Source organism: Dendropsophus ebraccatus, chromosome 2, assembly GCF_027789765.1.
Source record: "Dendropsophus ebraccatus isolate aDenEbr1 chromosome 2, aDenEbr1.pat, whole genome shotgun sequence".
Taxonomy (NCBI): domain Eukaryota; kingdom Metazoa; phylum Chordata; class Amphibia; order Anura; family Hylidae; genus Dendropsophus; species Dendropsophus ebraccatus.
Window position 1 is genome coordinate 177,280,438 of NC_091455.1, and position 129,959 is coordinate 177,410,396.

The window sequence follows — 129,959 nt, forward strand, 5'->3', positions numbered from 1 at the left end:
TAAGAGCTAATTTGACTCACCTCTGCTACATCACTGACACTCTTCTGCTACATAACTGTATCGGCTCTACTGTGTAATGCGGGTATAAACTCTGCTACATCACCGAGTCAGCTCTGCTGTGTCATGCGGGTATGAGCTCTGCTACAACGCCGACTTAGCTCTTCTGTGTCATGCAGGTATCAGCTCTGCCACAACAGTGACTCAGCTTTGCTGAGTCATGGGGGTATCAGCTCTGCTACAACACCGACTGATATCTGCTGTGTCATGCGGGTATCAGCTCTGCTACAACACTAACTCACCCCTGCTGTGTCATGGGGGTATTAGTTGTGCCACAACACCGACTCAGCTGTGCTGTGTCATGGGGGTATCAGCTCTGATACCCCCATGACCCAGAAGAGCTGAGTTACTGTTGTAGCAGAGCTGATACCCTCATGACACAGCAAAGTTGAGTGGGTGATGTATGAGCTCTGCTATATCACTGACTCGGCTCTGCTTTGTCATGGGGGTATCAGCTCTGCTACAACATAGACTCGGCTCTGCCGTGTCAGGTAGGTGTCGGCTCTGCTACCACACCAACTCGGCTCTGCTGTGTCCTGCGGGTGTCAACTCTGCTACAACACTGACTCGGCTCTGCTGTGTCATGGGGGTATCAGCTCTACTACATTACTGACTGACCTCTGCTACTTATAATGGTAAAGAATATTGCTCGGTTACCATAACAATCTTACTCATGTCAGTGAGACAAAATCGTTAAGGACTAGAGATGAGCGAACCTGGAGCATGCTCGAGTCCATCCGAACCCGAACTTTCGGCATTTGATTAGCGGGGGCTGCTGAAGTTGGATAAAGCCCTAAGGCTATGTGGAAAACATGGATATAGTCATTGGCTGTATCCATGTTTTCCTACAACCTTAGAGCTTTATCCAAGTTCAGCAGCTGCCACTAATTAAATGCAGATTGTTTGAGTTTGGATGGACTCGAACTCGGTTCGCTCATCTCTATTAAGGACCTTCCATGTTTTACATCTTTTATTGGCTAATAATGGACATGTGACTGAGTGGATGTTGTGAGGCAATGACTGACAAGACCTTAGAATTTCTATTGGCTGCTATATTTTAGCTATTTGAATATGTGCTGTGATTGGCTGTTAGCGTTTACAGTGTGGCCATTATTTTCTATGGGAAATTAGGGGTCTTTAAACGTAAATTTCCTAAAAATGACAAATTCGATCGAAACCAAAAATAGATAGCACACCTGTCACCGCCGAGGGCTTTGTAAGTTTGAACAGAGTCTGTGTACAAAGCGGTCGGCTGTATTAATCGCAGAAGAGTAGCTGGAAGAAGAAGCGGAAGAAGAAGAATACGTATTACAATAAAGTACTTTTTAAAACGCAATAATTAAACTTCCACCTGAGCATCCTTTACATACTGAAATATTCTAGATAACACTTTTAGAGGAGAATAGTGCTAAATATGGTATGAATTACAATAAGGCCCGATACTCTCCATGCATCCATATGAAATCAGGGGCATATGGAGGTACAGTGGAGCATGTTGTATGATATAGTACCATACTGCTCACAACATTCCCATTAACTAAAAAAAATTAAGTAACATATCAAGGAACGCAAATATTTTCTCAAAGGAACATGCAAGTCCGGCAAACTACGACTCTGAGCAGAAGTCCAAGAGTCTGTCTCCTTTTTTAGATTGTTCTTAAGGTGCTAAAACTTTTGCTCGCTTGAATTTATGTCGCTGTGCTTTTCTCTACATACTTGAACTGTAGTTCAAAGGATGGCTTCCATAGTGTGCTCTGCTATAACAACGAATTGTTTGCTGAACTAGAAAGTGGAGTCTTTAGAGGGTGACAGAGTGAAATGGAAGTCAAGTGACAAAGAACAAGGCAGAGCAGCTGTAGAACATAATGGTTGTAACACTTAGCTCATTCTTCTGATGTTCTCCAAGTCATGATGTGACCCTCATCCTGAACTGTGCGGGACTCTTACATTATGGCCAAGTGGAAGCATACAAAAATAGGCTTTAATTTAATATATTGTTCCCCTGACACTCAAGGGTTAATCTTCCAACTATTTATTTTAAAGTGTTCTATGCAGCTAAAATAATTGATGGTGTGTTGTCCTGTAACTTACTTATACTTGAGTTTCATTTATTAAACTAGCAGGGAAAACATGACTTCTATCTTCTTAGAATCAGGGCCCTGTCCATACCTGTCTGCTGTTGCAGCTCTGCTCTATTGAAGTGAATGGGGTACAACCTGTGGACAGCTGTAAAAGCTTCATATAGTTTATACTATGTTAAAGTGTGAGTCAAAAATTTGTCTCCTACACATTCAGCATAGATCAGTGTGGGTAGATGTGGCTACCACTGGGCAGGACTAGTACCTGTTTACAAAAACTCGAAGAACAGAGGGGAGATGGACTTTAGACTAAAGGCACCCATAACTCCTCCCCATAGGGAGAACATGAGCATTTGTACGTAATGACTGTTCCTGTGTATGGGCAGGATGAGAGGGATAACTGTAGGCTGAACGATCATTAAGTTATTAAAGGTGTTTTAAGGCCACTTTAAGGCCATGTTCACACATTGTAAAACTACCGTACCGGCCGGATGACCTTTATTTCTGATGAATTGAGATGTGGGCGCATCCGTGTGCGCCCACATCCCCATTCACCATTGCACACAATGGAGCGTGCGGCCTTGAGCCGCACGCTCCATTGTGTGAACTGACATGTTTTCTGTGGTCGCTATTTAATTATTAGCAGCTGCACAAAACTGACATGTCGGGTTTTCGTGCAGCCGGGTTGGAATACCATTCACTCCCATACAATGTATGTTTTGTATAAATCTTGGCTATTGTTTCAAATTGCAACAACGGCCGTGATTTATACTGTGAACATAGCCTAAGGACACATTCATAGCTGCATATGAAATTTTTCTATCCATAATGTATCTCATATTGATCCATGTAAAATTCTATATTGAAGGGAACCAATCTGAATGTGCTGATACGGTTCCCTGCTGCAATAACCGCTCAGTGCCACTCAGTACAGTAGTTGGAAGATTTAAACAGGTTCGGAGCTCCTGGCATCATAATGATAAATGATACTGGGAGTTCCTGATGCTGGCCCGGAGCTTCCACGATTTACAGTGTGTGTGAATGCCCTTTTACTGCCATGTCACTCTGGTACACAGGTGGCAAAGTCAGAGATGGAATTTTATAGATTACTAAAGGCCCCTTGTGCCTCTGTTCTACCTCATCCACTGTTGTGGGGCTAGCCTGCCAACAAGGCTTTACTCCTTCCTCCAATATACTTGTGGTCCTGCCACACTCACCTGACTTGTTCCCCTTTCTACAGAGCCACATAACATTAATCTTATCCGCTGTTCTCATACAGCTTATATACCATTCACATATCCATTAAAAAGCATTAAGGTTGCTGCAACTACTGGCCGTTGAGCTTACAGACAATAAAAGAACAAACCCGGTTCTGTTTAGTGACAGCACACAACACACACCAGAGCTTTGTGGCACATGTAAATGTGATACTAGCGTGTAAATTAGATGTGTTTACATTGTGTTCTGCTCTGGGCTTTTAAAGAAATCCTTTTGTTGGGTAAAAATCATTTCTAATCCAAAAACAACATCATTAGAGAATAGGAAAGAGTCTCTGGCAGGAACACTTGAATGCTTGGGTTGTTCTGGACTCTAGTATCAGGTTACCACAAGTCAGTGAGATAAGGCCCTGATAGCATTGGGACTCCAGCAATGTACACGACCGGACTAATTCTTTTGGCTCAGGACCTCAGCAGCAGCTGTAGTATATGCTCTCTGGATGTAGGCAGCTGGGGGAAGAGAGGGCCAGTGACAAATTAAATTAAAAGGTGTAAAATGCACTGAGAAGAAAAACAAACTGAGATGGTGAAAACAGGTGCCAGTTGACTTTACTCAATACTTGGTCACACTTCCCTTCAGTCCTATATGTCGTTAGTAGTGAGGCTGAATTAGGAGAAATTTCATGCTTCTGTGACCTCTGCAGAGGAAGAAAGAGAAAACACCTGCAGAAAAACTGTTTCCCAAAGGGACCCGATTACCTCGCTGGCCTGGAGCTGCGCTTGACACCGAGAGCTGCCAAACTGGACTTTCAAAGAGTTGTCTACTAAGGAGCGTAAATCACTGCAGGACACACATCTCATGGTAGCTTATAGCGTGAGGCCTCTTCAGACAGGTTGCGGGGTAAAACATGCTATAACTTTAATACCGTCTCATATTTTATGTTTAGGGTTTAGATTTATAAGGGTTTAATGAAAGTAAAATTTAGCCCCACTTAAAGAAAAAAAAGGGAAAAACAAGACAAATTTCAAAGACAATGGCACAAATTTACTATTGTTGTTTTTTCTTGTTTTAGATTGCTGCTGTCTGTGTTTTTTTCCCACCTGATTTATTAATGTGGCGCAGGTCTTGAACACACTCATACATTGCAGTATGGATCGGCCCTATGGGGGCAGTCAGTGCTTCTAACAGCCCCCAATGCTCCTAACAGTCTCAACGGACCGTGGGGAACAGAACATAACTAAGGGCCCGCTTATACTACGGATTTGGCGCATGGACCTCTGTCTGCGGACTCCGTGCCGAATCCCTCTTGCTATGTCTTTGAATGGGAGGGCTCACGTGCCTCTCCTCTCTGCTGAAAGAATTGACATGTCAATTCTTTGAGCGGAAGCGAGTGAGCCCTCCCATTCAAAGACAGAATCTCTGCACCAAATCCGTAGTGTGAACGGGGCCTAACTGCACCGAGGAGGAAGGTAAGAGACATACCTTTCTCCTCGGCGTCTCCTCTGCAATAGTGACATATGAGCGGGATAGATTCGTCTAACCTGCTGATGGTTCCCCTTTAATTTCTCCTCTATACGCCATCCCAATGGATAAGAACCACAGCATCAATATGTGATTATTGCATAGACTTTTAGCTTTAATTCAAGAGATTTAATAGAAATAGATTATTCTTCAATACTTTAATGGCTGAATCAGCCATCTGACTTCAACACGATAGAGACAAAACTCAAGAATGTATTGTCCTGTTTTTGTCATTCAGAACTGATATGGTAGATTATAAATATTCATATATTTCATCCATGAAGGATCACATTGATTTCATGGCAGCAATAGATGTGACTAATGGCTTGGACACAGCAGCCTTTGACAGAGTAGGGTTAAATGTAACGGTGTCGAAAACAGAGCTGTCAAACTATAGTGCCATCCAGATTCTTACAGCTTTCCACTCATTTGCATCTGTTTAGGTTTTTGTTTCGCTAATGTAAATGCTCCTCTGTAATTGGCCAATCTTCTGTCAATACATGATCGGCCAGCAGATGGGAGTCTTGTATAACACGTAAACAGAGGAAAGTGGCAAATAACCGCAAAGTGCATTTGCTTTAAACAATTTTACATGAACATAACCAGATCGCACAGGGACTTTATTATTTTATTTATATTATTTATTATAATATATTTTTTTTATTAATATATTTACATACCTTTTTAATTCCTTATATAACTGCATTGTAATAATAAAAAATAAAGAGGAGTAAACTTGTTGCTCAATATCCCAAATATTAAGATTAAGATTATTTCAGCCAATCCTGGCAGAGCACTTAACAAGGTGTTCTTACCGGAGGAGAAATTACCGGCCGTAAATTATACAGAAGGCTTTATGAGCAGTGGTTTCATATGAAAACACTTCAAACAATTCTTCCCGAATCTGTTGTGGTCATAAAAGTCCTATTTAAAAAAAGACCCTGACTTATGGTGTTGTCATGTTATAGTAAAGGACTGTGTTCCTCTGTGGCTGGTGGGCCTTTTAGCACTTCATATATATTTATTATAACAAGTCACATGAACAAACAGTGTTTTAGACAATCCAAATACTACTACCTGAGTCATATTGTAGTGTATATATATATATATATATATATATACACACAACTTTCTCACCTATAATAGCTGGTATATACAGTATGTGATTGTTATGTCTATGTATCAGCTGGGCTTTGCATCAACAGAATCCCAGGCTCTCTCTCTGACCCTGACTAATCAGTAATGCCATGATGGCAGAGGGCACAGATCCCCTCACACTGCATACAGGGGTGCACACAGCCTTACTGTTGTGGGAGGTGAATAGTGAAATGGTACCTATATTATACGGTGGGTTTGGGGGCAAAGGACAGGTAGAAAATAACAATATAGAGATTTAGCAGAGCTAATAGTCAGACTTGGTGTGTTAACATATCTAGTTAAAGGGGAAACAGGTCGGAAAAATCTAACCTGCTGATAGCTCCGTAGTGGGCACAAGGTGCAGATGATTTCACAGCTAACAGCACAGAATTTCACTCCTTTCCTATAATGTATTTCTTTTTCAAATAATTTTTCCCCTTTTCGCCCTATGACAGCACCCCTGAAGAGCGTCCATCTCCCTTTTCATCAGACAGGAAACAGCCGCCAAGGATTAAGCTTTAAAAGGGGCAGGACCAACCCCATTTTTCAGTTCCTCTCGCACGCAGCTGTGAAGGTGTTATGGGCTTTATAGCTGCCTGCTGTGTATTGGTTTCCTGGGCTGGGTTGGTGCTGCAGGCGCTTTTGTGGAGAGGCAGTCAGTCCAGGCTGGCAGGAACCGTGGTGCCTTCCCGTTCCTCTGGGGAACACAGGGCATAGGCAAACTTGCTGGGGCGGGCCTCTAGTTGGGGAGTCTAGATCCCGGATTTTGTTGCATGACACATTGTACTTTTTTACTGGCACTCTTCCTTTTACTATATAATGTACTGGGGGGAAATGATTTGCGCTGGAAAACTAAATGTAATTGCAGAATTGTGGGGCAATAATTCTTTTTGGAACTCACCCTATGTTTTCACTATAAAACAAAATAGGACACCTAAGCTACAGCAGGATGTAGTCAGGGGCAACAGGATCACCAGTGGGATGGAACTTGAGGTACTTTGGACATATATTTCTTGACAGTTATAAAAATTTGTTAGACAAATTTTTTTATTATTTTATTTTTATATAAATCTAAGGGTAGGTTCACATGTACAGAATCCGCAGCGGATTTCAAGCTGCGTGTTCTGCTGCGATCCTGTGTGTTGTCATTTTCTTTGGGTTTACATACTCGCAGCAGATTTTTTTCATTCTGCCTATACTAGTATATATAAATAATATAGAAACTGCCAATCAGTATCCTGTAGGCAAAAGGAGCTGGTGCTCATGAAAATCGAGGACTACGAGCACATGCACAGAATAGAGAGGATGAATATGTGGTGCTCATTAGGATATCTCCAAATTAGCTGCACAGTACAATATCAGTGATACATCATTCTGTTCAGCTTCTCTGTCACTAGTTTATGCTACCCCTAGATAGGGCAGCATAAACCTACTCACAGTCTTTAAGTCCTTAACAAGTTTAGAACAAACTGTGCTCAGGGTTTTAAAACAGGCCAATACACCCCGACCACAACTTGTTGGCTTTGTCACTGTGCCCATGTGATCAGCATCAGGACTGTGGTCCGAGGTGTAGCTACCATGAAGGCAGACCATGCAACTGCTATGGTGCCCGTGTGATAGGGGGGCCGGGCCAGGCCAGGCGAATATGGGGGGTTTACAGGATTCATGTGGCCCCATATAGTTTTTTGCTATAGGCCCCTAAGCCTCCTGACTGTAGTGGTAATGCTAAGCGATCAATGAAGAAAATAAAAAAAATAAAAAAAATTATATATATCACAGAAAATAATGTTAAGGGGTTAACCTTAGTTTTAATAGACATATACCTGGTTGCATCAACAACATGAAAATGCTTTCAAAGGAAAGGCAAAAAAAATATGTATGTTGTGCAACTAAGGATCTAAAATGAGATCTTTATCGCTATATCATGCACAGTATTAGGCTGTGTTCCAACTACGTATAAACAATGGCCCTTATTTCGCACTCAAAACAGTGGCCAATGTTTTAAATGAAAAGTTGCATTGAAGTCTATGGAAAATGGGCAGAAATAAATTATATGGACATTATTTCAAAAGCTGTGGCCAAACAACGGCCATTGTTTGCATTGACTTCAATGCAAATCATTGCATTATGAAAAGAACAGCCGTCGTTATCATAGAATGTACGGTGTGTGAACATAGCCTTATACTGGAATAATGTCTGCCAAAATCCTTCTATAGCAGTGGAAGCATTATTTCATATATTACTGTAATAAAGGGATACTCTGGAAAAGGTTTCTAATTCAACAGGTGTCAAAGTTTTTTAAATTAAATTTACAGATTTGTAAATTAATTTTATTTAAAAATATCAAGCCTTCCAGTACTTATAAGCTGCTGTATGCCCTATAGGAAGCGGTGTATACTTTCCAGTCTGACACAGTGACACAGGTACTGTCCACAGCAGTAGCAAATCCCCACAGAAAACCTCTCCTGCTCTGGACAGTTCCTGTCACAGACAGAGGTGGCAGCAGAGAGCACTGTATGAGACTGGAAAGAATACACCACTTCCTGCAGGATATGCAGCAGCTGATAAAATAAATAAAAATGGTTTACAAATCTGTATAATTTTCTGACATAAGCTGATTTGAAAATAAACATTTCTCCAGAGTACCCCTTTAAGAGGATATAGGTTAGCATTACTTACCAAGTTCCATACAAACAAGATATGGATAAGGTTTATAGGAAAAATAAAACAAAAAATTAGAAAGCCTATTAGTTTCTTGAACAGATGGGAAGTATGGACATATCCCCTATATACACAGCTGTTCTAACAACAAATCACCCAATACAGAATCGTTCTGATCTGGGGCCTAAAGGTGACAATAGCATTTTAAGAAGGAACTGCAATACATGCTGCTATTGTTCATTTATTTTATGCAGGTGCAAAAATACAAGTATGGGGGTTTATTTGTGTGGAATAAAAGCTTACAAAACAATTTCCCCACAGGGACTTTTCAGCACCAGCTTTCCCACAAAATGTGTTCGTTTTGATGCTAATGAAAATACAAAGGGCAGACTTAAAGGGACAGGGCCTCACACCTGGCCACAAGCAATAATATGAGCTATTAGAGGAGAATAAGCCAGGAAGGGTTTCGGTGAGAGTCAAAGATTGCCACTATGGGAACGCCGGACCCCACTTACTCCAAAATAATAATAATAATAATAATAATATAAATATATATTATATATATATATATATATATATATATAGCAAGAATTATTACTCACCGATAATTCACTTTTTATGAGTCCATCATGACAGCACCACATGGAGGATGTCACCCTTGACCTAACAGGAACAGGAAATACAGAGAGAGGTTAAAAGGGCACTTCCCCAATCCCACCTCAGTGTTATTATAACGAAACCATAGGATCAACAACACATAGGGAGGGAAATCTAAGGGTGCTGTCATGATGGACTCATAAAAAGTGAATTATCGGTGAGTAATAATTCTTGCTTTATACATCGTCCACATGACAGCACCACATGGAGACATACCAACTTAGACTTTCAGGGCGGGACCACAGCGTGTAGCACCTTTCTCCCGAAAGCCATGTCTTGGGAAGTACCCACGTCCAGCCGGTAATGCCTGAAGAAGGTATGAGGCGAGGACCAGGTAGCAGCCTTGCAAATTTGTTCAAGAGAGGCTGCTGATTTGGCTGCCCAGGAGACTGCAGTGGCTCTGGTAGAATGAGCTTTGAGACCCGATGGAGCTTCTTTCCCTCTGGCCGAGTAAGACTCACAGATGGCAGTCTTGATCCAACGGGCTATAGAACCTTTGGAGGCTTTTTTACCTTTGTTAGGACCTTGGAATTGGACCAACAGGTTTTCATCTTTCCTCCACGGTTTTGTGATTTCCAGGTACTGAAGAATAGCACGTCTTACGTCCAGGCGATGAAATGACTCTTCCTTCTCATTTTTCGGATTGTCACAGAATGAAGGAATAACAATATCCTGGGACCTGTGAAAATTGGTCACAACTTTTGGTAGAAAAACAGGATTTAATTTAAATACTATTTTGTCATCTAGAATGGTACAGTAGGGTTGCATAATAGATAAGGCTTGAATCTCTCCTACTCTCCTTGCTGTTGTTATAGCAATAAGAAAGGCGGTTTTGATGGTAAGTAGTTTTAAAGAGATCTCATGTAAGGGCTCAAATGGTCTGTCTGAGAGGCCCAAGAGAACAGTATTCAAGTCCCAAGGCGCTGTTAGATTTTTTATCTTCGGCTTGATTCTGGATACTGCCCTGAAGAATCTTTTGATCCACTGATGCTCTGCAATTCTGGTATCATAAATGCATCCCAAAGCCGAGACCTGAACCTTCAAAGTACTTAAGGAGAGACCCTTGTCTAATCCAGCTTGTAGAAAGTCCAATATTTTAGGAATGTCTGGTTGTGTCAAATCCGGAGGCGGATCTCCACACCAGGAGCAAAACTTCTTCCATTGTTTAAGGTATATGGCAGATGTTATCTCTTTTTTACTTTTCATAAGAGTATTTACTACTCTAGAGGACAAACCTCTAGCTGTGAGGATGGACCTCTCAGTAGCCAGGCAGTTAAATGGAGGTTTTGAAGGTCCGGATGATGAAGAGTTCCCTGGGATAGGAGATCTGCTCTGAGAGGAAGCGGAAAGGGATCCTGAATTGACATGGAGGATAGGAGACTGAACCAACTCCTCTTTGGCCAGTGGGGAGCTATGAAGATAACCGTGGTATTGCTGGAGCGTATCTTTTGTAGAGCTCTCGGGATGAGAGGTAGAGGAGGAAACGCATAAGCCAGATGAAAATTCCAGTCTTGTTGGAGAGCATCCAATGCTGTTGGATAATCCCGAAGGTTCAGGCTGAAGAATTCTTCTGTCTTCCTGTTGGATCTTGAGGCGAACAGGTCCACCTGTGGAAAACCCCATCTGTCTGCAAGTTGATAGAAGATCTGGGAACAGAGTTCCCATTCCCCAGGGTGTATTATTTTGCGACTTAAAAAGTCTGCCAGTTTGTTGTCCACTCCCCTTAGATGGACTGCTGAGATAGATCTCACCTTGCCTTCTGCCCAAGAGAAGATTTTTCTGGATAGCAGCTGCAGAAGTTTGCATCTTGTCCCTCCTTGGTGGCGAAGATATGCTACCACCGTCGAGTTGTCCGAATAGATCTTTATATGGTTGTTGAGGAGCAGGTATTCCGCCATTTTCAGAGACTCCCAGACTGCAGCCAGCTATCGAAAGTTGGAGGACTGGGCACTGATTTCTTCCGACCAACGACCCTGAAAGTGAAAACCCTGAATGTGAGCACCCCAACCTGATTGGCTGGCATCCGTGGTCACCGTGACTACTGGATCCAGACTCCAAGGGCAACCCTTCTGTAGATTGGACTCCTTCAGCCACCAGAGGAGCGAAATCTTCACCTTTTGTGAAATCGTCATACGTTTGTCCAATGTTAAGGGGGATCTGTTCCACACATGAAGTATATCGCCCTGTAGGATGCGAACATGGTGTTGGCACCAAGGTACCGCTGGGATGGTTGCGGTCATAGAACCCAAGAGCGACATGGCCTTCCGGATTGTGGTGGATTTTTTCTTCCTGAAGGAGGCAATGTTTGTCATTAACATATTCACCTTGTCTTGAGGCAGGAAAGTTTTCTGCAGGTTTGAATCCAGGATCATTCCCAGGAATCTCTTCCTGCAGGCTGGTGTTAAATCTGATTTGTCCAGGTTTATTATCCAGCCGAGATCCTGTAGGATAGAAATAGTTATCTGAATCTGTATAGAAAGGATAGATGGAGATGGAGCGACTAACAGGAGATCGTCCAGATATGGAACAATGGTTATCTCTTGTTTCCTTAGATAGGCTACTACTTCCAACATAATCTTTGTGAATAGCCATGGGGCTGATGAGATTCCGAACGGTAGGGCTTGAAATTGATAATGGACTAGTTGATGCTGTGTCTGAACTGCGAATCTGAGGTATTTCTGATGCGCAGGGTGAATGGGTATATGGAAGTAAGCATCTTTCAAGTCTAGGGTTGCTAGTGATGCCCCCTGATGTATGAGGGGAATGGTAGTTTTCACTGTCTCCATCTTGAATTTCTTGTGTTTGATAGATCGGTTTAGAGGCTTGAGATTGATTATTGTCCTGTAAGTCCCATTGGGTTTTGGGACTAGGAAAAGGGTTGAGTAATGACCCAAACCGATTTCCTCCTGGGGAACAGGGATGATTGCCCCTAATAGAAGCAGATCCCGAACCCCCTTCATCACACGATCCATCATTAGTTTTGATTTGAAGTGGGTTATACAGAATTTTTGGGGGGGAAGGGAGGAGAAGTCTATTAAGTACCCCCTTTTCAGGATGTTTAGGATGAACTGATTGTTTGTTATCTTCTCCCATTGACTGTGGAATAAGGATAGCCTTCCCCCCACTCTGGAGCTGTCACTTGTTTTTTCCCTCAGTAGAGGGATTAAGGAGGAATCCCCTGCCACGTCCTCCTTTTGGGTAGGCCCATCTTCCTCCTTTGCCTTTACCTTTAAACTCGTCCCTTCTGTGGGTGTACTGTGTATAGTGACGAAAAGGTTTCTTACCTTTCTCTTGTTTTGGTGTAGGGAAATCCTTTTTCTTATCAGCCGCCTTATCCAAGATCTCTTCAAGGAAAGAGCCGAAGAGATCACCCTTAAAAGGAATCTGACACAGCTTTATTTTAGACGTTGCATCACCCTGCCAATTCTTTAACCAAAGGGCCCTTCTGGTTGCATTAGAGAGGGCAGCTGATTTGGCGGCAATTCTGACTGATTCGGCAGAAGCATCTGCCAGAAAACTTGTTGCCAACTTCAGCATAGGAATAGATTTAAGGATCTCCTCCCTCGAGGTAGTACCTCCCAGGTGGCCCTCTAACTGCTCCAACCATATGAAGAGCGCCCTAGATACATTTGTAGCAGCTATGTTAGGATTAATCATGGCTGCGGAGGCTTCCCAGGACTCTCTTAGTAGTCCCTCCATTTTCCTATCCATTGCATCTTTTAGCTGAGAGGCATCTTCAAAAGGAAGCATTGTCTTTTTTAATATCTTGGATACTTGAAAGTCTACTTTAGGGATATTAGCCCATGTTGCAGTATCCTTTTCATCAAAATTTAATCTGTTACTGAATTCTTTAGGTATAAACAGCCTTTTTTCAGGCTCCTTCCATTCAGTTTTAATAAGATCCTGGATATTTTCGTGAATGGGAAAAACTTTCTTTTTCTTGGGTTTAAGGCCTCCGAACATAGTATCCTGAATAGATACAGGCTGTTCAGAATCATCAATACCCATAACGCTTCTTATGGCTCTAATTAGGGTTTCTGAATCCTCAGAGGAGAAGTAAAACTTCCCAGACTCCTTAGGAGTGGAATCAATAGGAATTTCACCCTCCTCAGAAGCTTCCTTCTCTTGCTCAGAATCAGAATCTGATATAACATATCTGCGCTTCTTGGGTGGAGGAGCAGGGGGAGGGGTCGCAGAAGCTGAAGTAGAAGTAGTGGTAGAGGGGTTTGTTTTAGATATAGATTTGATCTCCTGACGGATAACCTTGCGCAGTTCCTCTGAGATGGATATACGTGAGGAGGGATGCAGCTTATTGTAGCACACTTTACATAGTTGTTTTGCATAATCATCAGGTATCTTATCATTACAGCCCACACATCTTCTACTTTTTGGTTTCTTTTGTGTCTCTTTTTCTCCCTAAGAGAAAGCAGAGAGCCAAAAACACAATTATAGGGAAAGGAATCAGCATAAAAGGATTGCTTCCTATGTAAAAGAGACCCCAAGGTGTTAACTCACGGAGCCGGCAGTAGCAGTAGACTCAGCAGCCTCTCCTATAGCAGCAGGAGAATCCATGGTGGCAAGGAGAGAGAGAGAGCTGGACTGGTACATCTCCCATTAAATACTGCTGGGCCCGACTGACCTTGCGTCACCTGGCGCTACCGCCGAACTTCCGGTCCGCCTCCGATAGGCGTTTTGAATTTGGCGCCCAAAGACGTCCTGCCGCGCTCCCGGCAATCCATGCGGGACGCGTGCGCCGGCGTCTGACGTCATCCGCACGTCACGTCCGCCACGCGCGTAGGCCCAGGCGCACCGCAGCGTGCGAGGGGAAGCGGCAAACTGGATAGTCTCCCTGCATCAACCCGCTTTGAGCGCCGCAGGGAGACTGGGACCACGAGGGATCCACAAGGGACCCCTCACTGAGCCATGACCGGACCTTGGAGGGGAACAGAGGAACACCCCGGACCACCACCTGAGGCTATCGTCCCGACCAGTGACCGGGAAGGATCACAGGTAACTTCTGTATTCCTTTTGATCCTGACAGGAACAGGAAAAACACTGAGGTGGGATTGGGGAAGTGCCCTTTTAACCTCTCTCTGTATTTCCTGTTCCTGTTAGGTCAAGGGTGACATCCTCCATGTGGTGCTGTCATGTGGACGATGTATAAATATATATATACACATACCAACAAAACACAACAATCACTGAACTCAGGGAGAACAGCGAAAAATTCCAATGGAGTACTCATTTACGAGTCTCCATTGATTGTCCCATACAAAATTTAAATATGCAAAAAAGGGGTCCGTGGAGCCTCAGTTACGAGTCTCAAAACACGGGAATAGCCAGATATCCCTCTCTCCAGAGAAGGAAGCCCATTGCCAAGGGGTGCCTCCTAGTGGGGAGAGCACCAAACCACTCTGATACGTAGTCCCTCAGGTCCTACCTCTGTTGCGAGCTTTGGGACCTAAATAGGGAAACACCAGGGTGGCCCCTGTAAGTCAAAGTCTAACTCTGTGGCGAGTATAACGACATAAGACAAGGGTTATCAAGGCTAGGCATCCATCCACAGACTGCAGTTTCGGGGTATTTGCCCCTCGTCAGTGTGGAGCAGGATTCTGGCTACTGGGGCAATGATAAATAGACCAACAAAACACAACAATCACTGAACTCAGGGAGAACAGCGAAAAAGTGTGCTGGGCTAATAATTTAAAGTACACTATTAAAGACAGAATGTGTAGAGGAGAAGGGGTTACTGATGCACTGGATTTGCAGGGTGCTGTGTGAGCAGTAATAAAAAAAAAATAGCAGCAGCACAGCAAGGAAGAGGTTAATACAAGAAACATGAATTACTCTGTATTGACAGTGCTGATTCTCATGAGAGCAGACACCCATTATAGGTACAGATACACATGGTATGCTAAGCCTAGCCCCCACTCCTTATGTTTAGAGATGATCGAATAGCGAAAAATGTTAGGTTCCATCGAACTCGAACCTTATCGAACCTTCCGCATTTGATTCCTGATGTCTTCCCAGTCCATGGGGAAGGAGGAGACAGCCCAGGGACCGCCTGGAATTCCTGGATTCAGCCTAGGTAATAGGCTGTATCCCGGAATTCCAGGCAGGACCCGGGCTGTCTCCTCCTTTCCCACGGACCGGGAAGGCATCCGGAATCAAATGCGGAAAGTTCAAGTTCGAACTTTTTCCGCTGTTCGATCATCCCTACTTATGTTTTGTCTTTCTGTGAGACAAACTAAAGGTCTCCAAACATATTCAACTAATGTCATCCGACAGGTTTAGGAGTGTAAAGTGTATAGCGGTCCTCCAAGTCTCCAATGAGGAATCAGGAATTTAAGTGCCAGAACCTTTGTTCTCAAAGAGATAAGCCACTACCAGAGCAGTCTGGCTTCAGTTTACCCCTCCCATGGGAGAGAACTGTTGAACGAATGTTATTGAAGGTGTATGGCCACCCCTAGTCATGATTCACTTGACAGTTATTGAAGATATAAGGGGCACCCTTAGCCTAAGGGCCTTCTTACACGGAGCAGAAATCTGTCAAATCAGGACAATTCTGCCGTGTAATAAAGACAATGATCAGTCGACGACAACGAACATTGGCTGATGTGCCATGGCTAGTGATTGGCTAAATGGCCTGCCACTTTAGATGCTGGTTTTGCAGTTCCACCAGCGGCTGCGGAAAGGAGGCATAAGACTGGAAGAGACCGGGGAGCGTGGACAGGTAGGTATGAACTTTAAACTTTTAAAACAAGGGCTGCACGGACATTATTAACGATAGATACATAGATAGATACCCAGTTATCCTGGAGTGCTGTAGTTACTTTTTCTTATTTGTAGATAGATAGATAGCCCTTGCTGCAGGATGGCTGAGCTGTGTACAAGGCTCAATAAACGAGCGCCGATCTAGCAGATCAGGTTTACATTATTGATCAGGCTGTATAATACAGCCTAACAGGTAGTGGATAGCAGATTGCAGAGAAACACACCTTTCTAGCAGGTTTCTGGGAGTATGTAATCATCTTTTGTAACACCAGTAAATGGAGACACATACAGCCTTCTGTTAATACTTTTATTAGTGTTACCAGTATTCCAGCTTCTCAATTGAACAAAAACGTAAATGAGAAAAATACAAAAACATAGTTCCTTTCAACCCAATAAAATAGCTGTAACATTCTGTATTGCCTTCTGCTCAAGTGGGGGGAAAAATGGAAATCGCATTCATAAAACAATGCACAAAACAACTGACTGTACATGATATGCACAATTTATATTAAAAGTTCTATTCATGACATATGCTATATAAATATTTGCCACGGACAGCAGGACGCACACTGCAAGAGAACCTGGAGTGACAACTGAGACTTATAAAACAAGTCCTTATTGTGTACCCATAACCTATACTCTGTGGTGGCAGACATGAGAACATGAGCCAATCCGTTCAATAGGAATTAGTGACATCATAGTAATCTCCGCTACAATGGCTGACCTCACTGTGCAGGTAGAGGGTAGACATGTATGACGCAGCTACAAAAAGGAATGTCTCTCATAACATCACTGAATCTTTATATTCACCCCAAAATTATTCTGTTTAGCTGTCATTTCACACATCAAAGCAGCAGTTTTTTTTTAATGTGGGAACCTTTGTGACACATCCTAAATAAAGAATTTTACAGAATTAAAAATGATTGAAACAATTTTCCAAACAGCATAATAACAAAGGCGAGTTTAGAAAGCCTCCTGACACTGTGCAGACACGGGCATGGAGAGGTGAACAGGGGTGACCAGAGGAAAGAAAAGCGGGATATGTAACCTCCAAATGTTCAATCTCAGCAAATATACAACAAATTTATTAGGCAATATGATAGTTTATGAAAATTTTGCAAACCAAAAGCTAATCTGCAGTGTAAAATGGTAGAATTACATTAAAAGGGAACCTGCTGATAGCACTCTATTGAACACGGGGCGTTAAGGATGACGATAAGTCTCTTACAGTCATCCCCGGCACTGTTCCCGCGCAGTTTGTAGTGCAATCCTGTGTCTGTTAAGGCAGTTTGGAGAACTGCCCCAGTCAGTCATCAACCTCCGGTCCATTAAATGATACACTGTTAAGCTGGATGGCCAGGGGTGGGCTGGATCGCCAGGGGTGGGCTGGATCAGTGCTCTGGAGGCAGTAATCTCCCCCTGCCATTTACGTGCTCCAAATAGCCTTAACAGACACAGGATTACACTACAAACTGTACAGGAACAGCACCAAGGATGGAGGGAAAAGACTTGCCTTCCTCCTCATTGCTCCATGTGCAATAGGGGGCTATAAACTGGTTAGATTTACCTAAGTTGCTGATAATTCCCCTTTAAGATTAGATATGAGCAGATTAGTCAGTCATCCCATTTGGTGGTTTTAAGGCTTCCTTCATACACAGTTTCTGCAGCACTTTTCTAGCTTGTAAAAGATACCATGAATTCAAAGCGTTTTTACAGTGTTTTTGTGGCTTTTTTAACATGCTTTTTATACATTTCCCATGTCCTAGGGGAAAGCCTATGGGAAACTGCCAGAAAAAATGCTATACCTATAGAATGCTGCGTTTTGATAAAATCAAGAACTCGAAATACACACAAGGCTATGTTCACGCACAAGAAAATAAATAAAATGAAACAATGTTTGAACAGATGAAAAAAATAACTGCTGTATTTTGCAAAAGCAGGTGGTAAGTAATGAGCATGTTCATTGTTTGAGCGGTCACAATGAATTATAGGCGTTATTCTATACTGTGTGCGCACTGCCTCCAACTTCCCTTAGAAATCAATGGAGCGCATTATTATATAATATGGAATACAGACGTGTGTGAACATAGTCTTAGGGTGCGTTCACATTTACAGGATCTGCAGCAGATTTGATGCTGTGTTCAGTTATTTAAATGAAATCTGCTGCAGAAAATCAGCTGCAGATCCTGTAGGTGTGAACGCACCATAAAAGTGAAAAAAAAAAACACTGCAAACCTTTGCTTGTTTGTAGTGCATTTAATATTTCACTTATAACTACACATTATAAAAAAAAAAAACACATGAAAACTACAAGGCAAAATGCCATAAAAACTAGCTACATGAAACCGTATTTTTTCTTTTTTATAGGAATTAAAGGGGTTATTCCTGGTTTAGAAAAACACGTCCGCTTTCTTCCAAAAGCAGCACCACTCTTGTCTCCCTTATGGTTTTAGTTTTGCGCCACACATTTCAATGGAACACAGTTCTAAACCCACACCAAAACTAGAGACAAGAGTGGTGCTGTTTCTCTTAGAAAACGGACATGTTTTTCTACGCCTTAATAACCCTTATGATTGTAAATCAGGAAGATCAATAGATTATTGTTTTACTGCATGGAGAAGCAGTACACATAGTTTATTTTTCCCAAAAAAAACCATTGGATCCAACACTTTTAACCACGTGTCAAACTTGGGGCCCTCCAGCTGCAAAACTACAAGTCCCATCATGCCTAAAACTTTGGCTGTCCAGGCATGATAGGAATTGTAATTTTGCAACAGCTGTGGGGGGGCCACAGGTTTGACACCCATCCTTTAGACAAAAGTTGTCCACAGCTGCGAATCCTGGCAGAAAAGAGTTATGGTAAGAATTTTTTAACAATTTCTAGGAATCAGAGAAACTACATATTTAGTTCAGATAAGAGGTTATTCCTTGCATTTTCTTTATTTTTTTTTTATTTTTTTTTTACTAGAACGGTGTTCTAGAACACTAAGTGATGCTGCATTGTAGCGGCAGAGCAGGGTATAAGAAGAACTTTCACCCAGTACCCAGACATTTTTACTGGTTAGACAGATAAAATATTGCACATTACTAAATAAAAAATAAAGCTAATTTTTGTATTTTTTTTAAAACCTGGTGCACATTCTTCCAGCATCTCACAAGGGTTTAGGTTCATCTAACATCACACATCTTGAGCCAATGCATATTACGTCATTTTGCTTTAAAAAAAAAATATTAAGGCTAAAACAAGTGCATTTGCTTTGGACAATGGCACAATACATTTTCAGCAACGATCTGAAGCCCCCCCCCGTCCCTGACCGCCGAAACCCAGACACGAGAGCGCTCTGTTTATTACCATATTGTACAATCAATCTGTAGGATTTAATGAGGATACAATGGATAAAAGGCAGAACTAGATAAGGAACTGCTTCACAGTCTGGTACAGCAGATATCGAGCAGCACTCGGCAGAGTCACAAACTAATGAGAAAAAAACCTAATTCAAGATTAAAAAAATATATTTTGTTTTAATTAAAATTCCATCAGAACTTTCTCTCACATAGAAAACATAGACTGACACGGTACGGATTTGTGTGTGCAATGGCCACGTCACATGCAAACATATCGGAGTGATTTTCCTAAGAGTGAAGGTCTCGCCACTGCTATATTCCAATGCTCGCTTGGCTTCACTGGACTGTTCAAAATTATATGCACATTTATCAATTTCATTAAAACTAAAAGATATAGTCAATAAGAATCTGTGCGACATCATCTAAGCAGAAGACAGATTGAAAAAGCACTTGCAAATCATGACTACGGTTGAGCCATTCAAGAGCACTGGTCACCCAATGATAAACGTTGGGAGAGAAGAATTAGCAGATTGCGTTTCAACTACTCAATCCTTTTGTTCTTGGGGATAAAGAGTCTGGCAGCAGCTTTCACTCCTATTCTTCAAAAGGGGATGACCACTATCTTATGTGTACGGTCATGTTAACAGATTTGTAGTTAAAAATAAATCTGTAAGACATCATCTAACCAAAAGATAAATGATTAATAAATGGCTTACAGATGAGGACCAGAGTTACCCACAAGCCTAAGAGCACAAGGAGGGATTTACTTATTATTATTGATTGTTATAGGAAAAGGATTAAGGCTGCATTCACACGTTCAGTGATTTTCCCTGTCCGTGATTGTGGTACGGTAGCTACCTCCATGATCCGTGCAAAACAGTCCGTTTTTCATCCGTTTTGCATCAGTGTCCGTTTTTTTCACAGATCTGTTTTACAGCATTTTAAATTACATTGATTACATCAGATCCGTGTTTTTCACAGATGAACACGGATGTGACGTCCGTGTACATCCGTGAAAAACACGGATCCCATTGATTTCTATGGGGAATCCGTTCCGAGTTATGACATGTCCTATTTTTAAACGGAACGGATCACGGATCCGTGAAATCACGAAACGTCTGGATAGTACAATAAAAAGCAATGGGCTGTAAAAATGTCCGTGCACACGGATCCGTGAGCACAGACAACTTCCCAGGAACGTGTGAATGCAGCCTAAGAAGGCTGGCTTATAAACTCTCCTCATTGCTCTGATTGGCTGAACAGGACGCCAGAAGCTTAAAGAAAAAAAAAACAAAAAAACTTTGGATGCATCTTAACATTTAAAAAGTTTTGATTGGTTAGATAATCGGCAGACAGGAACCTTTACTGCTGACAATCGGCCTAGCGATGAGCTGGCGAATGAGAACACTCTAGTCCGTAGGCTGATCACATCTTCTGTGCGGGCATTAAAGTCTTTAGTCATTTGCCTACCTTACCGTGTACATGGCAATTTGCGGGCTACTATCATAAAGTTAATAGGCCACACTAACAATGCAGCAATTGTTTGTGCAGCCCAACTGTGTAGCTGTTTGAGCCTTGTAAACAAGACCATGAAACGAGTGCTTATCTAACTTATCAGTGCTGGTCTGCGGCACACACTGGGCCCCTAATATTCTTACTGAACCTTCACTACAGTGACACAAGGAGAGCAATGACCATGAGGGAGCCAAATTCAAGAAAGCAGAGTTAAATATTACGCTACATCCCCCTGTTTCCCTAAGGTTCTCTCCATGCAGGTAGCCAACGTATCAACCATAATTTCATTATAGGGGACACAGTAATTTAATAGTTTGAATCCCGTAAGACAAGATTATGCAAGTATGAAAAAGTAGAAAAGAAGCTAAACCATTATTTTCAGAGCAAAAGACTGTGTAAAAAAAAAAATCTCTATATCAAGTAAGCAGCTGAAGTGAAGAAGTGTGATACTAGTCATCTCCCTATAGAGATATAATCTCAAAATAACGCAGTAAGTGCAACCGTGACCAAAACAGAAAAGACTGTGCTCACAAAGCAACCATAAGACTCCATCATCAATCCACTGATGGGAGAGAGTATATGCCAGTATCCGGGACAGCTATACATGCAAGTAATGCACACTAGGTACACATTTGTAGGGTTAAACCTCATTCCGCTAATGTGTTACACAGAATGGCCTGTGTTGTTGGATGCTTGATATGGAGCCATGATACGAACTTCAGCAAGTCATTGCCATCTTTGTAAAGAATAAGGATGGAAGTGGAAGAGACACCATCGAGACTGATTGCATATTAAGAAAAAAAAAAAAAAAAAACACACAAAAAAAAAAGTTATATGATTTGCACCTATGGAGCTTAAGAAGTCTGTCGCAAAACTCTAGTGATGATATGGAAGCTACAGACAGTGGCTCAGCCCTCATTTATGACGCACTCCTGCTACATGGGAATGTATCTCCAAGCTGATGAAGCCTGGACTCCAGCTGCATTGCATCATTGCACAATTTCCCAGCTTGAACTCTATCCAGTCGATCCTCCAGCGTAGCAATGTATTTGTGCTTGATATTACTGTAGAAAAATACAATCTGGCACTTCTTCAACCACTAGAACGCCTCCCATCATGCTCTCCTAGGTCTGAACCCAGAAGCGACCAGCTCTGGTCCTGGTTCTTCCATGTGATTTCAATGCACCAATGTAAGACATATACAGTCCCAATCGATGAATGGGTGCACAGCGGGTAGGAGGAGTAGAGCCACACAGCTTATGGATGCATCAACAATCTATATGACACGATATGACTGGTGAGAAAACATCAGTAGCCATTTTTGAGCCCCGGAAATTATGCCCAAACCGCTATTCCTGGATAAAACGCTGCAGAGTTTCTAGGGCACAACTTGACAGGCCGGAGTGTCACCTCTTCTGTAAGGCGGATGCATGATAAGATTGCTGTCTCTGTCTATATTTCCTCATTCGCTCCGACCTGGAGTGCAGTTTGTTAAAGAGCTCATGGAATTTGCATTGTGAAAATAAGGTTTCCAGAAAACCTTCTAAAAAAACATACACAAGTCTCCTGTTCAGCTGGGTGTGCTGAAACATTTCAAACACCCGAAGGATTCCCTTTCTTGTCGTTTCTGCCCCAATGATGTGCTTCAGTTCATCTGAGGGAGGAATAAATTTTATGTTATTCTTCAGGTATATCAGTATAATATAGGATCATTTCAAATAGCCAAAGGGGAGAGAAAAAAAAAAAAGAAAAAAAAAAAAAATCGCCATCATAAGAGGCTCCCAGATGTTCCCTGCTGTGAGGATACGTCACTGAGGTAATAAAGCCTCAAGAACTTTCTTTTGGCACATTACTATTCAAATAGGTTTTCTTCAGATCTCTGAACACATTGGTAACCTGGACTTGTCCAGAAATAATCTAGTCTTTATAGACAAGAGATGAGCAAATCTCGAGCCCGCCCGGGTTGCTAGTAACCCGAGCCTGCGTCATTTGATCTGAAGTTGGATGCAGCCCCAGGGCTGTCTGGAAAACATGGATACAGCCCTAGGTCATAAGCTACATCCATGTTTTCCCCAGACTACCTGGGGCTGCATCCAACTTCTTCAGCCACTGGTTCATCTAGGTTCTCCTCTAGATGAACTTCTCCAGTCCCCCCCATCTTGGAAATGGGGAAACAATGATAAAGAATATTCTGGGAAGCTTACATTTCTAGTCTTCGGCAGAGAAGTGACTTTCGCCTACCTGGCTACATAGTGTAGTTATTTAGGAAGGATAAAGTAAACAGGCCATCTGCCAACAATAATCTTAAATATATGCCCTGTGTACATTATCCAGCACTGCTGCTGTGGAGGTGCCCAACATATACTAAAGTAGGTACACTATACAATAGGTGTATAAATGAGATGAGAATCTAAGGAGAAGGGGGTCCATACTCAATTGCTGCCCCTTGGCTTGGGATAGGATCAGAAAAGTATTATGCGGCATTCTCCTGGCATAGCTATTTGGTTTTATACACCAACCAGACCACATGTAGACACCATTCTGTGTTTGGCCTATTAAACCCTATGGCTACTCTGCAGTATACACTTGTGACGTTATCCCACCATAATACTGTTGGTGTACAGCTGCAGGGTGAGGCTGGCAGCCATTTACAAACAAAGGTGGCTTACATTACCTGGCATAATTTCCAGCAGCTTCGTCTTTGCAGTAACCCTTGTCCTCATTCGTATGTCTCTGTCTCTGCGAGGAGCAGTCTCTGCCAATATCCCATTAGGCCAAAACGAGTCTCTGTAATGATAGTGTCTATCAGAGAGCAGCGTCTAGGACTGGACTGGTAATAGTATTTACAGCAGGGAAAGTTAAAAAAAAAAAAAAAAAAAAAAAAAAAAAAAGACTTTTTTTTTTATTGAAGGGCATGTTAAATATGGAGAAAGAACATGACTGCAGCCATAACATTATATATGCTTCTATTTTATCCCAGCTTATTACTGGATTATAACAAAACTTAGCATAGATATAGTTTATAGGTGGCTTACCTGAAATGCTTGACGTAATCTGCAACTTGATCGGGTGAGGTCATGGACTCCACATGATCAACTATTTTTCTGGTGACCACAAGAACAAACATATGATTGTTAGTACACAGCTAGTATTAAAAAAGCATTTCTTCTTGTTTCAGATGTTCTGTCCCATAGAGTATGTACTAAGCACTTACCTATTAATGGTGTCTCCATATGTGGCCCGGATGAGCTGCTGGAGGAGGCTGGTGATTTGTCTTCTTAACCATTGATTTCTTTCCTTCAGGTCAAAGACTTCATCCATGAGCAGAAGCATTACACGAAGAGGGATATTGTCATCAACCTGACAAAAAAAAGAGATTTATAGGATGTCTCACTTAAGGCGTTCAGCAATGACTAACAATAGCTGCGCCTTTTACATGTGTAATTACACAGGAAGCAAGTTTTTCATGTGCAGAATTAATAAATCAAAAATGAAGAACAGGTCTTTCATAAAAATAAAAAAATATAATAATGGACATTATGACAAATCTTGACAAACCTCATTAATTATAAGGCAATGACGATGGTATTTGTCATACTTCAGATGTGGTGCTTTTTTGTAGTTATCGTTATAAATAAAAAAACACAACCTAGTAGAGCATTAAAGAGGTATACTAATCTTTCTTTTTTTTTTTATATATAACACTGGAGCTGCTGTGAAAAAGAAAAAAATTGATACTTACCAACCCTGGTCCCCTGTAGGTCCTGCAGCAACTGATTCTGGTCCCGACTACTTTTCTATTCACAAGTCACAATGTGTCACTGTAGGACCTGCTCACTGGCGCAATTGTCTGAGTGGGCAAGTCCAGCTCTGAGGTGCAGTCTTGTAAGCAGGGGGAAGAGATAAGTAGCAGGGGACTGGTAGGATCTGCAGGGGGCCATGGTAGGTGAGTATCAATTTTTTTTTTAATGTGCAGTATTATAATAGAAAATACTAAAACCTTGTAAGACCCCTTAAAACACACATGACTAGGGCGTACCGTAGTGAACATGAACAGGTCTAATCTCTAATTTAGTTGTATAGAGATAGAGAACATTTATATTTTTTATTAAGACCGGTTGATATTTTTTTTTCCTACCTGGCTAAAGACTTTAACATCATATTGAGGAGAGAGGGGGGGGGGGTAAAATCATAAAAGCTGTATGTAAAACGCAAATCTTAAAGAAGATAGGGGAACTTCACAAGTACTAAGGGAAGCACCTGATCAATTTACAGCCGTGACGAACAATCCAAAGTACTTTAATACAAAGGCATTTATCAATGTGATGGTAACACAGGGATGTTCAGGAAAGACACAGTGGAATGCTTTGATGTGACATATAAAAATTCACAGAGGAGAACAGGTGCAGATTTATGACGATGACCAATACCCATATAATTACCAATAATCTTTGTGCCGTAAGTTCTAGTCAAAGATAAAAAGATTTCCTATCCCATTTGGGGAACCTTGAACCTTTTTTTCTGAGAAAAATACACAAATAGTGTCCTGGACCTTTATAAGCACAAGCTATACTATCTAATGCTGGGTTCACACTATGTATATTTGAGGCTGTATTTGGTCCTCATAGCAACCAAAACCAGGAGTGGATTGAAAACACAGAAAGGCTCTGTTCACATAATGTTGTAATTGAGTGGATGGCCGCCATATAACGGTAAATAACTTCCATTATTTCAATACAACAGCCATTGTTTTAAAATAATAGCACATATTTGCCATTAAATGACGGCGGCCATCCACTCAATTACAACATTATGTGAACAGAGCCTTTCTGTGTTTTCAATCCACTCCTTGTTTTGGTTGCTATACAGCCTCAAACATACAGCTTTAAATATATGTAGTGTGAACATAGCCTTAAGCTGTAAACTGGGAATATATAGCCAAGTGCAGGTACTCTAACCAGTCATATAACAGAATTTTACAGAATCAACATGAAACCACTTGAATGATTCAAACACCAACAGAGATAATTGGTCACGTGCTAGTTATCCACTATGCATTCTAAATTATGTGTCCCCTCTTATTGTATTAGAAAAGTCCTAATGGGCACTGTCGTTTAAAAAGAACCTTTGATATTTCAAAAATTTTAATAAGATGGGGTCTAGATGCTTAGTCCCCCACTGAGGTGGAACTAAGCACTTTCTCTGCCCACACTGTTCTAGTGGTATGAGATGGACTTCTATAAAAAGTCTATAGGCCCATGGGACTTCTCCCAGCTTGTTTTAGTGAACACCAAGACCCCTACCACTTAAAACCTATGATATATCAAAAGTTTTTTTCAAACAAATTAGTTTTGACTAGTCCTCTGAAAATAAAGTGATAAGATTTTTCTCTGCTTGGGGCAGTAAGAGTTAAATTTCCGCCACAATACTACCATGGGAAAAATTAAGTATTAAACGGCACCCATTAAAATCAATGGTTCCTCTACACTATATGTAGGTGCTCCCCATTAGCAATTCACCTGGAATAAAGCCACGACCCAAGTGTGCCAAAACAATTAATTTGCATAGTCAATTTCTTAGAAACACTCAATTGCAAGGCTAAAAGAAAGGTATCATTTCCTAGCACTTTACGGATGAAAAAATAGAAAGGATTTTACAAAAACAAAACATAAAAATAGATGTTAAGAAGAAGGCTGCTTTATAAGCTGCGGCTAAAAGCAAAAGTACTGAATAAGTAATGTAAGGAAAGCTGTTCTAATGATAGCTATACAGTACAGACATCTACCCCACTGTGGTCATTAACATCTATACAAGTATGTACTCACATTGTCATCTAGCTGTGCAGACACTCGGCAATGCTCAGGATCGGAATCGGCCTTTGGTACAAGGATTGGAGCCTTTATGGAAGAAGAAAATAATTATATTCATTTAATTCAATGCAAAAAACATGTCACAGGTAGCCAGAATATTCCCATTGAACTCTATTGTCGTGTGTCTCCCCAATTGTTTTCCTGATGGGATGCAGTGTACACACCCAGAGACTAATTGAAAAAAGTTGACTTTTTTTTAGTTTTAGTGATAGGTATTAATTATATAGGGAAAATAACCAGAAAAGGGGGGGGGGGGGGGAATCCAGATTTTTTTAAAAAACTTTTAACAATAATAAAATATAGTAATGTGTATGATTAGATAATGAATCTACATATAATACAAGACGACAACATTGTATGTTAGACAACGCTAGGCACACCACAATTGGTAGAAAATTAGTAAATCCTTTATACATAATGCACATAATAATAAGCAAAACCCTCTGGCAGGTAAAAACCCATGCAATACAAATGGTGCCTACAGCCCACAGCCTAATCAATATAGAGTGGGGGAACCCCACTAATGTAGAATCAGGGTGTACACCTACCACATAACTAACATCCATATATTTACAAATTCATTATAAAAAGCGAAGGTCCACCCAATAAATAGAAGCATTAAGCACATACAAATCACATATAAAGACCATGGATAAGGAAGAGAGACCAGTGCTAATAGAAGAGCTGGACAGATATCCCCATGTGTCCGCCGGCTGTGTGTGGCTCTAAGTTCTCTACGCGTTACGTCCGGATCCCGGAACTTGTTCAGGGGTACAAGAAGCATGCAAAGGACTTGCTTATATATCCCATCATAATTGTATTATTTTCGCTATATAAGTGTAATAATGAGTTTACACAGAACGATTATCGTTCAAATTTTCGTATAAGCGATCGCATTTGAGCGATTATCGTACCGTGTAAACACAGCAAACAATCAAACGACGAGCGAGAAATCATTCATTTTGATCTTTCAACATGTTCTTAAATCGTCGTTCACTAAAAATTCGCAGATCGCTTCGTGTAAACAGTCTTTCACTGATTTACCCTACGTAAAAGATGGGCTTAAAGTGACACTGTCACCCCCTTTGTGCATTCTGACTTCTCTACACAGGTGTAAAGGGTAAATTTAGTGTTTTTCATACCTTATTTCATATCATACGTCATGGTGCGTGTTCAAGTAAAAAGTGTCCTTTTATCAACTGCAGATTGTATTAAGTGGGTGTGGCCTCGCGGCATTAGTGACACTTAGCCCCGCCCACAACGCGCCCCTTGACGCCCATTGGTTGCCAGACGTAAAGGGGGTGGGGTCTTGACCTTTCCGCCAGCCTGTTCCAATGGCTGGCGTGGGGCCAACTGTGGCGTTGTGGGCGGGGCTAGGTGGCGCTAATGCCGCGAGGCCACACCCACTTAATACAATCTGCAGTTGATAAAAGGACACTTTTTACTTGAACACGCACCATGACGTATGATATAAAATAAGGTATGAAAACCGCTAAATTTACCCTTTACACCTGTGTAGAGATGTCAGAATGCACAAAGGAGGTGACAGTATCACTTTAAGCGATCTTAAAAACGATTTTTCTTACAAATTTTCTAACGATTTATTTGTCTAAACGCTGATTGTTATAAAAACCAAATTGTTGCTTCAAAATCGACAATTGATCGATTGGGCGAATTATCGCTCCGTGTAAACGCAGCATAAGAGCACCTAGTATATGGTTGTGTAGTTCCCCTTGTTTAGTTTCTTAATCATAAATCTACAATATGTAACTTAAAGAGGTAATCTGGCGCTATAATCAATAAAACATAGTTTTTACATTCACCATCCCTCCCGAGTCTCACTCCGTTTGAATTTCCCACTGTTTGCAGGTCCCTGAAGCTCCAGTTGGTGGCTTCATTTTTTTCTTTGCTTCCTGGTTTGGGCTTTCCCATGATGCACTTTGTCTCCTGTGATGTCTAACTGACTCTTTAAAACTGTTAGAAGGCTTACATCTTGTTCAGCCAATCAGAGCTGAGCAAGCTGTGTCATCTGACAAAGGGAGGCTGGCTTAACAAGGCTTAGACCCGCCTCTCTCTTGATGATGTCATTGTCAGAAATGGCTTCTGCAGAGCAGCCTGGGGTCAACAGTCATTAGGTAAGAATGAGTTTTCTTCACTTCCTGGTGCGGGGTTGAGGGGGGAAAAGATAGGGAAGGGGGGCAGATAATTGAAGCATATTACAGTTATATAACTTTGTAATGTGTTTCAATTACTGGGAAAAAGCTTTGCGTTCCAAGTACGCTTATAAGGAATCTCTGCATCAGGTGTCTGCAGTATTCACAAACAATATGACATAATATGGAGCAAATAAAGGAGGAACAAACCTTAAAAAATGATTGCTTTATATCTTGGCCAAGTTTTTCCGACATTTTGCCCATGTTGTCAGACATCTTATTCATCCCTTCAGCTAAACTGTCTGGGATGGATTTCACAGCATTGGAGACATTCCTCATTGAATTGCGCAGTGGATTTACAAATGTGTCCATCTACAAGGAACCACATAGATGTCATAGCAGTCAAAGTCATATTCTACACTATACAGACTGTGAGCTGAGGCCTTTTCTGCAATTCCTAGACCCCCGCTCTGATCCAGAACGGCTGCACCATGCTATTGATGCAGAGCAGCCCCCTGTCCCATGTCTTCTATCCTCAAGATGGGCCATTAAAGGGGTACTTTAGAGAAAAATGTTCTCTCTCAAACAACTGGTGCCAGAAAGTTATACAGATTAGTAAATTACTTCTATTTAAAAATCTCAAGTCTTCTAGTACTTATCAACCAATCAGATTCCACCTTTCATTTTCCAAAGATTCAGTAAGGAAAGAAAAGTGGAATCTGATTGGTTGCTAGGGGCAACTGAGCCAGTTTCACTTTACACCAGGTTTGAAAAGTTTCCCCCATAGAGCAGATCCGCAGCAGATGCCCTGCCGCAGCACAGCGGGAACCCCCGAAGCAAGCTGGATGGGGGAGCAGGCAATATATAATCTCCGGCCAGTGGGGGGTTAACAGGGCGATCTCCTTACATACTCGCAGCGGGATGGCTTCCCATAGACATTACAGGGCAGGGATATGCAACAGATTTCGCAGCAAAAAATCTGCTGCGGATCCGCCCTGTGTGTTTGCAGCCTAAGGGGGAAATTTATCAAGGGTTTTGCACCTATGTTTATGTGAATAATTGGATATTTCATTTTTGGTCTAAGTTTATGAACCAGTATTTGACGGGCGAATATTTTTTAGATGCAACTTTTTTTTAATCTGCCTGTTTTGAATATTCCCCCAAAAATTCCCATAATCCGGGATTAGCGCCCAATTTATCATTTGCGACTTTGTAAAAAGTTGCACAAACAGGTGCAGGCCTACGACTGGTCAGTACCAAGTGAATATGGTTGCACAAGTTTCGCGACTTTTTACTTGCGATACAATAACTATGGCAGTGTTACAATTTAATAAATTTAAACAAAACATACACCAATCCCCATTAAAAAAGTCGCACACATTAGACTCCTAAGTTGTTTTATTTTTATATACATACCTTTCGTGCAAAATCCCCTTTCCCTTTATTGTAGGCTTTGTTCTCAAGAAAGTCAAATACAAAAGGTGCAAGTGCAGGGCAGGCCTTCAGCAACTCGGGACTTAGTAATAACTACAAGAAATGAAAAATTAAAAAACGCTCAACCTTTCCGAAGCTGCGAAATCCACACAGTAACAAACAGCGCCTCACCCAATAAATACTACATACCAATAATTCCTGACAATCCTGGCGTGCAAAGACTGACCAGAAATCATCCGGACAGATGGAAAGCAATGTAGTAGTCCTATAAAGTCATACTAACACCATACCTGTAAGTACGCATTCAAATCATTTTTTCTCTTTTCCAAAAATTCTTTATCCATGTTGTTGAAGGTCTTCTTTCCTGGCAGCTTGAGGAGACCAGCGAGGTTCTCGAACTGAAAAAAAGGCACAAAGAGAAATAAATGTAACCAATAAGAAAGACTAATAAAGAAGAGCGATCCACAAGGAGAAATTCTGTACAGAATGCCAAGAACACACTACTAATGTCTTGTGGATATGCCTCGCTAAGAGGGCCCTATTCCACCGGACGATTATCGTTCAGATTATCATTAAATCGTTTGAATCTAAACGATAATTGTTCGGTTGAAATGCAGTTAATGAATAACGACCGAACGAGAAATCGTTGATCGCTTTATAAGACCTGGACCTATTTTTATCGGTGCTCGTTCGCAAATCGTTTGCATTGAATAAGACGTCGTTCGGTCGTTCGCAGTAGATACGAAGAAAAAACTATCGCAAATACGATCATAAGTAACGATTATCGTTCCATGGGAATAGGGCCCTGACGCCTCACATGCTTATTTACTGACACGTTCCCAGTAGCTGCTTACTTCTGCCTACTGGAGCTGGTCTTCTGAAACTCGTAAGTCCAGTGGTTTTGGCTCACTCCTCTTAGAGGCCTAGGAATGCCCCCAGTGCTCCTAACAAGTTCATTTGCATATTTTTATAGCATCTAATTTCACCCAAACGGCAGCACTTCAAAAGACTGGTGCCGGTAAGAGGAAGTAAGCAGCTACCAGGAAATCAGCAGGTTTGTAAATGGAAAATCTACAGCAGAATCCATACCAAAATTGCATGCCTTTTACTGCAGATATGCCACTGAGGAATTTTTCTACATTCTGGAACACAGATATATGAAAAGGTACCATTTCTTGGCTTTTGCAGCCCAAGTAAACACCCTGTGGGCTTTATTTTCAAATTTGCATAAAAATTCTATAGCAGATATCCCAGTACTGGAGAGATGGACTGAAATAAGCGTAATATCTCCTGAATCACTGTAAGAAGCGTGACAAAGGGATCATGTGGCTGTTACTCCCCGGACTGATGGATGGACAAGGCTCCAAAGCAACCATGCAGGTCACTGCAACTATCCGGACTTGTGGGTGTGTTCCTTTATCTTTATTGTGAAGTTAGAATTTGTACATTGCAATTGATCAATTAAGTTGTTTGCAAGGTGAAGCATGTGTCTGGTTTATAATTTTTAAGAGTTCCCTGGTTGTCAGTCAGTATAGGACACAGCAAATTTATTTATTTAATTTATAATATATATATATATATATATATATATATATATATATATATATATATATATATAAAATTTTTCAAAAGGATCACTTTTTTTTTTTTTTTTTTTTAACTAAACTGTGCTGCCGCCAGATAGCACTACATATCCTAGATGACAGGTCTAGTCTTTATTATTTTTGCCTGATATTGTAAAATCCTATTCTGAATTGTATTGTACTGCAGGCACAGAACCAATCACAGGCAGGAGCCCAACAACAACACGTTAAACACTTCATGTGCTTGTGACAAGGTAATGGAGATAAAGTGTTAGTCTGATTTTCTACATTGCTGAACAAGCCCTGAATCCAGTGGGTGGGAAACGTGGCTAAGCCCTGAGATCAGGAGTTTATGGACAGCTGGATGGAGGCTCTGTATTCGCATTGCCTCATCTACTTTAACAATGGATCTGGAGAGGTCACTTTAGGTTCAAAACACGTTTCCTAAGATTTGACACTTTATTTCATTCACTTCAATTAAACACAACGCGTTTTGTGCACGGGGTAAAGAGCGTAAACTGTTGCTCCGGCAAAATGACATCTGAGGCAGAGACAAGTCATTATTTCCCATAGTGATGCAGGCGTTTAACACCGTACAAACACACCAGCATAGCAGCTCCCTCCCTGAGTTAATATAACAAAACAAGTGACACAATAAAAAAAGGCATAACACTGGTGGCACAAAGAAATGCCTACAGCTGTCTCCGCTCAGACCCCACAGAGCCAGGAGCTGTCACCCAAAGCCTGTACACTGAATTCCCAAGCTGAGTTTTTTCCTTCCTAAGCCCTGTGACCAATACAACAAGTGATCCGAGCCGCTGCCCCCCAGCCATTCCTCTGCGCTTCTCAGCATTTGTCCAGAAATTATCTGGTTACAAGATAAATAAGACTGAGCGTCACATTACAAGACAGTCCAAGAGAGAAAAGATAGCAGCAATATCAGCCTCTGTAGATCTAGAATATACACGGCCCAGTCCAGTAACTCCAAAGGTGTGCGCATACATGGCTGGAGGGGCTTCTCTCAGGCCGACCTCTGTATGAGGAGTTTCTCGCTCTTCTAGTGCTGTCAGTCACTTTTGGTGCTGACGGATCAGATAGATGGGGTACACCTGCTAATAGCTGCAACTGTGAGAAGATGAAGCGGGATCACCGACCAACGCCTCTCACGCCTTCTCAGAGATAAAGCAGTATGGACATACGTATCCATAGCAGGCTGAACGTCTTCCAGGTCTACTGTACTGGCATAGATTCTAGTATATAGTGGGATCAATGAGCTGCAACCTATCTATTGAAATTAATGGGAGCTATAGAAAAGTTTTCGGTCTCTGGTAGATTGTAAGTTTGGATACAATAAAATTATATATTTTAAGAGCTTTTTAATAGTTTGAGAGCAGCCCAACATATAGAATGTATTCTTATGGTAACCAAAATTTGTAGAAAATCTCAATCTGACAGATATTTACCAAAAATATATTTAAACATATTTTGAAGAAATCAACAGGGGTTATCGCAAGCAGTTTTGCAATCTACTCAATTTTTTTCTATGTTTAAATCAATGTTACACATATGGCCACTAGGTGTCTCTCTTCACAGCACATGTGCACAGCTGCTGCGCGTCCACATTTAGTAGCAGAGAATCCTGGCGGTGCTCGCACTGTATGGTCGGCTCTCCTGTCACATAATGCCCAAACTTCGATGACCACACAGTGACGTTATACTGAGTGAATTGCTGCATAACAAAGATCATTGTCTCCTGGTAAGCATTCATGGTGGATAATATAAAAGTTAATAATATAATTAGTCTAAGATAATTGCCCTCAGTTGATATACAACCTGTATGATAACCAGATGGCTTTCCTTATGTTAGCACGGAAAGGACAGAGGCTTCCTGTGTTTGGTCTCAAACCAAATATTGTCATGGACCACAGTATGGTCATACATATAATGATGAGTTAGACATAGAAAACTGTTGAATTCTTCCATACTGACTAAATATGCCTTAAAGTGTCACTGTCGTGAAATTTTTTTTTGCAGAAATCAATAGTCCAGGCGATTTTAAGAAACTTTGTAATTGGGTTTATTATCCGAAAAATGCATTTTTATCATGAAAAAGCAGTTTGAAGCTCTCCCCCCTGTCTTCATTGTTCTCCTATAGAGAGAGCTAAAGAAAAGACCAAAACAGGACAACAAAGAGTTAATCTACAAATCCCTCACGGGATATCTCCTGTGACAGTCACCAGTGACCTGTCTGAGCTCAGATTACAGCTGTCACCCAGCTCCGTGCCTGTAATCCTCTGTTATCTGCTTTCTGCTGCCGGCTAACTCCCTCCTCCCTCCTCCCCCCTCCCCTCTCCCTAGAGCAGACAGGGTACGACTCCTGCAACAAGTCACAATTTTCAGATTTTTCAGAGTGGATGAAAAAGAGGAAGGAGGGGGGGACCTGGGAAAAGGCTTTTTACATGCAGATAATGGCAGATTTGGCTAATAAACCCAATTACAAAGTTTCTTAAAATCGCCTGGACTATTGATTTCTGCAAAAAAAAAAAAAAAAAAATACGACAGTGACTCTAAGTCTGACTGTAATGAATACAGTCGCAGTGTGCACAGGTCTCTATAGGTGCTATATAAAAACCTAGTCCCATACCTGTTCAGTGATCCGCATGTGGAAGTCATGGAAGTCACTGTAACGGCGATAGGTTTTCCATATTTCTTCAATGCCATCTAGGCTTCGCCGCTGGACAGTGATGGCGTACAGTGCATAGGTTTTCCCATGTTCATTACAAACTCCTGCCACAGCATATGGGTCACAGTCAACATGAACTGGTAGTTTAAAATGTACAGGGACAAATGTACATACAAGAAGGGATAGAAGAGAGAGCATGAGATGGCAGGTGGAATGAACAGACAATGAAATGAAATCAGACAGTCCTAGGTTCCTGTACTACAGAATATATGAGGTATGCCTGTGGTCTCTAAAACTATAGACTAGGTGCTTGTGTGTCCCCCAAAATGAGAAAACTCATAGGCAATATGATATAATAGAAAATATAAAAATTAAAGGGCGCTAGCCAAGTGCACCATGTGTCTAAGTTACTGTCTACTGATTTTATGGATGTAACCAAGAAAAATATATTGACCTAATTAAATGCACCTTAAAGGGGTAGTTCATAAAATAAAAAAATATTTTAAATCAAATGGTCCCAGAGATTAGTAATTTACTATTATTAACAAATCTCAAGTACTTATCAGATGCTGTATGCCCTGCAGGAAGTGGTGATTTCTTTCCAGTCTTACACAGTGCTCTGTCCAGAGCAGGAGCAAATGCCCATAGAAAACGTCTGCAGCTTTCCATACTGGAAAGAATACTTCACTTCCTGTAGGACATACAGCAGCTGTTAAGTACTGGAAGGATTGATGTTTTTAAATGGAATTAATTAACAAATCTGTATAACTTTCTGATACCAATAGATCTAAATTTATTTTATTTTTTGAGATTTTTTTTTATAAAGACTTAAATTACAAATTTCTGGCATTTGCTGGGAACAGTTGATCAGAAATAATTTTTTGTGAACTACCCCTTTTAAGGCTCTGGCGTACAATTCTATTTCTGTGGAATTATTACAGGAAAAATTCTGCTCCATCCCTTATTATAGTGGATGATAAAAATGACGTATCCATTGCATATTATTACATTACATAACAGATTAACAGCCTCAGCAGCAGAGCGGCAGTGGGAATTGTTTTCCAAGTAGTAGATAAAGTAAGAAAAGTTTCAAGCGTTTCAAGAATGCGTTGGCTTTTCACTTGCTCAGACAGTGAACACATAGTTCATGTCAAGCTGCCGCTATCATCTTTCATATGGTATCAGACTCGCCTATTAAAAGATTTATAGATCAGAAAAACATTTAGCACTGTCAAGTAGTCATACTGTACTGGGACCAAGTGCACATCTGATAGTGTCCAGCCGGACCTACAGCTTATACATCCAGGGGAATAGATGTCACAGGACAGTATGAGAACGAACACTTGGAGGGACTTTAGTATTTTTCTCAGTTGTCCACAGACAAGTTTTATAAGGACGATGTCTTTCAAGACAATGACCATTTTATTAGCTGGCTAAAACAAACATTCTTTGCAAAATTTTTATTGGAAAGAATTGTTGTTTTTAGTTAAAGGGATACACCAGCAAAGAAAAAATTATTTCAAAATCAACTGGTGCCAGAGATTTGTAATTTACTTCTATAAAATAAAACTCAAGTCTTCCAGTACTTATCAGCTGCTGTATGTCCAATGGGAAGTGGTGCATTTTTTCCAGTCTGGAGAGGAGAGGTTTTCTCTGGACCGTTCCTGTCACGGGCAGAGATGGCAGCGGAAAGCACGGTTTCAAACTGAAAAGAATTAATCGCTTACTGTAGGACATACAGCAGCTGTTAAGTACTGGAAGACTGGAGATTTTTTTTTTTTATTGAAGTAAATGACAAATCTCTGGCACTTTCTGACACTAGTTGATTTGGAAAAAAAATTCCTTTGCTGGGTCGTTTCAAATTGAAATTACTTGTAAGTTTTTGTATTGTTAAACTAAATGTAAATCCAGATATGTGAGAATTAATGTATGTCAGCTAAACTAAAAAAAAAAAAAAAAAAGTGCTCTCAGCTCCTCATGGGCAGTACCTTTTTGAAACCCCTCCCCTGCTTATTCTTACACTGGTGACTATGTCTCTTTAGGTTCTGAATGTATTGGAAATATGCCTTCCGAAATGTTAAAATCCCCCCCCAACCCCCGCCAATAAAAAAAAAATCTAAACTATTGGTAAAGATAATGGTCTTAACATTAAGTGAAAACCTAATACTAATATTTCCATCTAGTTGCAATGGATTATAAAACAGTGACAGGATGACAGATGTGTGCAAACATAAGAAAAATAATAGACAGCAAATTAAATACATGCACCAAGTGACAGAAACAAGAGAGGGGAAGATAATAGAAGCAATAGTGCAATTTCTCACCAGTGTCAGAAATAAAAGCATGGATTTGTACCAGCTCTTCCGTGCTGACGTTTGAAAGGTCATCCAAAGACTAAAAAAAAATATATATATATTATTTTATTTAAAAATTTCAATTTTAAAATAAATAAATAAAATTAAATAAATACCATGACAGTTTTTCTACATAAAACAGAGTCCAATAGGCATTTATTCAGTCATACTTTATGCCAGTTTCCCTTGAAACCCGTTGAAAATTGTGCAACTCCATGACCTTGAGAATGACCTTTCCCCCCAATTCATTGCTGGTTCTGTTTATTGTAACTGAGTGACACGGGGGAGCTGTATTATTTGAGTAGGCATTTAGTCCAGACATGGAGCGCGGCCAGAAACAACTAATCTGCTAGTGTTCAAACACCTGCAAAAGCACGGCAGTCCCAGAATAGCACTAAACATTACACACGGAGAGGAAAGTAAAGGATTCCTTCATATACGCACTATTGTTTCCCGGACCTCATACCAACACCAATGTTTCCTTTCTTACTCAGTGAAACGTTCCTTCAACATTAATAACACAGGAATGCCATTCACTGGGGCGAGCGGACACTTTCCCTCACCAGAAAGGTCAGCTAACAACATCGGGAGTGACGGATATAATTTCTTATGGTCAACAGATCAGTCTACTAAAAATAGAGCTTTATATACAGCCCAGTACTCAGGGCCCAGGAGACGGCAAGTGCGGGATTTTCAGCTTTTATTAAAAGGGTAGAAGGAGTTGTCTGCCGGAGGTTTACAAGCCCCTCACTACCAGCACTGTACACATTCATACATGTCAGTGCATCACTGCTGATCATCAGGGGGCCCGGAGATAGCCTGTAAATGCCATTCTTCCCATTCCACAACTGTCAATCAGTTTTTTTTGTAGTGCAATTCCATGTGTACCATCTGCAGTATGGACTGGAGAAAAACATTTACAGTTCCCTTCTGATACAAAGTAGTTAAGGGGTAACTTATGGTGCATCACAAGAATTACTGGTGACGACCAGTGGGGGTCTGACCTCTGGCTTAGCAGTAGCCTGACCACGCAGTGTGGAAGGGTGCTTGATTTAGGGATAGGTGTGGATCCCAGGAGGTTGGACATGCATCTATCAGCTGTTTATGGTATATTCTGTGCCAAAGCTCATTCAGTGCCGCAACACCTTCTTTCTCCGGATCAATGGGGGTCCCAAAGGCCAGACCGCCACTGATCATAAAGTGATGGAACATCTTAGCGATATATCATAATTATAAGAGATGGGAATACTCCTTTAAAGGTTCAACCATCTTATTTAAAGAGGTACTTCGGGCTGGGGTTATTTTTATTGTACGCCCGGGGAAGGGGTGGATATAGAGGCCACCGGTCAATAACCTCTCCAGTTCCAGCGCCGGGTCCCAGATCCCACTTCCTGGTCTGAGCTGCGGCTTGAGACGTGAGGTCTCAAGGCAACTCAGCCATTCAGCGGTCGTAGTGGAGTCCCGCCTTTGTTGCTGAATGGTTGAGCTGCCTTGAGACATCACGTCTCAAGCCGCAGCTCAGACCAGGAAGAGGCAGCAGGACGGGAAAACGGAGCAGCGCGATCCCGGACCTTGCGCTAGAAAGGGGAGGTAAGTGACCAATGGCCTCTATATCCACCCCCTCCCCAGCAATACACTAAAAATAACCCCAGCCCAGAGTACCTCTTTAAGGCTTATTGACAAAACATGCTATATGATCAGCACCCTTCTTGAGAACAGATGTTCCCCAGCCTCTGTCCCACCACAAGAAGTGGCCCTTTGCAGAAACCAGATGAAAAACGGATGAAAAAAAACTGATGAAATTGTGTGCATCCATTTTGATCAGTTTTCTCTCTTGACTTCCACTATAAAAAAAATAATAATTTTTTTAACATACACAAAAAACAGTCGACCTAATTTTTGTCAGTTAAAAAAAAACGGATCCGTTTTTCTTTTTATAATAAAAGTCAATGGAAAAACTGATCATGCACACAATTGCATCAGTTTTTTTCCATCAGTTTTTTTGCAAAAAAAAAACAAAAAAAAAAACAGATTGCAAAAACGTAGTGTGAACCCAGCCTAAGTAGTAAAATTAAAAGCGTTACATACCAAATTGATGCTGCCAGTTGGGGATCCATTGAAAGACTCTGGGGGTGAAGGGGAAAAAATAAACAAAAAAAGTCTTAGATTATAGAGGGTTAATTCAGGGAATGTAACCAAGACTAAAAATCCCATTAGCTGAAGTATGTAAATAGAGAAGAGTTTAGAGCCCACACCCAGCATCACACACAGCCTCTAATCCTCCAGTTCTGCAGCATAAACATTGCAATGGAGATGTATGTGCACCTGCAGCAAGTGAAGAACAGGTCACAGCTATAGGGATCTGCAGATCACATCTCCATGGGCTACCATATGGAATAATAACAACATGCTGGGTATGTGAGGGTCATTTAACTCCTTAAAAACAAAAGCATATTTTATACATACATACACACATATATATATATATATATCATGCAGGGGCGCTCACATGTGCAGGTAGACTCTTTAAAAACTTAAGAATCAAAACATCTCTGTATTGCTCACCTCGACAAGTCGTGTTGTTTGACACGACTCAAAACACAGTGAAAATAGATGGGGAGCTGCCGCCACCCTCCGGAACACCCTCCTGGGGCTGGTAAGTAGATCAAAAGGATGGAAATAGACAAATGGATGGCTTTCAAAGGCGCTCGTACCCTTCAGGATCCAAGTGAAGCTGAGTCCAACAGAAAGTAAACAGAAACTCTTTTATTGGTAAAATGGACAGGTCCTGATGAAGAGGGCACCAAAAAGTCCCTTGAAACGCATTATCCATTTTACCAATATAAGAGTTGCTGTTCACTTTCTGTTGGACTCAGCTTTTCTTGGATCCTGAAGGGTACGAGTGCCTTTGGAAGCCATCCATTTGTCTACTGCCATCCTGTTGATCTATATTATTATATATTATAAATAACACATGTATTTGTTATTATCAGGTTATGTTCATATGGGGTGAGCAATGTGAATGAAATGTTAAGAAATTTCATCCATACAAAAGGGGGGAGCTTGGGTATTATTCAGGCCTTTATCTCCCTGACTGTTACATTTAGAGCTTTTAGGGTGAAACCTTTCCAAAGGAGCACCCCCTTATCCAGACCAAAATGTACTATACAGAAAGACCATTTTTACTGAGAAGACCGTCAACCTAGAAAACTCAAATTTCAATGATACTTGAGTTTTTTAAACGAAAAAAATAAATAAAAATAAAATTATATACATATACATATATATACATATATGTATATACATATACAGTGGTGCCTTGGATTACGAGCATAATTCGTTCCGGGACAGTGCTTGTAATCCAAATCCACTCTTAAACCAAAGCAAATTTTCCCATAGGAAATCATAGAAATGTAGACAGTTGGTTCCACACCCCAAAAATAATGTTTTTACATTCTGAATAACAGGTAAGACAAATGAAACAGACATTTAGAAACTGTTGAATATGTCATATTATAAGTTACTGTAGAGTATAGCTATCAGAATGTGGTTTATTATGTATAGTATGGTATAGTATAGTATGAAAAACAGCCACAGTTGGTAGATACAGGATGGAACTGCAGATCCCCATAATGCAGTACATTACAATACAAGAGGCTAGAATAAAGAAGCAGGGCTGCTGTCAGAGGTCTGTGTGGTCACATGACAGGAATAAAGAAGGGGTGTGTGTTAGGACTGACAGAGACTGCAGGGAGCATGAAGGAATGAGCAGGGCAGATGTGGGCACATACATGCAGCACTCTCTGTCCGGGGAGAGAGGGGTTACAGCTATGAAGAGATTACCTCCACAGACTTCCTGGGTCAGGGTACAGGGCTGTGGACTACACTATACAGACCATGCCCCTCCCCAACTCCCCCTCCCACCCAGTACAGGGAGCTCTTAAACCAAATCACAATTTTGAAAAACTGTGAGCTCTTAAACCAAGTTACTCTTAAACCAAGGTACCACTGTGTATGTGTATATATATATATATATTTTTTTTTTTACATCTTCTGTTCCCCTTGTTACATAAAAAACATTACACTTGGAAGCAAAATTACACTCACACTGTGAATGGTGTCGACTTTCACTATATATAAGGGTGGGTGGGTGAAAAAGATATATATTATATATATATATATATATATATATATATATATATATATATATATATATATATACACACACACGTGTGTGTGTGTGTGTGTGTGTGTGTGTGTGTGTGTGTATGTGTATATATTTATTTTTTATTATAAAAAATGTAATATATTTTTCAATACTTTCCACAACTTAACTTTCTCCCTTCCAAATTTATCCAACCCCCTCAACAACCCCTTTGGTTATACAACTCATTTACTAACTGGAAGAGGAGAAGGGTAGGATAGCTTGCTACATCCCCAACCCTTGCCTGCCCTTTCACCTAGAAAAACTGTAATGGGATGAAGAGAAAGAAGAAGAAAGGGAAAGGAATAAATAATAAGGAAGGGATCGCCTGCTCTGATCTAGCACTGATGTGTAATGTTACACAGAGAAGGGTCCTGTTCCCCCATTTGCCATAACCGCTCGCTCTGTTTCTAGCACAGTGAATGGAGATAGCAATTCCCAATCATTGTGCAAAGCCAGAATCATGTCAGGCAGCCTCCCTCCGGGTACTGTATATAAGAGTATACAGTACATGGGGGACCGGGATCCTGCTCTGTATAGCACCGCGCATCTGTGCTAGATCAGAGTGGGGGACCGGATAATGCAGTTTCCGCCACAAACATTGGCGGCAGCAGAGGGGGCCGCATCACCCCTCACTGCTGCCAGTCAAGGGAAGTCTAATATTATTAAAATAATGTATTTAACGCACATTTTTAGTCTCCAAAGTACCCCTTTAAATTTGTGCATCAAACACATTGGGAGAGATTTATCAAACATGGTGTAAAGTGGCTCAGTTGCCCCTAGCAACCAGATTCCATCTTTCATTTTCCAAAGAGTCTGTGAGGAATGAAAGGTGGAATCTGATTGGTTGCTAGGGGCAACTGAGCCAGTTTCACTTTACACCATGTTTGATAAATCTCCCCCAATATTCATATATACAAACACAATTCACATAACTATCTAGTAAATTAGTCAACCTTTTTAAGCTCTCTGCTCTCCTCTTCCCACTCATCTCTAAGTTACCAAGGATGGACCACTTACCCCCTTACACTCTACCTCCTACATTTACTTGTTTACCCAGTTTTATTTAAGTTTTATCCGTGTACGACAAACGCATGAAAATCCTATTATAAAAATTGGGTGCAGAAAGAGCACAGGATCAGGATGTACAAAAAGCAGGTTTTAGGGGCAAAAGTACGGCTGTGTATTATATCTGTCCCTCCTCGGGTGTTTGCAATGGCAACCTTATGTATGTGCGGCCACTAGTCTGTGCAGCAGGAGGCAGTAACAACCCCCCACCCACACAATGATGCCATAAAAATATGATTAAAAAAAACATGGGAAATAAAAGATTTGCCTGGATACATGTAAAATAAAGCTGTATAAAACAGAAACACATATATATATATATATATATATATATATATATATATATATATATATATATGAAATTTGAATTTGCTGAAATTTCCAAGATACATGCCTGGTGTCAGTGTATGGAAACACTGATTAAATGAGTATAATATTTGGGTGGGAACTAGAAATAAGGCCCCAGCGTGCAAGTGACCACAGAACACGTGTACACAGGACATGCGTTGCAGGGCGCCCCAATAATTAATTTTGTTGCAAATTTTAAATATTTTAATATTAAACATATAAAATCCACAGCCAAATAAGCCTCCAACATCATGTAATAAAGTCAAAAGGGCCACCAGCATGATGATGGTTAAATAAATTCAGATCTCTCATATTGCTATGTAACCTGCAGGTTTATCGATGTTTAACTAATTTTGTCTTAAACAACGCTAATATCCATGTAATAACAGTAACCTGCTCCGCTCTATGTTAAATACCCAATAAATGCTACTTAAACTACATGAAAAGGTAAACACTTCACACACTTTTAGGAATTTACATATTTGAAGGTTGGCCACTAGAGGGCATCATAACACAAGGCAAGAGTCATTCAATACAGATACAATGAATTATTCTGCTTATAGGCACTAAACCAGAAAGGCACACTAAAAAAAAAAACAGAGGAAAAGAAAGATCCATACAGTGCATCTATCTTCCTGATGAATATAATGAGACATCAGAAAATATTAATATGAGGAGCCAGCATGCATCTTGGAAGTGTTGAAGAATTCATATTCAAGTACAGACTACGTAGTGTAACTGGTCCCAGACATAAGTGATGAATGAAAGACAATTCTGACTGGTTTTCTATATTACAGATCAGCAACTGGTCATCATGATTTTCCATACAATAAGCTGACAGGCAATCTGGAGTATAAGAAATAAAATTTTATTGGATTTTGGATTGGGCATGACTTCAGAGTACTAGCAAGGCCGCGATAAGTCACCTACACACGTCAAAAGCTACTGATTGCCCAGCAGTGAGAGTCCGATTTGACTGACAGCCGGCTGTATCTTGGCACTGCAGTAGGACTCCGCAGTGAGACCCTCTGCAATCAAAAACATTTGACATTCCATTTGACTTTTTTTTTTTTTTTTTACTACAATAAGCAACACTTTACAACCCCATTCACTGTGTTGCTACTGTAAATATTGAAGATTTTCTGCCTTTGAAAATACGCCCCTTGTCAACATAGCCAATAAGTATGTTTATATGATGGATATTTTTCACCTAAAGTTAATGAAAATTAGACGTAAGTAAGCTGCTAATATGTCCCTATAGCACACGGGGAGCTAAGGAAGATGGTTATTTTCTTACTTTCAACCTCTGCGCGGTTTCCATGCAGTTTGTAGTTTAATTTATAAGCTAGTAAGATGGTTTGGTGCACTGGGGGCAAGATTACCACCCCCAGTGCACCGATCCACCCCTGGCCGGTACTCTCCGCTAATATATATTAGAAGGACAGGCGGAGATGGATGCACTGGGGGTGGTAGTCTAGAGATTAAACTACAAACTGCTCAAAAATGAAGTAAAGAATGAAAGAAGGGGCAATAGGGACTACTGATAATTTCCCTTTAAAAACTCCACTAAGAAATCTGTATTTACTCCAGGCATAGGCTATGTTCACACTACGTAAAAGTACGGCCGTTGTTGCCATCGGCAACAACAGCCGTACTTTGTATGGGTGAACAATGCCTATTGTTCTATGGGATCCCGGCCGGAACGTATACACATCGTATACGCTCCGTCAGGGATCTTGTACGGGGACGCAAAGAACTGACGTCAGTTTTCTGCGGACGCAATTCAAAAACCCTGTCAGTTCACACATTAAAGCGAGCGGCTTCGGCAGCTTACTTCACTGTGTACTTTGGGAAGCCAAACCCAAACACAGCGCTTCCTATACCTAGTTCGGATGGTCCTGTGAGACTCTGCAGCAAGTGACCAAATACTGTCTGTTCCTTACACTAACGTTATGTCATTGTTGCATCAACATAAGCAGGTGACCACAGGAGAGGGTATATCATGGGTCACTGGGTGTCCTGTAGCATTTCAATAAACTTTTCTATCTGAACAAACAGAACCTTAATGTCTAGACAAGGTGTAGGATGTTCCACACAAACGTGCATTCAGGACCTGTGACCATAGAAAATCTTTACTGGAAAATAATGCACGAGGATCAATAAAGCTACATTAATGGAGCTATGAACAGTAAATGCAGAAATAAATAATTTATGTCTGGCTCTGCAGGCAGTGCTTTGTTATCCAACAGACAGAATATAACAGAAGGCTATAAACAGTATAGCTACCTTCACCTGGTAAGCTGCGCCTTACCTCCATCACCATCATCGGATCCTTTAAAGCTTGGTTCTTTTAACATGTCTAGCTCCGCCAGCATCCGTATATAGAGCGCATTGTGGCGGAACGAAGGGTAAAAATGTTCATCCCGCAACATGATGTCATAAACCTGATTGACAAACCCAGTAAAGTAGTATGAGGAGAATTGCTTTATAGACTAATGTGCATTTGTTTTCACATCCGTACTGTAAATGTACTGAAACTACGTGTATTGGGCTCTAAGAAACATTGACTTACCTTTTTTTGGACCTCATCAAAGATCTCAGGCGTCGGATCTTCATTGTTCACCACTTCTTCCAGCTTCGCTAACAAATAATCATCAATGTGAACTCTTGGTGATGCCTGCACAAAAATAAGACAAAAAAAAGAAAGAAAGAAGACAATCAGCGGAAATGATAATATTGTACATGGGGGGGGGAAATCGCCAAAACTCCCCAAACCGGCACAAGTAACTGGCAGTCATCATCTGCGCTGGTGACACTTATGTCATCAGCAGTTCCGCAGAAGAGATAGAGAACACACACAGAAGAACATACGCATGCACGTGGTCACCGCTGTTTGTTGGTATGCATTGAGTTTTGTTCTCTGCTGCTTTAAGGGTCATATGAAATGTTATATTATGCAGACACAGACAGGTAGGTGACAGGGAAATAAAACAAAGGATGCCTTTGTCTTTGATGATGGCCACTTGCAGAGAATTAAAAGTGCATTTTCCTCAAAAACCGAAGTGTCACAGAGCTAAAGCTGAGCCACAGCATGCCCGCCTCTTCCCTTTCACATCCTCCCTGTCTTGACTAAGAGGTGTGCATGCTGAGGCTTAGCATCACTTCTTTGGCTTCCACCGGCTGTGGCACCTATCTGTCCGTGTCTGCAGCTGTGTCTCTGGTATTGAACTAAAAGATTCCCTTTAGGGTGCGTTCACACCTACAGGATCCGCAGCAGATTTGATGCAGTGTTCAGTTGTTTAAATGAAATCTGCTGCGGTTCCTCAGCAGAAAATACGCTGCGGATCCGGTATGTGTATGTACCCTAAAGGACAAATTCTATGACAAAAATAAAATTACAGGCAGACAGGGGGTGTGGGAATATAATAAAGAAATTATACTTACCCATCTGCGTGCCCCCGTAGTGCTGCCTTAACAATATCTCCATGCCACAGCTTCTCACCTTCATCTCTCAGCCGCCGGAAGTCAGTTTTAGATGTTTTTTTCATACGTCATGTCCCCGGGTCCTCCAGCTGGAACGCCAATCAGTGACTGGGGCGCGACACTGCTGCAGTCACTGACTGGCCAAATGCACAATCCATCAGCGGGACAGTGACGTTCCAGCAGGAGGACCCGGGGTCGTAGGGTAGAAAGAAGCAGTCTAAAAATTATTTCCGGTGGCTGACAGATGGAGATGAGAGTGGCACTACGGAGACTGGTAAGTATTCATTTTTTATTATGTTTACTTATTATGGGACTTCCTCTTTAAAAACCACAGGACAGCTAAAGAGGCAGGTGAATAAGCCTATCAGCGCGCAAGTACTACCTGAGTCTCCTCATTTGCTAATATGCTACAAGGAAGCTCATTTGGCCAATTATATTTTTTCCTATATGTTGTAAAGACACTGCCATACCTTTTCTGATAAGTATTGATCAAACACGCCAACTGCAGCCGCCCGTAACAGCCCCTTAGTTTGATTGGATTGGAGTTTTCCATCATGTTGCCTGCTCCGCAGCACCTCCAGCTGCTGTTGAGCAGTCACCCGGTATCCCTCTACTGTCAGCCAGAAGAAAAGGTGTGCTTGCCCTCCGGTCTGCTGCATAAAATCTAAGGCAACAAGAAGGCGGATATAGATTTATTCCTCATCAATAACAGATGACAAATGTTACAGAGTAATAGACTTGAATTATTCCCCACATCAACAGAGGACCGTCGGCTAAACATTAAGCACAAATTATTTGTAGAAATGGGGCAAAACATAAACCAACCAGAAAACATTCATTCATTGGTGCAACGGGGCTTTTTGTTTAATCCTATTAAACTGACTGGGACTTTTTTTTTTATTGATGGCCTATCCTCTGGATGGACCATAATTTCTAGGGTCCTGACACCGATCCTATCGATCAGCTGCTTGACAAAGTTGCATTGCCCTGTATAAGTAGCAGAGACTAGTTATACTACTTGTATAAGTAGCAGAGACTGACTGGCTCTGTACACTGTGGGCTGGCCATTACTCCAGCTCAGATCCCATTGAAGAAAGTGAATGGTGGGATGCAGTAACTAATGATGAGCGAACTTCAGAAAAAAGCGCCTGGGTTCGGCCATGTAGCCAAACCCAAAAACTCCTGTATTTAACTTCTGGAGTCTACAGAAATTGAATTCTGCCCTAGGGCTGCCTATGGCTGTATCCATGTTTTCCAGGACTCACCAGGGCGGCATCAAATTTCTCAAGACACTGGGAGTTGAACACTGAGCATGGCCACATGGCAGACCTCAGACAATTTTCTGAAGTTCACTTATCACTAGCAGTAACCGAGCACGGCTATTACCCAATGTATATTTGTTGATGTCCTGTGCTGCTATAATAGATTGACTGAGTTCTATTGGAGACATTTCTAGGCATGCTCTGTGACCTGTGCAGAGGTCAGCTTGCAATGAGGGACAGGAGGGGAACTGTGCCCGTCACCAGTGCTAGCTATACAATGATGTAACCTTTAATTTAAAGATCCTTAAAGTTTTCTCTACAAAACAAAAAGTGACAGCTTATTATTAAACTTGGTGGGTAGATTTTAGGATAAGTTCAAATTTAGATAATAAAATTAAAAAATTATAAAAACGACTAAAACAATCTAATATTATGATATAAAAAAGACCCAACCAGACTAAACTATTCAAGTTTTAGGAGCAACTTTCTATTCTTGCAGACACCCAATGTTATAGAAAATAACAAACCCTAAACACATAAGTTCTATAACAGACATGGAAGGGTGAAGCACATGGATAGAGGATGAAGAGCGGACATGATTCCTTACTGCTTTAGCTAATGAAACTTAAATAGAAGTTTTTCAGAATTGCTCATATTATTTGGTATTAGGCTGAAAACAAGTATATTGAGGTCAGGGCTAATCTGTGCTGGAGATAAGCACTAAATGTGTCTCCAAACACAAAGATGTCTTTGTAGCCATGATCTGTGCAATAATCAGATTATAGTAGCGGTGAGGAAGGGAGAGCACATGAGAAACCAGTGACTGCCTGACGGAAATGGGCTGATGTACACTCAGTCTGGGTTGTCTTTCAACTCCAGTTTATCTCAATTTCTTTATGGGATGGTCCCCTCAGTTACCACAATATATTGCCCTAAGGTACAAAGAAGTATAACCTTCACATATTGTCACCAAACTATTTCCCCCCAGGACAGCAGTAGAGTACAGTGCAGTCATGTCTGTTCTGCAAAAATACAGTATGTGCACACTGCAGGAAAGACATTCCTCCCATTCTTGCTCTAGATTCAGCTTGATGTTAGCAGTTCACACAGGTAAAGTTCCACCACTGACCCAGGACACGTAATGAATACTTTCCCTCTCTGTCACGCTCACATACTGACAATACAAACCAATAAGGTTTGTTTCTCTAAAGGTGTCAGTTCAGCTAACGGTTAAATCTCCGGCCCGTCCTCCTCATACACAGGGGAGCTCCGCAGGACTGAGCGCTCCTGTGTTGTGTAAGAGGAGAGGTAAGCTGTGGCTTATCTCTTTCTGAACAAAGGGATCAGCTGTGATTTCTCATCATGGTTAACCCCTATCACCTAATGACATCTGTCGTTGATGGTTCAGAACGGCCCCATACACGCTCAACTGAGCTGCAAGCTTCACTAAATATCTGCATTCCCCATCAAATTACTTTGGCTAGAGAAATTCTAGTAGAAATAATTTAGGAACAGCACAACAAAAAGCTATAAGACCAAACAGTCCTCAGACATTTCAAAAGTTACTGATCACACCAGGTCTCACCCCTAAGAACCACCGTGATCCTGAGATACAACCAGAAGAGCGTGAGGCAGTTCCACTCCCTGGCCGGGACATCCAACTCTTTTGTCCTGAAGACTTTAATGGAGCAAATGAGTCTGACGCGCACAGCTGTGCACTTCCCCTGGCTGTATCTCGCAAATGTAGCGGGTCTCAATGGTGAGGCCAAAGACATGTCAAAGGTTACTAGAAATGACATTAATGCATTAAAGAGGAACTCCCATGAAATAAAAATAAAAAATACAGGATGGCCTGAGGTGGGGGGTGGAACGTGAACATAAGTATACTTACCAGCTTCTCCATCAGTAACAGCCCCGCTGATGGTTTGCCTGCTCAGCTGGTCAGTGACTGCAGTGGTGTCCCGCCCCATTCACTGATTGGGTGAACAGGCAATCCATCAGCAGGAAATGTGACCTTCCAGCAGCAGGAGCTGGAGGAGGTTGTCCCATATCATTCTAGCAGCTCTATAGCCTTCCTGTATATATTTTTTTATTTCATTTAGGTAGCCCCTCGTGGTTTGTAGAAGAGCAAAATGATAGAAACGCTTTTTACTCACCCATAAAAAACTGTAGTGCAACATTGTGTACAAGAATTCTGTCCAGCGGGACTGTGCAAAGTTTTCCAAAGTTTGCAGCCAACTTCACAGTATCAATTTCCTGCAGGAGAGATACAAAATGGTAACATGGTACTTACATACATATAGAAACATCGCTTTGGTGTACTGATGCAGATAGTCAAGTACATTGCTTAAATATCTCCAGCCCTATAGACATTGAATAGAGGCATTGCTCTATTCTGGGGACACAGGACCCCCTATTTCTGGACCCTCTTAAATCTCTTAAAACACTGATAGCCTCAACTCGCGGACCCTCCTGCAGCTTAGTATACCTGTATACTGAGCTGCGCTCTGCACAGTAGCATATGGCTCCCTCCCCGTCAGTCACCATTCACTGGCCGCAGCGGTCACAAGAAGCCGCACTCTGCCTCTGGTGCCGACGCTCGAGTGACATCACTGGAGTGCCGCCGCCAGGACAAGGGGAGAGCACGGGGGGGGTGGGGGGGGGGCTATATACTACTGGGGAAAAGCACAGGGGGGCCTATATACTACTGGGGGAGCAACAGGGGGGGCTATATACTACTGGGGGCAGTCACCCCCTTTGTACCTAATTTCAATGGGCCGGTGAGAGAAAAAATGCCAGTTTTCCCACTAATAAGCAGCAATTCTGTATGTAAATAGTTTAACAACGTTTGTGAAAAGTAACAAAACACGTTTCCTACTGATGTTCAGCTCTGTCCTGCACCTGACAAAAGACCCCAGTAAGTGGACCTTCACTAAAAGTTGTTTAGTACCCCTGCCTTAGGAGAATCCTTTTAATACTGATCACTGGTGCGGTACGCCATATACAGGAGCTGCAGGTTTCCACCGACATCCAGGAGAGAACATGAGAGCACAGAGAGCTCCGCTACATCTCAGCACCCAGGCTTTCCCAGTAAGCAGTGGCCACCAGGGCTACATTTCACAATGCTTACATAATTCCCAAAGAATGTTACGTTAATGCGCTCTTAAAAGGGAGGGTTATCGTGTAATGTCTCGGCCAACTCTTTGGAGACACATTTATTTATAAATGCAGAAATATTATCTGGGGTTGCCATAGAAACTATCTAATAATCATGTTAAGTGGTGACCGTGCCGATAACAATAAAAGGGGCAGCGCATCCCGGGAAACATCTGGCTGTGACTCACACAGTGATTGGGATTTGCAGAAATGTCAGTGTGAACTTGGCCTATTTAAAGGCATTGTCCAAAGATGAATAAAAAAACTGCTTTTCTCCAGAGACCGTATTGTGTCTGTCCACAAGCTGTGACTGCTATTGCTGCCTTTCAGTGGGAACAATTTTCACAGCCGCATACACTCCATGGACAAGAGGGACTTTTTTTTTTTCTAATCCTGGACAAGCCCTTTATGTATTCACAGGGCAAGTGAACGTGTGTGTGTATATAATCTCTATCCATAATATATATATATATATATATATATATATATATATATATATATTACGCATTTTTATCTACACTTCTAATATTGATAACTCTGGATGGGTCATCAAAAAATATCGCCCAGAAACATGTGGCGTCCCTGCCAAATCACAGTAGTGGCGTGTTGGGTTACCGCAGCTAAGCTACCATTGAAAAGGACGAGAAGTAAGCTGCAGTAAGCCAGAGAGGCCACTATACAATGTACAGGGCTGCCTGCTCCCTGCTTCTTGTGTATGGGGGCACTGTGGCTCTGGTAAAGGGTAAATAGGCAGGGTAATTACAGGTCAGTATCCCACTAATCTCATATTAATAAACTACCCTGAGAATAGGACAGCACAACTTTTTGCCTAGAAAACCCTTTAAGTACCTTGGGCATGCCTTAACAGGTATTAACACAGCCTAGCACTTGTTATTAGGGTATGTTCACACTGAGCAAAAGCGGCGCCTAACTCAGAGTCTCACAATGTCTCTATGGTAGGGCTTGCGTGTATCCGCTTTACGCGCAAAGAATTGACGTGTCAATTCTTTGAGTGGACAGCGACGGAAGTGAAGGCGTGCGAGCCCTCTCATAGAGACCGTGAGCCAGGCGTGATTCCGTGGCAGAAAGATCTGCTGCTTTTGCTCAGTGTGTACATACCCTAACTGAGGGTTAATGATCGAGAGCCCTCCCACATTCAGGGTGGTGGGTAAAAATGATGGTTACCCCTGCCATCCATGGATGATCAAGTGGGCCAAAATCCCATATCCCTGCGACCACAATGCTGCAAATGTATTGCTCCAGCTGACATTTACTAGCTCTTTAGTAGCCGGTGGTATACATTTATAGTAGCCGGTGGTATACATTTACAGTACACGTCACTAAGGCTGGGTTCACACTACGTTTTTCGAAAAACGGATGTAATTGTTTGCATCCGTTTTGATCCGTTTTTTCATTGATTTTCTTTATAAAAAAAAAATAAAAAGGATCAAAACGGATCAGTTGTTTTTAAAAGTACACAAAAACGTAGTCACGAAGACAATGGAAAAAACGGATCAACCCAGATGCACACAATTACATCCTTTTTTTCACCGTTTTTTTTCCGCAAAAAACGAATGACAAAAAACACATTGCAAAAACGTAGTGTGAACCCAGCATAAGGGGTTCAAAAGTCATAGATTCACACAGGCAGAATACAGAGACATAGCATGGAAAACAAACAATAAATGCAAACACTTACTTTTCCAGACTGCAATCTCTGTATTCGTGTTTCACATACTTTCTTTACAAATAGTAAACTGTTTATCTGGTTTTTTATAGTGTTGATGTCTATAAGAAAAAAAGTACAAAATGGATGTTTCCAAGGTCAATGCAGTCAGACTACACAATGCAAACAATTCTCATTCAAGGCTGCTGTCATTTACATGGATCATAACAGTATGCCATTCAGCATCTCCCACTTCTTTCTCCCTAAAGCTCAGAGTTAATATCTACCAGGTTTGGAGTACACTGTGCTGTCATGGTGACTAGAGAGTCAGCTCTGGGGGTCAGGATTTGCTTCCTGTGTTACATGCAAGGAGCCATGATAGTGGGGAAAAAAATATGGCACTAAATACAAAGAAGGAGTTCTGCCGGGAACTTGGATTTCTGCCATACTACCTAACCAGGTTTTTATCTTGCATCTTGGACGTGGCTTAGTCCCTTACAATGGGGTTATGCCACGTTCTAAATATGTGACAACACTTTTTGCATTGTATCCAAAATAGGTGCTGAAAAACATATTCTTATTCTCATCCAATAGAATGAGATCCAGTTCACCCATTTTTCTGCATGTATTCATAGGGGTACTCCGGTAGGGAAAAAAAAAATCTTTTAAATCAGTTGCTGTCAGAAAGTTATGTAGATTTGAGATTTCCTTCTGATTAAAAATCTTTCCAGTCTGACACAGTGCTCTCTGCTGACATCTCTGTCCATGTCAGGAACTGCCCAAAGCAGAAGAAGTTTTCTATGGGGATTTGCTACTGCTCTGGACAGTTCCTGTCACACACAGAAGTGGCAGCAGAGAGCGCCATTTCAGACAGAAAAGGAAACAGCATAATAAGTACTGGATGACATAACATTTTTAAACTAAAGTAAATTACAAATCTATATAAAACTTCCTAAAATCAGTTGATTTGAAAGTTTTTTTTTGCTGGAATACCCCTTAAGGGTGCGTTCACACCTACAGGATCTGCAGCAGATTTGATGCTGTGTTCAGTTATTTAAATGAAATCTGCTGCAGAAAATCAGCTGCAGATCTTGTAGGTGTGAACGCACCATTAAGGATATAAGGTGCACCAAAACAAGAGCAGGATAACACTGCGAGAACCTGATGTATAACCTAAAACACAAGCAATACAGCACTTAGAGAGGCTAACAATAAAACAAAATAGTGTGAGGTAATGCTATGGGATCCCAAACAAAGGTTAAGGGCATGGAACATTACATATAATCATTGACTCTGCCCAATAAACTAAACAAACACGTTGTAATGCTGGCCTCATAGACATAAAAATAGCTTATGTAAAGTATTACTCGCTGGCTTTGCTGACTTCATGACCTAACTCACTGGTGAGGACTAGAACAAGCTTTTCAGGAATACCTTATAATACTTTCTATGACATTTTTGCCTTCTGTGGATATTTTGTCAAAACTGGATGCCAAGGTATCTTATGCATAGATAGGCCAGGCCCCATTCATTTTAATGGCCCAAATGTAGTCCGTTTAAGACTATGTTCAGATTAATTGCAGCCGAGACAAAGCAAACACTCTGAAAATGATGTGAATGTGGCTCCTAGGCGACTATATAGCCTTCTACTTACCATCTCCCACTGTATCTAATGAACGGAGATACTGTAATTCTTCAGCAGCTTTGTCCCTTACAGCTTCCAACTCTCCAATATTGTCACTTAACTTAATGACATTCATGAAGGCCTCATAATTGCAATTGGAATCATGAATCTGGGGGAAAAACTTTACCAGTTAAATTTCAGCTCAGAAAACATTAGAAAAATTGCACTTAAGATGGCTACAAATATGCTATATGAAAACAGGAGTATATGGGACAGTGGAGCTTCTTACCAGATTAAATCCTAGGGACAGCTTTGAGAACTATTTTTTAATTCTGGTTTTGTACTTTTTTTTTATGTCTTTATTAAAAAAAAAAAGTTTAGTTTCTCTTCTATAGCCTCTACAGTTTGCGGCAGGTGCCCTATTTTGTCAGTCTATTTGATTCTTCCCTGTAGACTACCTTGTATCTGCCCGGGTGATTGCAAGATCGTCCGGGCAGCCCATAGAGGATAGTGGCAGTCTGCTGCCGCCGCTACTATTCCACAGAGCGATGGCAGCAGATCGCTGCCATCACAGTCGTTGGTCTTTCATCATGTTGAAAGACAAACGACTGCAACGATCAGCTGACATGAACAATGTTGGCTGATCGTTGCCTTCTAATCCACGGGACGATTATCGGCCGTAACGGCAGATATTGGCCGAATACGGCCGTTAATCATTCCGTGGAATAGGGCCTTTAGCTTGTCTTTTTCTGATGAACAGCTAAATGGTAGGAAATTTATTATGCATCCAGGAAACAAATCAACTACATAAAAACAAAAATTGCAGAGGTGTCCATAGCTTTTAAAATTTAAAATGTCAAAGCATGACACCTGCATGGAGTTTGTGTGATCTACCCTTGTGGGAAAGTTTTTTTACCATATTCCAAAATAATACTAACAAGACAATTGGTTTCCAAAAGCATGAGCATGTGTGGTGTGTGTAACAGGGAAACTACGCTCTCTCACATTTATCTCAAAATGTACATGGACTATGGACGTCCCGCTCAGCCAATCAGTGTCATGCGGAAGGGCAGTGCACTGATTGGCTGAGCGAAACGTCGAGCCGGGAACCCCAGAAGCACGCCGGAGCGTGGAGCAGGTAAGGTAGGCTCTGGCCAGCGCAGGGTTAAAGCGGGTGTCACTTACATACTCGTAGCAGGAAGACAATCCAGCTGCGAGTATGTATCCTCATTCATAATGACCGTCACATCGTATACACTGTGGCCGGGATCCCATGTGGACCTGCAAATAACTGACATGTCAGTTTTCTGCGGCCGCAATTTAGTGAATTGCGGCCGCAGAAAGACCTGTCAGTCCACACAATAAAGCGAGCGGCTCCGGCCGCTTGCTTCATTGTGTGCTGTGTGAAGTTCAGATGCGGGTGCACGCTGATGCGCCCGCATCAGAACAGTGCGGCCGGAAAGATCATCCGGCCGGTACCTAAGTAGTGATCTCGCCGGGTCACGGAATGGCCGGTCTCTTTACATAGTGTGAACAAAGCCTGAATTTGCATGCCACCAATAAAATCATCTCAGCCACACATCGTCCTGTGTAAACAGGGGAAGTGATGAGCACCCGGCTGCTCGATTGAGTAATCGCAAATAGGCAGTGATCCCTGATCTGTAGCTCCTCAACCCCTATAAAAAGAGGGCTCTTAGTGGCAAAATAATTAAAAGCACCATAGCAAATTAGTGTGAAACTAGAACACTTATACCAGTCCACTGTAAAACATGATCAGAACACACAATGGGTGCTAAATCTCATTAGATTTCCATTCACCCCTACATAAAGTCCTATTGACAGATTTTCTAAATCCCCTTTATAAAGCATAAGTTATACCATAGAAATATCCCACATATGACATCTGAGCTCACCATCCAAATGATATATTGATTAATATAATCAGGATCACTGAGCTGGTTTATTAAAGGAAGAAGAATTCCTCGTGAAAGGATTTCCTAAAAGAAAAAGCAGATGAATCAATCGATAGCTGAACAAATGCATCACTAGTTATTTTCTGCATTACTTCATTTATAAATAATCAATTTATTATCAATAAAAAAAAAAAAAATAATGCCCTCACCCTCACAAAGTATCGCATGATCTTGTTCTGGAAGTCTCCAGGAGGTAGCAATAAATACAGTAAAACTTCACATAAATCCCTTAGGAACCCTAGAAAAGTATATAAACAAGGTTATAATCTGTACTGTGAAAGAAATTTTCACATGATCTGCTGCCCTCTGGTTTTTATGTGTGTTTGTCAGATGTTTTTATCACATACAGAAATATAATTGCAATCATATTATGAGTAACAAAAGTTTATATTGACAGATAGAGTGAGTTAATGCAGCAAGTCAGTATTTTCAGTGTTGACAATTCTTCTCCAGGACCTCTGCAATTCTCCCTGGCATGCTCTCAATCAACTTCTGGACCAAATCCTGACTGATAGCAGTCCATTCTTGCACAATCAAGGCTTGCATTTTGTCAGAATTTGTTGGTTTTTGTTTGTCCACCCGCCTCTTGATGATTGGGATTAAGATCTGGGGAGTTTCCAGGCCACTGACCCAAAATCTCTATGTTTTGTTCCCTGAGCCATTTAGTTATCACCTTTGCTTTATGGCAAGGTGCTCCATTCATGCTGGAAAAGGCATTGTTGATCGTCAAACTGATCTTGGACGGTTGGGAGAAGTTGCTCTTGGAGGACATTCTGGTACCATTCTTTATTTATGTCTGTGTTTTTAGGCAAGACTGTGAGAGAGGCGACTCCCTTGGCTGAGAAGCAACCCCACACATGAATGGTTTCAGGATGCTTTACAGTTGGCATGAGACAAGACTGATGGAAGCGCTCACCTCGTCTTCTCCGAATAAGCTGTTTTCCCAGATGTCCCAAGCAATGGGAAAGGGGATTCATCAGAGAAAATGACTTTACCCCAGTCCTCAGCAGTCCACTCCCTGTACCTTTTGCAGAATATCAGTCTTTCCCAGATGTTTTTTTCTGGAGAGAAGTGGCTTCTTTGCTGCCCTCCTTGAGACCAGGCCTTGCTCCAAGAGTCTCCGTCTCACAGTGCGTGCAGATGCACTCACACCTGCCTGCTGCCATTCCTGAGCAAGCTCTGTACTGCTGGTAGCCCGATCCTGCAGCTGAAACACTTTTAAGAGACGGTCCTGGCGCTTGCTGGTCTTTCTTGGGCGCCCTGGAGCCTTTTTGGCAACAATGGAACCTCTCTCCTTGAAGTTCTTAATGATGCATTAGATTGTTGACTGAGGTGCAATCTTTCTAGCTGCGATACTCTCCCCTGTTAGGCCATTTTTGTGCAGTGCAATGATAACCATGGTTAGCAGAAGAGAAACAATGATGCCAAGCACCAGCCTCCTTTTAAAGTGTCCAGTGGTGTCATTCTTACTTAATCATGACAGATTGATCTCTAGCCCTGTCCTCATCAACACCCACACCTGTGTTAATGGAGCAATCACTGAAACAATGTTAGCTGGTCCTTTTAAGGCAGGGCTGCAATGATGTTGAAATGTGTTTTGGGGGATAAAGTTCATTTTCTAGGAAAATTATGACTTTGCAAGTAATTGCTGTTAAGCTGATCACTCTTTATAACATTCTGGAGTATATGCAAATTGCCATTTTAAAAACTGAAGCAGTAGACTTTGTAAAAATATTTGTATAATTCCTAAAACTTTTGGAAATGACTGTATATATACACATATACATACACACACACACACACAGACCATAAGGCGTGCTTAATTTTTTTCTTTTCTTTTGCTTAAAAGACATCAGCTTTCATTTTGCGCATGACTTTCTTCCAAAATAAGGCCCAGATTTATCAATTCCACAGCAACCAATTATAGATTTTTTTGGTGTTTTTTTTTTTATCTAGTACACATGATTTAGGAATGTGAAAATGCCACAAAACACCACATTTACATAAGCATTTTTTTAAACAGAACAATGGAGGCCAAATGGGAGAAAAAACACACACACACCAAAAAAAAAAAAAAAAAAAAAAAAAAAAAAAAAACAGTTAAAACACTGACACTCATCCCCCAACACCCCCCCCCCAAAAAAAAAAAAAAAATATAACAAAAACCACAAAATCGAGCCTAAACAAGTTGTCATATATTAGAAAATCTCTAATTCTAGTAAATTATCAAATCACATTACGTTTTTTTAACCAAGCGGTGTTATTCCTGTACCTGAAAACTGTAACTTGCAGTTTACACTGTTTATGCAAAACGAATTATAGTCTATAGAAGTTCTGCATACTGCATGAACAGCTGGCATGAATGTTTTTGACTCCCAGACTACCTCTGCATGCCATAGTAGGCTGGTGAGCCCAGAGGTCGGACTCACATCTAAGAGACATATGGATTTCCAATAAGTGTCCCATATAAGAAACTCCTTTAAATGATTATTTAAAGCCACACTGACAAACAGAATTGATTAAAAATACAAATGATTCACCCGACCTTCCTCATCTTTGGAAGAAGTGCAGACGAGGTCACGACACACAATTTTCTCCATTTCAACCTCAACCTCAAAAAAAGTATCTACAAAATCTTCTGCTGCATCTGCAAAGTAAAAACACAAATGAGGAAGAAAGAGAAGAAAAGGAGTGATGAACACATGGACGAGAGCGAGCTCGGCAGTAACTGTGTGCAAGCTCTGCATGGCTATATGTAGCATTGTATAAAAAAAAAACAACAACTCAGAATAGTAAACTAATAGGAGACAAAAGAGGAAAACCATTATCTGCTAACAATGTAATAAAATCAATGTAAACTAAGTGGAAGGCTGATTAATAAAACATTCTCTAAACAGACTGCAGAGTAAACCCCAGGAGCGATGGAGGGATCTCAGGACAAGTGGAATCCAACCAAGTAATGTATAAATCTGCACCATGTGATGGCACCTGGGTGCTTACCCCTCAAAGAGACTAGTGTCCAGTGCATCCCACTATAATAACTCCAGTACTGAGCACTTATTTATCTCTCTATCTCTATCTTATAGCATTCACAACCTGGTCCTGCTCTGGACTGCATACAAGCGAATACTCAATGACTAAAACCTGTTTTTTGTTTTCTTTATATTGAGTTACATTGCAAAGCGCCATTTTTTTTGGGTTATATATGACTCACAAATGTCAGTCAGTGTAACCTTTACATATTTTTTTAGTCATATTTACATAATTTTGGCCCCCCAAAACTTGTCCAATTTGTAAATTACATAACTGAAAAAAAAATAAAGACTAAAAAAAAAAAATAATAATAATTAAAAAATCCAACAAGTGGACCAAGTGTGCACATAGCTATAGCATTAAAGCAACTCTGTACGCAAAATCCCCCCCCCCCAGCGCAAACTGCTTTAAATCCAAGATCTGTCCTGGGGTCCATTCCGAAGGTGATGCAGTTATTAGACAACTTTTAAACTTGCAGCACTGTGTCAAACTGGCATGGCCTAAAGTACCCATATCCTAAGATTGCAACACCCCTCCATCCCTCCTTCCCACCTTCCTCATCATTAGGAATGCCCCTTGAACATTTTCTCCTATTCATTACCTGTGAGAACACTGCACATGAGCTGGATCGTTAAGGTACCTGTGCAGTGTTCTGACAGGTGATGAATAGGAAAAATTGTGAAGAGGACAGGGAGGAGGGATGGATGGGTGTCGCAATGCTTGGGCATGGGTACTCTAGGTCACACCAATTTGACACAGGGCTGACAGTTTAAAAGTTGTCTTTTAGGACAATAACTGCATCACTTGACAAACGGACCCCAGGACAGATCTTGGATTAAAAGCCGCTATCCGAAGGTACAAGTGAATTGTAGGGTGAGCAGATTGTGGGTAGAGTCATATTAAAAGGAGAAGTCTCGTGGAAAAAAAATACCTGCAGTCAGAGGGGTGGAGGAACATAATAAAGAATGTATACTTAGTCGTCTCTGTGCCCCTATATTGCTGCTGTCAGCACTCTCAGACACCTACCCAATGTAATTTTCTCTGTGCTTTCTGGTACATCAAAGCCCGGCTGATTAACTGGTTGCTCAGCCAGTTACCGACTGAAGCGGCGTCCCGCCTCAGTCACTGACTGGAGCGGCGTCCCGCCTCAGTCACTGACTGGCTAAGCAGCCAGTCCATCAGCCAGGTCGTGACGTGAACATCCCACAAATCCCGGAGCAACGTTCACTGCAGTTCTCTGCTAAGCGGGTGGCCAGGGAACCGCTATGCAGAAAGAAAGGCCAAAGGGAAAGGTTCCAGTGCTCGGATGGAACTATATATATTATATCTCTGTTTAACGTAATATTTTGGAAAGTTTTGTAATAGTTTGAGAAAGATAAGACTTGTCCTCCATATATTCCCCCATTGAATGATTTTACCTTTCTTTTGATCTTCTTTCTCTGCCATCCTCTGCTGAGCTTTTCTGAACACACGGAGGTGAGTGGCGAAGTCATCTACTAACCGGGTGGTAAAGTAAGGTTGCCAGTCAATTTCTTTAGACCTTTTAAGGAAATGATATACTTTATTACAACATATAATGATATCTGGATAGACGAGAACAGTTAGTTTACATCATATATGAGTCTTTACAAGTTATTCATACTTATTGATTGGTATTTATCTAATAGATGAATTGTTGCGTTCTACGAGAAGTGGAGAAACAGTGTAACTTGCTATAAGGATTTCAGGTGATCTACAAGCACATCAATGTGTTCATCCACAGATGACCACATATAAATCACTCCTTCTTCAAACTTGGAGAAGCCAAAGCACCGAAGTCAGCCAGAAAGAACATTTTCTCTTAATAACTAGGACGTTAGTGTAACGACAAACAACTATAGGGAACGTAGATATGTACACAACAAAAATAAAAAGACCACACCACTGATTTACCAGAAATGGTTCATAAAATACAAGTGTTGTGTTACGTCAGTCTAGAAATAACTTTATTGCTGCTCCTGTTCTGAGGTTATAGTTGTAGACTTTATTGTTTTATGCCATTACTATATTCATCTTCATGTACCTTACTCTAGAGACAGACTCTAGGGGTGTGGTGCAATGAGACACAGTGGGCCCTTTGAAGCCCCAACTTCTGTCGTCCACCCAGTAATGTATTGGGAGGAAGGAAGTCAATGCTTTTACCAATCTGTCCTGCCATGCACCACCTCACATCACATCAGCTGGATACCCCACTAAAGAAATGCAAAAGGACGCTGGTTGACCTCAGGGAGATCAACCAAAACACCGCAGAGACACCATCATGTTTCTCAACGTCAGTGTATTCTAGAACATTGCCCTCTGGGAAATCAAATATGCAAAAGAACACTGCAGAGACACCATCACGTGTCTCGACATCAGTGAACTAGCCAGACCTTCCTCCGAGAAGGAACAACCAAGCCAAGGAATGTCTCCAATTAAGGAAACCACCTAAGCAAGGTATCCATCCACAGACAGCTGTTTCAGGGTTTTTGCCCCTCATCAGTGTGGAGTAGGTTTCTGGCTAGTGGGAGCAACGACTAGTAAGTGCATGCAAAAGGACGCTGGCTGACCTCAGGGAGATCAACCAAAACACTGCAGAGACACCATCACATGTCTCAACGTCAATGTATTCTAGAACATTGCCCCCAGCTGTCTGTGGATAGATACCTTGCTTAGGTGGTTTCCTTAATTAGAGACATTCCTTGGCTTGGTTGTTCCTTCCCGCAAGAAGGTCTGGCTAGTTCACTGATGTCGAGACACGTGATGGTGTCTTTGCAGTGTTCTTTTGCATATTTGATTTCCCAGGGGGCAATGTTCTAGAATACACTGACGTTGAGACATGTGATGGTGTCTCTGCGGTGTTTTGGTTGATCTCCCTGAGGTCAACCAGCGTCCTTTTGCATGCACTTACTAGTCATTGCTCCGACTAGCCAGAAACCTACTCCACACTGATGAGGGGGCAAAACCCCCGAAACAGCTGTCTGTGGATGGATACCTTGCTTAGGTGGTTTCCTTAATTGGAGACATTCCTTGGCTTGGTTGTTCCTTCCCGGAGGAAGGTCTGGCTAGTTCACTGACGTCGAGACACGAGACACTGTCTCTGCAGTGTTCTTTTGCATACCCCACTAAAGAAGACTAACTTAGCTGAAAGTCATTGCGTAGCCAAACACTGATCCTTGACTGAAGACAGTCCATGTCCAAATCATCCTTTATTATCATAGAGTTCCTTGAGGCTATGGTACAACCCCTGGTAAAAAAGTATGGAATCACCAGTCTTGGATGAGCACTCATTCAGACATTTCATGCTGTAAAACAAACTCAGATCAAAAACATGATACAATATTAAGGTCATTCCAAAGTGCAACTTGTTGGCTTTCAGGAACACTCAAAGAAATGAAGAGAAAACATTGTGGAAGTTAGTGAATGACACTTTTATTGACCAAGCACAGGGAAATAAATATGGAATCACTCAATTCTGAGGAAAAAAGTGTAGAATCATGAAAAAAACATAAACAAAAGACCATTCAAAATACATCACTAGTATTTAGTTGCACCACCTTTGGCTTTTATAACAGCTTTCAGTCTTTGAGGCATGGACTTGATGAGTGACAAACAGTATTCTGCATCAATTTGGTGCCAAATCTCTTTGATAGCAGTTGCCAGATCAGCTTTGCAGGTTGGAGCCTTCTTGTGGACCATTTTTTTCAATCTCCACCACAGGTTTTTAATTGGGTTGAGATCTGGACTATTTGCAGGCCATGACATCGACTGAATGTGTCTTTCTTCAAGGAATGCCTTCACTGTTTTTGCCCTATGGCACGATGCATTGTCATCTTGGAAAATTATTTCATCATCTCCAAACATCTGTTCAATTGAAGGGATGAGAAAACTGTCCAAAATGTCAATGTAAACTTGTGCACTGATGGAAGAATTAACCACAGTCATCTCCCCAGTGCCTTTGCCTGACATGCAGCCCCATATCATCAAGGACTGTGGAAATTTGGTTGTTTTCTTCAGGCAGGCCTCTTCATAAATCTCACTGGAACGGCACCAAACAAAAAGTTCCAGCATCATCACCTTGTCCAATGCCGATTCTTGACTTATCACTGAAGACAACTTTCATCCAGTCATCCACAGTCCATGATTGCCTCTCCTTAGCCCATTGGAGTCTTGTTTTTTTTATGTTCAGGTGTCAATGCTGGTTTTCGTTTAGCTTTCCTGTATAGAAATCCCATCTCCTTTAGGCGATTTCTTACGGTTCGGTCACATACATTGACTCCAGCTTCCTCCCATTTGTGCTTCATCTGTTTAGTTGTACTTTTTTGGTTTTCAAGACAAATGGCCTTAAGTTGTTTGTCTTGACGCTTTGATGTCTTTCTTGGTCTACCAGTACGCTTGGCTTTAACAACCATTCCATGCTGTTTGTTTTTGGTCCATATCTTGGATACAGCTGACTGTGAACAGCCCACATCTTTAGCAACCATGCGTGAAGGGTTACCTTCTTCAAGAAGTTTCACAATCCTCTCTTTTGTTTCAAGGGACATTTCTTTTGTTGGAGCCATGGTTCTCGCCACTCCACTTCGTCCAGCAGCCCTCCAAGGTGTCATGACTGCAGGTGTTTTTAACTGCAGACTAACGGGCACATCTAATCTGGGGCAGGTGTCCATTTAGGGAAAGGAAATAGACTGGGTGTGTCCTTTTTTTCTACCTCCAATTTGAGTGATTCCACACTTTTTTCCTCAGAATTGAGTGATTCCATATTTATTTCCCTGTGCTTGGTCAATAAAAGTATCATTCACTAACTTCCACAATGATTTCTCTTCATTTCTTTGAGGGTTCCTGAAAGCCAACAAGTTGCACTTTGGAATGACCTTAATATTGTATCATGTTTTTGATCGGAGTTTGTTTTACAGCATGAAATGTCTGAATGAGTGCTCATCCAAGACTGGTGATTCCATACTTTTTACCAGGGGTTGTACATGTTGGACTGGTATATGGCTGTAAGTGGTCTCAGTGTTAGTAAACAATACTGCCTCCTGCCTCCATATACCGCACTTCATACATAATTAAATGCTCAATAGAACAGGAGACTTTTATACTTTTGGCCCGATACTGACTTATTTTACTGCTCGAGATGTTCGGGAAACCTAAACGCTTAAGAGTAACAGATGGGAAATCGTTTCTCTGAGCTCTAATAGATTTAACAGCAGTTTGTGCGTCTGACAACTTTAGATCCAGGTCACAAAAAGGTTTTATTTTTGCTTCCAAAAGAAGAAACTCAAGCGAGTCTACAATGACTCATCTTTCCCTTGATCGGAAGACTGGAAATAGAAAGAAAGGAAAAAAAAAACTAGATGTATACACTGAATGTAGTGTTCACTGACTGTACTACACTTTCTATTGCCCAAATCAAAAGACATAGTAATCCAATCCGAAACCCCAAATAAGCTTAGTCGATGAAAGTCTGCAAGCTTAGGCTATGTTCACACGTCACGGGTCACGGAATGGCTGATGGCTCATGATCTCTAGCGCCGCTGAGTTCTGATGCGGGCGCATCAATGCGCGCCCGCATCAGAACTCCCCACTGTACAATATGGAGTGTGCGGACAGAACTGCTCGCTCCATAGTGTGCACTGACAGGGTTTTCTGCGGCCGCTATTCAATAATTAGCGACCGTAGAAAACTGACATTTTTTATACGGTGCCACTAGGGATCCCAGCCGGAGTGTATACCCTGTATATACACTCCGGCGGGGACTCCATAAACGGCAAGGTAGCGTATATTTTCGTATTAATCAGCAACAACGGCCGTACTTTTACGAAAATATACATTGTGGGAACATGGCCTTAGCGTGGGTTCTTACTGAGGAGTCGGTACGGAGACATTTCCGCAAATTCCCTCGCTCACATTTCCGCCCTTACCATAGACTCCATTCTATGGTTGGACGGATTCCGCCGAAAAAATTGACATGCTGAAAAGCCTGGACACAAAGCATATTAGAGAAGCATATATAAAATACACAAACAATGAAAAATATTTCAGTGCTTCCTTCCTAATGTGACTTTTACTTGGACCCTATTTTGCATATAACAATCAACTTATACAATGAATGTTTCTCTGGGTCCCAAAAACACTGCTCTATCTATGCTCCTCCTCCTCACTGTCCTGTATCTGAGTGTAAGACAACTGGACAACAGGACCCCCCCCCCCCTCCAGCTGTTATTGCAACAGAACACAAAGATTGTTTCCAGCCTAATGGTAAGTTGACACATACCATATTCCACGCAGCACTCAGTTTCAGACTGAAATCCAGTGCGATACTGATTACTCCTCTAATACAGTGTGGGCAGGGGCGGGCAGGAACATAATAAAGAATCTATACTTACCCATCCCCATGCCTCTGCAGAGCTGCATCCACCACTCATGGACCCCTGCTAGCCTTCTGCAGCTCCTGCAACATCACCCACCTTAGGAATGCCTGCCTGACTGGGACAGGACACCGCTGCAGTCACTGACTGGCTGAGTGGGCACTTCCCACCGGGTCATTATGACACCGGAACACTGGAGAAACCAGAGGGCGAGAGCGAGGTGATGACGCGGCGCTGCGGGCACAAGTATAGATTCTTTATAATGTTCCCGCACCCTCGCCTGCACTATCATTTTTTATTTTTGCTGGAGATCTCCTTTGAAGTCTATAGCACTCTGTTGTTGCAGCAGATTTTCATTTCACTCTGAGAATAGAGTGCCATAGAGTTGTAAAACATAAGATAAAGTGCTGTTATAGTAAAAAACAAAGCAGCCAATCGCTGGCTGTGGTGGGATAGCGCAGCGATTGGCTGAGCAGGCTGTCAGTGAGCAGGGGACCTGCAGGAGAGCACTGGGGAGTTACACAAGATGTTTGTTAGTCTGCAGAATTGGGTGTATGTTCCTGAAACAGTTCGGGAAAGATTAATTCCTGTCTACTAACATTCTTTAAACATACTGTCGGCTATTTACTACTTCATATAGCTAAGAAAGTATTGCGCTAGTAACTGTGGCTAATCATCTAACACTTTCCAAAAAAAAACAAAAAACTGATATTATTAGCCAGGAAAGCTAACTAATTAAGACTTGATTAAAGTACATACAGGCTGTGTGGCCTTCTATCAGCCAGCACAGAAAGTACAAGATAAAGGTGTTTACTTACCGGGTGGAAAACTGAACCAGTGCGTTCTGAAGAGTCTGCCTTATTTCAAGGAGAAATGATTCATCCTCGCTTAGTGTATAATACCAATACTGGACATAATCCCTCAAGGAAAACTGTATGACCTGAAACACATTAAAATATCATGTTATAGGGTCGCAAAAACAACAAAGTGTAAGTAAAACTGTAATAATATACATTGTATGGCCAGAAGCTGAAAATGCTGGGGGGCAATAACACAGCTGTTCCATTCTGACCAGACAATTCAGACCTTCCGTTTTTTTTTGTTTTTTTTTAACCAATTACCGACAGACCAATCCAAAAGCTTTAAAAAGGGTATTTCAGCCTTGTGTAAAAAAAAAAAAAAAAAAAATGCTGCTAGGGAAGGGAAAAAATAAAAGCCATAGTAACCTAGACCCAAGTCCCCCCTAGATCCCATTCAGCTCTATACAGTCCCCATCTTTTGTCTTCTTCATACTTCCAATCAGAACCAATCCCTGGCTGACCAGGACGATGCAGCGGGCAATGATTGGAGATGAACAGGGCTAGGTAGGCATGGCTTTCCCTCACCCCACTAGCATATTATTTATTACAGAAGGCTTAAATACGCCATAAAAGTTTATTCACATAAAGTCTTCAGTGGAAAAAAAGCATACAAATATAATCTTTGTAATTTCACTGAAAGAGGGGATAAAGTACACTCCTGAATGTTAGATTATTTTACACGACTGAAACTGTAACTAACAATGTAATAAGTGAGAAGAGTGGATGGCCGGATCATGAGTGCTGACAGCGTGTACATGTTTCTATGTTCTCAGCAGATTGTTATTGCAGAGTTTCCTTTTTCATTGTCTATGTGAGAAGTCACTTCCTGTCTGCTGAATAAAAGAGGCAGGTGAGCGGTTGCACAACACAAAACACACAGTATTGTCACACCATAGCGAAAAAAAGAAAAAAAAAAACTCCCATGTGTTCACCTCCTAAAATAGTTGGGTTCTAGACAATGACCTTTTGGTCTTAGAAGAAAAGGATAGAGAGTAAACAGCACATGACAATCCGCCTTTGAAGGAAACAGAGAAAATTAATTGAGCATGTCCTTGATTCAGAAAAGATGGCGAGATTGGCAGAGTCTTTTCTAAGGGTTATTTTACATTAAAGGGGTTATTCAGTGTTAGAAAAACATGGCCAGTCTCTTGAGACAGCTGACTCTTGACGGGTTTTGCAGCTCTGTTCCATTAAAGTGAAGACAAGAGTGAGAGACCTGGAGACAAGAGCGGTATTTGGAAGAAAACGGCCATGTTTTTCTAATGCTGGATAACCCCTTTAAAAGAATTTCTGCTGATCAGCGAGATCAGCACTTGTTTGCAATAACTGTGCAGCCAGGCCAGACGAACGGTCATTGCATCCTTTGTGCGGCCCTTTAAATACATTACTCTTGGCTGCACATATCCTGTTTACAGAGAGATGTGCGTCTGACAAACTTTACCACCACAAAAAAAAGATGGGGCTCAGTTCCACTGAAGTGAATGGAGCTTAATTGTACTATCACACACAACCTGAGGACAGGGGAGACGCTGTTTATGTAAGAAAGTAGCATTGCTTTTTCTGGCGAGGTAGAAGGTTATGTTACAATGAGTTGAACAGGTAGCATACAATATAAAGTAAGTGGAATAAGCTACATAACAGAACAAAAAGACAATACTGACAAAAAGTTGTCAGTAGAGATGAGCGAACCTGGAGCATGCTAGAGTCCATCCGAACCCAAACTTTCGGCATTTGATTAGCGGGGGCTGCCGAAGTTGGATAAAGCCCTAAGGCTATGTGGAAAACACGGCTATAGTCATTGGCTGCATCCATGTTTTCCAGACAACCTTAGAGCTTTATCCAAGTTCAGCAGCCCCAGCTAATCAAATGCCGAACGGTCGGGTTCGGATGGACTCGAACCAGAACCCAGTTCACTCATCTCTAGTTGTCAGGTTTCCTTTTGGATATGATGGAACGTACTACTGTCAGGTAATTGCACTTATTATGGATATGTTAAACACTGTATGTTATCTTGGGATTTTTTTTTAATTTTTTTATTTGTATACAGCTGATATCTTGCAACTGTGCTATTCATCCTAATAGTGCTAGTCGACATCCATGTGCTTGCCCCCAAAACTAGCACACTAAGATAAATGGAACAGTTATTGGGGCTTTTAAAATTGATGGCCTATCCTCTGGGTGGGGGTCCGATTCTCAGCACCCCGACCGCTCAGCTGTATGATAAGGTTGTGGAGCTTCAGTAAGTGCTGCAGCCTCCTCTATGTTTACACACGCTTATTTAACCTCTAAAAGCTGTACTTCCGGCAGCGGCTGTGCAAGGTACCGTATCATTGTCCCGTACAATCCCTGCAGCCCCTTCAAACAGCTGATTGGTAGTGGTGCTGGGAGTCATATTCCCTCCCAGCTAATACTGATGGCCTATCTGGAGGCTAATCCAGCTGCATAATCCCTTAAAATTGCATATGCTTCCAGCCTAATCCAGCTAATGTAATAATAAAAACATGGCCTAGTAGCTGGAATATATCAGGGCATATTATGGCATCCAATAATCTACAAGAATAAGCTCCCTAATTTATTGAGGCCTGTAATACTCTTATGCCTGTTTTAGTAAATAGCAATTCTGCAGTATCATTTCTTTTTACTCAGTTACTCCTCCTGGAAAAAGTATGAATAAAATGACAATTGGGTGTTACCATTGCCTTTAGTAAGAGAGTATATCCCTGACCTGACAATGCATGCTGGGACTCCCACCATTAATAATGAGAATCTAACAGAACAGCCAGGAGGAATAACACACGAGCAAAAAAAAAAAAAAGAAAAAAAAAAATCCCCCTAGCATTATAATTTTAATATTTAGTGAGGCAGGAATGCTCTCAGACAGATTAGGTTCTCTTCCAGGGGCTGTAGTATAATGATCTCCTTGTGCTTAGCGCCGATAATTTAATATTCCAGCCACCCAGGGAAAACCGAGCTTTAATTACAGATCTAACCGAAACAAAAACAGATCAGGTAATGACCCGTAACTTCCCTTTCTTTCAATGTTCCAACACTGGGTCAACTTGTCATCGATTTATTTCACTACATCTTATAAGTGAAACGCGATCTTATAAATAAAAGCAGTCTGCAGGATCCGCTTACTTGCTGCAGGGGTTCATCGATCATATTGGCACCTGTCACCCGCCTGTCAATCTTGATGGGTCTTGCTTCACGTTTCATTTCTTCTAAGACCTGAAAGATAAGTAAGAAATTCAATTACTATACACAGTATAAAAACTAAATAGACTTTACTATTTAAAGGGGTTGTCCAGTGGAAAAATTTTTCTTTCAAATCAGCTGTTGTCAGAAAGTTATATAGATTTGTAATTTACCTCTATTTAAAAATCTCAAGTCTTCCCATACTTATCAGCTACTATATGTCCTGCAGGAAATGTTGTTTTTTTCAGTCTGCCACAGTGCTCTCTGCTGACACCTCTGGCCGAGACAGGAACTGTCCAGAGCAGGAGAGGTTTTCTATGGGGATACATAGAAAACTGAGTCAGAGTTCCTGTCTCGGCCAGAGATGTCAGCAGAGAGCACTGTCTCGTCAAACAGAAAACAAAACATTTCCTGCAGGACATACAGCAGCTGATAAGTATGGGAAGAGTCGAGATTTGTTTAATAGACGTAAATTACAAATCTATATAACTTTCTGATATCAGTTGATTTCAAAGAAAAATATTTTCGCTGGATAACCCCTTTAATTTAATGTACAGCTCCTATGATGCACTGGAAATCAAGTGGATTCTGCATATAGATTTGGACATGACAACTAAACCAATGAACGTATACTGTACAGAATACATCCACTTCCTTGCAGGACATCAACAATAACAGGATTGTGTCTTCTATAGAGATGATCCCAGGAAAGAAACATACTGTACCAGTCTGAGCAGTCCACAGCCCCATATCCTACAATATGGATTGTTTCCTATTGCACAATATTGCTATTGTATAGTATACGGTTGATCTTGGACGAGCACTATTTCCACCGCCAGAGTTTGCAGAGGAAAATTCCACACTCCGCCTGGATTTATTAGGCTTCACTTGATCATTGGCAAGCGGCAAACAAGTTTTCATGTAAGGCAATAACTCAGGTGATGTTGACACAACTCATAGATCCAAAGCGAAGGAAAGCCAGGAAACGATGGCCCTGCGCTCCCCACATCCTGGGGTTTCATAATCTCAGGGACGGCTTAATGGGATGTTTTCTGGATTTATATTATGAAAAGCAATCTCGTAGCATTGGCCAGGACAGGTTTATGAGGCACTGGTGTTATCCAGCCAATCTGATTAGACTTTACGAGGAGGTGAATTATAAACTACTTCCTGGTAAGGCTGATCATGTACTAGATATGGGTTATTAATAGCATTAGTCAGATCATTGATTATGCTTCATTCAGATTGGAACCCACATGGAGAATGCTAGGGCCTAAGGAACAGTGTGTATGGGGCAAAAAGCTAGACAGCAGGTGGAAGGAAGGATAAAGCAGGTTAACCATAGAGGAACAACATGGGACAGAACCTAGCAATGCATTTCAGTATACAGTGGTACCTTGGTTTAAAGAGTAACTTGGTTTAAAAGCGTTTTGGTTTAAGAGCTCACAGTTTTTCAAAATTGTGACTTGGATTAAGAGCATTGCTTTGGTTTAAGAGCTCCCTCTACTGGGTGGCATCGCGAGTGGAGCAGGGGCATGGTCTGCATAGCGGGGTCTACAGCACTGTACTCTGACCCAGGATGTCTCCCTCACCTTCCAAATCATAGCAGATCCACTCCAGGCTGGGGCTTATATCAGGGGACAGGACTGTGGAGGTAATCTCTTCATAGCTGTAACCCCTCTCTCCCCGGACAGAGAGTGCTGCTATACTGTACTTACATTTGCCCTGCTCATTCCTTCCCGCAGTCTCTATCAGCCCTGGTGTTTCCCATCCTCTCCATTACTGTACAGTAACTTATAACGTCACATATTCAGCTGTTTCTAAAAGTTTGTTTTATCTGTTTTACATGTTATTCAGAATAATAAATCAATTTTTGGGGGTGTGGAACCAATTGTCTGCATTTCTATGATTTCTTATGGTAAATTTGCTTTGGTTTAAGAGTGGATTTGGATTACAATCATGGCCCCGAAACGAATTATGCTCGTAATCCAAGGCACCACTGTATTTGTTTTCATTATTATTTGATTTGTCAGGGAATTTATAAAGGGAACCAACACGACAATACAGAGCAAAATGAAATAAAATTAAAAGGGAAATATAAGTAAAAAAAAAATTACATACTGTGTACAAGGTTGTTTTTGAACAATAAAAGGCTATATTGAGCCATCTAATAAATTCACATAGTTATTTTACTACTTTTAAGCTTTTATTCTGCTTCTGATGTAAACTGATGTAAATCATTGTCTAGTGTAAACTTATTGTCTAGTGTACAGCCTGTAATTAACTTTCTGTTTCGACTAGACACTCTAGCTGGAAATTCAGCCATCTTTATTACCTTCCCACAACCCCTTCTTAACTAGAACGCCACCCACTACACCTACTGGAGCCTTTCACATTTTAGGAGGGAGAAAACTGGCTGAATCCCCAGCTAGAGTGTGCAGTAAAAAAAGGAAGTTATTTTAGAAAAGAAGCGTTGCAATGAAGGCAAGTTTGCATCAGAAAAAAAAAACATGACAAACTACAAAAGGGTAGTAAAATTCCTTTATTCAACAATATACCTTAACTTATTAGACTGCTGAAAATAGGTTTCATCATCAGAAACCCCCCTTCAAAACTTTTTTTTAGTGTTTCTCTATGTCACTATACTTCCAGTCTTCCTAATGGTCACTGGCTGACACTTCTTGTTCGGCAGAGAACACTTCTCAGCAGTCACATCTGGCAGGATTACAATGGAAGGCAATACTTCTATTATAAGGCTATGTTCACACAAGGTAAATTTTCAATAAATAGCGGCCATTGCAATACCGGCCGCTTTTTATTGGAAATTAAAAAAACATTGTCACCTATGGAATCCAGAGTGGCCAGAGTGTATATATTCTCATTGAATAGCGGCTGCACAAAACTGACAGTGCAGACAATGTAAAGTGCGGCTCTGGCCGCACTTTATATTGTCAGCTTTTAGCATTTGGAATGCGGGCACACCCAAATGTGCTTGCATTTCAAATCAACAGAAATGAAGTTCATCGTGAACTTCGCAGACAGCGGCCGTTCTGTGACATGGCCGTGTAACAGAATATCTGCAGTCATACACTGTGTGAACCCTTCCTAAAGCTGGAGGTAGATAACGCAGGATCCACCACTGAAAATAGTTGACAGCTACTCTCTGCATGCTAAATTCTGGGGCACAAAGCATGCCCACAACACTCTCCCACTGAAATCAGTAGGTTGTTTTCTGACTGAGGTTTACTGCATCCATGTGGCTGATGCAATGCAAATATTTTTACGATAACACAGCAATGGGATCCAGTCAAAGAGAAGGTCTGAGCTACAGAAAACCGGCATTGCTAAGGGAGAGCAATCTGCAGAAATGAGGCAGAAAGTGCAACAATGGATGCATGCTCTCCTAAATGGGAAGCTAAAGTAACTGGTCAGTGATGGATGAGTAAAAAGGACCATACACATTAGCTCTAAGTAACCTGCCTGAGCGATCGGCATAATAATAATAATAATAATATAATAATATATATATATATATATATATATATATATATATATATATATATATATATTAGTGTGTGTGTGGACAGCGCCCACTCCCACAACAGCAGATGTCAGGGGACAGAAGGATGACATCTCACCATGGTACACAGCAAACCCCTGTTATTTTCCTGGTGTCAGCATTTGTGTGCCATACATGTTAGCAACACCTCTTTGGTCAGTGACTGGATGCAGGAGTTATGCACATGCATAGCACATTCAACCCAGGAAGATACGTTTTGCAATGGGCACCTCCAGGGCATCGGCAGTGGAGCGGCAGAAGATTTACCAGGCGACTAATATCTGTTATTTTTTTTTTTTACTTCGACATTTCCTGCAGCTAATGTAATTCCTTAGACAACCCCTTCAACAGATGTCCAGATTACGCATCATGCCAGATAAAACAGGCAAAAACAATTAACAATATTACTAAAATGTAAAAGAGAAGCGGTATTCTCCAAGAAATAAAATGTAAGCAGCCCATGACAGTAATAAGGATCACAGAACCAGTAAGAGAGCATAGATGGGCATGAAGGAGTAATAGTAAATATTAACAGATCTCATATATAATATATAGCGAGACTTTACTGTATCCAGAACTGTGAACAGTTCCCTTTTAAGTCTGCTTTTTCCTGTCACTGATTTCATTATGCTGGCATTAGGCCAGGAGCCGGGCAGCGTACCTATGTAGTACTGCTTAAGTCTATGGAAATCTGCCGTCTACTGAAGTGAACTGGTGCGTGACGGCAATCTACTGCACACACCCATCATATTACCAAAGCAGGGAGGCCACACCAAGGTCACAATACAAGTAATCCATTCATTATCTCCTAAGTGAGTGACGGGACGGATGCTAATGTAACGCTTCCTGCAGAAAGACGACTGCTGCACAACATACCTAACAATGTACCCTATTAATAAGCAATGCCAAACTTCTTGCCATTATGTTCATATCTGCGCAATTTTATGTGTTTTGGTGTATTTTCTGGCATTTTTAACACCAGGTATAAATCGTCAACCTCAAACAAGAAGGCAGGGCTGGATGTGCCTGGCAGGCAATGTGGCTTTTGGGGAGGTTTACTATTCATGTCTTTAGAACTTTTACTGGGTTGATCATAATTGCATATGGTGCAGAAAAGCAAGTGTAAAAAAATTGATAAAACATGTACAAATTTAAAAAAACATGTGCTGCCTCAATATCCAGTTTTTACAAAGAAATTATTATTGTACAGATACCGGGTCTCATCCTGACTCCACATGAACTTCCCCGAAGTTCCTTCAACTTGCTGGAGGGGCTGAGGTGCAGAGGGTACCATCTTCCATACCTTTTGGAGTTGCACAAAGCTCTCTACTCTCTGCAAAGAAGTGTGGAGCATCACGTCATCATTCACTGACCATTCTCTCCTGCACACTCCAGCCTTGCTCCTTTTATCTGACATTGTATTGGCGGTCCATAGTTAAACACCTGGTCAATGCAGTTGAAACTTTTATTTCTGCACTGTGGGGACATCGGAAACCATCCTCTATCTCTCTGGCTACACCTGATGTCTTCCTAACTACAGGTGAAGCTCCCTTCTCATTCCTCCTTACCTTTACCCTCTTTCTCCTCACTTTTTTTACCCTCTTTCTCCTCACTTTTTTTGCTCTCTCTCGTCCCCTCCTACTATTACACTGAACGATTAACAAGATTGTTTATCGTTAACCTGAAATCGTTCACCATATTACACAGAACGATGGTCGTTAGTTACAATCGTTACTACGATCGTTATTGCGATCGTTACTATGATCGTTTATTCCTTCTGATCCCAGCAAAACAATGAGCAATGTGCAGTTACACTGAACGATTAGTGAACAAATGCGGAACTTGAGCAAACGAATGTGGAATTACAGCAAACGATTAACGATAATTTTAGGTTCAGATCTAAATCAACGACACACAAACGATTTTTCAATCGTCACCTGCAATTACACAGTACGACTATCGTTTAAATTCAAACAGTATTACGACTTTTCGTACGATAATCGTCCTGTGTAATAGGGCCCTTACTACCGCCTTTTATTTTATATATTGTCTTTGGAGCCTTGTTGGGTTATGATTTTCCAGGAATGTTTTCTATGCCTCATACGCCCACTTGTTTGGGCCCACCTCCATTGTTTAATAACCCTGTATTAGAGATGAGCGAACTGGGTTCGGGTTCGAATCCATCCGAACCCGAACGATCGGCATTTGATTAGCTGGGGCTGCTGAACTTGGATAAAGCTCTAAGGTTGTCTGGAAAACATGGATACAGCCAATGACTATATCCATGTTTTCTACATAGCCTTAGGGCTTTATCCAAGTTCAGCAGCCACCGCTAATCAAATGCTGATCGTTCGGGTTCAGATGGACTTGAACCCGAACCCGGTTCGCTCATTTCTACCCTGCATGTTTATAAAATTAAGAAAATGTGAATAAAAAAAAAAACAAAGCAAAAAAAACCCAAAACACATAAGTACAGTACATGGGAATCTTACATTCAAAAGTCTGATTCTGATGTCAATGTTCCCTCCAGGACAACCTTGTTGTTTCCCTTTCAGTGGATTTTTTTTTTTTGGGGGGGGGGGGGGGGGGTTTAACCATGCACTTTATTTATTACAATTTACACCTACACAGAGCTGTAAATTGTAGTTAACATTTAATTCTGAAGATGCTGCAGAGTAGCGCAAGTTGCGCTGGATATATTGAGAGGTGTTATAGAGAGGCTTCGTAATAAATTCATCTGTATTAGCAGTGATCTGTGTATAGAGAAGCGCTGGGGAGACAGATCATGCCAATGGTGACACTAGTAACATTAGGTATAACATTATAAGCGGTATTCCATCTCATAGAGTAATTGTACATCACTAGGATATACGATCACTTAATCAGATGCATATAACCCATTGAAGCCTATTGGGATCAGGGCCCTATTGTTGGACACACAGGCTGCTAATTGCTCTGGGTAATACACCCAGCGATCAGCTGCTGGACAAGTAAAAGCTTATTTCTTGGCAGATGGCACTACTTTAACAGGTTTAAAAATGGCCCTGTATAACAGATGATGAAATGATGATGAATGTAAAGGGCTGCAGGCATCACACAGCGATCACACTGGGCAGGGAGCGTGACTGTATATAACACAGCCCTCCTCTTATATCCCCCTCTAACCTGCTCATATACAAGCTATATACAGATTCTGCCATCACACTGACCTACCCTTGAGATTCCAGGAGGAGTTGATGGAAGAAATGAGTGCTCACATTTCTCCAGGTACTTCTCAGACGATATCTTTCCAAAGAGGAGCGTGACCACAAAACCCCTAAAAGGGAAAATAAAATCCATCAATTAGGTTTAGAGGGCAAATAAAAGGAAAAAAACGAGTTAATGAAAAGAGACATAAGCCGCACATTTCTATTCTCAGCTCCACAATGATGCAATTTTAAAACCACCAAATAAAAACAAAAAAATTCTCTTTACAGTTCAAAAGACTTGATTTAAGTATTTTTTTCTGGTCCTAAAATTTAAATAAAAAAGGAATTAGTGTAGGTGTATGGAAGGCACGTTCTTTTTCTTGCCATGTACTGTGTTCTGCCTGAGACGTTTGGTTTGTGTTGCCGAGTGTTATTAAGTAGGTTGGATTTTCCATCTCTAACTTAGTAGTGAGGGCGGCTTTGAATATTTCAGGTGATGTGATGTGGAAATGCTGAACCCATTGCACTCAGTGCCCTATTTAGGGTCACAATGAACATATAGGCAATTCCACTATAGCTGCCCTCAGTGCCTGGTGGGAAAATAATGGGTTAGGATATTGCATTGCCCTCTCTATAGGCACTGGTCTTTCTGGGCTCAGTAGCCATTTGGGCGGTACTTATCAGTGACTGACAGCTATCTATGTGTAAGAGAGAGCTGTCGATTGCTGAGTAGGACCGCCCACTTGACTACTTGTCAGACAAACTTGTAGGTTTCCATCAGGGAACTTTCACCACAAAATTATACATCAGGCTTCATACTCGACTGCAGTGGCGTAGCTATAGGGGTCGCCGGGGTCGTCATGGCGACCGGGCCCCTACGCTAGGGGGGCCCGCACGGCCCCCCCTTGCCACTTGTGACAGTGTCACTTTAAGCATCCCGAGAAGCTGCGGCCGCGCAGCTTCTCGGGATGCACAGATCGCTTTGATGTTCCGCCCGCACAGTGAGCGGGCGGAACATTAAAGCGATCAGAATACAGGAGCAGGACCTGGCAGCGTCCTCCTCCTGTATTCTCTCCCATAGGCTGCCGGCACTTCATACCAGCAGCCTATGGGAGGCCGGGACGTGACCTCTCCAGCAGGCGTGAGGATGTGACGTCATCACGCCTGCCGGAAGTCCCTTCCCTGCGGCTCGCAAGATGGAGCCCGAAGAGGAGGAGGAGGAGGAGGAGAGCTGCTGCCTGCAGCCACAGCGCCGATTAGGTGAGTAGGATGTTTGTTTTTTTAGGGGCACCTCTGGAGGCATTATTAGTATATGGGGGCACCTCTGAGGGCATTATTAGTTCTTGGGGGCACCTCTGGGGGCATTATTATTGTATGGGGGCACCTCTGGGGGCATTATTAGTATATGGGGGCACCTCTGGGGGCATTATTAGTTCTTGGGGGCACCTCTGGGGGCATTATTTTTGTATGGGGGGCACCTCTGGGGGCATTATTATTGTATGGGGGCATCATTATTGTATGGGGGCACCTCTGGGGGCATCATTATTGTATGGGGGCACCTCTGGGGGCATTATTAGTATATGGGGGCACCTCTGGGGGCATTATTATTGTATGGGGGCACCTCTGGGAGCATTATTATTGTATGGGGGCATTATTATTGTATGGGGGCACCTCTGGGGGCATTATTAGTTCATGGGGGCAACTCTGTGGGCGTTATTAGTTCATGGGGGCCACCTCTGGGGGCATTATTAGCTCATGGGGGCACCTCTGGGGGCATTATTAGTTGATGGGGGCAACTCTGGGGGCATTATTAGCTCATGGGGGCATTATTATTATATGGGGGCACCTCTGGGGGCATTATTAGTTAATGGGGGCACCTCTGGGGGCATTATTAGTATATGGGGGCACCTCTGGGGGCATTATTAGTTCATGGGGGCACCTCTGGGGGCATTATTAGTTCATGGGGGCACCTCTGGGGGCATTATTAGTTCATGGGGGCACCTCTGGGGGCATTATTAGTTCATGGGGGCACCTCTGGGGGCATTATTAGTTCATGGGGGCACCTCTGGGGGCATTATTAGTTCATGGGGGCACCTCTGGGGGAATAATTAGTTCATGGGGGCACCTCTGGGGGCATTATTAGTTCATGGGGGCACCTCTGGGGGCATTATTAGTTCATGGGGGCACCTCTGGGGGCATTATTAGTTCATGGGGGCACCTCTGGGGGCATTATTAGTTCATGGGGGCACCTCTGGGGGCATTATTAGTTCATGGGGGCACCTCTGGGGGAATAATTAGTTCATGGGGGCACCTCTGGGGGAATAATTAGTTCATGGGGGCACCTCTGGGGGAATAATTAGTTCATGGGGGCACCTCTGGGGGAATAATTAGCTCATGGGGGCACCTCTGGGGGCACTATTAGCTCATGGGGGCACCTCTGGGGGCACTATTAGCTCATGGGGGCACCTCTGGGGGCACTATTAGCTCATAGGGGGCACCTCTGGGGGCACTATTAGCTCATGGGGGCACCTCTGGGGGGCACTATTAGCTCATAGGGGGCACCTCTGGGGGCGTTATTAGTTCATAGGGGGCAACTCTGGGGGCATTATTAGTTCATGGGGGCACCTCTGGAGGCATTATTAGTTCATGGGGGCACCTCTGGGGGCATTATTAGCTCATGGGGGCACCTCTGGGGGCATTATTAGCTCATGGGGGCACCTCTGGGGGCATTATTAGTTGATGGGGGCACCTCTGGGGCATTATTAGTTGATGGGGGCACCTCTGGGGCCATTTGTTCATGGGGGCACCTCTGGGGGCATAATTAGCTCATGAGGGCACCTCTGGGGGCATTATTATTGTATGGGGGCACCTCTGGGGGCATTATTAGCTCATGGGGGCACAGCAGGGAATCCTACATACAGGGGGCATCCCACATTCCTACTCACTTTACTGCACATTACACCAAACAGTGCAGTTACTATGGGAGCCTACAGGAGGGAGGAAGGGAAGGAAGTTGCTAGAAATGTGCAGAGCCTAAATTGTTTGTCTCGCAGGTTCTAAGGGGATGAAACATATCTGGAAGGAATCATCATGGAGGTCTGGGCCGGATGAAGAGGAAACGGGAAAGTGACGCCTTTAGATCAAAGAAGACGTCACCGGTGAGTCACTGTATGACACTTTTCTTATTTTGTAGAACATCATTTAGTAGGGGTGCCCCGAGGTGGAAAAGGTTGGGAAGCACTGCGCTAATCTGTCCCGCTGCGCCCGCTGGCACATGCTGTCATCTGATTGGGCCTCTTACCTAATCAGATGACAGCAAGTACCAGCGCCCCCTCCTCCAGACATCTGCCTTGGCGGCCCAAGCTATGTCCTATGGCTGTATCTTTACCGCGTTGAGCTCCAGCTTGTGCTGCATCTACATTATCTGTACTCAGAGATATCACTGTGTTATCTGTGGTGTTACATAGGACTGCAGGGGACATCTACTACATGATCTGTACTCAGAGATATCACTGTGTTATCTGTGGTGTTACATAGGACTGCAGATGACTACTACATTATCTGTACTCAGAGGGATATCACTGTTATCTGTGGTGTTACATAGGACTGCAGGTGATATCAGGTGACTTCTCCAGGTTGCAGAAGTTCAAACTTCATCATGCCCTGCTGACAGTTTATAATGGGAGTTGTAGTTTTGCAGCATGTGGCTCTTCAGGTTGCAGCACTACAACCCCCATCGTTTCCAACTGGCAGTTCATGATGAGAGTTGTAGTTTTTCAGCTGTAGAGTCAAAGATTGGAATACAATGATTAGACAATGACACAGTACAGTCCATTAATTATAGGGGGCAGTAGTGCAGTACATGAGGTGGAGGCAGTGACAGGGCATTAGAACATGGTGGCACATTAGAGTAATTGGATATAACGTTAGATAGGACTTTGCCTGATCGGGGGGAGATGGGGGGGCCCCCAAGCTAAATTTTGCACCAGGGCCCATCAGCCTTTAGCTACGCCCCTGCTCGACTGTATTACCAGTATAACAGGTTCCCTTTAAATCACAGCACAGAAGCGGTGGTAGGAATAAAAAGAAACATGGATGCCTTGTTCCTAAAACAGAACCACACAGGTTATGTTTTGTATTGGTGCTCAACTCCATTGATGTAAATGGGGCTTAGCTGCGATACCACGCACAACCTGTTACCAAATGTGGCACTCCTTTTAGCTAAAAGCAGACATTTTTTCTAATCATGGAGAAACCCTTTAAATTTAAGTCAGAGATCTTCAACCATTTTTTAAGTCACATGGTGAAAATAATCATATTGCACAGTCAGACATTAATATTTTACTGCTTAATGTTGGCACTCAAAGTTTACATGCCCGGGGAGTGAAAAGCATTCAAATTTTTTTATGAAATTGGCAGAGTTTGTGGGATTCGGATATCTCTGCGGTATTCTGGAAGTAGATCTTGTACTGTGGCCATAGGGTAGAGAGAAATGAGCTGGGAAAGCAGAAAAGTAAGATGTTACTGCCCAAATTTGGAAGCCATCTTTTGTTTCTAAACTCATAAAACCCCTTTATAAACCTCTATATAAAAGGATTATCCAGGATTATAAAAAAAACACAGCTACCATCTTGCTAAAAGAGCACCACCCCCGTCCTCAGGTTGTGTGTGGTATTGCAATCCATTCACTTCAATGGAACTGAGCTGCAAACCAAGTCAAGTCAAGAGGGACGCTGTTTCTAGAAGGAAGCAGCCATGTTTTTCCAGGCCTGGACAAAAAAAAAAACCTGAAGGACAGTAAGCTCACGTAACGCTTGAAGCATCTTAAAGCATAATGGGAACATGATGACCATGTCAATAAAATCCAAATATCATTTATTGGGTTTAAGGAGAAGTCCAGTAAAAAAATTTTATTAAAGTATTGTATTGCCCTCCAAAAGTTATACAAATCACCAATATACACGGGAAATGCTTATAAAGTGCTTTTTTCCCTGCACTTACTACTTCATCAAGGCTTCACTTCCTGGATAAAATGGTGATGTCACTTCCTGAATAAAATGGTGATGTCACGACCCGACTCCCAGAGCTGTGTGGGCTGTGGCTGCTGGAGAGGATGATGGCAGAGGGATGCTCAGTGTCCCTCCAGTGCCCTATGTCCCTCAGTGTCCCCCTGCCATTATCCTCTCCAGCAGCCACAGCCCGCACAGCTCTGGGAGTCGGCTCGTGACATCACCATTTTATCCAGAAGTTGACATCACCATGTTATCCAGGAAGTGACATCACCATGTTATCCAGGAAGTGACATCACCATGTTATCCAGGAAGTGACATCACCATTTTATACAGGAAGTGACATCACCATTTTATACAGGAAGTGACATCACCATTTTATACAGGAAGTGAAGCCTTGATGCAGTAGTAAATACAGGGAAAAAAGCACTTTATAAGTGTATATTGGTAATTTATATAACTTTTGGGGGGCAATACAATACTTTAATAAAACATTTGGCTGGACTTCTTTAAACTAGAGGGTTTTGGTTTTATGCAATTCAGAGTAAAGATTAGAAAAAGGTAACATACCTCATACATATCACTATGAGTGAAAGCCAGCAACAATATCAAGACTTGTAAACAATTCCAGGAAGGAGCCGAGTACAACAAGGAGAAAGTATAAGATAAGGATTTTATAATATCCTCCAGTCAGGAATGAAATACAACAAGGGTTCTTCCCCACAGAGGTCTATAAATCATGGGGATGGTGTGAAGTGGTGCCGGCCTCGTATGTAACAACAGATGCAGAACATCCCTGGCATTGATGCCAGTCCTAATGGCACATTTATATTTAGCTGATGAGTTGCAAGCATCCAACAAATGTAAAAAAGGTGACAGGGTATGTATACCAGATAACCCAGCGCATGGCAGACAGCTCATGGAGTGTATACAGAGTCCTTCACTTATCAGAATTAACAAAAAATATATATTTTCAAATAGATAAATAGGTTTTCTTTTTAAGGCTCCGTTCACACGGAGCAAAACTGGTGAACTTCTCCGCCGCGGAATCCTGTCAGCCTTCGTGTCATAATGACAGTCTATAGAAGGCTCGCGTGTCTTCTCTCTCCTCGCTAAATAATGGATATGTCCATTCTTCAGCACGGAGAGAGGAGGCGCACAAGCCTCCCATAGACTATTATGAAATGGAGGCTGGCGGAATTTCGCCAGTTTTGCTCTGTGTGAATGAAGCCTTACATGATATGACGACTGATTGGGGTAGTTATGCCCTACCCACAGTATGCACAGAATGGGGAATAACTGAGATCTTGAGAAAGGGAACCCCAAAAACCCAGTTGAATAAAGCTGCAGGCCATGCATGGGGGTGGGGGGCAGTGGTCCAAACTATTCACTATGCCTTACTCGTGTTCTTTTCAGTCCAAGTCAGTGCTCCCTGCTGCCACCACGGTCTGTGTTAGGAACCATAGGGCTGTTGGGGAAACATGGATACAGCCATAGGCGTTATCCATGTTTTCCAGGACTCCCTAGGGGGGCATTCAACTTCTGCAGCCACGAGGAGTCAAATGCTGCTCATTCGGGTTCAGAAAAAGTTGTTGAACCCAAACATCTTAACAGGTTTTTAATAGTATTTGATATACAGACTGTGTGTATCCAAACTATTGGATTTTGGAAAGGCAGATTTAAAGGAAATGGGGGCATATTTAAATAGTAAGTTTAAAGGGTTGGATAAAACATTGGGAGTGCGCGATCAGCGGACAGTATTTAAAAATGCCATAATAAAGGGGTACTCCAGTGTGGGGGCACTTTTTTACTGGGACCGGGGAGGAGGTGGCCGAGGAAAAAGAAGTCCACTCACTTCCCCGGTTCCAGCATCGCGACGCTCCAGTGCCCGGTTCCCGGCCGCTTCCAGGTGTCTGACGCGGGCCCGAGACGTGACGTCTCAGGTCCGCTCAGCCACTCAGTGAAGGCGACGGGATTCGTTTCAAGTCCGCTTAGATCCCGCCTCCTTTCCTGAGTGGCTGAGCGGACCTGAGACGTTACGTCTCAGGCCCGCGTCAGACACCTGGAAGCGACCCGGAACCGGGCACCGGAGCGCCGCGATGCGGGAGCAGGGAGGTGAGTGGACGTCTTTTTCCTCGGCCGCCTCCTCCCCGGTCCCAGTAAAAAAGTGCCCCCACACTGGAGTACCCCTTTAAAGGCAACTGGATTATATGTACGAGAAATTAGGAAGAAAGAACCACTATAGTTTAGTAGAGATGCTAAGGCAGCCTGTAAAAGGGATAAAGAGATTGGAGGTGAAGCTGACAGAGAGACATATAAAATTATACAGAAGGAGGCAAAGCAGATTATAAATGCTGCTAAAGCCCCAAAAGAGGAAGAAATGGCAAAAGCTGTTAAGGAGGGGAATAAAAACTTCTTAAGATATATTAGTAATGCTGCGTCCGGTCACTAGGAGATGTCCGGTGAAAATTTTAATTAAAAGTATTGTATTGCCTCCAAAAGTTATACAAATCACCAATATACACTTATTATGGGAAATGCTTATAAAGTGCTTTTTTCCCTGCACTTACTACTGCATCAAGGCTTCACTTCCGGGATAACATGGTGATGTCACTTCCTGGATAGCATGGTGATGTCACGACCCGACTCCCAGAGCTGTGCGGGCTGTGGCAGAGGGACACTGAGGGACACTAAGCATCCCCCTGCCATTATCCTCTCCGGCAGCCACAGCCCGCACAGCTCTGGGAGTCAGGGCATGACATCACCATTTTATCCAGGAAGTGAAGCCTTGATGCAGTAGTAAGTGCAGGGAAAAAAACACTTTATGTGCATTTCCTATAATAAGTGTATATTGGGGATTTGTATAACTTTTGGGGGGGCAATAAAATATTTAAAAATTTTCGCCGGATTTCTCCTTTAAGTAATAGGGACAATACATTTATTGATGGAGATAAAGCGGTCGCTGTCTATTTTAATAGTTACTTCTGTTTAGTGTTTTCAGATGGAGGCTTTCACAGCCACAGTATGGTTGGACATAGTACTGCCTCAAGCTGTAAGGCTTTTACTAGAGCTCTAGTGAGACCACATCTAGAATACTGTGTCCAGTTCTGGAGACCTCACCAAAAAAAAAAATATATTGATCAAATAGAAAGGGCTACAAAAATGGTGGAGGGTGGGAGGAACAAAAGCGAAGAAAAAAAAAATAAAGAAAGAAAAGAGCTAAAAGGGCACTCCGGCCGGGGGGGGGGGGGGGGGGAGGCATTTTTTTAAAACCAAATGGTGTCAGAAAGTTATACGAATACAATCTTCTTCGTTGTCATTTTTCTATAATTCAGACAAAATTAACCTATTTTGTTGCTCCTTTCTATCTTAATAAATCCTGGAATCCTTTCCTTCAGGTGGGTCATGTGATCTCATGTGACCACTGAAAAATACATGCGTTTCTGTGCTTTCAATAGGTGAACTTCTCAGCCAGTACTTTCTATATGATGAAGCTGCACAGACTCCTTCACACAAGCTCTCTGTAGGAGCTAGAAAACAACTCCTTTAAAACTTTATGAGAATATGAAATACCCCGAAATATAAACAATGTTCTGCCATAGATGGCAGATGGGCCAATTTGCTGAACTTCAGGCACCGCTAAGACTAGAAATGGTAAAAACCATGATACAGTAGACGGTAATGTAACACAAATAGGGCTTTTATAACTCGATGGTACAACTGTGTCTAATAATTACAACAAACTGCTTTATGACCACTGTGAACACAGCTCACATGATGCTTTTTCATCTATACAAGCAGTTCTTTAGGAGCCGCAGTAAATGGTGAGTAATCGGCTTAAGGCCATTAAATTGTATTTTTATTGTGTTTGCACTCTAGAAATACATAAAGCATAGAATCTAGTAAAAGGTTGTTTATAGGATAAGCTGGAGCACTAAATAACTGTAATAATAGTAATATGGCATTACACAGTGCTACTATATAAAAACACAAAGGAACATTTAGGGACAATGCTTCTCTCTAAGCTTTCCTTGGCTATGTGCCCTATTAAAGGGGTTATCCAGCGCTACAATAACATGGCCACTTTCTTCCAGAGACGGGCGGGGTTTTGCTGCTTAGTTCCATTGAAGTGAATGGAGCTTAATTGCAAACCGCACCTGATCTGGAGACAAGAGTCGTGTTGTCTCTGAAAGAAAGTGGCCATGTTTTTGTAGCGCTGAATAACCCCTTTAAGACACATGGAAAGTCCTCACCTCCACCGACCAGGACAGAGAATCATTGCAGCTTATTTACTGCAAACCTATGTACTGTATCTCCCTTCCAGCAACCACATACATGGCAATACAGCAATAGCTGGCATGCAGTCAAATAAACAGCTGACTATGTAATGCATGGATGAGCCAAGAGACTCTTTTACTGAGTTTATTTAGAAAGGGGTTGTCGGAATTTATCTTTTGCTGTGTTTTTGACATCTGATCTGTGCCGGATTACTTTATCTCTTGGATGACAAAAACGTTTGCAGTTGCTTCCAATGACGAACAGCGCAACCCGGGCATGCTTTAGTATGACTGTTTGACATTTGAATACCAGTGGCTGAAGATGATGGATAAATAGCTGCTGTCCTGCAGGTAGTAGTGTATTCTTTCGAGTCTGACACAGTGCTCTCTGCTGCCACCTCTGTTCGTGACAGGAACTATCCAGAGCAGTAGCAAATCCCCACAGAAAACCTATACTGCTCTAACAGTTCCGGTCACTGACAGAGGTGGCAGCAGAGAGCACTGTGTCAGACTGGAATGAAAACTCAACTTCCTGCAGGACATACAGCAGCTAAAAAGCACTGGAAGGCTTGAGATTTTTAAATAGAAGTAAATCCATACACCTATCTGTCACCAGTTCTTCCTTTAAAGTACCCCTTTAAATGAAGAAAATCACCATAGCAAAATGTCAAATAAATCTGTTAAAAAACAGCATTTTGATCTTAAAAACATCCTACTGTATGACCATAAACCTTCATATAAAAGTATATCCGCCAATGAATTTATATTACTTACCCACCCACAAAGCAGAGGATGTAAAAGGCAAAATAAAAGATAGCAAAGGGTCCAAACGTTATGAGGAAGAGCACGCCACCGAGACTTCCCCAACCCCATATGGAAAGACTGGCCTGAAACAGAAGAAAACATACATTGAGAGCAGCAGAAAGACAAAATGATATCAGTTCCATGAATAGCAGAAAAATAATGTAACCAAAACAGTGAACAGGATAGAAAAAAAATCCACGTCAAGAGCGAAGACAATATATAAGGGTCTGAATACATCAACCCAACTGGGATATTATAGTTGTTAGAGCAAATGAACCTGATGGTGCATTTGCTTTAAGTGGCACAAATGAATAGAACGGCGTCGGCGAGGGGGAAGCCAATGCTGTGGTCCCTCACTCTCCTTAAGCCACGGTGCGGTTCCCACGCACATGACTGCTCTATTATCGAGCACCAACACGGGCTGAAGCACTGGAGGCGAGCAGACTCTCCCGCTGGGGGCATGCCGGTTCGTCTCGGTAATACCGGCACCCCCGCGCCGTTCTATTAATATGCAACACTTAAAGCGAATGTACCTTCTTTATCCCATTATTTCCACTATCAGACTCAGAGATGCTGTTCCCCATAAGACACAGTGGCTCTTCTTCATTGCATAGTCAGTATGGATGGGCAGTACCCAATCATCAACTAAAAGTCTACTAATGCTGCGTTTACACGGAACCATCGTGCAAATTTGCATGATAATCGAATTCGAATGATAATCGTACGTGTAAACGCAGCGAACGATCAAGCAACGAGCGAGAAATCGTTCATTTTGATCTTCGAACATGTTCTCAAATAGTCGTTGGTCGTTCGCAAAAAATTTGCAGATCGTTCCGTGTAAACAGTCGTTCACCGATTTAACCAATGTGCGAGATAGGCTTAAGCGATCGCAAAACTATTTTTCCGTACTATATATCGTTCTGTCTAAACGCTGATCGTTATTAAAAAAACATTAATTTGAAATCGTTAATCGTACGATCGGGCGAATTATCGCTCTGTGTAAACGCAGCATTAATGTACTAAATTAAGTCTACTTAAATCTGCTTATCATCATGATATGTAATGTATTTTTTCTTCCTTTTTTTTTTCTCTGAGGGAAAAAAAAGGGTCAAAATATCCCAGCTATAGGGGATTCCTTTAAATGTAGGTGACTTTATTAGATGTAAACCCGCCCCGCCTTTACACACTTTATTACTGTAAACCTTCTAAATGATTACTGTATAATATTGGATAGATCTCCAGCGCTTTCATTGGTGCCCCATTCTGCAGAACAGTAAAACTTGACCCAAACTTCCCAGCCATATTAGCTGTACTGTAAGGTGTAACATATTGCATACATCCATATATATCAGATCCAATTCACATATATAAATCCTGTTAAACGTCAGTAATTTCCCATACTGAACACTAGACAGTTTGCTATTTTTTGTCTACAAATACATCTTCAGTGTACACGGCCCCAGGACGGCATCTAGACATGCACAATATTCACAGCTTCATATAAACTATTCTGACATTTCCTATAGCTTAAAGGGGTTCTCTGGAGAATAAAAAATGCTTTCAAATCATCTGCTGTCAGAAAAGTATACAGATTTGTAAATGATTTCTATGGAAGAATCTCAATCCATCAAATACTTATCAGCTGCTGGATGTCCTGCAGTAAGTGGTGTATTGTTTCCAGTCTGCTCTCTGCTGCCACTTCTGTTCATGACAGGAACTGGCCAGAGCAGGAGAGGTTTTCTATGGGGATTTTCTACTGATCTGAACAGTTCCTCTCACAGACAGAGGTGGCGGCAGAGTGCACTGTGTCAGACTGGAAAGAATACACCGCTTCCTGCAAGACATATGGCAGCGGGCTATCTATTTATCCATCATCTTCTGACTGGAAAGCATACATTACTTTCTGCAGGACATACAGTAGCTGATAAGTACTGGAAGACTTAACATTTTTAAATAGCAGCAAATTACAAATCTAAAACAACTTTCTGACACCAGTTGATTTCAAAATAATACTTTTTTCTCCGGAGTATTCCTTTAAAACACAAAACCTAATCTTATATTTGTGACAAAGCGTTCAGCAAGACTATAGCCACCTCTGCATTACCTCTATTCTCAAAGACTGGTACAGAGTAGTAGGGAAAGGGATAAAGGAGAATGTCAGAGGCGAAAGGATAAAACTATTTTTTTCTTCTAATACTGGAAACAGGAACCAAATTTTCTGGAATTACTAAACAGACTGCGGAAATGCGGGGAAAACAAATGAGGACCGACAGAGACCACAAAGGACGATGACAGATAGACTAAGGATTGAAAGGATGAAAAAGAAATACAAACAGAATGACTTAACCATCAGGAACAGCAGCTTATCCAAAAATAACAATAATAAGAAAAATAGTTTCAATTAAAAAAAAAAAAAGTAAAAAAAAAATCTACATATTGCAGTTATGTTCTTGTTATAGCGCCCCCTACCTTTCTTTTGCTTCCCTCTTAAAATGACAAATAGTGATTTTTATTGGAAGATTAACAAAATCACATACATAGGACTGAGCATGTGCGACCAGTGGCACTAAACACATTAGATGGACATTTTGTAAGGAATCATACCACCACAAGGGGGTGCTATAAAGTTAATATTCTCACAGGGCTGGTTTGTTGCAGACATTTTTGCAGATGCCAATCTGAAAGGGTCATCAGACAGATATCGATAAGGTATTCGGAGGCTGCAGCTCATTTGGGCCCCTAAAATCTAGTAAAGCCAGGTATATAAATGTACTGTTCTCTTATTTCCACAGAAATCTTCTCTATTACGTATGTTAAAACCTTGTAGCTGAGGGAATCCTGGGCAGAGTGTATACACATAGTATACACTCCAGCTGGGATCCCTAGCGGCGCTGCGAGAGACTGACATGGCAGTTTTCTAAGGTCGCTATTCAATGAATAGCGGCCGCAGAAACCCGTCAGTTCACACAATGGAGCGTGCGGGTCACGGAACGGCCGGCCTCTTACAGCGTCTGAACATGGCCTAATAGTAGGGTACAATCCCATTTCCCTACAATAGCCCCGGATGCCTGAACGTTTTATATTCTGTTCTTTCAGGTTACATCCCAATCTTTACCCCCTTCTACGATTAAAGTAGATTATTTGTGAATTATAATCCAGCATCCAGTCCTGGCAATGCTCTCTGGACTAAACCAGCGCAGGTAGAATGGATTATTCTGGAGCTCACAGAGGATTACTTAACCTTGATACAACGATAGCAATCTCTGGACTGTGAGAAGTATTTTATGGTGTGTTCACAAATCACGGTGAAATTGCCGTTTTGGCTGTGACGTGTGAGCACACCCTGAGGTCTGTAGCGGTTACAAGGATGTAAACTAGAATGTTCTATTTACTGACGGTGGAGATTTGGAAAGTGGAGGATATTAGAGATTTTAAGAACTTTGCAATGTCAACCAAAAAGCAGCAAATAGTCCACAAAATCATATAGCCTAGAAAACTAAGTTAACAGAGATGATTTCTATGCAGATATTCTGATCCAGGGACGGAGGAAGGAGCAGAGAGGAGGACCTCTCACCACTAAGTGGGCACAGTCATTAAAAAAAAAAAAAAAAAACTTCTGATATGTCAGAGATATGTCAAATGTTTTGATTGGTCGGGTCTGAGTGTTCAGACTGTGACTGATTAAGAGAAATAGACATGCAGTGTGTTCACCCACATCTGTGTCACATGACCTAGATAGCCGCCGAAACTTGCATTGGAAGGCTGTCAAGGTCTTAGAGTGGAGAGAAGAGCGTACGGCGGCATGGTCTCACTCCGCTTGTTCTACCTCTCACTGACCGATGAAACATTGGATATGTCTCTCTGACCTGTCAAATAAGGGTTTTTCAATGTCAGGTGCTCTTTAAAGTATACCAATCATTTAAACTTCTGACATAGCGACATTTCAGAAATTTGTATCGCCGGAGGTCCTGGTGTTGAGACCCCCGACAGTAGCTAGACACGATCTGCCCCTTCTTCTCCGCTGCTAATATGAGCAGTCTATGGTTATAATGGGAGTTTATGGAACTTCCGGCAGATGGAATTGCGGGAAATTTCATAGGCTTCCATTATAACGCAGTTGACTGCTACTTTTAGAAGTAGAGTGGAGAAGAGGCAGAGTGCGTCTGCCCCTTCGTAATAGCAAATCGGCGGGGTCTCAGCATCTGGACCCCAACCGATACAAACCTGACATGTCTCTTACAAGTCAGAAGTTTGTTTAAACGATAGGTACCCTTTAAGAACAGTCCTGTCCTGCATTACAACACCACATCCATTGGTTTTAACTATGTAATGCTTCTTTTCCCCTGTGGAGTGCTGTAGTGATTGGGAGCACTTACTGCCAGGCCTGATTGCCGAGTGTATTTAAGTATATTTTATTTTCACCTTATTGTCAAAGTACCCTTTCAATCCTACAAAGCTAATGTTCTTATATTCTTTGTTTTAAATATTTTTTTTAAATGTAAAAAGGGCTGAAAACCTGCAGTCCACGTTCTTATCGGAGAAGCAGCGGAGGCCGTCCCCTGGACTCCAGACTGATAGAACCACTTGTGCTGATGCTGCACATTAGAGAACAGTGTGACTTCACACTTATACAGGGTTATTCTTTATCTGAAGAACACCAGAAAACCTCTCATTCCTGAGCTGCAAAAACGCAATCTGTAAGAGAACAGGTGACACAGAGTTTTTCAGCAGGACTCTGTACCTATTACACTTTCAACTTTTACTGGGAAAAAAAAAAGGGTTTAGAAATGGATGAAAAGCGCTATTTTAAATGCTGGAAACCAGGTAACAATATATTCACAGTATATCAGGAGGAAAATAAACTACAAAAAAAAAGGAAAAAAAAGGGATTCTATTCTATTATATAGCTTTCTTTCCAATCTGACACCGAGCTCTATGCTGCCACCTGTGTCCAGGACAGGAACTACTGTCTAGAGCAGTAACAAATCCACATAGAAGTAACTAATCTGTATAACTTTGCCACCAGTTGATTTAAAGTGAAAGATGTCGCCAACCTGGACCAGGCTTGCGGAAGTTGTCCCTCCAGATTATGGTCAGTAAATACCATTCCATGTGAATGAGCTCATGGTGCTCAAGTGAGGTAAAAAAACTAAAAAGAAAAAATGTATTCTTAAAAATGGTACAACGCGCTTCGGCTCCTTAAATCACTGTGGATTCAGGTAAATCTTTGAAGGCTCCTGATGACGGCTATGCAGTGATTTTAGAAGCTGAAACAAGTTGTACCTGTTTTTAGGATAATTTTTTTTTTTTCTTTAGTACCCCTTTAAGGTTATAAGGAGTGTGAACAAGAAAAAAAACAAAAAACTTTTTGATACATTTATTTACCTCCCCAGTTCTCCAGCAATGCTTGTAATCCATACTAATGTTACAACATGTGACTGGTGGACACAGTAATAGGAGTACACATGGTGGTCATACTGACGTGGGGACAGGCAGCACATTTGGTTGGAGTGTACGAGGCAAACCTTGAGGCTGCACTAATGTACCGTTTCCCCTACACTTTGCACAAGATGATTTCCTGAACCTACAGTGTGATGTCTGAGATTCGGGCAGAACAATGGTGCACACTATCTAATCTGTGGTATGGATTTCCAGTAACGTCTGTTAAGTCATGAGACTCATGTTTGAAGTATCTGTAATATAAACCTTAAAAACATTTGTAGGATGATCTCATATAAGCGGATTAACAGGTTTTACGGCAGTTGGGGGCCTGGGACTCAACACGATCATAGATATGTCACTCATTCTGCCATCAGCTTTATATACAATACAGAAGTGGCCAATACAGAATAGGTATCATATTCAGTATGGCACGCCATCATACACTTCTCACACAAGTTGTAGCAATGGATAACCTCTTTATCTTGGTATATCTACACCCCGGGGTCTCACTTACAGGGGGTCCTATACCTCAGTATATTTGTGCTTGTTCCTTTATGGTGGTTCTGAGTTCAGCGGATTCTATAATACAGCTGTTTGTGGATGGATACCTTGCTGAGGTATTCAAAAAGTCATCTTTTGATTGTGGCTTGCTGAAAGGTGGTTTCATTGACTGGAGACCCACCTTGGCTTGGTTGTTCTTTCCTGGAGAAAGGTCTGGCTAGCTTACCAACATTGAGAAATATATGATGTGTGTCTCTGCAGTATTTCTGCAAAACACACACAGCCATAGCGCGCGCACACACAAACACACACAGAGCCTGCTGCAGCCATATCGCGCGCGCGCACACACACACACACACACACACACACACACACACACGCACACAGCCTACTTCAGCTATAGCGCACACCCACACACACAGCCTGCTGCAGCCATAGCACTCATACACACACACACAGCTTGCTGCAGCCATGGCGCGCACAGCCTGCTGCAGCCATAGCACACACACACAGCCTGCTGCAGCCATAGCACACACACACACACACACACACACACACACACACACAGAGCATGCTTCAGCTATAGCGCGCACACACACACACCCACAGCCTGCTGCAGCCATAGCACTCATACACAGACAGCTGCAGCCATATAGCGCGCGCGCACACACACACACACACACACACACACACACACACACACCCCCTGCTGCAGCCTTAGGATCTTATTACACGCAGCGCTTTTTACACAGTTTTACACGTTTACACAGACAGATTTATCTGACAGATTTTTTAAGCCAAAGCCAGGAACAGACTATAAACCGGGAATGGGTCAAAAAGAAAAGACTGAGATTTCTCTTTTTTTTTAATCCATTCCTGGCTTTGGCTTCCAAAATCTGTCAGATAAATCTGCCTGTGTAAACGCACCATAAATCAGATCAATTATCATTTAAATTTGAACGATTTAATGATTTTTCGCACGATAATAGTCCCGTGTAATAGGGCCCTTAGATTGATAGAACAAACTATATTGATAATGAATATTTAGGAAATTCATATGAAAACTCAATTATAAAATTTTGAAAGATTTTTTTTAAAGCTGGAGTTGGTACATTTTTTCCGACTCCAACCAAAACTAGCTCCGACTCCGACTTCACAGCCCTGAGCATAACAGCCAAAAAAGGGAAATAAACAGCATATTCATAGATTTATTTATTTTTTTGCTCTGTCACTTTAATTATCCCCATGAATTGAAAGCAGAAAATATTTTGCAGAGAAACAATAAACAGATGTTAGTGAGCGGGCCTGTTTATGGTGGTGGGTGGATGTTGTATGCTCCGCACCCTGTGTGTTACATTGTAGCATTAGGTGTGGTGAACTAACAAAAACAGCTGCCTCCTACACAGCAGCCACCCAGCTATTCTGCCTACAGCCTAACACACAGGAGATGCTGTGATCCAGTCTACAGCCTGGTACATACAGTAGGTACCATATTCTAGAGCAGTGCTTCTCAAACTGTAAGGCGCCCCCTAGTTGTTGGGGAGGCAGTTTTCACAAAAGTGACTATAAGCTGTACAGTCCTTTCAACGAATGCAACAATCTCTGGTTAAGGGTGCCTTCACACACAACGGATCCGCAACAGATTTCCTGCTGCGTGTATGTAAGTTAACCCCACAGTGGCCGGAGAATACATCATCTCCTCCCCGCTCCGGCTTGCTTCGGGGGTTCTCGGCAGGACGTCCTGCTCAGCCAATCTGTGGCTGCGGCAGGGCAGCACACGGATTGGCTGAGCGGCCGCAGCCACTGATTGGCTGAACGGGGCGTTCAGTCGCTGGGAACCCCGAAGCAAGCTGGAGCGGGGAGGAGGTGATGTATGCTCTGGCCACCAGGGGTTAACTTACATACATGCAGCAGGATGTCAATCCCGCTGCGAGTATGTATTCTCATAGGGATGCACGGACAATGGATCCGCAGCGGATGTCGCTGTGGATTGGTGTGTGTGAAGGCACCCTTAGGAACATTACTGAGTCGTCCTCTCGGTTAGTCTGGTGAGGCTCTGATTGGTGAAGCTTTAGTAGAAAAAGTCTGAGAAGCGCTGGGCTATAATGTGGTATCTCCTGTATGTATTAAGCAAGCTGCCACGTTCTAGACTTACTCTAGAGTAGACTAAAGACTTCAAAATACACATGGGAGATTGCACATTCTACAGCCTGCCTAATACATACAGAAGCTACCGCATTCTAGACTACAACCTGCCTAATATATATATAGGAGATACCACATTCTAGACTACAGCCTTCCTAATACATAAAAGGAGATACCACATTCTAGACTACAGGATCTATTATTTCAGAAAACAACCCTAGAAACTGTGGGCAAGGTAGACATGGGGGGGGGGGGGGAGCAGTGACCTTATAGTCTTCCCCTTCTTACGGCCACATCTCAAAGTGTCCAAAGTGACCTGACCGGGCTGCATGTTACTCACGTTACTGTGAGCAGCCTTCATGGCCTAAACACGTTGCCTGCAACATCTCCGGACTGTCTCCCATTGAGAACACCTAGAACGTTGTTGGTCAGCAATTACAAAAGGAGCAAAGACTGGTGTATAAAATACTGGTTGCATGTTTTAATTGCATGGAAAATCAGATCTTAGGGCCTGTTCACATTGAGCAAATTTGGCGGAAATCAGCAGCAGAACTCTCCACCGCAGAATCCCGCATGCCTCTAAGGGTGACTTTACACAGAAAGATTTATCTGACAGATTTTTTTGAAGCCAAAGCCAGGAACAGACTATAAACAGAGAACAGGTCATAAAGGAAAGATTGAAATTTCTCGTCTCCTCAAATCCATTCCTGGCCTTGGCTTCAAAAATCTGTCAGCTAAGTAAAGGCACCCTAAGTCTCAAACAGTGTGTCTATGGGATGGCTCTCGACTCTCCACTGGAAGAATTGATATGTCCCTCCTATAGACACACTGTTTGGCAAGTAGGATTCTGTGGCGGAGAGCTGCGGAATTCCGCTGAATTTGCTCAGTGTGAACAGGCCCTTACTGTTCTATCACTTGTCAGCTAGCAGGGCTCCAGATGGCGACCAAAATGGTCGCCAATGCGACTGATATTTTGCAAATGGCGCCCAGATTTATTAATCTAGGCCCCATTTGCGACTGGCCCCGGCGGCGGTGCGCTGTCTCTTTAAGTATCCCCGGCTGATGCGCGGCTGCCGGGGGTGTCCTATCCTATCCCCGGCAGCGCGGCGCATCAGTGAGCTGCCTGGGGCCCTGACTTCCGGCACAGGAAGCCTGTGCCAGAGACGCTTCCTGTGTCAGAAGTCACAGCCCCGGCGTACAGAGAGCTCACTGATGCGCCGCGCTGCCGGGGATAGGACGGGACACCCCCGGCAGCCGCGCATCAGCCGGGGACAGCGTCCGAAGAAGAAGAGGATCGCCGGGGGAGCGGGTTGTCAGGTGAGTTTGTGTGTTTGTTTTTTTTAAATACTGCTTAGCATAGAGGAAAGGGGGGGGCATCTATAATGGGGGAGAAGAGAGTGCCATCTATAATGGGGGGAAGAGAAGGGGGGCATCTATAATGGGGGGAGAAGAGGGGCCATCTTCAAGGGGGGGAGAGGGGGCTAGCTATAAGGGGAGGGGGTATCTATAAGGGGGGGAGAAGAGGGGGCATCTATAATGGGGGGGGAGAGGGGGCATCTATAATGGGGGGGGAGGAGGGGGCATCTATAATGGGGGTAGAGGGGGTCATCTATAAAAGGAGGGGGTCATCTATAAGGGGAGGGGGCCATCTATAAGTGTAGGGCAAACTGGCTGCAGACACTGGGAGATAGATATATGCACAATTATTATTATCAGGGCCCCTCAGGTGTCTGTATTGTAGGGGGTCACTTGCATTAGTCACTAGGTGAGAGATATATCTATCTATATACATCTTGTGGGGGGTCACTATGGCTGCAGTCATAAGTCTAGCTCAGTATGTATAGACTGTTGCAAGCTTTTAAAGGGAACCTGTCACCCCCGGTGACGGGGTGACAGGCTCCCAACCCCCCGTTAGAACCCCCTATACTCACCTCATCGCGCCGGGTCCCGCTTCTGAAGATGGTCGGGTCACGGAGATCTTAGCCGCTGCAGCCCGGCGCGCACACTGAGAGATGAGTCCAACACTCATAGAGAATGACGGAGCGCTGGACTCTCCCGTCATTCTCTATGAGCGTTGGACTCATCTCTCAGCGCACGCCGGGCTGCAGCGGCTGAGATCTCCGTCACCCGACCATCTTCAGAAGCGGGGTGAAGATGAGGTGAGTATAGGGGGTTCTAACGGGGGGTTGGGAGCCTGTCACCCCGTCACCGGGGGTGACAGGTTCCCTTTAAGTTCAAGTTCAGAAGAGTAAGCCTCATTAAAAGGCTAGCCAAGTGAAGCTGAAGTACTGAGTCAGACTGGATATGGTTGTCAAGTTGCAAGTTTCCATGTTGAACATTTTCAGAAAAGAAAGGATCTAAAGGAGGAGGAGGCTGCCGTGGCCTCTGCACACAGTAAGTCCCATGTAACATAACATTAATTTTACATGGTTTAAAATGTTGGCGACCAAATATTCTATTTGGCGCCTAAATTTTTCAGGTTAGGAGCCAATGGCTCCCAGGTAAATTTTTTAGTCTGGAGCCCTGGCTAGTGCGCCATACTCTAGTACAGCTCCCCAGTGGTCACCTACTGTACTGCTGGGGTGCTGGCAGCACAAGGCACTCCCATACTCTAGTATAGTTCCCCAGTGGTCACCTTCAGTACTGCAGGGGTGCTGCCAGCACACGGCGCCCCCATTTGCATCTATTTGGTGTAGCAATCACTTGCTACTAGAAGTCTTAAAGTTGAAATGTCTTCAGAGATTTTCCGGTGTTCACCAGCTGGAGGACTTCTTCATTTCTGCCTATACCGTCAGCACTTGACATTACACCACACGAAGCATGGAGTTCCTTCTGTACGACATAAGAAGGCTTTTAAGTCGAGACACCCTAACCAGACATAGAAAAGGAACCAACAGGAGATGAAATCCGCTCTTGAACATTGCGCTGGCATTTTTATGCTTCACTTCAGACGAAGGGTTTATATAAAGACATTTCCAAAAACAACGTATAAGTCGCGTCTTGTGAAATCAAGTGACAAAGCGAGTTCTGGAAATATCTCACCACTTACAATGTGCTTAGTAGCGAAAATAATAGCGAGGTGTCAGAATGTAGACGGAGAGGAAGCAGACAGAAAGTCATTATTTAACCCTCATACAACTCCACTTACTGCTGGGATGTATATTAATCTGCCTTGCAATGTGTTATCCTCAGATCACTGCCAAACGCATAGCAAGAAGATAGGACAGTCCTAAAGCTCCAGATAAAGGGGCCAAGCGATTGTTCTGCGGATGGCTGCTCCTTCAGACCGCTTCCCCATACAGCTCCACCAATCAGCCAAGCAAGCATGTGTTATTAATGAGTAAAGGGCCTATTACACGGGTCGTTAAGAGGAGCAAACGAGCGCTCTCAGCGCTCATTTGCTCCTCGTTCCCCGCTCTCTGCCGCAGCTATTCAACGTGGCTGCAGCGAGCGGGTGAGTGCGGGAGGGGGCGGCGGAGAGCTGCGGGGGGGCTGCCCGGGTGATCGCTGATCGTCCGGGCAGCCCATAGGATATAGCAGCGTCTGCTGCCGACGCTCCTATTCAACGGAGCGACGGCAGCAGATCGCTGCTATATCAGTCGCTTGTTTTTCAACATGTTGAAAAACAAGCGACTGCAACGATCAGCCGACATGAACGATGTCAGCTGATCGTTGCACTCTATTCCACAAGACGATTATCGTCCGTAGTGGCCGATATCGGCCGAATACGGACGATAATCGTTCCGTGGAATAGGGCCTTAAGCCGATGCCAGACACCTGTGGAGTAGCTGATCCTCTCTAGGAACAAAAGGATCAGGCATTTTGAAATCCAATGACCCAATCCTTTTATCTGCCAAGCGAGGAGAACTAAAAGCCCCACTCCAGTATAAACTAGGGGCATCATTGGGGGTTAACTACAACACAATACCAGGGGCATCACTGAAGGTTAACTACAATACTAAGGGCATCAGGTGGCTTGCCCCGGGAGCTGCCAACCAACACCACTGCTGTGTACACAGTAACATGGAACGTGAAGGCCGTACAGTGTATGGTTCTCTAATGATGTCAAATGGACCTTCACAGGAAAAAGGTTCCCCACTCCCGTTTAATACAAAACTGCATGAAGGTGCACATGAGTGTAAAGTGCTAGGTGGAGTTTTTTTTAATGATGTTCCTGGTTTTTTTTGTCGTCTACTATGAACTATCCTCCCACTTTTCATCCAACTCGCTTTTTGACCCCTGCAATCCGGCTTCCGCCCCACCACTCTACAGAAACTGCCCTCACCAAAGTGGCCAATGACGTACTAACTGCCAAAGCCTCACCACAATACTCTGTGCTCCTCCTTCTTGGCCTATCTTCTGCCTTCGACACAGTCGACCATTCTCTCCTCTTACAAATCCTCTCATCCCTTGGCGTCACTAGCTCAGCCCTCTCCTGGATCTCATCTTACCTCTCCAACCGCACTTTTAGTGTCTCCCACACCACCTCCTCTCCTTGTCCCCTCACTGTTAGTGTTCCCCAAGGCTCTGTCCTCAGGCCTCTTCTCCAATCCCATTGCTTCAGGTACCACTTCTACGCCGATGACACTCAGATCTACTTCTCTGGAGCTGATGTCACATCTTTGCTATCCTTGACCTCCTTCTTGACCTCCCCCCCCCCCCCCCCTTGTTTGCACCTCACACAACCGCCTCCAAGACTTTGCCTGAGCCTCCCCCATACTCTGGAACTCACTACCCCGACACATCCGGCTCTCGTCCACCATCAAGACCCTTAAAAGTAACCTGAAAATCCATCTCTTCAAACTGGGCTACAACCGATAATATTCTGCATCACACTGTGACTGTCTGCACTTTACCTCCTGTCCATCTCCGCATTATAGATTGTAAGCCCTCGCGGGCAGGGTCCTCTTCCCCCATGTACCAGCCTGCCATTTGCCTTGTAATGTGTTCTGATCTTGTAATGTTCTGTTTGTCACCCCCTCTCTCTTGTTTAGCGCTCTGGAATTAAGGGCGCTCTATAAATAAATAATAATAATAATAATTTTATAATTCAGATGTAGTTCCTCAAGTAATGTCTTGCTGTGGATTTTGAAAATACAAATTTCAAGCTGACTACACTAGTAAATGTCATGTATGAAGAGAGCCGTGCTAGGTGGCGTCTGACCCATCAGCTACCTGCTGTGAGCACCATCCCAGTGAACGGGTTCTAAGGGTCCTATTCCACGGGCCGAGCAGGGCCCAATCAACAATGTAAACGAGCACCGATCTGTGCTTATTTACTGGGCCTATTCCACAGCCCAATGATCGTTGAGCGAGGGCTGCAGGGACATTGTTACCCATGTCCTTTCAGCCCTTGCACCATACATTACCTGTCAGGACTCCTCCTCTGCTCAGTCTTCCTCCCCGAGTCCCGTGGCATTAACTCCTGGCCTGTGATTGGCTAAGCGGTCTGACAGCTCAGTCAGGCCGCTCCGGAGCGGCTGATGCTGTGCCGTGGGACGCGGGGAGGAAGACGGAGCGGAGAAGAAGTCCTGCCTGGTAATGTATGCTGCTTCTCAAATCATCGGTCGCCCACCACGCACCATGATCATCGGCTGATCATTTTCTCTATTCCACCGAGCGATAATCGGCCGAATCGGGCTGATTATCGCTCCCGTGGAATAGAGAAAATGAATAGGCCCCTAAGTCACCAGGACTGTCTGGGTAATGACGCTGCTTCCTTACTGTATACCCAGCATTCATTGCTGCATATAAAACATACTGCTCATGGGCTCCGCATATTAACAACAAAGGAGTCAGTGTACAGAGAAATCGATAATAAATCGGACGTCAGACAAGGCAAAGCAGCGGCTATACTGTCAATGTGTTTACAGGTTTATCTCCAGGCATTTATCAAACGAGTGTTAGAAGATCAATGCAAACCAGGGATAGGGAACCTTCCACCTGGACAGCCAAAGCCTTAGCTGTTCAGGCATGCTGGGAATTGTAGTTGTGCAGCAGCTGGGGGGCTGAAGGTTCCCCATCCCTGATGTAAAGTACGCTATACAATATTATCACCTGATTTACTGTATACTCTCAGAGTGAGAAACCCCCACAGGGTTGGCAGGATAGGAAATCCCGGCCCGGCCAGTGTAGCACCGACCATCATGTCTCTATCACTACTTTCTCCCATCCTATTGGGCTTTCAACATTAAAACTGATCCAAAGTAAACTTGCTTCTACAGTATGTAGCACTTTGAGGTCTTTAAAGGGGAATTAAAGGGGAGAAAATAATGTTTTTAGGTCAACTGGTGTCAGAAAGATATGTAAATAATATCCAGTACTTATCAGCTGCTGTATGTCCTGCGGGAAGTGGTGTATTCTTTCTAATCTGACACAGTGCTCTCTGCCACCTCTGTCCGTGACAGGAATTGTTTAAAGCAGTGGCAAGACTCGATAGAAAACCATCTCCTGCTCTGGACAGTTCCTGACACAGACAGAGGTGGCAGCAGAGAGTACTGTGCCACACTGGAAAGAATAAACCACTTCCTGCAGCACATACAGCTGTTTATAAGTACTGGAAGGATTAATGTTTTAAAATGTAAGTAATTTAAAAATCTGTATAACTTACTAATAGGTCTGAATTTACTTTTTCACTGGAGTAACCTATTAAAAGAGATTATCCAGGATAAGAAAAAGCCCAGCTACTTTCCTGCAAAAACAGCACCACCCCTGCCCCCAGGTTGTCTGTGGTATAACAATTGAGCTCCATTCACTTCAATCAGAACCCAGACCTAAACCGAGGACAAGAGTGGTGCTGTTTCTGGAAGAAAGCAGCCATGTTTGTCTAAGCCTAGATAACCCCTTTAGATGCACAATGCAATTTATTCCTAGAGATTACCTGTGGATCGGCAGAATAATCCAGAACTGCACATTTCCCATCCACTGCCATTTTTTATTCCATTCTTTTTTTTATGCAAGTGCACACATGAAGCTCCACTGTGGCAGACCCTCACTAGAGACCAAATATATTGGTGTGCATTTATACTGTAGATTCTCTTGCAGAAGGGCTTCAGCACAAATCTGAACTGAATCCAGGTAAAGTGGGGGAATCCAGCACTCCAGGGAAACAATTTTCAATTAAAACGATTCTTTATTGTTCATGTTATTAAAAACTTTATCTCTCTCAAGGAGAGACCCGTCACCAACCGGTTTCACGCTCGTGGCGCTTAATCATGGTATGCCCGGACAAGTAAACCTACCCCATTTAAAACCACATAAATTACCATGCTGATTACCACCTGAAGCCGGTGACGTCACGTCCTGGGTGGACGCTGGTCACATGTTTCTAAGGTGTAAACAAAGTAAAATGACACACACATTCACAAACACTAGTCCTGTATACACCAATAGCAATACGACTACCTTTCATTGTAAGTAATGATATAGGAGATCGTTTTTAAAATTAAGTCCTAATGGCCGCCGGGTGTTGAGTTTGAAAATGCTTTCTGCCTCGGCGTGTAGTAACTTGCTCCGCCAGTCTCCGCCTCGGATTGGTTTTGGGATCCTTCTTATTCCAAAGTAACGGAAAGAGGATATGTCTCCTCCATGTACCTCCGAAAAATGTTTGGCTGCTCCAGATCCCGTGTTACCAGGTTTTTTGGCATCATTCATATGTTCCTTTATACGAGTTCGTAATTTTCTTTTTGTGCAGCCCACGTATAGTAGTTGGCATTCCATGCATTCAATGACGTATACCACGTATTGACTATTACAGTTTATGTAATCTGTGATTTTGTACGTTTTTGTCTTTTGACTATCCATGTAGTGTTCTGTTTTCATTGTGTGTTTACATGTGCTGCACCTCGAATGTCCACATCTGTAATTTCCTACAGTTTTTTCCGGGTTATCATCTGCCACATATTTGACCATGCTGGGGGACAGAATGTCACGCAGAGATCTTCCTCTCCTCGACACGCACCTATAGCCTTCGTCTAGAATTTCCGACAGAATGGCATCCTGGCGTAAAATAGGTAAGTGTTTGTTCAAAATCTTAGTTATTTGTGAAAATTGAGGTGAGTATTTGGTGGAGAAGGTGACAACTGCTGCAGTTTTTTCCTCTTCTTTATTCTTATTTTTTCTCTTTCTCCTTATGTTACGTGGACTCAAATAGTCCTCTCTTCTCTTCTGTTGTACTATCTTTTTTGCTCTTTTTAATACTTTATTGTCATAGCCTCTTATTTGTAACCTTTCCGTGGCTATGTTGATCAACATAGCCACGGAAAGGTTACAAATAAGAGGCTATGACAATAAAGTATTAAAAAGAGCAAAAAGATAGTACAACAGAAGAGAAGAGAGGACTATTTGAGTCCACGTAACATAAGGAGAAAGAGAAAAAATAAGAATAAAGAAGAGGAAAAAACTGCAGCAGTTGTCACCTTCTCCACCAAATACTCACCTCAATTTTCACAAATAACTAAGATTTTGAACAAACACTTACCTATTTTACGCCAGGATGCCATTCTGTCGGAAATTCTAGACGAAGGCTATAGGTGCGTGTCGAGGAGAGGAAGATCTCTGCGTGACATTCTGTCCCCCAGCATGGTCAAATATGTGGCAGATGATAACCCGGAAAAAACTGTAGGAAATTACAGATGTGGACATTCGAGGTGCAGCACATGTAAACACACAATGAAAACAGAACACTACATGGATAGTCAAAAGACAAAAACGTACAAAATCACAGATTACATAAACTGTAATAGTCAATACGTGGTATACGTCATTGAATGCATGGAATGCCAACTACTATACGTGGGCTGCACAAAAAGAAAATTACGAACTCGTATAAAGGAACATATGAATGATGCCAAAAAACCTGGTAACACGGGATCTGGAGCAGCCAAACATTTTTCGGAGGTACATGGAGGAGACATATCCTCTTTCCGTTACTTTGGAATAAGAAGGATCCCAAAACCAATCCGAGGCGGAGACTGGCGGAGCAAGTTACTACACGCCGAGGCAGAAAGCATTTTCAAACTCAACACCCGGCGGCCATTAGGACTTAATTTTAAAAACGATCTCCTATATCATTACTTACAATGAAAGGTAGTCGTATTGCTATTGGTGTATACGGGACTAGTGTTTGTGAATGTGTGTGTCATTTTACTTTGTTTACACCTTAGAAACATGTGACCAGCGTCCACCCAGGACGTGACGTCACCGGCTTCAGGTGGTAATCAGCATGGTAATTTATGTGGTTTTAAATGGGGTAGGTTTACTTGTCCGGGCATACCATGATTAAGCGCCACGAGCGTGAAACCGGTTGGTGACGGGTCTCTCCTTGAGAGAGATAAAGTTTTTAATAACATGAACAATAAAGAATCGTTTTAATTGAAAATTGTTTCCCTGGAGTGCTGGATTCCCCCACTTTACCTGGATTCGTATCATTTACCTGAACGGCTGGCCGCCGCTGAATCTTCCGTGCACCCTCCTATATCCACTTCGGGATCACAAGTCATAACAGTATCAGGATGAGGTGAGCTGACCACATTTTTTCACTTTTTTTGTGTTATGCTACAAATCTGAACTGCAGCATATCAATCTCATGTGAACATGCCTCAAAGGGGGTAACCCATCTTGAAAAAGGGCACCAAACAACTGAGCACTCACCCTCAACCATTGTGAACGGTGCCCTACCTATAAACTGGTGTCATCTTTCACAGTAATCCCGTCTGTGATGATAAGGAGGAGTCTGCTGGAAAGTGATCCGTACAGAACAGGAAATATCAGCTTAGCTTTAGGCTTAGTGGTCAGAATGAAAACTGAGATTCCAGTATGTTTTTATCAGCTTTGGCTGTCCAGGGATGATGGGGGATAAGGGGAACGTGTGTAAATTCCGCCATGACCACATCTTTCTCACCCCACCATAAGCTACATGTGGGTTCAGAGACATACATTTACAATATGTGATCCGGATTTTTCTCTTTAGCCAAGACAGCTTTCATCTGGGAAGGATATTTTCAGATTTGTGCTGGAGGTGGCAGGAAAGTCCCCAGGGACCTCACTAATAATAAGAAGAATGTACTTGCCAGGTAGCTAATTTTAACCATCTTACCAGAACCACAAGCTTAGACAGAAGTCTGCATGCAAATGAGGAGACAAACATGACTGCAATTCTGAGACTAAGGGCCCTATTCCACCGGACGATTATCGTTCAAATTATCGTTAAATCGTTCAAATCTAAACGATAATCGTTCAGTTGAAATGCAGTTAACGATTAACGACCGAACGAGAAATCGTTGCTCGCTTTATAAAGACCTGGACCTACTTTTATCGTTGCTCGTTCGCAAATCGTTAGCATTGAATGAGACGTCGTTCGGTCGTTCGCAGTAGATACGAACGCAATAGCGAAGAAATAGTGAAGAAAAAACGATCGCAAATACGATCATAAGTAACGATTATCGTTCCATGGAAATAAGTGAACGTTTTCAGGTCTTTTGCAATAGCGGTTGTTTGAGATTGTTAATCGCCAACGATAATCGTCCGGTGGAATAGGGCCCTAAGAAATAGTGAGATTTCATTCACTATTGACTGTAATGCTGTAGATCAGTTGACAGCCATCTCCTCTGCTCTACTGGGTATAAAGGGGTACTCTGGGAAGAAAAAAAAAAAAAAAAAAAAAAAAAAAAAAAAAAAAAGGATCAACTCGTGTCAGTAACATACAAATTTGTAAATTACATCTTCTAAAAATTTTATTTTTTTCAGTACTTATCAGCTGCTGTATGTCTTGCAGAGTGGTATCCACAGTCTGACACAGTGCTCTCTGCTGCAACCTCTGTCCATGACAGGAACTGTCCAGAGCAGTAGCAAATCCACTTAGAAAACCTCTGCTGCTCTGGACAGTTCCTGACAAACAGCGGTGGCAGCAGAGAGCACTGTGTCAGGAGAATACACCACTTCCTGCAAAACATACAGCAGCTGATAAGTACTGGAGTACTTAAGTAATTTCCAAATATATTGATGGCACCAGTTGATTAAGAAAAAAAATCTGTGTAGTAGCCCTTTAATATTGTGTGACGGCATTGGCCACTGACATGGAATTAGCAATGACAAGATGGGCAGAGAAGTCACAAACTATGCACATGGTCAGCAACAAGACTCAAGTAGATGGCTGGAAATAGATCAAATGGTCACAAAGAATAAGAGGATAAACACCTACAGAGCAGGGTCACCGAGATCACTGGGGATTCTGATCAATCCACCTTTGAGGTTTATGACAGTAATCGATAGGCTTATGTAACAGAAGAAAATACATATTATGGCTGATACCTTAGCACAGTGCATGCAGGTGCAGATTATGGACAATCCAAAAAGTAAAGACTCGCCGGGTGTGCCGATTTCAGCACAACATTTCAGGCCAGTGTTTTTACTTTTACACTAAGGCTAAAGCAGAAGAGCCAAGTGACACGGACTCTCCACAGTCACCTAACATCCACCCTATCAAACATTTATGGGGTACTTGGAGGTGAGAAAGTCAGGCGTCCAGTTACACCACAGGATACTCGCAACAATCTCAGATCATGTGATAACAAATCAGCCACAGTACGCACTGTCATTCTTGGGCAGCTGCAGTTTTTATAAAGTTACAAAAAAACAAAACAAAAAAAAAAACAACAGAGTTTTTATGCTTATGTAATGTATCTTCATGGTTACGGACTACAACCAAGCCTGATGTGCACATTCTGTTTCTGCTGGTGTGTAATAGGAGAGCGGGCAGCTGGAGGTTTACTGCAGGACCAGACTACATAGGGTTTGTTTGTAGTCTGTAACCATGGAGACACATAGCTCTGAATTATAGACAACACAGTAGAAGGCTATGCCATCAGTGTCGTATACATAGAAGGCACGGAGTGTTGCTCTATTAACACTCTTCTAAAGCCTTGAGGCTGCTGAGGGGTAGAAGGGAGGTCCCTGTTTTGTGGGGGTATCAGAGGTTGCATGCTCATCATTAGTTCCCCAAAGAAAAGTAGCACCCAAGTCCTTTAGTCTCAACGGGGTATTGGTACTCAGTCCCTGGCCAGTCCAATAAGGGGCAGACTTGACAAGAGTTAGAACATAGTTTGTCAGGATCAGAAATTAGACAATGACGACAAGAAACCAGAGGATCAGTAAAGACATTGGTGTTTGGGTATTTGGGTATGAGGGAGCAGCTCCACAGCATGAGTGAGCTCCACAGCATGAGTGAGCTCCACAGCATGAGTGAGCTCCACAGCAGGACATCTTGACTGAATGTTTGACCCAAGTACAAGCAAAACATAGGAATCAATCCGTAGGATGACAGCAGAATAACCCAGGACGTAGAGGAGGTCACAGGCTCTACGCTCCACAGGACAGCCCCATAACATCACAATTACATGTTGTCTCGTGAAGCAGCAGAAGGCAAAAAAAAACAAAACAAAAAAAAACAGGAAATTATAATGAAAAGTGAAGAGGTTTTCTGAAGTGAGTGACGGCGATGGAAATTTACTTCGCTGAAAATGAAAAAGTCCACAATAATAATAATGTTTCTGATGTTCCCTGTGACAGGAAGCAGATATTACATGACGGCCTCGGGATCTTCTCATATCTAACGTGAGGCAATGGCAAGAACGGGCAGCAGTCAGCTCCTGTGCTGAAATCCCTTGGGGCCCTAGTCCACGGGACGATTTTCGTTCAGATTATCGTTAAATCATTCGAATCTAAACGATAATCGTTCGTTTGAATAGCAGTTAACGATTAACGGCCAAACGAGAAATCGTTGATCATTTAATAAGACCTGGACCTATTTTTATCATTGCTCGTTCGCAAATCGTTCGCATTGAATAAGATGACGTTCGGTCATTCGCAGTAGTGACTAACGCAATAGCGACGACAAGACGACCGCAAGAACTATCATAAGTAACGATTATCGTTTCATGGAAATGAGTGATCGATTTCAGGTCTTTCGCAGTAGCAGTCGTATGGATCGTTTATCGTTAACGATAATCGTCCCGTGGAATAGGGCCCTTAAAGGGAACCTGTCCAACCTATAGACATCATGTTATAGAGCAGGAGGAGTCGGGCAGACGATGGATGATGATGACTGATGATATATGGACTTGTAGGAAAAGTTCCAGGATAACCTATACATCCCTGTTTATTCTGGACCATGTAGTCATATGGGCGGTGACTGAAAGCTCTCTATACGCTCAGTTATAAACATATAGCCAACAGTCACTGAGTATGACCACCCACATGACTACTCAGTCCAGACTTAGCAGACATTTACATGGATGAGTGATGCCTGCAGATTGGTCAGCATCTTCAATGAGAAGGGTCTCTTTACAGGAGTACTCCGAAGGGGAAAAAAAATCATATTAACTGGTATAAGAAAGTTATACAGATTTGTAATTCTTCAAGCCTTCCAGTACTTATCATCTGCTGTATTCTTTTCAGTCTTACGTGGTGCTCTCTGCTGCCACCATATCAGGAACTGTCCAAAGCAGGAGAAGTTTTCTATGGGGATTTGCTACTGCTCTGACATGGACAGAGGTGGCAGCAGAGAGCACTGTGTCAGACTGAAAAGAATACACCACTTCCCACAGAGCATGCAGCAGCTGATGAGTACTGGAAGACATGAGATTTTTAAATAAAAGTAATTTACAAGTTGGTATAACTCGCTGACACCGGTTAATAAAAAAAAAAATACTTTGTTGCCGGAGTACCCCTTTAAGAGGGCAGTACTTAAGTCTGCTCCTGTTCTGGATAGACAGAAAAACATACACTGACGTTAATAGGTGTAGTCACAATATTTGCACTACGCCAGGTTCAGAGCAAACAGAGCAAGTGACAAACACCAGAAAACTCACAGCAATAGATATGTAGTATATACACATACACACACACGTACAGACGCCTTCCTTCACACAGATAATGTCATGACCTGGAAACAACAGTCATGAACTTGTTATACAATGTTGTATAGTACAATGCAGCACAGATACAGTCCCCATTATTCTCTATGGAGCTCCTTGCTCTATATATGGGTCTAATCCATATGGGCCAGAGTATAATAATAGCTCCACATGCCAGGAACTGGCACAGTATCTATCTAATCAACCTACAATCCTGGGCTAACCCAATAAATGCTGCGGTTAACAGTGACCCTAAGTAGTGTAGAGAATAAGGGGGCTCCCCGCTGTTACCCTACTGACACAATCAGCTGACATGGCTGATGGAGGTTTACAAGTCTGTCATCTTTCACCTATAAGGCCCTGCAAAAGGCGGAACCTAGTAGGACGTCTGTCGGCATTACACGGACAAGCCTAATATACTTCAGTACCTCTGTATTGCAGTGTATTAGATGAACGATTAGCAGGTCCCCCCCTCGGCCGCTGGCTGGGTGAGTGGACCTGACAACTGGTACTCTGGTGAGTTTTTTTTTTTGTTTTTTTTTTAATAAACTATCAGAAAGTTATACAGATTTGTAAATGACAAAATTCTTTTTAATGACATCCTCCAGTACGTATCAGCTGCTGTATGTCCTGCAGGAAGTAGTGTACTCTCTCCAAGCTGACACTGTGCTCTCTGCTGCCACCTCTGTCCATGTCAGGAACTGTCCAGAGCAGTAGCAAACCCCCATAAAAATAAAAACCTGTCCTGCTCTGGACAGTTCCTGACACGGACAGAGGCGGCAGCAGAGAGTACTGTGTCAGACTGGAAAGAAAACACCATTTCCTGCAGGACATACAGCAGCTGATAAGTAAAGGAAGGCTTGAGATTTTTAAACAAAAGTAATTTACAAATCTTTATAACTTTCTGACATCAGTTGATTTAAAAAAAAAAAAAAAAAAAATCATCACCGGAGTTCCCCTTTAAATATGGCATCTGAAAACCACCTAATGCACCGTACTTCTGCATGAGAACCTGTAATCCACAGCGTATGGGAGTAAGAGTGATGCAAGCGACACAGCAGCGCGATGCCTGGATAGACAGGATGACTACAGCATTCTCTTGTTTCGCGGGTCTCTATTGCTGTCTGGCGATATTGATCACAGTAATAACAACAAACAGAAATCCACATCTCCCCGGGGAGCATCGCCGCTTATTTCATAGCTCTGCCGCTCCGTCACTCGGCTGGAGAAGAAGAAGAATCCTCCGCAAGTCACAGGGAGCACAGGATTATCCAATCACTTCTTATCCAGTGCTAAAAATTGCCTCTTAATCCAACGTCATCACCGGGGACTGTAACACTGACAGGACACATCTACCAGGACAGAGATCTCCACCCTGTGCAGGACTACAACTACCAGCGGGACAAAGGCTGATGGGAGTTGTAGTTTTATAACAGCTGTAGAGCAGCAGGTGGGGAACCACTGTAAGAGAATCCATGTAGAACAATGCAGGTATATGGATGTAGGCTGCTACCTGTATGTACAAGCACAACTACAGACCACCCGGCTCATGTCTCACAGTCTGAGGTCAGGGGTCAGGTCGCAGCCTGCCAATAAGTCAGAGAAATTCCATGGTGGACACCAGTCACTTAGGGCCCTGGTCCACCGGACGATTATCGTTCATAAACTCGCTCCAACGACTGCTCGTTAACGATACTCGCTTTGTGGAATTGGTGTAAACGAGCGATTGACACAGGCAAAATCGTTACATCCTGGTTCAAAATAGTTTTTCAGCATGTCGAAAAAAAATCGTTGGTTTTTTTGAAAGATAATTTGCTAATCGGTTCGTAAAATTAGAAATTTTTCAGTCGTTCGTAAAAAGGTTTTAAAAAAAAGTAGGTGTGTCGTATGGTCATGATCACCCCGGCGAACGTTTTAAACGACCGCAAAATAATTGTTACACTACATATATCGTTCCTGTTCCCACGTGTGTTATGTGATATCGTTCGCTAACAAAAATCGTTTAGTGATCGTTGGAGTGAGTCTATGAACGATAATCGTTCCGTGGACCAGGGCCTTTAGACAGACAAGTCAGGTGTGTGCCTGTCAGCCAGACCGTACCAAGTCACTGCAGAGGGGAGGAGCACAAAACAAGAAGGCGGACAGAACGACTGACGCCCACCATCCTGACATAATCCCTGGACTTCAGACACCTGCGGAGGTCACTGGTCTGGTGTAAACATCCCAAAACTCTTACCACTCACCGCCCCCCCCCCCACAGTTCTCTCTGGGTACCCCAGTCACCCATCACTACACCCCACTATACACCCCTGTCACCCATCACTACACCCCACTATACATCCCTGTCACCCATCACTACACCTCACTATACACCCCTGTCACCCATCACTACACCCCACTATACACCCCTGTCACCCATCACTACACCTCACTATACACCCCTGTCACCCATCACTACACCCCACTATACACCCCTGTCACCCATCACTACACCCCACTATACACCCCTGTCACCCATCACTACACCCCACTATACACCCCTGTCACCCATCACTACACCCCACTATACACCCCTGTCACCCATCAATACACTCCACTATACACCCCTGTCACCCATCACTACACCCAACTATACACCCTGTCACCCATCACTACACCCCACTATACACCCCTGTCACCCATCACTACACCCCACTATACACCCCTGTCACCCATCACTACACCCCACTATACACCCGTCACCACACCCCACTATACACCCCTGTCACCCATCACTACACCCCACTATACACCCGTCACCCATCAATACACCCCACTATACACCCCTGTCACCCATCACTACACCCCACTATACACCCGTCACTCATCACTACACCCCACTATACACCGCTCTCACCCGTCACTACACCCCACTATACAACCCTGTCACCCATCACTACACCCCACTATACACCTGTCACCCATCACTACACCCGTCACCCATCACTACTGCCCACTATACACCGCTGTCACCCATCACTACTGCCCACTATACACGGCTGTCACCTATCACTACACCCCACTATACACCCCTGTCACCCATCACTACACCCCACTATACACCCGTCACCCATCACTACACCCCACTATACACCCATCACTCATCACTACACCCGACTATACACCCGTCACCCATCACTACACCCCACTATACACCCGTCACCCATCACTACACCCCACTATACACCCATCACTCATCACTACACCCGACTATACACCCGTCACCCATCACTACACCCCACTATACACCGCTCTCACCCGTCACTACACCACACTATACAACCCTGTCACCCATCACTACACCCCACTATACACCTGTCACCCATCACTACACCCGTCACCCATCACTACTGCCCACTATACACCGCTGTCACCCATCACTACTGCCCACTATACACCGCTGTCACCCATCACTACACCCTACTATACACCCCTGTCACCCATCACTACACCCCACTATACATGGCTGTCACCCATCACTACACCCCACTATACATGGCTGTCACCCATCACTACACCCCTGCTACCCATCACTACACCCCTGCCACCCATCACTACACCCCACTGTCACCCATCACTACACCCCATTATACACCCCTGTCACCCATCACTACAACCCACTATACACCGCTGTCACCCCTCTCATCTCCTGCCCATCAAGTGTGGACCCCCCTGCTCTGGATCAGTCACAGTCCTCTGTATAGCGCTGTCACCCATCACGTGTGGTCCCCCCTGCTCTGGATCGGTCACAGTCCTCACTATAGCGCTGTCACCCATCATGTGTGGACCCCCCTGCTCTGGATCAGTCACAGTCCTTTATATATACCGCTGTCACCCATCACATGTGGACCCCCCAGCTCTGGATCAGTCACAGTACTCTCTATATACCGCTGTCACCCATCACGTGGACCCCCCTGCTCTGGATCGGTCACAGTCCTCTGTATACCGCTGTCACCCATCACGTGTGGACCCCCTGCTCTGGATCAGTCACAGTCCTCTCTATATACCGCTGTCATCCATCACGTGTGGACCCCCCTGCTCTGGATCAGTCACAGTCCTTTATATATACACACCGCTGTCACCCATCACATGTGGACCCCCTTGCTCTGGATCAGTCACAGTACTCTCTATATACCGCTGTCACCCATCACGTGGACCCCCTGCTCTGGATCAGTCACAGTCCTTTATATATACCGCTGTCACCCATCACATGTGGACCCCCCTGCTCTGGATCAGTCACAGTACTCTCTATATACCGCTGTCACCCATCACGTGGACCCCCCTGCTCTGGATCGGTCACAGTCCTCTGTATAGCGCTGTCACCCATCATGTGTGGACCCCCTGCTCTGCATCCGTCACAGTCCTCTGTATACCGCTGTCACCCATCACGTGTGGACCCCCCTGCTCTGGATCAGTCACAGTCCTCTGTATACCGCTGTCACCCATCACGTGTGGACCCCCCTGCTCTGGATCAGTCACAGTCCTTTATATATACCGCTGTCACCCATCACATGTGGACCCCCCTGCTCTGGATCAGTCACAGTCCTCTCTATATACCACTGTCATCCATCACGTGTGGACCCCCCTGCTCTGGATCAGTCACAGTCCTTTATATATACCGCTGTCACCCATCACATGTGGACCCCCTTGCTCTGGATCAGTCACAGTACTCTCTATATACCGCTGTCACCCATCACGTGGACCCCCTGCTCTGGATCAGTCACAGTCTTTTATATATACCGCTGTCACCCATCACATGTGGACCCCCCTGCTCTGGATCAGTCACAGTACTCTCTATATACCGCTGTCACCCATCACGTGGACCCCCCTGCTCTGGATCGGTCACAGTCCTCTGTATAGCGCTGTCACCCATCATGTGTGGATCCCCTGCTCTGGATCAGTCACAGTCCTCTGTATAGCGCTGTCACCCATCACGTGTGGACCCTCCTGCTCTGGATCCGTCACAGTCCTCTGTATACCGCTGTCACCCATCACGTGTGGACCCCCCTGCTCTGGATCAGTCACAGTCCTTTATATATACCGCTGTCACCCATCACATGTGGACCCCCTGCTCTGGATCAGTCACAGTCCTCTCTATATACCGCTGTCACCCATAACGTGTGGACCCCCCTGCTCTGGATCAGTCACAGTCCTCTGTATACCGCTGTCACCCATCATGTGGACCCCCTGCTCTGGATCCGTCACAGTCCTCTGTATAGCGCTGTTACCCATCACGTGTGGACCCCCCTGCTCTGGATCAGTTACAGTCCTCTCTATATACCGCTGTCACCCATCACGTGTGGACCCCCTGCTCTGGATCAGTCACAGTCCTCTGTATACCGCTGTTACCCATCACGTGTGGACCCCCCTGCTCTGGATCAGTCACAGTCCTCTGTATACCACTGTCACGCATCACGTGTGGACCCCCCGCCCTGGATCAGTCACAGTCCTCTGTATACCGCTGTCACCCATCACGTGTGGACCCCCCTGCTCTGGATCAGTCACAGTCCTCTGTAAACCGCTGTCACCCATCACGTGTGGACCCCCCTGATCTGGATCAGTCACAGTCCTCTGTATACCGCTGTCACCCATCACGTGTGGACCGCCCTGCTCTGGATCCGTCACAGTCCTCTGTATACCGCTGTCACCCATCACGTGTGGACCGCCCTGCTCTGGATCAGTCACAGTCCTCTGTATACCGCTGTCACCCATCACGTGGACCCCCCTGCTCTGGATCCGTCACAGTCCTCTGTATAGCGCTGTTACCCATCACGTGTGGACCCCCCTGCTCTGGATCAGTCACAGTCCTCTCTATATACTGCTGTCACCCATCACGTGGACCCCCTGCTCTGGATCGGTCACAGTCCTCTGTATAGCGCTGTCACCCATCATGTGTGGACCCCCTGCTCTGGATCAGTCACAGTCCTCTGTATAGCGCTGTCACCCATCACGTGTGGACCCCCCTGCTCTGGATCAGTCACAGTCCTTTATATATACCGCTGTCACCCATCACATGTGGACCCCCCTGCTCTGGATCAGTCACAGTACTCTCTATATACCGCTGTCACCCATCACGTGGACCCCCCTGCTCTGGATCGGTCACAGTCCTCTGTATACCGCTGTCATCCATCACGTGTGGACCCCCTGCTCTGGATCAGTCACAGTCCTCTCTATATACCGCTGTCACCCATCACGTGGACCCCCCTGCTCTGGATCAGTCACAGTCCTCTCTACATACCGCTGTCACCCATCACGTGTGGACCCCCTGCTCTGGATCAGTCACAGTCCTCTCTATACCGCTGTCACCCATCATGTGTGGACCCCCTGCTCTGGATCCGTCACAGTCCTCTGTATAGCGCTGTTACCCATCACGTGTGGACCCCCCTGCTCTGGATCAGTCACAGTCCTCTCTATATACTGCTGTCACCCATCACGTGGACCCCCTGCTCTGGATCCGTCACAGTCCTCTGTATACCGCTGTCACCCATCACGTGTTGACCCCCTGCTCTGGATCAGTCACAGTCCTCTCTATATACCGCTGTCACCCATCACGTGTGGACCCCCTGCTCTGGATCAGTCACAGTCCTCTCTATATACCGCTGGCCCGTCACCCATCACGTGTGGACCCCGCTGCTCTGGATCAGTCACAGGCATCTGTATACCGCTGTCACCCATCACGTGTGGACCCCCCTGCTCTGGATCAGTCACAGTCCTCTCTATATACTGCTGTCACCCATCACGTGGACCCCCTGCTCTGGATCGGTCACAGTCCTCTGTATAGCGCTGTCACCCATCATGTGTGGACCCCCCGCTCTGGATCAGCCACAGTCCTCTGTATAGCGCTGTCACCCATCACGTGTGGACCCCCCTGCTCTGGATCGGTCACAGTCCTCACTATAGCGCTGTCACCCATCACGTGTGGACCCCCCTGCTCTGGATCAGTCACAGTGCTCTCTATATACCGCAGTCACCCATCACGTGGACCCCCCTGCTCTGGATCAGTCACAGGCATCTGTATACCGCTGTCACCCATCACGTGTGGACCCCCCTGCTCTGGATCAGTCACAGTCCTCTCTATATACCGCTGTCACCCATCACGTGTGGACCCCCCTGCTCTGGATCAGTCACAGTCCTCTCTATATACCGCTGTCACCCATCACGTGTGGACCCCCCTGCTCTGGATCAGTCACAGTCCTCTCTTTATACCGCTGTCACCCATCACGTGTGGACCCCCCTGCTCTGGATCAGTCACAGTCCTCTCTTTATACCGCTGTCACCCATCACGTGTGGACCCCCCTGCTCTGGATCAGTCACAGTCCTCTCTATATACCGCTGTCACCCATCACGTGTGGACCCCCCTGCTCTGGATCAGTCACAGTCCTCTCTATATACCGCTGTCACCCATCACGTGTGGACCCCCCTGCTCTGGATCAGTCACAGTCCTCTCTATACCGCTGTCACCCATCACGTGTGGACCCCCTGCTCTGGATCAGTCACAGTCCTCTGTATACCACTGTTACCCATCATGAGTGGACCCCCCTGCTCTGGATCAGTCACAGTCCTCTCTATATACCGCTGTCACCCATAACGTGTGGACCCCCCTGCTCTGGATCAGTCACAGTCCTCTCTATATACCGCTGTCACCCATCACATGTGGACCCCCCTGCTCTGGATCAGTCACAGTCCTCTGTATACCGCTGTCACCCATCACGTGGACCCCCTGCTCTGGATCAGTCACAGTCCTCTGTATAGCGCTGTTACCCATCACGTGTGGACCCCCCTGCTCTGGATCAGTCACAGTCCTCTGTATACCGCAGTCACCCATCACGTGGACCCCCCTGCTCTGGATCAGTCACAGGCATCTGTATACCGCTGTCACCCATCACGTGTGGACCCCCCTGCTCTGGATCAGTCACAGTCCTCTCTATATACCGCTGTCACCCATCACGTGTGGACCCCCCTGCTCTGGATCAGTCACAGTCCTCTCTATATACCGCTGTCACCCATCACGTGTGGACCCCCTGCTCTGGATCAGTCACAGTCCTCTCTATATACCGCTGTCACCCATCACGTGTGGACCCCCCTGCTCTGGATCAGTCACAGTCCTCTCTATATACCGCTGTCACCCATCACGTGGACCCCCCTGCTCTGGATCAGTCACAGTCCTCTGTATACCGCTGTCACCCATCACGTGGACCCCCCTGCTCTGGATCAGTCTCTATACTGCTGTCACCTGTCGGTGCTGTCACCTCCTCAGTACAGCGCCCTCTCCCGTACACCGGGCTGCTATCCGCCGCCCACAGTCCCCGTCTCCTCCCGGTAATCGCAGTGCTCTCCGCAGTCCCCGTACAGACAGCTGTCACCTGAGCGCCCAGGTTAGCACTGCTGCCCCGGGGCTCCTCTTACCTTTGGGGTCATGGTTACCGCCGGCCGAGTCGCTCCTCTATCCCCACAGCATTATAAACAAGTGTTGTCGCCCTCCTGTATACAGCAGAGCAGACCCTGCCCGGCCCGTATATCCTCCGGTAGCTCCACAGTCTGACCCACCCCTACCCTCCGGCCGCCTCCGGAAGAGCCGCCATGTTTCGAAGGTGAGGGAGGGGGAGCAATAATAAACATGGAGCTGCAGCTACAGACTGGAGCGGTAGGCGGGGCTATCTCGGTCACTCCACGCTCATCACGCGAAAAGTGTGGCCTCGCCCCCTACTGCCCCGCCCACCCAGTGCTCTCCAGCCTCTGCCGTGTCTCCATGATAACCATAACAGGCAGCGTCCGCCCATAGATAACACACAGCTGACGGCGCGTCCTCTTCCCTGATGGGCGGGGCCAGCCTCTGGCGTCATGATGGGGGCGGGCCCACAGTACTGAGGAGATAAACACTGCGGATCCGCAGCTGATTCTGTGGGACTGGGGAGGATGCGTCTTATTAGCGGTCGCTGACTCACGCGATTTCCAACCCAATCAGCGTACGAGTCCGCAAAACAAAAAAACTATCCGTGTGGACAAGGCCTTAAAGTGACATTACTTTACCTTTCTCCTATTCGGTGGATTAGAAATGTCAGGGTCCCTGGGGGTGATATAGAGTTATGGAAGAGTCCCTAAAATATCCCGGAAACTTATTTTAAAGCACATATGCGCCTTTATTTCATACTGGAATCAATATTTTATATTTTTATCTATATAGGTAATATGTTAAATAGCTCTTTGATGCACCTGGACCTTGTAACAGTGTCGTGTCCGAAGAACAGTAGATCCCACCTGCTAACGCAATGCCCCTCTAAGAGCCCTGATAACGCCCCTCTAAGAGCCCCACTAACGCCCCTCTAAGCCCTGATAACGCCCCTCTAAGAGCCCCACTAACGCCCCTCTAAGCCCTGATAACACCCCTCTAAGAGCCCCACTAACGCCCCTCTAAGCCCTGATAACACCCCTCTAAAAGCCCCACTAACGCCCCTCTAAGAGCCCCGATAACGCCCCTCTAAGAGCCCTGATAACGCCCCTCTAAGAGCCCTGATAACGCCCCTCTAAGAGCCCTGATAACGCCCCTCTAAGAGCCCCGATAACGCCCCTCTAAGAGCCCCGATAACGCCCCTCTAAGAGCCCCGATAACGCCCCTCTAAGAGCCCCGATAACGCCCCTCTAAAAGCCCCACTAACGCCCCTCTAAGAGCCCCGATAACGCTCCTCTAAGAGCCCCGATAACGCCCCTCTAAGAGCCCCGATAACGCCCCTCTAAGAGCCCCGATAACGCCCCTCTAAGAGCCCAGATAACGCCCCTCTAAGAGCCCTGATAACGCCCCTCTAAGAGCCCTGATAACGCCCCTCTAAGAGCCCCGATAACGCCCCTCTAAGAGCCCCGATAACGCCCCTCTAAGAGCCCCGATAACGCCCCTCTAAGAGCCCCGATAACGCCCCTCTAAAAGCCCCACTAACGCCCCTCTAAGAGCCCCGATAACGCTCCTCTAAGAGCCCCGATAACGCCCCTCTAAGAGCCCCGATAACGCCCCTCTAAGAGCCCTGATAACGCCCCTCTAAGAGCCCCGATAACGCTCCTCTAAGAGCCCTGATAACGCCCCTCTAAGAGCCCTGACAACGCCCCTCTAAGAGCCCAGATAACGCCCCTCTAAGAGCCCTGATAACGCCCCTCTAAGAGCCCTGATAACGCCCCTCTAAGAGCCCTGATAACGCCCCTCTAAGAGCCCAGATAACGCCCCTCTAAGAGCCTGCTTACCCATAACTGATAACGCCCCTCTAAGAGCCCAGATAACGCCCCTCTAAGAGCCCTGATAACGCCCCTCTAAGAGCCCTGACAACGCCCCTCTAAGAGCCCAGATAACGCCCCTCTCAGAGCCCTACTAACACCCCTCTAAGAGCCCTGATAACGCCCCTCTAAGAGCCTGCTTACCCATAACTGATAACGCCCCTCTAAGAGCCCCACTAACACCCCTCTAAGAATCCTGCTAACACCCCTCTAAGAGCCCTGATAACACCCCTCTAAGGCCCCGTTCCCACTGAGCAAAACTAGCGGAATTCCGCGGCGGAATGCCGTTAGCCTCCCTCTCATAATAGGAGTCTATGGGAGGCGCGCGCTCCTGCTTTGTCCGCGTTGAAGAATGAACATGTTCATTCTTCAGCGCGGACAGGGAAGGAGCGCGCTCCTCCCATAGACTCCTATTATGAGAGGGAGGCTAACGGCATTCCGCCGCGGAATTCCGCTAGTTTTGCTCAGTGGGAACGGGGCCTAAGAGTGATGATAACACCCCTCTAAGAGCCCTGATAACACCCCTCTAAGAGCCCCCTTACCCATCACTACTAATGCCCCTCTAAGAGCCCACTTACCCATAACTGATAACACCCCTCTAAGAGAGCCCTGCCAACATCCTTCTAAGAGCCCTGCTAACACTCCTCTAAGAGCCCTGCTAACACTCCTCTAAGAGCCTGCTTACCCATAACTGATAACACCCCTCTAAGAGCCCCCTTACCCATAACTGATAACACCCCTCTTAAAGCCCCCTTACCCATAACTGCTAACACCTCTCTAAGAGCCGCTGTTAGGACTCGGGCTATGCGTTTGGCTCGGCATCCTTAGCAGCCAGACTGCATGTCAGGTTTTGCTCTGCTCTGCTATTCATGGTTGTAGTAGTGGCCAGTATTCACTCTCTGACAGATCAGCATAGGTGTAGTGAGTTCACTAATCATGGACTGAAAGCCGACTCACTAGTCAGCTGTCAGTATCTGGGCAGGACCTGGAGCTTCAGCCCCAATCACGCCTTGGGGGCTGGGACTACAGGTCCTACAAGTATAATCCCCTGTCTCAGTATCTTGCCTGCGATAGAGCCTAGTACTCCTAGTGTTTCTTGACCTCGCGGTTTCCCTGACTTAGATATTCCTGTTTACCGGACCTTTTGGCTTGTATTTTGACTATCCCTTGGACACGTTTTTTGTACCTCGTCGCTAGATTGTTGCTGACCCGGAATTCTGACCTCGCTCTTATTGTGTGTGTCTGTCTTGTTTTGTTTCGTGTTGCACCCTAGCAGTACAGGGACTGCCGTCCAGTTGTCCGTTTGCCACCTAGGGCATCAGGGGCAAGCAGGTAGGGCCAGTGGGGCGGGTGCCAGCTTCAGGGCTCACCTGTCCTTGTGTCTCCCTGTCCCTATCCTGACAGCCGCCTTATGCATAGGCAGGGGTCCCAGAGTCTAATAAATAATCAGCTCTGTGTGAACCTGCCACAAGTGTGTGATCCAGAGGAGAATGGAGAAAACCCCCAGAATCTGATTCCTTCCTGACCCCAAAAGTGATAGGATATTAGCTCAGATCCCATCTATGATCCGTCTACTGATGCTGAACATAACTCACTTTACAATACAATTATACTGTAATATAACTATTCTATAACTGCTACCTATAAGACATCTTTACATTCATCAATCCACCTGTCGGTCTTTCCATCCATCCATCTGTACATCCATCCGTCTTTCCATTTGTCCATCTACCTGTCCATTTATCCATCTGTCAGTCCATCCACCAGTATATCCATCCATTTATCCACACATCCATTTTTCCGTTCACCCAACCATTCATTTTAACATCTATCGTTCCATTCATTCATCCAACCATCCATCCACCTAACCCCCATCCATCTTTTTATTCATCCATAAACCCATCTATCCAAGCATCCATCCCTCTGTGCAGTCATCTATCCCACCTTCTATCTATTTTTCTGTTCATTTATTCATCCTTTCAATTACCCGTCTATCCATAAATAGCACTAGCGGTACAACCATCTGTCTGTACATGTATCCAGCCTGCCATCCATTATGGATGTTTGGATAGATAGGAGGGTGAATGGACAGATGGGTGTATGGTTGGATGGATTGGTGAATGGCTAGATACATGGATGGGCAGAAATACAGATGGAATGACATGTGAGTGCAATGACTGAGCCTACGTACTAGCAACGCATGTGACACTGGATAACTTCGTAGACTTTGCTCAACTCAGGTAACTAGGACTGGGCGTTGTGTCACCCTAATAGGACGGGTAACTCAACACTGCAGGGCAAAAGGTGGTATAGGGACAAAGGTCGAAACATGGGCACAAGTATTCTTTCAAGTATTTCAAGTATTCTCAAGTCTTCTTCTAAAGTTCCGGCAGAGTACAGTACTACATTGGGTTGGGACTTTCACAACAAGCTCCTCTCCACTCTTCTGAACTCTCTACTCTTCTCAGCATGCAACCAAGTCAGCTTTGTTATTCTACTCTCTACCTCTACAGTTCTCAGTACAGATTCAGTGAAATTAAGGCTGTATCAGTCACGAATTATATTATTCACCTGTATCACAGAAGACTTGTTAGTAAAAAGAAAGAGTTTATTTATTCTACTGAGACTCAGTGATCATTGCACCAGCACCTACACACAGGCTACACCGTCCTGGGTCATTTCCCCTTTCTGTGGGTGGCGGTACAGACAGTCTGGGTGGGTCATAACTCCAATCTGGACCACCGTGATAAGTGCCCAAGGGACCCATCACAGCCTGGCAGGTCACCGACCATTGGGGAAGGGTATAGCCAGCCACACAATAAAAGCAGGTGTGCCTTCATGCCTGTGTCTGCGTCACAACAACCCAGCACCTGGCTGAGCTATACTCCACCAACCAACAACAACAGTAGTGGAGTCACACATTACCATCTAGCAAGTGACCGGAGCCCCGCTCCACACTGCAGATCTTATAAGTGATTATATTGCAGTTATTTAGTGACTCAAAGGGGAATTGTTTCTCATGTTCAGTTTTGTGTTTTTTTTTTTTTTGCCATCTTGCCCCTCCCCCTGTGCAGCAGGCCCCATATAATATAGCCCCCCCCGACAGGCCCAATATAGTATAGGCCCCATTCCTATGCAGGAGACCCCAAAAAGCACATGCCCTTCTGTGCAGGAGCCCCAACAAAGTATAGCCCCCACACATGGGGGCCTTCCCGGGGTGGCGGGACATTACCCAAAATCGGGACTGTCCCGCCAGATCTGGGATGGTTGGGAGGTATGCCTTAAGGGGGTAAAGGGGGTTGGCCACTTTACAGTAAAATAGTTCAGTGTACAGTATTAGTAAGTGTACTCACTGTATATACTCACAGCAGCTCCCTTTGTACCCCATAGGGCTAAAATCAGAATCCCCTACTCCAGGCTGTGCTGGCACACAGTATGGTATATGATAGGCATAGATACAGCAGCACAGCACACAGTATGGTATATGATAGGCATAGATACAGCAGCAAGCACACAGTATGGTGTGGTGTACACCCCCGGTGTGGAGGTACGGCTGGTCACTTTTCAGATGGTTAGGTGTGACGCCAATTCTATGGTGGTTGGCCGAGATATAGACTTGCCCAGTGATGGTAATCTGTTGTGACGCAAGTGCTGGTTGGGCACACAGGTATGGTGGCACACCTGCTTTTATTTTAATGGATCGGCTATACCTTGTTCCCCTGTGGTTACTGACCTGCTGGGCTGTTGCAGGGTCCCTGGGGTACTTATCACGGTGGTCCGGAGTGGAATAGTTACCCACCCAGACTATTGGCACTGCCACCCACAGAAAGGGGAGATGACCCAAGGAATGTGTGTGTGCTGTGTCGGTGCTTGATGAGGAATCACAGAGTCTCTTTAGCATAAATATAATCTTGTTTACTCTGAAGATACTTGAGGTAGGCAGTAGATAATACAGCTTTGCCTTGATACAATACACTTGATAAGTTACTTAATATTTTAGGATCTGGATCTGCACTGAGAGTAGAGAGAGTGATACAGTCGTGCCCTGTTGAGTTCCGTGACGAGAAGTAGTACTATGCTCTGCAGAAATAGAAGAATACTTGAGCGTAGAGAAAATACTGCTGCCTGTGTTTTGACTCTTTGGTCTTTGCACCACCTATTGCCGACCGGTGTTGAGTTACCCATCCTAGATGGTGAAACAAGCCCCAGCGGAATGCTGAGGGATCGTGGGTTAGGATGATCCCTGACTTGTCCTCTCTAGTGAAGGCTAACACTGCATAGTTTTGAGTGGAGTTGCTTGAGAAGAAACTGTGTCTAGGTACATGTGCTCTGCGTCTAGACCACAACTTAGACTGGGGACCTGGCAGGGGCCAGGGCCCAACTGGACCACTGTAGAGAGCGTTCTGGATAGTGTCCCTTCTCTACAGTGTCCAAAGACAAAAGACCCTACCACTTCCTCTACCCATGTGACTTCCTTCCTACAGCGCATGTAAGGTGTGCTGCGAGTGGGTGAGGAGTGCGTATGTGAAAAGTAAAGAGAGAAATGATAGGTAAGAAGAAGAAAGAACTCTCATTGACATACATATCCATGTGTTAGACAAATAAACAATAACCCTTTGAGTACTCCAGCTGTGCAATAACTAATTATACGTACTTGCAATAACGACACGTTGTGGCGAATCTCTGATACTACTACATCACCACTTACACTTAAAAGTACAGGCTTTTACAAAGGGTGTAACCAATAGCAACACCCGTGGTGGGACACCACAGTAGTATATGATAGGCATAGATACAGCAGCACAGCACACAGTATGGTATATGATAGGCATAGATACAGCAGCACAGCACACAGTATGGTATACACTAGGTATAGATACAGCAACTCAGCAGAAAGTATCACGTGTCTTTACCGCCCTGTGTACCAATCCGGCCCACCCATCCTCATGAGAATAATTACCCCAACCCTTTGGGAACATAACAGCAGGTTAGAGTCTTCTACCCTGCTATTAGTTTCCCTTTAAGGTGACTATTCATTTGTGAGGATGAAATCAGGGCTCTGTGCCTCTGTGCCACTTTTTATTTCCACCAACAAAACATTTTGCAGGACAAGACTTGTTCCTACATGCAAATCAGTTCTGCCTGGACCTGATGGGGACAAAGTATCTGACAAAACCTTGTCTTGCAAAATATTCTTTGTTTTGTTGCATATAAAAGATTACAGTATCCTTGATGAGTTTTCTTACTACTATGCAGTTTTTGTTATCCTGTGCTCCCCCTAGTGGAAAGAATATCTTGTTTGTCTCTATACTTATATATGTATTCTATGTACATATTCTAAGGCCAGCAGGATATTGTCATGCATTAAAACAGGCCTGGACTCTCGGGATAGGGATATAATATTACCGCTTTATAAAGCTCTGGTGCAGCCTCTTCTGGAGTATGCCGTCCAGTTCTGGCACCGATTCATAGAAAGGACGTCATAGAGCTGGAAAGGTTACAAAGACGGCAACTAAACTAATAAAGGGAATGGAGCATCTTAGTTATGAGGACAAATTAATAGAATTAAATTTGTTTAGTCTCGGGAAGAGACATTTAACCCCTTCAAGACTAAGCCTATTTGGGCCTTAATGACCAGGCTCATTTTTCAAAGTCTGACCTGTCTCACTTTATGCACTTATAGCTCAGTGATGCTTTAACGTATGCTAGCGATTCTGAGACTGGGTTCACACTACGTAGGCTGGGTTCACACTACGTAAGTTTCCGGCCGTAGCGCGTTCCGTGAATAAGCGGGCGGAGACTTACGTAGTTTGCGTATAATGGCAAGTATACGAAGTACAGCTGCACAGTTCTCACTACGTACGAACTTACGCCCGGATCGTACGTGGCGGCGTAAAAAATGAACCAGACCATTGTTTGCGGACGAAAATGCCGTAATTTACGCCCATAGCGTTACATGCGGTCCCGTACGTAGTGGTGATTTCTTCATTTTTGCAGTTTTTTGTGCCGATCCAAAAGGTTCTGTGGGGTGTCCGGGGCTAGGCGAAGATTTCCAAGTAAAAGACCGCTGTCAGATAGCTACGTAGGGCGCTCGGGAAGCGTAAGTAGACTTCGGGCGTAAGTTTGCGGTCCGTACGTAGCCGGCTGCAAGTAGCGTAAATCTCCAGCCGGAGTTTACCGCGTATATGTCCGGCCGCGAAAATATGCGGCCGGACATATACGCAGTGTGAACATAGCCTCAGGCTGCGTTCACACTACGTATATTTCAGTCAGTATTGCAACCAAAACCAGTAGTGGATTAAAAACACAGAAAGGCTCTGTTCACACAATGGTGAAATTGAGTGGATGGCCGCCATACAGTAAACAGTAAATAACTGCCATTATTTCAATATAACAGCCGTTGTTCTAAAATAACAGCAAATATTTGCCATTAAATGGCGGCCATCCACTCAATTTCAACATTGTGTGAACAGATCCTTTCTGTGTTTTTAATCCACTCCTGGTTTTGGTTGCAATACTGACTGAAATATACATATACTGACTGAAATATACGTAGTGTGAACACAGCCTCAGGCTGTAAAAAAATGGAAAATTAAAATTTTCCAATAATATATACAGAACTACGTATATAGATTAAAGTTTCTCATTTTCAAAAGGAACATGAGAGAAAAAGCACCCTATAATTTGTAACGCAGGTTCTCTTGAGTACAACGGTACCCCATATGTGGGCGTAAACCACTGCATGGGCACACAGCGGGGGTCAGAAGGAAGGGAGTGCCAATTAGCATTTTCAGTGCATGATTTATCTGAAGAAGTTTCTGAGCACCAGGTGCGTTTGCAGAGCCCCTGTAGTGTCAGCAGAATAGAACCCCCCCAAAAGTCACCCCATTTTGGAAAGTGCACCCCTCAAAGAATACATCTTGGGGTGTGGTGAGCATTTTGACCCCACAGGTATTAGAGGAAAGTATTCAAAATTGGCCAGTAAAAATGAAAAACTTAAATTTTTCCAATAAAATGTTGGTTTAGTTTGAAATTTCTAAATTTCACAAGGAACAGGAGAAAAAAATGTACCCCAAAATCTGTAACGCAGGTTCTCCTGAGTACAACGGTACCCCATATGTGGGCATAAACCACTGTATGGGCACACAGCAGGGCTCAGAAGGGAAGGAGCGCCAATTTGCTGGAGCAAAACCGCAGCTAGTGCTAGTTATTAGAATAGCGCAGTTACTAAAATACAATAAAAAAATGAGATTACAGGTAGTGCAGAGTGGTTACGGATAGTCTGGGGTGGTTCTGGGTAATCTGGAGGTGGTTACGGGCAACCTGGGGTGGTTACGGGTAATCTGGAGTGGATACCGACAACCTGGGGTGGTTACGGGTAATCTGGAGTGTATACGGACAACCAGGGGTGGTTACGGATAATCTGGGGTGGATACGGTCAACATGGGGTAGTCATGGGCAACCTGCTGTGGTTACGGCAACCTGGGGTGGTTATAGGCAACGTGGGGTGGTTACAGGCAAAGTGGGGTGGTTACGGATAAACTGAAGTGCTTATAGGTAATCTTAGTTGGGTACCTGTAATCTGGTGTGGTTATGGGCAATCTGGAGGGGGTCATTGGCAATTTGTGTTGGTTAGAGGCAACGTGCGGTGGTTAGAGGCAACGTGCAGTGGTTAGAGGCAACCTGCGGTGGTCAGAGGCAACTTGCGGTGGTAAGTGGCAACTTGCAGTGGTTAGAGGCAACGTGCGGTGGTCAGTGGCGATGTGCAGTGGTAAGTGGCAATTTGCGGTGGTTAGAGGCAATGTGCGGTGCTCAGAGGCAACGTGCGGTGGTCAGAGGCAACGTGCGGTGGTCAGAGGCAACGTGCGGTGGTCAGAGGCAATGTGCGTGGTAAGTGGCAACTTGCGGTGGTAAGTGGCAACTTGCGGTGGTGAGGGGCAACGTGCGGTGCTCAGAGGCAAAGTGCGGTGGTCAGAGGCAACGTGCGGTGGTCAGAGGCAATGTGCGGTGGTCAGAGGCAACGTGCGGTGGTAAGTGGCAACGTGCGGTGGTAAGTGGCAACGTGCGGTGGTAAGAGGCAACCTGTGGTGGTCAGTGGTAACCTGCGATGGTCAGAGGCGACGTGCGGTTGTCAGAGGCGACGTGCGGTTGTCAGAGGCGTTGTGCGGTTGTCAGAGGCGACGTGCGGTTGTCAGAGGCAGCGTGCGGTTGTCAGAGGCAGCGTGCGGTGGTCAGAGGCAACGTGCGGGGGGTTACGGGCAGCGTGCGGGGGTTACAGTCAATGTGCGGTGGTTACAGGCAATGTGCGGTGGTTACGGGCAACCTGCGGTGGTTACGGGTAATCTGGGGGGGTTAGAGGTAATCGGGGAGTAAACTGTAATTATTACTATAATAAAAAGTGTATGTTTTTTTTTGTATGTTTGTCACTTTTTGTACTTTATACATTCATTTTCACTGTATTACTATGATTACTGTGATATTTTCTATCACAGTAATCATAGTTCAGTGACAGAGACCAAATTGGTCTCTGTCACTTTAAATTTTCAGAGTTGGCTGCTTCTGGAGCGCATGTGCACTTCAGAAGCAGCCTGGACACCGAGGAGGAAGGACCTCCCAGGATCAGGTAAGTATAATGGGAAGGGGGGGGAGGTGACTGGGGGACGGGGGGTGACTTGGGGGACGGAGACTAACACTTTTTATCCCCTGTCACCAATCATTTATGGTGACGGGATAAAAAGTGCATCCCTGCACATGGCACAAGCGATCAGCGGTATATAGTATATACCACTGATCGCTTGTATCGGGACCCCACAGGGGGGTCCCCGATCACTGCCCCATGCTCTCCGCTACCTCCGGTGGCGAAGAGCATGGGGCTTTGATTATTTATTTATTTTCCATCGCTGTGAACAGACAGTCTGTTCACAGCGATGGCGGCGGCCATCTTGGATTTGATGGCCGCCGGGGGAGGGAGCAGGTTAGTTACTGCCCTACTAGGGGGGGGCTGATCTGGGGTCTGATTGACTTATTTCATCTCCCCCCACCGTGGATTCACGGTGGGGGGAGATGAAAGGCACTAAAGAAGAAGTCCGGCAAAATTTTTTATTAAAGTATTGTATTGCACTGCAAAAGTTATACAAATCACCAATATACACTTATTACGGGAAATACTTATAAAATGCTTTTTTCCCTGCACTTACTACTGCATCAAGGCTTCACTTCCTGGATAAAATGGTGATGTCACGACCCGACTCCCAGAGCTGTGCGGCCTGTGGCTGCTGGAGAGGATGATGGCAGGGCGATGCTCAGTGTCCCTCCAGTGCCCTGTGTCCCTCAGTGTCCCCCTGCCATCATCCTCTCCAGCAGCCACAGCCCGCACAGCTCTGGGAGTCGGGTTGTGACATCACCATTTTATCCAGGAAGTGAAGCCGTGATGCAGTAGTAAGTGCAGGGAAAAAAAGCACTTTATAAGCATTTCCCGTAATAAGTGTATATTGGGGATTTGTATAACTTTTGGGGGGAAATACAATACATTCATAAAAACTTTTGCCAGATTTCTCCTCTAAGGGGAGAAATGATTAATTTATTTAAATATATAAATGGCCCCCTACTTGTATATCCCCCTTCCCTCTATCCAACCCCTCCTTGTATATCCCCCTTCTCTAAATCCATCCCCTCCTTGTATATCCCCCTTCCCTCCATCCATCCCCTCCTTGTATATCCCCCTTCTCTAAATCCATCCCCTCCTTGTATATCCCCCTTCCCTCTATCCATCCCCTCCTTGTATATCCCCCTTCTCTAAATCCATCTCCTCCTTGTATATCCCCCTTCTCTGCATCCACCCCCTACTTGTATTGTATATAGGACCTGGTTAAGCTAGGGCTAGGGTTTATTTTTGGGATAGGTCTTATTTTCAAAGACATGGCATGGTGGCAATTGTAGTTTTGCAACAGCTGGAGGGCTGCAGATTCCCCATCTCTGCCCTAGACTGTAGCCCCACTCTATATTATATTTAGTAGCCATACTGTATGTCTCAGTGTTGCTAAGCACCTATACTGTAATTTCCCATGTAGTTAGCCCCCCCATACTGTATACCCCCCTCTGCAGTTGTTTCCTTATACTGTATACATCCCTCTCTGCAGGTATTCCTGTATACCCCCCCACCCCTCTATAGTTGTTCCCTTATACTGTATTCATCCACCATCTGCAGGTAGTCCGCATACTCTATAACCCCCCCCCCCCATTGGATGATAATGGGGGTTGCACACATTATGGTATCATGGGTCTTCATGGCCATGGAGACCCAAACTTTTGCTGGTAGCAAGGAATTAACATGTGATCCAGCAGGGGCCACTCATAAGAGGTACACATTAACTAGGGCTTATTTTTTGGAGTAGGGCTTATATTTCCAGCTTACTCTAAAAAGCTTTTCAAAATGAAGCTAGGTCTTATTTATGGGGTAAATGCAACTGTTATAGTATTGTGGTAATTTAGCATTTTCTGTGAGTAATGAGTTGGTTTTTTTTGGTCATACCACATAGTGGCTGTGTGGTGTCCCATTATAGGTGTTGCCAGGGCCGGATAAAGGTTGGTGGAGGCCCCGGGTGACAATTTTATTGGAGGCCCACCACTCCACCCCCCCCCCCCCCACCCCCCAGAATAAAAATTAAACTACACCGCGATCTATACAGATGGCAGCTTACTGCTGGCGACTTAGCACAGACCCCTCGTCGCTCCTGGCTGTATGGCTCAGCATTCTCCTCTGTTATGCACGTGATGGTCACTAGAGGCTGCAGTGCAGAGGAAGATGCATGGCCCTAGAGACAGGAGCAGGGAGGGCTGAGTACTCACAGCCCTGTGTTCTCACATTGTGTTTGTGTTAATAATGCAATGTGAGAACCCAGCACTTTCTCTGCGTTCTTACCCACTGTGTTAGGGCCATATTACATGGCCCGATATCCTGGGTAAGTAGCACGGTTTTGCTAGATTGGCGCTCGCTTACAGAGCCTATTATAAGGCTGGATCAGCCATCGGTTGCACATCACTATTAAACACGTGGTGGTGCATGGCCGGTGGCCAATGATTTTGGACATGTGGAAAGACATTGATCAGTTAATGAGGGGGATTTTGTAAGGGAGATGCAGTGTGGGTATTATGGTTTAGAGCAATATAGCCTAACCTTCCTTTTTTTTTTTTAAACTCTGGGAATCCCTACCGAATAATTTTCTAAAAAATACAAAAAAAAATGTCATCCAGTGATTCACAGGCGACGTCTTTTTTGATCTGAGGCGTCACTTTCCGTTTACTCTCCATCCAGCCCCGGCCTCCATGATGATTTCTTGCAGCTACAATTCATCTCTTCAGAACCTGCCAGACAAACATCTTAGGCTCCGTACTTTTTCAGCAACTTCCTTCCCTTTTTCCAACCCATAAGGTCCCAAGCAGTAGTCATTCCACTTATTGGTGTGATTTCCAGTAAAGTGAGTAGGTATATGAGTTGCCCCCTGTATGTAGGATCCTCTGCTGT

At 43.7% G+C, this 129,959-nt stretch overlaps 1 protein-coding gene across 5 annotated transcripts; it reads right to left on the reverse strand.

Moving 5' to 3' along the window:
* Positions 1 to 16,396: 16,396 nt before the first annotated feature.
* SNX13 (sorting nexin 13) lies at positions 16,397 to 116,751 on the reverse strand. Of its 5 annotated transcripts, none has more exons than XM_069958800.1 (26): positions 116,582 to 116,751; positions 86,110 to 86,218; positions 76,071 to 76,173; positions 69,242 to 69,331; positions 66,062 to 66,183; positions 60,276 to 60,397; positions 58,370 to 58,471; positions 55,974 to 56,062; positions 55,765 to 55,848; positions 53,882 to 54,020; positions 52,261 to 52,349; positions 49,562 to 49,661; positions 46,614 to 46,807; positions 45,233 to 45,337; positions 44,972 to 45,104; positions 39,129 to 39,166; positions 37,011 to 37,080; positions 34,648 to 34,823; positions 30,711 to 30,818; positions 30,403 to 30,513; positions 29,197 to 29,358; positions 26,789 to 26,860; positions 24,178 to 24,323; positions 23,999 to 24,067; positions 23,638 to 23,750; positions 16,397 to 22,617 (listed from the first exon to the last, which is right to left on the reverse strand). In XM_069958800.1, exons 2-26 carry the CDS (start codon positions 86,202 to 86,204, stop codon positions 22,370 to 22,372), a joined length of 2,880 nt encoding a protein of 959 aa, XP_069814901.1. In that variant the 5' UTR covers positions 86,205 to 86,218; positions 116,582 to 116,751; the 3' UTR covers positions 16,397 to 22,369. The 5 variants fall into 5 exon arrangements, with proteins under 5 accessions (XP_069814901.1, XP_069814902.1, XP_069814900.1 ...); XM_069958801.1 differs by having other exon boundaries at positions 34,648 to 34,790; positions 86,106 to 86,218; XM_069958799.1 differs by having other exon boundaries at positions 86,106 to 86,218.
* Between the last annotated feature and the right edge of the window lie 13,208 nt (positions 116,752 to 129,959).

What these genes read in the sequence shown, in the direction of transcription:
- SNX13 (XM_069958799.1), bottom strand. An exon ending in ATCCGATGATGGTGATGGAG is followed by an intron (nt 39,167 to 44,971) that starts GTAAGGCGCAGC and finishes CTTCACCCCCAG; the next exon opens with AGTCTTTCAATGGATCCCCA. An exon ending in ATTTGAATGCGTACTTACAG is followed by an intron (nt 30,514 to 30,710) that starts GTATGGTGTTAG and finishes CATTTCTTGTAG; the next exon opens with TTATTACTAAGTCCCGAGTT.